The sequence below is a fragment of the Babylonia areolata genome, chromosome 23 (assembly GCF_041734735.1).
Source record: "Babylonia areolata isolate BAREFJ2019XMU chromosome 23, ASM4173473v1, whole genome shotgun sequence".
Classification (NCBI taxonomy): domain Eukaryota; kingdom Metazoa; phylum Mollusca; class Gastropoda; order Neogastropoda; family Buccinidae; genus Babylonia; species Babylonia areolata.
Genome location: NC_134898.1, coordinates 10,612,519 through 10,740,018, shown reverse-complemented (window position 1 = coordinate 10,740,018; position 127,500 = coordinate 10,612,519). Strand labels below are relative to the sequence as shown.

Here is a 127,500-nt window from a genome sequence, read left to right as displayed (position 1 = left end):
AAGATGGGCAGATAATGTGAGCAGAGAGTTGTGGTTGTAGACATTCTGAGAAAAGGATCATGGCACTCATAGCATCTCTCAAGTCTTGCCTTCATCTCCACCGTCATTTTCCACCAATCACAGTCCATGTGGAAGGATGTACGGATAAAAATGTCGACGTTTCTGATCAAATTGAGTCTGTTTTCACAACACGCACTTTTTTTCTGTTTTTTTGTGTTTTGTTTTGTTTTTTTAAAGATTTTCTCCGTTATAAGAAATACTCAGGTAATGTATAGCATCTTACTGTTTGTCTTACCACAATTACAGCCATCAGGAAAAAAAGGGCAGGCATTGTATTGTACTGCACTGCACTGCACTGCACTGCATTGCATTGTATTGTATCATATTGCATTGCTTAGTATTGCTTTGCATTGCTTTGCGTTGTATTATATCTTGTGCACTTACTACAATTACTGCCGTCAAGACAAAAGTGCAGCTATTGCATTGCACTGTATTGTAATGCACTGCATTAATGTTATTGTATTGCATCATATCATACTGCACTGCATTTTTTGCCTTGTACTGTATTGTATTGCATTGCCCTGCCTTGTATTGTATTGCATTGCCTTGCATTGTATTGCATTACATTAATTTGCACTGCATTGCGCTGCACTGCACTGCACTGTGATGTGTTGTGAAGTCCTACCACAGTTGCTGCCGTCTGGAAAGAAGCGCAGAAAGTCTTTGAGCAGGGGAGAGGTGGAGGTGGGGAACACGGGGCTGCAGGTTGCCAAGGCGATGGCCGGACCTCCTCCCACCTCCGACACCTCCTGAATGACCACCTCAAAGTGCTGGATCTCTGCAACAGGAAAAAAACCAAAAAAACCCATCACTTCCGAAGAGAAAACGAAAGTAAAGATTTTTTCTCTCTCTTTTTTTTTCTTTTTTCGGTTTGTTTTGTTTTTCAGGGCGGGCAAAGATATGTGTTTTGTGCATGCACTGTATCATTTTCTAGTTTTGTTGCTTAAAAATCATTGCTGTTTAATTTTTTAAAAATAATCTTATCAGTTTTTTTTTTCGTTCTTTAACCATTTATCATGTTCTATTTGTATCTCATTTTTATCTTCTTTTTTTTTTATGTTTGTGCACCATCCATCAATTTTTATTTGGATCACATTCATCAAAAACTTTTTAAAAGAGAGAGAGAGAAGTACTGAAAAGAAAATGACATTCAATCCAAGCACACATACACATGCACACTCACACACACACACAATATATATATATATATATATATATATATATATGCATATATGTACGTGCACATTTCTGTCAACATACATATGCCCGTATGTGCATATGTTTACACACTCTGACACTCAAGCACACACCAATGCAAAAATATGTGTTCACCTTCTCTGTCTTTGTCCCTCACAACCCCAACCCCCCCCCCCCCCACCCCCACCCCCCCACCCTGCACTTCCCCCCCCCACCCCCCACCATATCGAATGTGGGGGAGGAGAGAAAGACTGTTTCTATGAAGCGATGCCAGTTAATAAACAGAAATCTAACCCTGTTTCTATGAAGCAATACCAGTTAATAAACAGAAATCTAACCCTGTTTCTATGAAGCAATACCAGTTAATAAACAGAAATCTAACCCTGTTTCTATGAAGCGATACCAGTTAATAAACAGAAATCTGACGGGCACAATAGCCCAGTGGTTTAAGCGTTGGACTTTCAATCTGAGGGTCTCGGGTTCGAATCATGGTAAGGGCGCCTGGTTGGAAAAGGGTGGAGATTTTTCCAATCTCCCAGGTCAACTTATGTGCAGACCTGCTAGTGCCTGAACCCCCTTCGTGTGTATGTGCACGCAGAAGATTAAATACGCACGTTAAAGATCCTGTAACCTATGTCAGTGTTCGGTGGGTTATGGAGACACGAAAATACCCAGCATGCATGAACCACGACAGAGCCATCGGCAAGTCGATGTTGGTCGTGTAACGGAAAGAAAAAGAAGAAGAAGAAGAACCCTGAACCTGCACAAGAGAGACAAGATCTCTGTGGAGATCAGCCGCCGTGGCGAAGTGGTTAGTGTCGCGGACTGACGGCTGGGAGGACGCGGGTTCGAATCCCAGCGGAGGTGGGTTTTTCGGCCCGTGGCCGGCTCCTACCCAGAGTTGAGTGTGCTGTGGGCTTAAATGGGGAGACTGGGACCACACAGTCGAGTGTCATCCACTTCAAGGATGCGTCTTTGGGTGTGGTGCTCTAATTACCTGACCAACACTGCAAGTGTCTGTATCTCTCTGGCCTGGTTAACTCTCTCCATACGAACGGCGAAGAGACGACGTTAACAGCGTTTCACCCCAATTACCACCATCAAAATATTGCAAGCAGAATGCTCTTATACTGAAGAGGTGAATGTTGACAAAGAATACCACAGTTCTGACGACGGAAGCTAAAAGTTGGGTCATTCAGACACCCACTGGACATCCGAGGTGTCTGTGCAGAGGAGAAGAGAGGACTGGCCGTACTGAGTGAGTTAATGCCAGGATATCATTATGACAGGAAGCGTAGAGTACAGCCTTGTCACGCAGTCCCAAACCAAAATGGACCTCCATAGCAACATCATCATCGTCATCCTCCTCCTTCATCATCATCAGTATAAACAAAACAATCTCAAAGTCTGTGGCCTTTCATGCCCTGCTCTCATGGTGACCTCAGTTTCGATACCCTTCCACTTCTGTGCTTGGGGTGAGTCCTGTCAATGTCGTCAGTGTCGGCAGATTCATGAGGGGCTGTTGTTTGAGGGACGTTGTGGCGGTCTCCACTCTGGGTGGGACGCTCACTCAGTCAGGCTCCACGACTAAGCCATTATTGTCGTTAGAGGGGGCTTAGTAGGTGGTGTCCTAAGTACGTTAAATCAGAACAGGCACCACTGAACACCACCGAAGTGACTCAGCAGCAGTGCAGGGTCTCCTCTGGTGTGTGGCCTCCTAGCGACCTAACATTGATGGTTCCCTGTGCACTGCCGACGCTGGAACTGTGACCGACGAACCCGGATGTGGCCGTGTATGGAGGAATCTAAATGAGCGGTGTGGGAGTAATGCCACTGAAACGGTGCAGATGATGTAAAAAAAAAAAAAGAAAAAAAAAGACCTCTGTGGTGATGAAGCACTGCAGGTTTTACCCACCAGTGGACAAGGGATGTGGACTCTGAATGATCACCTCCTTCTCCTTGCCGTCATAGGTGAACATGTTGTGCTCCAAGTCGAAGATCACACCAGGGGGCTTGATCCAGTGCAGCATGTTTTTCTGCAACAGGCGCAGGCAACAGGCAACAGGCGCCTGATATGATTTTGAAAATCATGACGCTGGGCTTTTAACAGTGAAAGGGCTGGCTAATGCAAACATACACCCAAATATGAGAACATATGCATGAACACATACATAGATACATAGTTACATACATACACACACACACACACACACACACACACACATACTAACTTACAGAGACAGACAGACAGACAGAGACAGAGAGAGGGACATACAGGCAGGCAGATAGACGGATGGACAGACAGACATAAACACACACACACACACACACACACACACACAGGGAGAGGCACAGAAGCAAAACAGGTAAGACAGCCAGAGCTCAATAAATGTATGCATGCCCACACTAATGCATGCAAGCATGCACATACACTCATAAAAAGTACACACATATGTGCATGCGCAAACACACACACACACACACTCACTCACGCACACACACACACACACTCACTCACAAACACGCACACACAAATACACACACACACACACACACACACAATTAAGCACACAGACAGTTAAGCACACACAACTGACCCATATACAACTAACATGCCAACCAATCCACCCACCTACCCAGAGACTGTTCAACTAAACAAACCCACTGATTAACCCCTTGACAGCTGCTAACGAGTATGCTTGTCAGTGAAGGGCTGTCACCTTACTGGGGTAAGGTACTGGCTGCCAGTCACCATGACCTATTTGGACTCTTTCTTCTTAGGACTGCCTTGCTCTTGATCAGCTAATCAATGAAACAACTTAAAAAGGTCTCTCCACTCTTTTTTTTTTTTTTGTTATTTTTACTTCCTTTTTTTATATATACTTTTTTGTAATTTTTTTTTTGGGGGGGGGTTATTTTTACTTCTTTTTTTTTGTTGTTATTTTTACTCCTTTTTTTTCATCTTTTTTTTCTTTTTCTTTTTTTTTCTCAAGGCCTGACTAAGCGCGTTGGGTTTCGCTGCTGCTGGTCAGGCATCTGTTTGGCAGATGTGGTGTAGCGTATATGGATTTGACCCAACCCAGTGACGCCTCCTTGAGCTACTGATACTGATACTGATACTGATCTCCACTCTTCTGCTGATGGCAGACCGTCTTCTGCCTTCCCCAAATTCAGCAGAGAGATGCACGGTGGAGGAGCTTTTAGTTCCTCCGCTGTGCAAGCCTGGAATTCACCGCCTTTTTCAGTCCATCACAGTCCCTCACTCGCATCCTTTGAAACGAACCTAAAAACATATGTTTCTTTTATGCCTGTTTGTTTGGGCATGTGACTTGCGTGTTTGTGTGGGCATGTGATATGTGTGTGTGTGTGTGTGTGTGTGTGTGTGTGTGTGTGTGTGCGTGCGTGTGTGTGTGTGTGTGTGTGTGTGTGTGTGCGTGTGTGTGTGTGTGTGTGCGTGCGTGTGTGTGCATGTGTGTGCGTGTGTGCGTGTGTGTGTGTGTGTGTGTGTGTGAGAGAGAGATTAGGTGCTTTGTGTCTGACTGACATGTTATCATAAAGCCCTCTGAAAGGTTAGAAAGCACAATATAAATGTTGCATTCTTCTTATCATATCATCATAATCATTAGCGATAGTAGGATTAATAGTAGTAGCGGTAACAGCAGCAGTGTTAGACAAAAAGTATAAAGTCATCAGAGCAATTTCAGAAGAGAAAGCATAGTAGTAGTAGTAGTAGTAGTAGTAATGTTAGACAAACAGTACAAAGTCGTTACAGCAGTTTCAGAAGACAAAGCTTACTAGTAGTTGCAGAAGTAATAGTGTTAGACAAGAATTACATCATCACAGCCATTTCAGGAGAGGAGGTTTACTAGTAGTAGTAGCAGTAGTTGTAGTTGTAGTAGTAGTAGTAGTAGCAGTGTTAGACAAAAAGTATAAAGTCATCAGAGCAATTTCAGAAGAGAAAGCTTACTAGTAGTAGTAGCAGTAACAGTGTTAGACAAAAATTACATCATCACAGCCATTTCAGGAGAGAAGGTTTACTAGTAGTAGTAGCAGTAGTTGTAGTAGTAGTAGTAGTAGTAATGTTAGACAAAAAGTACAAAGTCATCACAGCAATTTCAGAAGACAAAGCTTACTAGTAGTAGTAGCAGTAATAGTGTTAGACAAAAATTACATCATCACAGCCATTTCAGGAGAGAAGGTTTAATAATAAATAATAATAATGGTATTTATATAGCGCTGAATCTTGTGCAGAGACAAATCAAAGCGCTTTCGCACCAGTCATTCACACGCATGCATAACTCTAAAACTGTAGAAATTAAAGACAAGGAAGGGCAGGCAAAGGAGGCTATTTTGGGAAGAGATGGGTTTTAAAGCCAGACTTGAAAGAGCTGAGTGTGGAGACTTGATGAAGCGAAAGAGGAAGTTCATTCCAATCGCAAGGTCCAGAGACAGAGAAAGAACGGCGGCCAACAGTCGAGTGTTTGAATCTGGGAATGCGTAAACAGAGTGGATCCGAAGCCGATCGTAGTGAGCAAGATGGAGTGTAGAGGTGAAGGCAGCCGCAGAGATAGGAAGGGGCAGTTTTGTGAATGCATCTATAACATAGAGTGTTGATCTTGTACTTTATTCGGTGTGAGACAGGGAGCCAGTGGAGATGTTGCAAAAGAGGAGTGATGTGCTCAGATCTTTTCTTTCTGAGGACAAGTCGGGCAGCAGAGTTTTGTATGCGCTGAAGGGACTGAATGGATGAAGAAAAAGGTTTACTAGTAGTAGTAGCAGTAGTTGTAGTAGTAGTAGTAGTAATGTTAGACAAAAAGTACAGTCATCACAGCAATTTCAGAAGAGCTTACTAGTAGTAGTAGTAATGTTAGATAAAAAGTACAAAGTCGTCACAGCCGTTTCAGAAGACAAAGCCTACTAGTAGTAGCAGTAGTAGCAGTAGCAGTGTTAGACAAAAAGTACAAAGTCATCACAGCAATTTTAGAAGAGAAAATTTACCAGTAGCAGTAAAAGTGTTAGACAAAAATTACATTATCACAGCCATTTCAGGAGAGAAAGCTTACTAGTAGCAGTAGCAGTAGCAGTGTTAGACAAAAAGTACAAAGTCATCACAGCCATTTCAGAAGACAAAGCTTACTAGTAGTAGTAGTAGCAGTAGCAGAGTTAGACAAAAAGTACAAAGTCGTCACAGCCGTTTCAGAAGACAAAGCTTACTAGTAGTAGTAGCAGTAGCAGTAGCAGTGTTAGACAAAAAGTACAAAGTCGTCACAGCCGTTTCAGAAGACAAAGCTTACTAGTAGTAGTAGCAGTAGCAGTGTTAGACAAAAAGTACAAAGTCGTCACAGCCGTTTCAGAAGACAAAGCTTACTAGTAGTAGTAGCAGTAGCAGTGTTAGACAAAAAGTACAAAGTCGTCACAGCCGTTTCAGAAGACAAAGCGTGACAGACCTCACTGTACTGAGGGGCACTCATGGCAGCCTCTGGCCACATCAGCCCCAGGTCAATGGGGCCGTGCTCCAAAGCAATTGTCGGGAGGAAGCAGTTGTGGTCAGGCTCAAACAGGTACCTGACCCACACAACAATCATCATCGTCATCATCATCATCATCATCATCATCATCATCATCAACATCATAATAATCATTATCATTATCATTGTCAGCCGCAGCAGCAACATCATCATCATCATCATCATCATCAAATCGTAATCATATGAAGAAGAAGAATATTAGTGACACATTTTTGGAGCACATTCCTCAAATATACATTGGGGTTTTCTTTTCAGAGTTTAATTAATGTATTTCACAAGACAGTTTCTAATAAAAGACATTTTTAACAGCAGAAAATCAAGAACTACATTAGTCATTAAGATGATAAGCTGACTTTAAAAACTGCATGAAGCAATCTATGACATGGACAGTTTGTTCCATTCTACTGGGCCTAAATAGGAGAAAGAGTGTTGACTTCATGACATTTCTGTCAGGTCTGAAAATTGTCAGTACCCTGGAATCAGCAGTCCAACATAAACATCCAGAAGAGTACAGACAGAAAGTTTGTGACAAAGGCATACGGGTGCGGTACAGTTTGAAACATTAAAACACACAGCAACTAGTTTGTAATAATAATAATAATAATGCACATTTATATAGCGCCCTTTCTCACTAAGAGCTCAGGCCGCTTTACATGAAAGAAAACTATTACAAGTAACATAAAACATTCATGACCACTCTTTCTCAAAAACCCCTCCCCCCACTCACACTCTCCCTTTCCCACTCTACATACATCCAAAGTGAGCTGACATGGGTGATGTTGGAGAAAAGGAAGCTGAGAGTACTTATAGGTTTTAAAAAGATGAGTCTTTTGTGATGAGTGAAAAGCAGAAATAGAATCAGATGCACGGATATGATGAGGAAGGTTGTTCCAGATGTGAGGAGCAGCAAAGAAGAAAGAATGTTCACCACAGGTTCTTGTACTGACATGAGGAAGTTTCAAAAGGTAACAGTCAGAGGAAGAGCAGAGATTTCTTGTGGGAGTGGAAACACTGATAAGCTCAGACAGATAAGTAGGTCCTGCGGAGTGGAAAGCAGAATAGCAGAGACACGCAACTTTGTATTTAATTCTCACTTCAATGGGGAGCCAATGTAGAGTGCGGAGGTGAGGAGAAATGTGATCAGTACGTGGGACTCTGAGAGTCAGACGGGCAGCATTGTTTTCAAGTTTTTGAATTAGCTGAAGAATATTATGTGGACAGCCTATAAGAAGAGAAATACAGTAGTCAATTCATGACAGCACAAAAATCTATCAAGCGAAAGATGGGCAGCCAGTACAGTTTCTCAAGAAGAGAAGTTTGGGTGCGTTCATACTGACATACATGACTGTCCCTCTTTATCATCACTTACAGAGCTGAAGGGTGTTCATGCTGACTCTGTCACTTCCACACACACAAAGATCATGCATGGCTGACACAATTCTTATGTGCATGTGGACGGAAAAGGAGTCGTGTGGGGGGTGATCTAGCCTTTTTTTTCATTACTGGCAAAGATGTCTATCTTTGAGCAATAAACCCTTTCGCTGCCAGGAAAATAAGATTGAAGTGAAATCTATTTGCCAGGGTTTTTTCACAAAAAACGGATATAAATTTTCAAAAAATTCTGTGCTCTTTGTTATTGGAGAAAGACCCATGAAAGTACATATTTTCTGAAAGGTAAATGAATAAAGAACCCAAACCACATGATGTTTTCCCATTTTATATATTTTTAGTTACATGCTGTTGTTATTAAATCAGTGTTTTGCTTTTTGTCACATTTTCAACTTGTTCATTACAAACATTAGTCAGGTAATTTGCACTAAAATATCCTATTTTCTGGACAAATGGATATCTGCACACACAAAATCATACTGCAACAACCACAATAAAAAAAATTTTAAAAGAGATACACAATGCATTGTGACTTCTCCAAGTGATAATATGGATGTTAGGTACGCCCCCTCAGTCTCCACCCCCCACCCCCCCACCCCTCTCACAGGGTCACTTTATCCAGTTCTCATCAGACCGCATTGGCTGAGTGCCAAGAAAATCGCTCACACTTTCTGTCGTCTGCTACAGCTGTACAGCTGGCATCACTCACCGATAGTCATATCTTGGCCACTCTGTTGACTGCTCCCTTTATTTTCTATCAAATCGTCCTATAACTGTTCATCACTGTCTTCTCCTTCAATTTTACGTTTCAATTCTTTCTGAGCATCAGCTAAAGAAAGCAATTTTGGTTGATTTAGTTCACCATGATCGCATGTCTTGAGCACGGCGTCAGTCCGACATTTTGTTGAGCGAGCGAGGAGAGGAGCAAGACAAACACTGCGGCCAGTAACCCAACCAAAACGTTCAAATAAAGGACTGCCTCATGACATAGATGGTGTTTCTAGCTATGAATAGAATCTAGAAAGATTCCCCAAGCTAAAGTGACCAGTATTTTTGTCAGTGAACTGAATGCAAACCAGGGAAAAGTCAGAATATTTCAATGACGAGTTATCTCGTCATTGTTGCAGCGAAGCATACATGCTTGTGATGACAAGTTATCTCAACACATAGGCAGCCTAGGGGTTAACACATCAAATATTTATACTCTCCATTCATCTTTCATGATTTGTTTGTTGGGTGTACAGATACTCGGAAAGTCGCTTGACACTTCATGTTTCTTTTCTTCCACCACCACTACCAAATCAGTTTCTGTTGCCTCGTCAGCGCCTTGTTTACCAGAAATGTGCAGCTTCTTCTGCGTTCACTCGTATGCACACGAGTGGGCTTTTACGTGTATGACTGTTTTTACCCCGCCATGTAGGCAGCCATACTCCGTTTTCAGGGGTGTGCATGCTGGGTATGTTCTTGTTTCCATAACCCACCGAACGCTGACATGGATTACAGTATCTTTAACGTGCGTATTTGATCTTCTGCTTGCATATACACGCGAAGGGGGTTCAGGCACTAGCAGGTCTGCACATATGTTGACCTGGGAGATTGTAAAAATCTCCACCCTTTACCCACCAGGCGCCGTCACCATGATTCGAACCCGGGACCCTCAGATTGACAGTCCAACGCTTTAACCACTCGGCTATTGTGCCCATCGAAATGTGCAGCATCTAGCCTCCCAACTCACTCACAGATAGAAATCATGCGAATAAGTATGAACGCCTCTTCCAAAGTCTGAAAGTCTAGGGGGGGTTTCCACATCTACAGTACCGTCGTGGACAGCAGTATGAACATAGCCTTATATGGGTTTGTCTGGATCTTGTAAATATTAGCCTTGCAGCACAGTTCTGGACTGTCTGAAGTTTTTGAATGAGATTGTAAGGAAATGCAGGCAGCCCCTCAGATTTCAAGAACGAAACCTTCCATACAAAGTTTGTTATCAAACTGACACCCAAGCTACGGACATATACTGTAAAACGAAATTCCACTTTTACCAGTGGTTAATTTGAATTTGAAGGTGTGATCCTCATGTCTGTGTTGTCAACCAGTAATGCTTCAATCTTTGTGCCATTCAGTTGTAATTTGTTAGGAGACATCCGAGATTTCATTGTCAGATTCCACACAGAGAGAAGTGATTGGTTTTCACTAAATCCTTTTTTTCTTTTCTGCTCACCTTGTGGCGACTGGATAACCATTCTTCAGGAAGATGACGGTTGACGAGGTGTCGCCAAAGTAGGTCACTAGCACACCAAAAATATCACCTGGGCAAAAATGTTAATCAGATAAACATACACAAAAATTGCAACACACACACACACACACACACACACACACACACACACACACACACACACACTACACAAACACCATACAGAAAAAACAACACATACACACACCATATACCTTACACATACACATACACACACACACACACACACACACACACACACACACACACACACACACACACACACACACACACACTGAAACTAAGGTGCTGCAAAGCAAAGCATCTTGCTAGACACTTTTTAAATTGCATACTGTTGTCAGCTGGTCCTCAAACCTTGCCTTTCAAACGGGTTTTACATTCTGGTCATAAACAGTCAATGCACCGAGTTTGTGACCACATGTAAAATCAATACTCCATCATATCATATTTCCACACATCTGTCATCCTTTTGCCATGTTGTGACCTTGAATTTTTAGCTCATCACCACCACCACCCCACCCCACCCATCTTTTTTTTTTTTCTACCCGATCATCCGCACTGTTTCAGTGGCATCACTTCCCATGCTCTTCATTCAGCCACAGACACAGGTTCATCTGCTGCAGTACCAGTGCCGGCAGTCCTCATTGTCATACATAGTCGCCTGGAGGCCACACACCAGGGGAGACCCTGCACTGTTGCTCAGTCACTTTTGGTGGCATTCAGTAGTCCCTGCTCTGATTCAGCAGTGCAGGACACCACCCACTAAACCCCCTACTGGCAAACGGTGGTCGCTTAGTCGCTGAGCCAGACTGAGAGAGATCATCCCCTACACAGCGGAGACTGTCACCACGTCCCTCCAACGACTTTCCTCCAGGAATTTGCTGATTCCTAACACTGACATCCCCACTGGGGGTTTTTCCTCTCTCCATGCATGACCGATCGCTGTATCAAGATTCATGGAGATTGGACGATCTTGTCCTCTCTCTTACACCAGCAAATGTTTCCAACCATGTGCCGTACTGTACTTTTGACCTCTGACCTTGAATTTTGACAGAGGTCAGGTTCTCAACAAGTTCCATGAAGGTTTATAATATAAAAAGATTAAGTATGATGTGAAAACTTTTTTTTCTTTTTTGGGGGGGTGACATGGGATGACCTTGATATTTGACCTCTCACCCTGCTTACCATGTAATCAGAGAAAGGTGAACGGAAAGAATGTCAGTTATAACTGTCATCTACAAAGGTTGGTTTCCAATACCACTTGTAGAACCTAAAAAAATGCCTAGTGTTTCAGTATGGACGGATACATACAAAGACACACACAGAGACACAAAAAGACACACACAGACACACACACACGCACACTGAAAGTCAACGCCTTCAAGAACCAACATGACTACCAGCACCACTGCAGAGTTCTGCCCACCCGCTTCTCACCAGCGAGCCAACAACAGGCAGCATGGTGGGTTTTTCGGCCCGTGGCCGGCTCCTACCCAGAGTTGAGTGTGCTGTGGGCTTGAATGGGGAGACTGGGACCAGACAGTCGAGTGTCATCCACTTCAAGGATGCATCTTTGGGTGTGTTGCTCTAATTACCTGACCAACACTGCAAGTGTCTGTATCTCTCGGGCCTGGTTAACGCCGGGATATCATTATGACAGGAAGCATAGAGTACAGCCTTGTCACACAGTCCCAAACCAAAATGGACCTCCATAGCAACATCGTCATCGTCATCCTCCTCCTCCATCATCATCAATAGTCTGGCTCCGCAACTAAGCCATTATTGTTGTTAGTAGGGGGGCTTAGTAGGTGGTGTCCTAAGTACGTAAAATCAGAACAGGCACCACTGAACACCACCAAAGTGACTCAGCAGCAGTGCAGGGTCTCCTCTGGTGTGTGGCCTCCTGGCGACCTGACACTGATGGTTCCCTGCAGACTGCCGATACTGGAACTGTGACAGACGAACCCGGGTGTGGCCGTGTATGGGGGGATCTAAATGAGCGGCGTGGGAGTAATGCCACTGAAATGGTGCATATGATGGGGCAGCCAAAAAAAAAAAAAAAAAAAAAAAAGAACAGGCAGCATAGAGACACTGCACTACTTAAGTTATGTATCAGTTTGCTAAGTCTGTAGGTTTTCTTGCTGGCAGAACAATAACCAAGCCCTTTGGAGGGCATCCAACATCACACAAGTCACAATGATTACAAGTCATTTCATTACACAGACCCTCTTCGTTCACAACACCCAAGTCAGGAATTATCCAGCGGGTGCAATAGCTGAATGGTTAAAGCGTTGGACTTTCAATCTGAGGGTCCTGGGTTCGAATCTCGGCAATGGCGCCTGGTGGGTAAAGGGTTAACATATGTGCAAACCTGCTAGTGCCTGAACCCCCTTTGTGTGTATACTCAAGCAGAAGAGAAAAGACACACGTTAAAGATCCTGTAATCCATGTCAGCGTTCGGTGGGTTATGGAAACAAGAACATACCCAGCATGCACACCCCGGAAATCGGAGTATGGCTGCCTACATGGTGGGGTAAAAACGGTCATACATGTAAAAGCCCACTCGTGTACAAATGAGTGAACGTGGAAGTTGCAGCCCACGAACGCAGAAGAAGAAAAGGAATCATCCCCTCGTAAAACGCAACCTTCCAACACACTAAGATCCAAGCCCTGAACAGCTTGACCATAAAGACTTATTGCCAACAGGTTTAATGGCTCAAACAAAAAGAAAAGAAAAAGAAAAGAAATAAAAACAAGAAAAACCAGACAACCACGTACCAATGCCGAATTTCTGGCCCTCAGTGTTGGCCACACAGCGATGCGAGCTGTAGCACTGACCGTTGTCACTATGGTAACCCACAGAATTGGTCCAGTGACCGGGGCAAGCATCCTCGGCAATATCGGGTCCGGCGATGCCCAGGGTGATGCGGCTTTTGGGCGCTGTGCAAACCAGTATCACAGTTTTCAGAAACTTTCTTTTTTAATTTCTCCAAAAATAAACAAAAACAAAAAAAAACTATAACATATATCTCCATTACTCATGTTTATGGCATGTCAACAAGAAACAAACTTGGTTCAGAATTCTGAGACACCAGACCTGATCGCAGTCTGAATGCTTTAAACAGATGACAAATTGCAAACGGTCTGTTCAGGCCCAGATACCATGAGCAACGTTAACTGACTGAGCTGACTGGGAAATTCATAGAATTTAGGTGATATACACTTATTCTCAAGTCATGCAGGACAGGAGGAAAAGGAGTGAGAAACAGACAGACAGAGAGACAGACAGACAGAGACAGAGAAACACTGAGAGACCGAGGCAGACAGACAGAGACAGAAAAGAAACATGAGACAGACAGAAACATCACAATTTTTGTTTGTGTAAAATTTCAAATCTGCGTATGCTTTCTCAGTAACTTAATACCAGTTAATAATCTCATCACTGAAATGTATGCATGAACAGCTGAAAAATGAATAAACAAAACGACGGGCATCGCTTTGTGAGGATGCCATCTGGTTTGGTGATATGAAGAAGCTGATTACACTGGTAGGTTTACAGACATAACAACAGAGTAACAATAGCAAAATCAGGACATGTAGAATAAGAAACAGTATATATAATATATAAATATATATATATATAGAGAGAGAGAGATAGATACAGATACAGATACATAGATATGTGTGTGTGTGTGTGTGTGTGTGTGTGTACATATATATCGAGTACATATATATATATATTCATCTTTATGTACATAATTATATCTATATATCTATCTGTCTATATATATGTGAATAAAATACATTGCCATACATGAACATAAATTGTAGCAGATGCATGTAGCACACATTGTTTAAATGAATTATCAAGATAAACACACACACACACACACACACACACACACACACACACACACACACACACAGAGAGAGAGAGACAGAGAGAGACAGAGAGAGACAGAGACAGAGACAGAGTAACAAAATTAACTAATCTCAGAAGAAACTTGAAACAGCCAAATTCCATAAAAACCAAGACCGTTCACTCAAAAACGTGGTCCTTTACCCAGAGCACAGATCTGAGCAAAGAAGTAGGGATGTTCTGGTGTCAAGGGACTCAAGTGTTGCAGGAAATTGCAGGTCTCTGAGAACTGTTTGAGACGCACATTGCAGACCTGCCCTGGCATCGGCTCGACGTTGTCAAAAATGATATCTCCGGCACAACGAAACAGAGACATCTTTTCGGGAACTGCTCTGCAAAACGTCTGCTGCCAGACCAAACAAAAGAAAAAGAAAAGAAAAGTTAATACAACAAGAACAATCAAAAGACTTACTGTATATATACCATGTATATGGCATTCATACGAGAATACACTATTCATTAAAACAGTATGACATAGCATGGTAGATAGAGTACATTAAAGCTGAAAGTCAAATCATCTTATTTCATTTCATTTTCTAAAAAAAATTATTAAAAAAAAAAATTAAAAAAAATGGGGGGAGGGAAAGAAAGTTTACAGATTCAGGTCAGAGGAAGACGAGAAAGAATGAAAATTAAAAACTGGTACTTTAAAAACTTTGTAAGTCACAAATTCAAAACAGGAAAAAAAAATAGATAAATACTAAAAAATGTATTCAATATTCTTTTTCTTTTTTTTCTTTTTTCTTTTTTTACATTCAATATAAATTACAAAATATACCAAATAATCTCTCAAATATTAATATCAATCAGTCTCAATAAAATTAATCATCAACCATAAAAAGACTAATCTTTTTTAAACTGAAATATTGCGCACACTAATTTTTTTTTTTTAACTAATATCCCAACTACTGTGGCACATTAAAAATCAGCATTGAATCTTGTACATGTCTCTTAGTTATTAGTATATGCATATAGATAGATGGTTAGATAGACAGACAGATAGATAGATATGTCTGTGTGTGTTTATATCTGTACAAGATAGTAACTTGGCATGCATTATGCTTTTTTTTTTTTTTAACCCATAAAAAAAAAACATAGTGTGAAATATTTCTGTATCTTGTTAGTTGCTTTACAAGATCAATTCACACACACACACACACACACACACACACAACGCATACACACACACACACACACACACACACACACACACACACACACACACACACACACACACACACACATACACATACACACACACACACATTTGTGTACAAGATTTCTCACAACTATAAGTATCATGAGAAAAACAAACATAAAGAATGAGACTATGAGTGTAATGCATATGTATATGTTTATTAAGATAGTGTACTTGATCCAGACTGTCAGCAAGCACAATGGGTCAAAATAAAAGGGAGGGAGAGACCGAGTTTCGTACAGGAAGGGGGTGGGCTTTGCAGGCTGTGGTCGAGGGCAGAGGGGGTGAGGTGGGGGAAGTGTTGGAGAAGGGCAAGGACATACGGACCTAGATGACAATAGGTTAAAAAAAAAAAAAAAGGTTATAAAACAACTCAATGATCTTTGCAACAGTACAAAGCATACAGATCATAAGTAATGGTCTGTTAATGTGTATACATTATATGTGCATGACATCATGTGTGTGTGTGTGTGTGTGTGTGTGTGTGTGTGCATGTGAATTATCTTGTTTTTGTTTCTGAGTGAGTGTGCATGAAGCTTCTCCCTGCTTGAAAAGGAGCTCTCCTGTCTTTCAGTTCAATCAATGTGGAGAACTACTTTCTCAAGAAAAAATAGTTAAATGTGCTGGTTATCATTTAACTTCTGGGTCACTACGTTAAAAAACAAACCGAACTGGCCTTACTAGAGATTTGAAAAGGTGCATGTATAGTTTCCTTGTCACATACTTATTATACTTTGGACGTTCTGTGGTTACAATTAAGTGGGTTAAAACTGTAAGGAACAATGTCAAATTATGCTAATGTGGTGTAAGTGTCAATTCATCACTGCTTATCAATGGGAAGTGGCCAGATTGGTTGTAACTTTCACCATCTAAAAACATTTGATTTTATAAGACAAAGACAAGAGGATCGAAAGGGAAGAAAGAATGAAATTTGACTGCATGCACAGTTTGTTTTTTTCTGCCCCTAAAGAACACAAGACAGGCTGAAGAGATGGCAGGGAATCTTTGACTGACCTGGGACTGTGCTCAGCTAGTTACTGATAATACACCTATGATTAAATCACACCAAGTGACACATCTGCTTTATGAACTTGGGTATGAGAAGACAGTGTTCACCAAATCCTTTACCCATACTACTATATACCTACGCCTTAGCTTCTGCTTATGCACAAAATGTTGTCGTCTTTCACACTGTCAAATAGACAATTATTAGTAATATTACCCCCAAAAAGTTGGTTCTGATGCTGTAGCACACATTTCAATTTCTACAAGTATGATACAGCAGTATGTAGGGTTCTAAAGTTATTGCCAACAATATCAGTCAAATGATTCATATCATTATATAGTTCAACTTCAATTATTTCCACGTGACAAAATCATCGTCCGTTATCTTTTGTGGATTAATCCTATCAGGGCTTTCCTCTACAGATAAGATTTAATTAAAATAAAAAATAAAAAGGGGGGTGGGGGGTGGGGGAGAGAAATGGAATAAATAAACAAACGCAAAAGCCTTGATGACGTCTAACACGTGACTTGGTATTATGCAATGTTCAGACACACTCTTAAAAACTGCCTGAAATTTCAACTTTCAAGATTGGTTATCAAATCCGGTGTTGAGTTTCGAGTACTTGTGACACGCTCGAACGAACACGAACAGGTCTATTCTCATTCTTGATTCATATAGAACCTGACTGACAACTGCAAGTCACCTCTTTCGTCTTGTAATTCACAAAGCCATCAATCAGTTCCGGGTGCTTTTCAGTCAGAAGAAAAACACTCTTTCTCTGTACCCTGAGCTTGTCTCTTCGCGGTCATGAGCCATGTTGCGTTGCCAAAACATTACGCGAATAGAGATCCAGGGAAATAAGGCTAAAAATCATACATTCGATTGCACAAGAAGAGTGGCGCCCCTTGTCGGCGCATACAGTTTCAGTTTCAGTTTCAGTAGCTCAAGGAGGCGTCACTGCGTTCGGACAAATCCATATACGCTACACCACATCTGCCAAGCAGATGCCTGACCAGCAGCGTAACCCAACGCGCTTAGTCAGGCCTTGAGAAAAAAAAAGTGAATAAATAATAGATAATCTTACATAAATAAATAAATAACAACTATGACATAAAAAAGGTAGTAGTAATGATAATAATAAAATAATAGTAGTAATAATAATAATAATAATAATAATAATAATAAATAAATAAATAAATAGATAGGCATGCATACACTCACATACCTCATCCTCTACCCCACCTCCCCCCGCACCCCCACCTCTCCCTCACACACACACACACACACACACGCACGTGCACAGAACTCTACTGACACTTGTGTACACTTACACTCTCGCGCATGCACAAACGCACTCAAAAATACAGACCCACACATGCACACAAACACACACATACACACACGCACAGAGGCTGCCACTGATTGGCCGCAAGAGGGATGGGAAAAGATCTCTGATGCCAAGAACGTGGCGTCTAGTGTGTTGCTCAGTCTATTGTATTTGGAAAAGCCCACAGAGACTCTGTCCCGTTTTGAAGAAATTTGCGCAATGTTGGTTTGGAAATGATGCCGATATTTGTTTGATTAGCAAAGCATCGTGCTCTACCTTTCATGTTAGACTTACGGCCACTCCCTCTCTCTGCTTTTATTTCTTTGAGGCGATCGATGGTGTGATGGCCTTGTACCTGTTCTTTTTGATATTCTTTGACTTTTCTGAGGATTTCCGATTTTCCTAGATGTAGGCCGCTCGTTGGTGTTGCGTTACCAGCAAGTCTGTCAGCTCGCTCATTTCCCTTAACACCTGCATGTCCCGGGCAGTATGACCATGTGAGTTTTTTAATCTGAGAGTTGCGCATTGCCTTATGCCACTCTGGGCTTCCCATTCCGTTTTCAATTTCTGTATGAGGTTCATTGAGTCGGTTAGAATCATGGCATGTTGGTTTCCGGGCGTATGGATGGACGATAGCCACTGGAGGGCATGTGTCACAGCTTCAACTTCCATCGTTAGGCTGGAGGTTGTGACTTTGTAGGCAGCATTCTCTTCCCTAACTGTTTTTCCATTTTGTTTCGCAGTGAATCCCCAACCGGATTGGTCTTTGGTGACTGAGCCATCTGTGTATATGATGATGTCCTCTTCTTTACTGTTTTCTTCTCTGAGTAGTTTCACTTCCGCATCAGTTTTGCCCTCTGGCCATTCCCGACAATGTCTTCCTAGAGTGGGTGAAATGGCTGTGTTGAATAGATGGTTGAGGTTTTCGGGGTTTTTCTCCCATTCTTTTGTTTCTTTCAGGTCTTGTAGTCGGCATACTAGCTGGATTGTGTCTTCTGCTTGCCCCATCCATGATCTTCCTCGTCCTAGGCGGCTGCCTTTTGGTTCTTTGACTGCGTCATGCAGTGGGTTTTGAGGGTTTTCTAATGCTTTGAAGTAGGTCTTGACCTGTTCTAACTTGTTTCTGGCCTGCACTGAAGGAAGGTCAAGCAGGTATCGCATGGTTTCTGTGGGCGTGTCTTTTGTTGTTCCAAGGATCAGCCTCATAGCTTCATTTTGGACTCTTTCTAATTTTAGGAGGTTGCTTTGAGACGGTGTTGTTAGCCCAAGTCTGTAGTCGATCACACTGAGGACGAGTGATTGGTATAGCAGGAAGAGGTGGCGTTGTTCAATACCTTTGGTTGCCATTGCTTTTAAGACTGAAAGGCCCTTTTTGCATTTGAGAACAGTATTTTCCGTATGTTTTCTGAAGGTCAGCATCCTGTCGAAGTGTATTCCTAGGTAGCGTAGGCATTCAGTTTTCTCGATCTGAATCCCATCGAGTGACACAGAAGGTGGTGATTTGCTCGCGGTTCTGTTGTTCAGGGTGCACAGCAACGTTTGGGCTTTCGCTGGATTGATGGAAGATCCTGTGTCTTTGCACCATTGAGCAATATTGTTTAGTTGTTTCTGGACGGCTTTAGTTCTTTCCTGAGCATCTTTCGAAGTTTTGAAGACCAGGCCATCATCCGCAAGAGTAAGCACCCGAGCTATTCCATTGTTGTTTAAGTCTGCAAGGCCCTTCGTGTAGACATTGTAGAGGACAGGAGAAAGCGGAGACCCTTGTGGCAGTCCCATGGATAGTTTAGAAGGTGCAGACATCCAATCTCCGAGGCGTAGGACGACGGTTCTTTCCTGAAGCGCTGCTGCTATCCATCTTGTCAGTGTCAAACTTACTCCATACCTTAGTAGCAGCTCCATGAGGTGCGCAAACTGGACCTTATTGTAGGCATCTTCAAGATCGATTGCTACTGCTAGTGTTTCTTCTTTTCTTTGAAATCCTTCATACACCTCATATGCAAAAGCAGCTGCGTTTTCCCATGTGGACTTGCCTGTTCTGTGACCACCTTGATTTGAAGGGAGAATGTGCCTGTGTTCAAGATCCCTTGCAAGTTTCCTGGCTATCATGCGTTCCATGAGCTTTCCGGCAATGTTTTGCATGGTTAGGATCCGGTAGCCGCTTACCTGATGATGGTCCTTTCCTGGTTTTGGTATGGGTTTTAAGAAGCTGTGTGTCCAGTCCTCCGGCACATGTCCATTGTGGAAACTGTTTTGATATAGATTGAAAAGGTTGCTTCTGTCTTCTTCCGATAGTTCCTTGATGTCCGAGTAGCGGACTTTGTCTGGGCCAGGAGCTGATTCTTTCTTGCATTTAGCTATTGCTTCGTTTAGATCATCTATTGTCAAGTCATCATCAGGTCCAGTCTGCATAAGGGTTTGGTTTAACTCCTCAACATATTTCTTTTTCTCATCTAAGTTTCTTTGATCGCTCTGTTGTATGAAACGTTTGAGCAGGGCGGATCCTTTTTCTTCGTTTGTCTTAAGCTTGGTTCCGTCAGTGTCTACCATGTCTGGGGTTGTTGTTGTGCACGTTTTCCCTTCCATACAGTAAACATGCACAGTGCAGTTGTACCGGGAGGAAGGTTGCTGAATGGTGAAGACGCTTTCTGGCTGATACAGTGAACTTGAGGGTCTGGGTTCGAATCCCGGTCTCGCCCTTCTTCCCATGTTTGACTGGAAAATCAAACTGAACGTCTAGTCATACGGATGATACACTTGTGGCGCACTTGGCGCACTGACTGAAAAAGAAACCGGCCAAGGCAACACTCAATATAAGTCAGTGTTGTCCTGCAAAACTCTGTAGAAGTCCACTCTGATGCTCAAGGCCGGGTCTGACTAGTTGTGCGGCTATTGTCAGGCCCCAGCTTGATCTGCCTCAGTGCAGATGTAGCGGTGTCGGCGTATAAAATACACTGGCCGCCTTCTGAGTACTGTGCGACCGTGACTAATAATTTGACCGGCAGTCCGGAACGCAATGACGCGGCCTCTTTGAAAAACTGAAACTGAAACTGAAATAGCGTCAGAATGATACTTGTTACGTTCATTGCTTTTTTTTTTTTTTTTTATCAAGTGAATTCCTGTGGGTACTCTCCATCAGGAACCATATTTATTTACTGTTTATATCTGGAATGCCCCATGCTCTCCTCACGGCAGTCGGGAGCGCTTCCGTCTCCCATGATGTCGGAACTGAAGTCACCCCGGCGTATCGATACTCAGTCCTCCGCGTCGATAGCTCCCGGGTGTGTGTCAGTGTGTGTGTGTGTGTGTGTGTGTGTGTGTGTGTGTGTGTGTGTGTGTGTGTGTGTGTGTGTGTGTGTGTGTGTGTGTGTGTGTGTGTCAGTATGTGTGTGTGTGTGTGTGTGCCGTGTGTGTGTGTGTGTGTGTGTGTGTGTGTGTGTGTGTGTGTGTGTGTGAGTATGTGTGTGTGTGTGTGTGTGTGTGTGTGTGTGTGTGTTCGAGTCAGCGTGTGTCAGTGCGTGTGTGTGTGTGTGTGTGTGTGTGTGTGTGTGTGTGTGTGTGTGTGCGGTGTCAGTGTGTGTGTGTGTGTGTGTGTGTGTGTGTGTGTGTGTGTGTGAGTCAGTGTGCCGTGTGTGTGTGTGTGCGCGCGCGCGTATGTGTGTCAGTGTGTGTACTGATCACTTATGACCCGAGATAACTGACGGCGCAGACTGACGAAGACCTACACAGGCAGATAAAAGACTACGCCCTAGCTCGCACACTGAGCTGCTGGTCAGGCATCTGCTTGGCAGATGTGGTGTAGCATGTATGGGTTTGTCCGAACGCAGTGACGCCTCCTTGAGCTACTGAAACTGAAACTGAAACTCACACACTGAGACAAGTGTTTTACCGCGCGCGGCCAGACAGAAAAGGGGATAGTACACAGAGAGAGAGCCCCGGAAACGGACGGAGTGACAGAAAGACAGATGCCACTGAGACAGAAGACGGGTGTAATTCAGCCGAGAGAGACAGACAGACACACTACGGAGACAGAGACAGAGAGAGCCGAGACACTTTTTTCTCTCCCCTCCCCCTCCCAAACTGAACCCCCCGCCCCCCACACCCCAATTACGCCCTCTCTCCTTTCCGATCTTCCTCGTCGCGTTTTCTGTCCATGAAAATGTGTTCGTCGGCTACGCGCGCGTGGATGTGTGTGTGCACGTGCGTGCGTCACGGTGCATTGCGGTGTGTCAGTGTGTGTGTGTGTGTGCCATGTGTGTGTGTGTGTGTGTGTGCGGTGTGTGTGTGTGTGTGTAGTCAGGTGCGTGCGTGCCGCGTGCGCGCGCGCGTGCGTGCACTCTGTGTGTGTGTGTGTGTGTGTGTGTGTGTGTGTGTGTGTGTGTGTGTGTCAGTGTGTGTGATATGTAGGCCTATTAGTTTAACTGAGTCACTGATTATGAGTTCGGCCGAGGATGACTGACATATTCATACCTACATCAGAGAGACTCGGACAGAAGAGTGTACTGAAGCAACAGCTGAGGTTGTTGCCCTCAAAATTGAACAGACTGCATTCTGAATCTGACGACTGAAGAATTCTTTGAGCATCACGTTAACTCTGATAAACAGAGAGACAATGAAGGAGGGCCAATGGGGTGGTGAACGGGACAGCCCGGATATGAGTCAGTTGAATGTTGAGTGTCTGGGTTCGATTCCTCGCCGGCGCCGCTCTACCACTGAGTCTTTTCTCCCAAGTTTGACAGGAAAATTCACTGATACTGAGCGCCGTCTAGTCAATCAGATGAGACGAGACGCTGATAAACCCGTGTAGAAGAAATCCACTCTGATAGGTACAGAAATACTCGTGACATTGGAATGCACTCAATGCCTTACCAAGCACGTTGGGTTATGTTGCTCTTCAAGCCAGGCATCTGCTTAGCAGATGTACGCAGCAGCATATATATGGATTTGTTCGAACGCAGTGACGCCGGGCCTCCTTCAGAAGCAGAAACTGCAACCGTCTACATGACTCGAGAACAAAACAGCGATAGAAATGGGCAGACAACGTCACCGTGAGAGGACAGAGAGGAGCTTTGCTGAAACTCATGCCGTTTTGATCCCACGACCGACAGCCAGGAATGGTGAATGTTGGCGATGCGTTCCGCCGGAACCAAGTTTCGGGACCGTGACAGTGACCGCTAAACTGACGTCCAAAACATGCAGCTGTTGTTGAACTCATTGGAGTGAGGAGGTGAGATTTGATGAAGAAAAAAAAAGTATGAAAAGAAGAATTAGTCATTCAGATTTTTTTGGATTAAGGATTCAAGAAATTACCAGCGTGACAGCCTACGGGATACATGGATGGATAAAAGAAATTGCAGCGGTACTTGATGTTCTAGTGTACACAAACAAAAGAAATGAAATGATTCCCTGAAGTGACTTCAGTCATATATCTTTCGAAATAACAATCATAATTTATAACAATATATTTTTTTAAAAATTTTAAAAAAAGAAAGAAAGAAAAAAAAGTGAAAACGACAAGCGGCCATGTCTTACAGCGTGGACAGACGTGCGCGGACGACAGATAACGATGGAGTGGCCAACATTATAACTTCATCATTTGTATAAACTGATTAAGCAGATGGGATATGCCATGGTTCAACTGGTGATAAGTTGTGGTCCTACCCTAACCGCAGCCTCCCCCATCCCCACCCCCACCCCCCAAGGAAAAAAAAAGAAAAGAAAAAGAAAAAAGAAAAAGAAAAAAGCACGCGCCTATGGATTCTAAGCAGGGAGGTAACTGCAAACTCTTCTGTGTTGAAATTGACAATTCTTTATCTCATGGCCGCGGGATTCAGCCGGACGCTGGACATTGCAATTTCGTTGTGAAATGATTGAACCAGTCTTGTAAATAAGTGTAGGAAAATTTGCCATCGTGTGTGGATAAAAGATTTTTGCGACAGGATGTTTTTGTCTGCAAAAGGGTGTTGTTAATCTCTGGATTTTCAAACACAAACCTTCGTGTCTTTACATAAGATTCGACTTTTTCTTTCTCTTTTAATTTCAACACGACGCAGTCATCGAGTCCGCGTGAAAAGAATTTCACGACTCATGATACAGTTTTAATCGGAGATCTCGCCACCGGAGATCTTGCCCGAAGGAGAAAAAAAAGTGAATAGCATCTAGTTTTGTCGATATATCAGTAATTTCTTCGAAGAAACTGACAAGCTCCACAGGCTGAACCGTCAGCTATGTCACAGAACGGATCAATAAAGCTTTTACAGAAATTTAAGTTCACCAAAAGGACCCCCGGCAATACCGATGAGAATGGCAGAATCAACGGTGACAGTGACCCAGAAAAGAATACTGATGAAGGTGCACCCAGATCTGTGCAGTCAAAATCGGGATCAGGCTCAGAATCAGATGGTAAATGGCAGATATGCCAGCAAGTATAATACCAATAAAATGAATTAAGTAGACCTGTTGTTACTCAAAAGTACTGTGTATCACACTTACACATGTTAAGTGCATGTGTATACACACATAAAATTTACATGTACCAGCACAAACACATTTACACACATGCTTAGAAAAAAAAGTGAAAATGGTAAATAAAAATTGACACTGCCTTAAAGGTTTGTGCCCATGAAACTATGTGGGAATTAAGATTACTGTTTTATTTTACAACCAGATTTAATGAAGTATTGAAGTTTGATCTGTATGGACAAACTGTTGGTTTTTTTTGTAGGTTTCTTCTCTCTGATACATGATCAACAACAATGCCATGATTGATTTTGTTGCAGTTGGTACATGCAGGTGTTTGTTTCCATAATTCTCTGAACTCTTGACATGAATTGTAGGATGTTTGTGTGTTTTAATTCTTTTGCATGCAGTTATATACCAACATAAGACGAGGTCAGGTGCTAGTAAGTCTGCAGATCTGTTGATTTGGGGAATGGAGGTCTTCACCTTTTACCCACCATGTATTGCCAGGACGAACAAATACTTTAAAAAAAAATTAAAAAAAAAAATTTACCAGTGAAGAACTTCAAGAAGACAGGACAAAAGAGAAAAAAAATGCTGATGCTTCAGAACTGCTTGCAGCTGAGGCCACATTGAAAGAAAGAAAGATGAAAAAAACAAAAAACAAACCCACCCCGAAGTGAACTTCAAGATCAACAGCCCAGTGCTTTAGTCATCATCATTTGAACTTATCTAAGCAGAGTGAAACTGAAACTAGTACTAGCAGTAGTAAAAGCAGGGTAGTTTTGTCAAGTCTCTTTTACAATAGTCAGTTGATACCTTTGGCACTTACCGACTTAGTGACATTAAAAATTTTGGATTCAGACATGAATAAACACTTCATGTGACTTGCTCATTGTCTGCAATTGTTGGGAAAAAAAGGAAGAGAAAAATTAATGTCATTTAAGGGCTGGAAATTACAGCGGTATTCCAAATGTGGTAGATAATTATATATATTTTTCTTAATCATTCTTCTTCTTCTTCTTTTGTGAGTTATTGCGTGCGCGTGTGTGTGTGTGTTTGATGTTTATTGTAAAGCGCTTTGAGCTCTCTTTAAGGGAGGAAAGCACTCAACAAATGTCCATTATTATTATTATATAAATTTTATTGGTGTAAACTGAGTAAAGGTGAAAACTATTTCAAATTTACGTAATCTGCTTAAACTCAAGTTGTTATTTTTTAACTTTTTTTTAAATTTATTTATTTTTTTTATATATGTCATTTAATGTTGCTGAAAAGCTAATAACACCTCTATCAAAATCTACAGCTGCTGCCTCTCCAGTGTACAACAAGAAGTTTGGCTCCAAGGGTTCTTTGGAAGGGTCTTCACAGGAATCATCTCCATGGCTCTCCAAATCCCATGGAATTGCCAAGTCTGTGCTGACCAATGGCACTTCAGGATCAAAGAGGTAACAGCTTTGGTTTTTTGCTCACTGGTTATGTTTTTAATATTGTTTACTTTCTAAAGTTTCTTTTAGATATGAAAGGCAAAGGTAAGGCCACAGAGTACTTTTCTTCGTGCTTAGTTATAATGGTGAACACCCTTCATCAAGTTGAAGATTTCATATCAAGTCCAGAGAAAATTTCAGTAAAAGTACCATTACCAAATGGTTTTATCTATGAATATAACTTAATATGTGAACACTAACATAATCAACATCATTGTTATTAATATTATGTCCATTATTATCATTAGTAGTGGATCAGACAACAATTCATATGATATCAGATGATATTCTCCTTTCTTAAATCTCACCTACCCCTTTCAGCAAAAGCAAGACAAAGAGTACAAAGACCAAGTACCGCAGGGTGCGGACGTACTCCTCTTCTGACTCTGGCAGTGAATCAGACACCAGCAGTGTTCAGACCTCTCAGTCTTCAAGCCAGCCATCTGGCACAAAACATGAAAGCAAAAACGGGAAGTGGGACCGGCAGTTGACGGACATGTTCCCCTCTGCCACCCCATTGCAGATCCGAGCTGCTATTGTCGCTGCAAAAAGAGCAGACAGCATAGAGGCAGGGGTGGACTACCTTGTGAAAGGTTGGTTGGTAGTTCACTTTATTTTCTTTTTCATGATGATGATAAACAGATTATTTTGATTACTGTTTCCGGGATGTCCCTGCAGACACTGTTTTTCAGTTAATGAAGGAAACTAATAGTTTTTAACTTAATTTGAATTTTACATGGACTGAAACTGACATGAGTGAATTGTTCTGTTTACATTATTTTCAATATTCTTAACTTGACTTAAATTTGATCAGGTGTGAGCAAGAGGTGAGTGAATTGGTGTTTTTATGTTGTTTTAATTGACCTTGAACACTGTTCAGGGTTCTCTTAAACACATAAAAGTGACAGGTAACCAGCCCTGAGATGGCCCCTTTGTGTTCAGCTTGGCTATTGGCAACATTTGATTTGATTTTAAAGCCATCAAATCACTTCTTTACACTTTTTCAATACTCAAACTATTGTCATGATGTAGATCCAAATGAAATGAGATTTTCTTGTGGTTTATGAGAATATTTAGTTCTTGTCATAGCCCGCTAAGGAAGCAGTTTCCAAATGGAGATTTTGTGAATTGAAAATAAGTTATGGAATCAGCTAGTAACATTTTAAGCAATTGAATCTAGTTTTGATAGAAACTTCAAAAACTTACTTTTTAGCTGAAAGGAAGAAGTGGTAGTGTTTTCTGAAGGATATCAGCTACTAATAAGTAATGTATATATTTTTAGCATGGTCCAGACTTTCCAGTTTCCAGGTATGCACAGGGTGAAGACAAGAAAGATGCAGTGATTGTTTTAAGCCCTGTTTGACTTTGCACTCAGCTGACAAATTAGTTAAAGAGAAAAATGATAAAGGATGACCAAATCTCTCATTAAGATGGAAAAGATCTGAGGTTTTAAAATGGAACAAATCATAGGTGTGGGTTTTTTTGTTTTTTTTGTTTTGTTTTTTTTCTTCTTTCTCTGCTGGAATTTCATTCTTCTGCACTTTGGGAGTAACTTCCATATCCACATGTTTGGAAGCTTTTGTGTGCATGGCCATTTTGATTCTGCCATTTTACACAGCAGTATCGTCTTTGTCAGGTACAGTGTGTGCAAAAGTTACTGTTTTCTTAACCCCAAGGCTGCCTGTATGACGAGATAACTCATCAGTGCAGCCATGTATGCTTCTGACTTTTCCCTGCTTTGTGTTGAGTTTTTTGACAAAAACAGTGGTAGCTTTAAGTTTAGCCTGGGGAATCTTTCTAGATTCTATTGGTAGCTAGAAACCCCATCTACATCATCAGGCAGGCCATTATTTGAACAATTTGATCAGGTTATTGGCTTTATTTTCACTCGCTTGGTGCATGCTCAGCAAAATGGTGACTCTCTCCAAGCTCTGTGATACAGGTGCACCTCATTGACCAAAATTGATTTCTTTAGCTGATGCTCAGAAAAAAGTGGAGCACCAGCTCGAAGAAGAAAATGATGAACTTTTATCTGAAGGTTCAATAGAAGATGAAGGGAGTTACGAAGAGATTGACATGATTGATGACCCCACATTCATTGAAGCTGAACAGAGCAGAGACTCTGCCCACATGACTGACAGATAGCAGCAGTTGGGAGCGACACTCTTGGCACTGAGCCAACGCAGAGGTAGATGTAGAAGTAGGGTTAGAAGCAGGGTGAGGGGAGGCAGACTGAGGGGAATTGGACAGGGTGTAGCGGGTCAGACAGGGTGAAGAGGAGGGTGGGGGTCGAGGAGGGGGCGTGGTCACATTGTGTTCGAGGGGATCAATCATTCGATGTAGGACCAATAAATTACATCTAACTTTACTGGTGACAGTGGACTGAAGAAAGACCCACATAGCATATAGCACAGACTGCATTGACTTTTTCTCTTTTTGTAGATGATAATCTGATTCAGAAATATGTTGAGGAAACCAATTTGTATGCGCAGCAGATGTTCAAGTGAAGCCAGGCATGCAGAAAAACTGCTCCAGACTATCAGCATGGACAGATACAACTGTGTTTGAAATGAAACAGTTCTTGGATCTGACTTTTCTGATGGGCTTAATGATTTTCAAGAAAACTGATTCGACTGAAATGATTGGACAACCTCATCTGTGTTGTTACCACTTTAAGCAGTCACACTGAATTGTGTGTGTGTGTGTGTGTGTGTGTGTGTGTGTGTAAGTATATATATATATATATATATATATATGTGTGTGTGTGTGTGTGTGTGTGTGTCTCCTTTTTATTTTGGTTGGTCTACTATATTTTGTGTGTACAATCTATTTGTGAAGAGAATATTGTATTACTGTGCAAAAGACTGAACTAATGTTCATAATGAACAAGTTGAAAATCTGGCAAAACACAAAACATTGATTTCAAAACAATTGCATATCTTTGGAAATATACAGAATAGAAAGACATGTCTTTTTTATTCTTTATTCAGTAACTTTTAAGAAAAAGTATACTTTTATGGGCATATCCAATAACAAAGCCCACAGAATTAAAGCATAGATACCCATATTTTTATGAAAACCACTGGCAAACAGATTTCAATTGAATCTTGTTTTCCAGGCAGTGAAAGGGTTAATGCATCATCATGAATCATATGATCTTAACTATGCATATTTTAATCTTTTGTTTGTGTAACTGCATTAGAAATTAAGTGAGTAAGAACTTTGACTTGGAAGATTAATTAAGTGAACCACTCGGTCTTTGACACAGGTCACTCAAAAGTGAAACGAAAGCACGAGGATACAGACGGAACCAAGCCCAGATCCTTTAAGCGTATCCGCACGATGTCGGAAGACAGCGAAGATTCCCACACTTCCCTGCCCTCACAACAGTCAAATTCCCACCCTGCCAGTGACTCCCAGGCCACTGAAAGCTACACGCAGTCACAGTCGCACCCAGCAAGTGACTCTCAGGCCACTGAAAGCTATACACAGTCAGAGTTGCAGCGTCTTGACAGTGAACCGCTCACCTCGTCGGAGGAAACCAGTGTGGAGTTTCTGCGGGGAGCTTTCCCTACTCTGCCAAAAGAGGTGAAGGTCCCTTGGCGTTATACTGGTTTTTTGATTTACTGTATTTTACATACTATAAGGCAATACTGTTTTTGTCAACTTCGACCCATGCACCTTATTGTTCATTGTATCTGACGTTTGGTTAAATAATAATAATGATATTATTTGTCATTGGTGTTTCAAGACTGGCAAAGAACAGCCTTGATTTAAAGATGGACTGTCGTATCATGTGGACTTTTCAGTACCTTTTTTGATTTTGATTTTATTAATTTTTTAATAATGTGAGATGAACTATGGAAAAGTATGAAATTGACAACTAGCATACAGCATTATTTAAATTCACACATGTAACCTAATTATAGTATACCTCTATGCCTGGAGGTTGCCTGCTGTTTCTGGCATTTTTACAACAAAAAAAGAAAGAAAAAAGAAAAAAAAGAAATAAACAGGAAGAAAGAAAAATCTGTGGTGAGATTCAGCAGTGAAGAGAATGTTTCTTGCAGTGACCAGGTCTCATATAGAGACATGGAAGTGTGGAAAATTCTTTGGAAAATGAGAGAACCACTTCCTGGACTGGAAAAGTCTTGAAAAATGTTTTGTCCTGCAGGGTGTGGAAAAGTTTTAGACTTCAAATAAAGCCCTTGACTATTGGCATTCAACAAAAAGCTTAATGTATTTAAAAAAAATAAAATAAAAGAACAACAACATCAACAACTGAAAAACAAAAAGAGGTAAAAATTGAATGGCAGTACTGGGATAAGATCCAATATCTTTCTTCAGTGGTGTAGCAAAATCCTTTTTTTTTTTTTTATTTTTTTTATTCATTTTGGTATGGAAAATTAGTCAGTTTGGACTGGAAAAAAGTATGTAATCTTATTTGGTCATACCTGTGGGAACCTTGAGTTGCACCTGAGTGATAGACACAACCTGACCGTCTTTTGCTCTATGTTCTGTTAGCGCCTGATGCAGGTGCTTCGTGACTGCAGTGGTAGCACAGACCAGGCAGTCATCGTGCTGTCCAGTGACGTTCAGGATGCCGAGGCTGGAACCCAGGCAGAGGCTGAAAGACCGGCAAAGGTTGAAGCTTGTGAAAGACGGGTCCAGTCCTCTTCTGCCCGTGGCACTCGCTTCTCCAACAAAGGGAAAAAAGGTCAGAATGGTTGTGAGAACTGGGTTTTGCGCGCTACGTTTTACATTTCAATACATAAGATTGCTGTAGGAGGCACCGTGGCAGAAGCAGTTAGATGTTGGTCCTCTGATCCAGTGATCAGGTTTTCCTGTTAATAATAATGATAATAATAATGGACATTTATATAGCACATTTCTCCAGAAATACTGCTCAAAGCACTTTACATTTCATTCCCCGCTCCCTGTCTCCCCATCAATACTCCCCTCCACCCCACCCCCACCCACTCACACACACACAACCATGTGAAAAACTCATGCAACTGAACATTGGAAACTACCCACCCACCTGTGACGCCCTCCAGAAAACGCATACCTGTAACACGCACTCAGGCACATGAACACACGGACACTCACCAGCACCCCACACATACACACGGCAAACAGCCTCTCCACAACAAAACATGCACCCAAAACCAGATCACACCAGGATTACTGCTGTTGGAAAAGATGTGTTTTCAGAGCAGGCTTAAAAGATTTCAGTGAGACAGAATGATGCAAATTTTCTGGTAATTTGTTCCATAATGACGGAGCCTGGAAAGAAAAAGATCTTTGGCCATGTTGCTTCTTTTAACAACAGGGAGTCTTAAAAGCCTATTGCTGTATTTGTTTCTGCTTTTTTTTTCTTCATTATTGTCTGCCTTTTCTAACTTCCCAGTGCATTCCCCCTTTCTTTTATTTTCTTGTGCATGTTTGGACATTTTTTCTTTTCTCTCTTTTCTGCAGCTTATATGAACTTTAAAAAAAAAAAAAAAAAATTTTTTTTTTTAGCTTATATGAACTGAACTGTGTGTTGTTTTGTTCTGGCGATTTGGTCTTCTTGATATTGTAAACACTTACATGGGCACTATCTGTCCATTATGTAGTGTTATTTACTGATTTGGCTTTTTAAATATATTTTTTGTGTGGCTTTGAAGTATTTTTTAATTCTTTTTGTACATTTTTTTTATGTGATGATGATGAATTAAGCAGTAAGACTTATCAGCACAGCCTGGTCTTATTTACCTTTAGGAGCTTAACGGTTAAGATAATATTGCATGATCTGTGCAGTTTTGCAGGTGGTTTTTTTTTTATGACTAGAGTTTTGTGTTTTATGCTGTTGGATTTTTGTTTAGTTGGGCACTCCTGGTGGCTGTATGTGGACAGCTGGACTAAAGCAGCAATGTCAAATGTCTTCAGTGAGCTGGTTCTACACACTTGATGCTGTATCAGCTGTGAGGACATGTGGAAAAGTTCCAACATGGCTCGCAGCATGACAACATGCATGTAACAGCTGCAGCAGTTGTTAATCTGAGGATAAAAGTTGGATGGGTAATATGAGAGAATGCACATGATCTGAATCACACACTGTATAAGTAAAGAAGTAAGCAGTCAGGTGTCACCCGCTTGCCTGTTTTATGACTTATTATCGTCTCTCTGTTTTGATGATTTTAATTGTTATTTTATTTATTTTGATTTATTTTATTTATCTTTATTATTTTTATTTTTTTGTGATCCATATTCCTGAAAGAAAAAAACAACAGAATGTCAGATAAGTTTGTACAGTTACTAACATACTTTGGTTTGCAGGATAACAAACCTAATGGCCATCCCTTTGTTACAGTGCAACATGAAAATATGACCCTCTCTGACGATGATAACGATTACGAAGAGGAAGGAGAGGACAGCGATGATAGCTTGGTAAGTAGGTCAACCATGGAGAAAGTATTTTTATTTGTCTTCTGAAAATGTTGATTAAAAAAATATACAGAAAGTTTTGCAGCTTAGAGGTTATAAAAATATATTAAAAAATAAAAAGGGAAGAAAAGGAAGTAAAGAAAGAGAAGAAAGAAGACAAAAATATTTAGTTGTATGTTTATGTATGAGGGGAACCCTGTCATACACACACACACACACATTTACACCCACGAACATACATACACACAGACCTACACATGCACACTCACAAACAGGCATGCACACACACATGCACATGCACACAAGCACACAAACACACACACCTATACATGCACACACACACACACACATGCACACACACACACACACACACAAACACACAAGCACACATACACACACACCTATACATGCACACACACACACACACACACACACACAAACTATACATGCACACACACACACTCACACACACACACAAGCACACATGAACACACACCTATACATGCACACACACAAGCACGCACACACTCACGCACTAACATACACACACACACACACACAGAGACAGAGTAAAGCAAACTATAATTAATTATTAAATATCAGTTACTTATCAAATATTCTTTTTTGTGTGTGGAAAAAAAAAAAGAATGAAGAAATAAAAAAGGAAATTATTAATGAGACTTTTTTTTTTTTTTAATCAGTATTCTGATTGTTTACAGGATGGGGACGAGAACAGCGCAAAGCGTGACTCTGTGTTGTCTTTCCTGGAAGAAGCCACATTGCCAGAGCTGCAGCTGTTGCCAGGGTGTTCACGAAAGAAGGCCGAGGCTCTCATCGACCTTCGTCCCTTCAGATCCTGGAATAAGCTGGTCAGTCACACCTTGCTTTTAGTTATTCAGAAAAACGATTCCGTACCTGCAAAGATGCTGACTGTTTCATAGCCTGTGAATAAATGAGGGAAATCCTTATTTGCGAAGATGTTGAGCATTCATGGTTTGTCTAGAACATGAATCTTTACCAGCAAAGATGTTGAATATGTTAATTTTTGTACATATGTATGTGTGTGTCTTGTTGGTTCTTATTCTTTTTTTGTTTGTTTGTTTATTTATCTTTTTTTTTTTGTTTTGTTTGCTTTTAATGTGTTGTCATTGGCTTTTATTTGATTTGAGTGTCTTTTTTTGTGTGTGTATAGATGTAGAGTGTAGATGTGTTTGGCCATATTTTATGTGCCTTTATGTAAGTTTGTCCAGAAGTCTACTTAGGTATGTGAGTGAACGTGAGAGTTGCAACCCACTAACACAGAAAAAGAAAAGAAGAAACCAGTACCATTATTTTTCAAAATGCAATAAGACCTCGGCATTAGCTCAAGGTTCAAGGTTTTAATTTCCCCTCAGTCCCTCTTGGGGTATGGAGTATAACAAACATAAACAAAAGAACAAAATATACATGATAACAACTAATGACTGAACTGAACTAACAGCTCTTAGGTATCTTGGAAACTATGTAAAATTCTCAAAGCACTTCAAAATAATCTCTAAAAAAAATTCTGCCTAGGAAAATGACAAAGGTAGTCCCGCACAGAAGTACCTTTCCCTTGTGTACAGAAGAAGAAGAAGCCAGTGCCATAACCATTCAGAATGCAGTGAGACATGTGGTGGCTGAATGGTTACAGCACTGGGTTCTCCCCCTAGTTGCCTGATTTCATTTCCCGGTTTCAGAGCAACTGATGGGCTAAGGGTGGAGATTTTACTGATCTTCCCAGGTAGGTATGTGCAGACCCGCTTGTGCCTGAAATCCCCATCATGTGTACACACATGCAGTAGAACAAATACACACTTTAAAGAAACTGTATACCATGTCAGTGATCAGTGGGTTATGGAAACAAGAAGTGGAGATTTTTCTGATCTCCCAGGCTGACATGTGCAGATCTGCAAGTGCCTGAGCAAATATACATTTTAAAGGTCCTCGTAATCCATGTCCGTGATCAGTGGGTTATGGAAACAAGAACATACCCAGCATGCACACCCCTGAAAACAAGAGTATGGCTGCCTACATGGCGAGCCAAAAGCATTCATACATATAAAAGCCTGCTCACACACATGAGTGAAAGTGGGAGTTGGAGCCCACAAATGCAGTAGAAGAAGACCTCAACAATAGAAACACTCAGAAGTACAAATATCCCTGTGTGCAGATGGAGAAGCTTGGAAGCTGCAAACAGCTGTCGTCATCCTTAGTGCATGGGTGCCATGAGATCATCGGTCTGCGCAATGCAGTGGTGCAGCTGATGAAGCAGTGTGAGCAGATCTCGGGCCAGATGGAGCTGGTGGTGTCCAAGCTGACAGGAAACCTGCGGGGCCAGAAGGACGAGGAGGATCAGATCACCACCCAGCCTGCGCTGCTCAACTCTGAGTGAGTGGCTGGCACATTGTATGTAGGATAGTCAGTCAGTCGTGTCTGACTATGACCATCAGAACAGCAGAGGAGGCAACTGCTGTCCAGACTGTTTGGGCTAGAATTTGATTATAGTGGAGAGTGTCATGCTCATCTTATAGCCCCACTCTCTCGGCCAAGAGGGTTTTCGGACAGTCGGCATTGGGATGCTTCCCAAAGGCCAACTAGCCCCGAAGGCTGTAGCACTAAGAACCAGTGCAACTTGCCTTCTGGTTTGACAGTCATAGTCCTTCACAAGACTAAGCTGTATATGACTTCCCATTGCAATGGAGAAACTATTGATCATAAGCTCTCACTTTGCTGTTGGCCCAGCTGTAAGCTTATGTCAATTTGTGATATAAGCTGAGCGTTGGCAGAAGATTAAAACTTCAAATGTATTGAGATGTATGAAGATTACTAACCCTGCTACATGTGTTGGAGGTGCCGTGGCAGTGTTAGTTAGTCATTGAACTTCTGATCAAGAGTTCACCAGTGATCAGGGTTCAAGGGCATTATTTTGACATGGTGTTGTATCCTTGGGAAAAGGCACTTTACTGTGATTTCCCTCACTACACCCGTGCGTGAATAGGTACCTGATTTATGTTGGGCAAGTTTAAAACAGAGAAAGTAGAGGGTTGGGCCCCTCCGTCCTGTCCCAAGCCCAGACATAATGGATGTTAATTCTGTCCTTGTCTCTCTGTGTCCCTGTCTCTCTGTGACACTGATGGTTAAAAGGCTTTGATATTTTAACCTTAAATACAAATTTTTGGGGTGAGGGGGGGAAAAAAGAAAAGAAAAAAAAGAGATAAAAATCTAAATAAGCAAAGCGTTTAACCCGTACATTGCCAGCTATGTTCAAGCTGCTTACATCTGCTAGACGGCTAAGTCAGATGCACAGTACAACTGAAAATCGTATGTGCAGCAGAGCAGCCAGTGGGAATGTGGGGTACTCCAGCAAAATCATTTTCTGCCAAATGCCTTTTAATCATACTTGCAGTTACAATCTGGAATGGTTGAAGGACTCGCCTTCGTACAAAGTAAGTTTTAAAAAAGCTGCTGAAAAATCACTCCCAATTGCACGAGAGTTGGTTCAGCAATGAGAAGGATGTTTCCGGTACATGTGACAGGAAGTGATGGCTAAGTTTAGTGTTATTTTTTTAAGAGAAGCACAAGTTTGTTAACTCTAATGTTCAAGTTGACGACTGGCGCCAGCAGCATTCTCCCTTCCTGTGTTGTGACTGTGGTGTTCTTGCTGCAAGTCGCTGAGCGGCAACTACAGCAACCAAAGGGGTTAAAGAAAAAACAAAATAGAGATAAAAAGCTAAACAATGAAAGCTTTCTAGACACCCCTAGTTGTCTTGAGATTCAAAGGAAGATCAGATCTACATACAGCTGGTGTTTTTCAACTCATGAGTGAGTAACTCATTGTATGGAGATAAAACTACAAATGTAGTGGGGTGGGGGAGGAAAGAGGAAGAAAAAAACCCAACAGAGACAAAAAGCTAAACAAGCAAAGCTTTCTAGCCACCCATTGTAGTCTTGACATTTGTACTATTAAATGTATATGAAACAAAAGCAAAAAATCAAAATCAAAAACACACACACCCTACTCTCCACCAACCCTCCCCCATTCCACATGCACACACTCACACACATACACACACACTCACTCACTCTCTCTTTCAAATACACACACGTGTTTGCATATGATTACATTCACATCAACTGATAGACACATTCACACGGAATGCTAATGACTTGAGCATTATCTTGTTCATGACCCTTGCATTTGCCTTCTCCACACAGACTGGAACTGAAGCCGTACCAGCTCATTGGACTCAACTGGCTGCGAATCATGCACACACAGCACCTGAACGGAATTCTTGCTGATGAAATGGTCAGTATATGTGTATGGATAAAAGAGAAGTGAGTGTCATAATTATGTGATGTGATGTGTGTGTCTGTGTGTGTGTGTGCGTGAGCTTGTGTGGTGTGAGTGTGTGCCATGTTGTGTGTGTATATGTGTATCATGTGCGTGTGTTTCTCTGTGTGTGTGTGTGTGTGTTGAGAGAGAGGCAGATTGGTTTGGTGGGAATGTAACATACGATTCATTTTACAGTGTTTTCTTATTTAATGGGTGTTTTTTTTCTTCTAATGATTGAATGCTTTCTGAAGCAAATTTTGCTTTTCTCTGTTAAAATTGCAATGTTTAACATTTTAATTGTTATATCAGTGCAATGATTTGATGTTATAATGAACATTTATGCTCCCCAGTGGCAGCTGTGACAGATCAGAATAAATTGCAATGAAATTATGTCTTTGTAGAAACAGCTAATAAACTTATTATTTCACATGCATGCAGGGTCTAGTAGCTGTTATAGACATAATCAAATTTCAATGAAATTACGTTGTCCTTGGAGATACCTGTTATAAACTTGTTTTTCATTCACATGCAGGGTCTGGGTAAAACAGTGCAAGCCATATCTTTCCTCGCTCACCTTTTGGAAGAAGGGGAAGAAGGCCCTCATGTTATCGTTGTACCTTCGTCTACTATAGGTCAGTATTTCTGGTTGTGAGATTTCTGGTCTGTGCTTTAATTTGTGTGTGTGTGTGTGTTACTGGGGTGGTTGTACCATCTTTTGTGGAGTCTGTATCTTTTGAGTGTTTTCTTTGTGGAGTGCTTGTGTTTGTGCATGTACATTATCAGGGTTGTTCGTTTATCATCCGCCATTGGTTGGTGTCGCTGGTTGTGTGGTTGTTTGCTTTGTAAGTGTTGGCATTTGTGCATGTACATGTTGATGATCTGATCTTCCTGTATCGCTACCTTTTTTCTTTTTTTTTTTACCCCATACGCGTCTGCACTGTGCGCCTCTTATCTTATTTGAGTGTAGCACCTTTGCGCCAGTGGAATAGAACCAAGTGGAATATGGTATGGTTGTGTGTTTGTTTAGAAAGGTAGATATTGTCAGTGGTGGGTGAATGCTTGTGTTTAAACATGTATTTTCTTGTTCTGCTGCTACCCCACCCATCACCCTCCTTTTCTAGTTTGATTTTTTTCCCCATCATTTAAAGATACAGGAAAAAAAGGAAAATTATAAGCCTGGAAACGAAAATAAACTGAAGTGCTCGAGCACGTGTGTGTGCTTGTGTGTGTGTAAGATTATGATTCAAAGCTCTATGGGGTTTTTGCAGCCTTTGTTTTATTGATTCAAGGAATCTTTTGCAATCCATTTCATTCATTTCGATTCAGTATTGCATGTATGCTGTTAGTACATCTTTGAAATCACTTGGGCTGCACAAACTGTTGATGTGAATTTTTCTCGTTATCGCTTGATATAAATGCACATTCACTACTGGCATGTATGCAGTGAAAAATAGTAAATCTTTTGTGTTGCTGATGCATAGTTTGTTTTTTCTTTCCTCCAAATGTATCTCTTTGCTGATCATTTGGTAGGTCCATTGTAAATCATTGTGAGCACATATCCTATCTCATTTGCTGATCAGTGTGGCCATTGTAAATCATTGTGAATACATATCCTATCTCATTTGCTGATCAGTTAGTGTGGCCATTGTAAATCATTGTGAACACATATCCTTGTTACCCCATGGGGTTTCCTGAATAAGCCGCATCTTGTCTTGTTTTGTGTTGTCTGTAACTTCAGCATGTTTTGTGAATCAGAAAACTGGCTGCGAGAGCTCTCCACCTGGTGTCCAGCTCTGGGGGTCATTGTGTACTACGGGTCACAAGAGGAGCGACGAGCTACCCGACATTCCATCATTTATGATGGCAGGGATGACTTTCATGTTCTGTTGACCACGTACGTTGCTGTTGAGTCACTGTTTTTTGTGTTGTTTTTTTTTAAGATATTTTTGTTTTTTAGTTGTTAGTTGGGTTTTTTTTGTTGGTTTTTTAATGAATACTGGGTTGTTATGGCCCGTTTCATTGGTGTTGTACTCTTGGCAAAATTCTTTTGAAAAATCCACTCTGATAGGTAAACATATTTATGCATGCACACAAGGCCTGTCTAAGCACATTGGGTTATGCTATCTAGCAGATGTGGTGTAGTCTATATGGATTTGTCCAGACTCTGTGACACTTCCTTTAGAAACTGAAACTATAATCCATTCTCATGTCCATTTTTTATGTTGAACATTTGCTCTTTTGGACTGTCTTTTGTGTTGTTGTTTTTTAATGTGAAAAGAAACCTAGTTTTGCTTTATTAATAGAGTGGTGGTGGGATGTTGTTTTTTTTGTGTTGTTGTTTTTTTATGTGAAAAGAAACCTAGTTTTGTTTTATTAATAGAGTGGTGGTGGGATGTTGTTTTTTGTGTGTTGTTGTTTTTTTATGTGAAAAGAAACCTAGTTTTGCTTTATTATTAGGGTGGTGGTGGGATTTTTTGTGTTCCAAGTTCTTTTTGTTGTCCTGCTTTTTGTGTGAGAGAGAGAGAGTTGGAGTGGAATATCTCATGTTTTGTTTTCAGAGTCCAGTTCGTTTAAATTGTTTTCTGTTTGCCCAGGTACAATATAGCGACAGGCAGTGTGGAAGATCGCTCCCTGTTCAAGAAGTTCCAGTTTCACTACGCTGTGTTTGATGAAGGGCACATGCTGAAGAACATGTCCTCTCTCAGATTCCAGAACTTGATGAAAATATCGGTGAGTTGTGCTGAAGTTAAAGGTTAATAACAATATCCTAATAGTGATATTAGTCGTAACAATAATACCATTACTGATAATACCACTAATAATGATAACAATAAGAAAGTAGTTATATAACATTGAATCTTGTGCAGGCAAATCAATGCGCTTACCAGCACAGATTTGATTCAGAGAGATAAAAAACAAAACTTAGAAATATATGTACATGGAAAGCTAGAGAAACTGTAGACCAGGAAGGAGGGGAAGGTGGGGGGCTTGTTTAGAAAGAGGTAGGTTTTAAGGCCGGAGAAAAATATGATAATTATTGTCAAACAAATTTACAAGGTAATGACCAAATATGGTCATTGTTGTAAAATGATTTTGCGAAATTCGCTGATGATATGCGGTTAACATCTTTGACAGTTTTGCTGCCATGAATGGCTATTGTTAGTTTGTTAGTATGGAAAATAATCTTGAGATTCGTTGTTGATAAGTATTTATCAGCACAAATCTCAGTTCTCTATAAGCATTTGTTACGAAAATCTTTTTGTCAAGTAAGATTCAAATTTGCTGTGTTTTTGCAGAGTCACTAGTATAATTTGTTGTTTTGTGCATGTTTACTTAGTGATGAAATAGTGTCCCAGGTATTACTTTTGTCAAATTTATATAGTTTGATTGCCATTCAAATTGTGGGGGAAAAAAACCCCAGAAAGATCTGAAAAACTGATTTGAAAATGAAAGAGGAAGTGAGACAGGGGTGAGCAAAGGAAGGAATGCCTAACTGTAGTATATGAATAAGTTAGCATGCACATGCATGCGCACACACACACACACATGCACACAAACACAAACACACACACACACACACACACACACACACAGACACACGCATAAAAAAAACATACAAAACAAATATATCTGTTTCAGGCTGAGCGAAGGTTGCTGCTGACAGGAACCCCATTGCAGAACAATTTGCTGGAACTGATGTCACTGTTGTGCTTCGTCATGCCGGACATATTTCAGGGAAAGACTGAGTCCCTGAAGAAAATGTTTTCTATGATCACAGTCAGTAGTTAGCTGTTCTTTTCCTTTTTTGTGTGGAATTGAGTGTGTGTAAATGTGAAGTGTTTGTGTGCTTGTGTTAGTGTGTGTGTGTGTGTGCTTGTGTGTGTGTAATTATATACCAACAGACTGGGGCAATGCACAGTCTATAAATTTGGAAAGATACTTGATTGGACAAGAAGCCTTAAAGTTGTACCTTTAAGTGCAGAATTACTGTTCCATTTCCAATTTTAATTTTTAACACTGTCAGTTTTTCTTGATCCAGAAACCATCATGCTGGCAGTGGCAAAGAAGTGAAAAATCTTCAGCTTTTTGAGCTTGAGAGAATGCTTTATTAAGCTTTAGAGTCAAAGAGGGTGCTGAATGGGGATGCAGAAGGGAGTTGATATGTTAAGGGAGGTGACTAGCCACAGCTACTTTCAGTTTCTCTGCCTGAGCAGAGTAGTATTTTGCACGGGACAGGAGTAAGACCTCTGCTGGAGTGTGCACCAATCGCTCATGGTATAGTATTTGTAATTAAACATAATTTTAGGAAAAAGACAGTTTCCAGGTACATGTTACTATGTGCATCAGAGTAGGCAGTTAGCATTGTGTGTTTGGATATTGACGTTCTCCTGTTTGTTTCATTTTGATATTATTCTTTTGTCTTTATTTCATTGTGCTAACCGTCCTCGGCTCTGCTTCACTGTGCTTATATTCATTGCTCTGTGATGCTGATTGTTCATCTTTGTGAATTTTCTGCTTTGTTAAAGTTTATTGTTTCTTTTTCTTTCTTTTTTTCAGAGAGTGGAGAGCGAACAAGGAAAGTACGAGAAAGAACGAATTGCTCAGGCGCAACGCATTATGCGCCCATTTGTTTTACGAAGGTTAAAAAAGGATGTAAGTGACTGAATTCATCAGTGTGATACGTTAAAAAAAAAAAAAAATAACCCATATTGTATCCTGATGTGCATAGCTGGTACCTCTAGCTGATAACACTAGCAAGCTTCCTATTGGTCATTAAGTGTTGATTTTGTTTTCTTGAATTGCTTTTTATTCCTTTATAGATGGGCTTCAAACTCATTTAGAGGTGCTTATGCCCAGAGATCAGATCCTTGCAAATTGAGCCAAAAAAGCTGAGTTCTTAAAAGTGCTTGTTTCTCTTTACTGAAAGGCATACACATTATTATTATGAGTATTTACGCCTGATCTTGAAAATAAGCCTTAGGCGTTTACAAATAGAACACACACATAGATATCACAAGATACCAGACATTATTTGATTATTCATCCCCTTCCACACACACACACACCCAGACATATACACAACACACCAGAGGGGAGGGGTGTGCCTGCCAGATATGTTCTTGTTTCCATAACCCACCAAACGCTGACACGGAATATGGGATCTTTAATGTGCATATTTGCTCAGGCACTAGCAGGCCTGCACATCTGTCAACATCGTAGATCCGAAAAATCTCCACCTTTACCCAACAGGCGCCATGACCGGGTCTCGAACCCGGGACCCACCCTCAGATTGAAAGTCCAGCGCTTTGATAACCACTTGGCTGTTGTGCCTGTGCACCCCCCCCCCCCCACAGGTACTGACCCAGCTGCCCAAGAAGACGGAGGAGGTGCGGCGCTGCCCTCTGCTGCAGAACCAGCAGGAGCTGTACGCCAGCCTGGTGCACAAGTTCTCCCAGGAGGTGGAGAAGTCGGGCTCTGACCAGGGCGGGGGCATGGCCATGTTCATGCAGCTCCGCAAGGCCGCCAACCACCCCCTGCTGCTGCGTCAGCACTACAACGACGAGAAGCTGATGAAGATGGCCCGAGCTTTGGCCAGGGTAGGTAGGGATGGATGGTGGTTGGGGTTTGAAAGAAAAGGGTAGAGGGGCCTGGTTTTGATGTTATGTTTTTCATTTATCTGTTCTTCTTATTGTTGTTATTGCTGTTGTTAGCAGTAGTAATATATATATATATATATATATTTTTTTTTTTATTGATTTATATTATTATTATTATTATTTCTTTAGTCTCATCTTCCACTTCTAGGCCTTGTTTTTAATTGTTTTTTTTGCTACCCCATCATCTGGCTCCATTTATGTGGCATTAACCCTTTGCCGCTTATTTCATGTTCCACCCAGTACACAGCCACACACGGGATTTGCTGCAAGTCTAAGCACAAGCAATGCATTAGGGACGAGAAGTCTTAAGAATGCAGGGGATGGTGTAAGCTATTGCAATAACACTTTTTTTTTTTTTTTTAGTCAATAGGTAATGATAACAATGTATTATCTACATTATATTGGTATAATTGTGAATACTACATTGGTTAGTTTATTGTCAATTTGTAAAACATGTCTGCACTGTAGCCATTATTTCTTGTCATTGTTGGTGGTGCTGACTTCAGTGAGTGCCAAATTTTGATTCTCATTATATGTTAAAAATGGATTGTGTCATATTCATTGTGAAGAATATAACCTTTGCAAGTGGGAAAAAAAAATAGAGAAAGAATAACCAACATACAAAATGTAGTTTTGACATGATAAAGATTTATTGTACAAAATGCTGTATTGAGATGATGTGTTGGGATGCTGTCTTAGGAACCTTCCCACAGTGAGCGAGGGGCTCTGCCGGAACTGATCATGGAGGACATGGCCGTGATGAATGACTTTGATCTGATTGGCCTGTGCAAGCAGTACAAGGTAGGGCACTCTGGGGCAAAAACAGTACATTGATGCTTCTCTCTCTTTTTTATGCTTTTTTTGTTTTGCCCTTGATTTTTTTTTTTTTTTACAATTTTTTTGTTTGTGTAAAAAATGTACATTGATGCTTTTTATTTTGTTGCCTCATTCATCATAATTCTATGGGGTCGCGGGCTCTCTCTGACGCTGTTTTCTCTAATCAAATCTGCATTGCTATGCACCAGATGCAGGCATACCTTCAGTCATGATTGTTTAGATTTCTGAGCCAAGAAGGAAATGGACAGCAAAGAAGGGAAAGGGATTACGGGAAGGGAGGGAAGGGGGCACATCTGTAAGGCGAAGGGAAACAACTCTTCATCATGGATTATGTCAGACTGAAGTTCTGATGCACCCTTGTCAATCTTTTTTTGAATTCATTCTAGAATTTTTTTGTTGTTGAAAATCCCAGGGACCAGTTTGATAAACAAACAGTGCATCCTTTCCATTTTTGAAGCATCATGGATGCTTATTTATTTGTTGATTGTTGTGTATCAAATATGAGACCATGGCTGTGAAAAGAGGAATGTCAGTTTCATCATTAATGAGCCTTGGAGGGTTGATAAAGTTACAGTTTGTAATGATTAAACAATAGTCTGCTTATCTTGATATTTTGTTTGGCAAGGGTCTCCGGAATTTATGTTTCAGTGTCCTAGCGCTGCTTGGATATATAACACACCGAATTTGATATTAAAAATGTTCCAATCCTACAAGGATATAGTACACTGAGTATTTATGAGACAGCTATCTGGCTTCATTGTGTGTTTTTGATGTGTACAGAAACAGATTGGGAAATATGAGCTGGATCCATCATGGATCAGAAAGTCTGGAAAGTTCCACGTACTGGATTCCCTTCTGCACACCATGAAACAACAGGTAGGGTGTTTTCTGTTATACAGTATCAGTGGTAGTATTTGTATTTCTTTTTATCACAACAGATTTCTCTGTGTGAAATTCGGGCTGCTCTCCCCAGGGAGAGCGCGTCGCTACACTACAGCGCCACCCTTTTTTTTTCTTTTTTTTTTTTTTTTTTTCCTGCGTGCAGTTTTATTTGTTTTTCCTATCGCAGTGGATTTTTCTACAGAATTTTGCCAGGAACAACCCTTTTGTTGCCGTGGGTTCTTTTACCTGCGCTAAGTGCATGCTGCACACGGGACCTCGGTTTATCGTCTCATCCGAAAGACTAGCGTCCAGACCACCACTCAGGGTCTAGTGGAGGGGGAGAAGATATTGGCGGCTGAGCCGTGATTCGAACCAGCGTGCTCAGATTCTCTCGCTTCCTAGGCGGACGCGTTACCTCTAGGCCATCACTCCACATAGTAGTAGTAACAGTGGGGACTAGATTGTGTGGTCTTTTAGCCCTTGTGTAATTCTCCATATTTGACCAAATAGTCTGTGAAATGTAGCTTCATTTTCTGGTGGTTTCAGTTACATTATATATGCATGTTTCACATATGTGTAATAGACAACATGAAAATGATAACAAAAAACTATGATATATGATTTCATAGGTTAGAATGGACAGGAAGGCTGTGTGAATGTCATTGCTTTGGTATAATCTGTTACTGTTAAAACACTCCAATACTATTATTTTTGCAATGTAATGTCCAAAATTTTATGATATATGTGGAAATTCCATGAAGGCAATTTTTGTTTTTGTTGTTGTAAATCTCTGAAAGTGAGGTAGGAAAAATTCTGAAAGATGGGGAAAATTGCTAACTGATGTTTTGTTTTCTGTATCTTATCAAATTCAAAGTCATGTGTTAGGCTGACTTTTAAATCATTCTGGTACTTGCTAAATCACCAAACAAACATACTCAGTTGATTTCAAAAGTTTTATGATTTACATTACTGATGGAATGTGTATCCTTAATGTAAAAAGTTTTATTCTCTATATTACTGAAAGCATGTGTTGTTGTTCATCTTCCGTGTCCCAACAGGGGCCAACAGATGATTTTTTCTTGATTCATGATTGTTGTGTGTGTTTGTGGTGGAGTGTGTGTGGTACATTTGTAGGTAAGTGTGTTTGTATGTGTTTGGGTTGTGTTTTTTTGTGTGTGTGTGTATGTGTGTGCCTGTGTGTATATATGTATGCTGGCATACATTTGCATGCATGTGTTTCTGTGTATGTGTGTGTGCATGAGCGCATTCTCATGTGTGTGTGTGTGAGTGGTATATACTATATGTGTGTGTGTGTGTGTGTCTGCAGAAGGACAGAGTACTGATTTTCAGCCAGTTCACCATGATGCTGGACATCATAGAGGTGTACCTCAAACAGAAGGACATCAGCTACCTGCGTCTGGATGGCAGTACCCCCGTCACAGACAGGTCAGCTCAGTGTCAGATCACATTCCTTATAGCCCAGCAAAGTGGCCATTTCAGGGCTGAGACTACCTGTCAGTTCTTAAAGCCAGTCAAAGAAAAACCAGTCAGTCAGGGTTATGTTGATTATAGCCCAGCTGGCTGTAAGGGCCATTGAAGGGCTGACTACCCGCTAGTTAAAACCTGTCAAAGAGAAGCCAAATCAAATTTAAAGCCCAGCCAGCTGCATGGTGGTCAGTTCAGGACTGGGACTACCTGTCAGCTTTTAGAACCAGTCAAAAGGACAACAAAGAAATATGTTTAAAGGTGAAGTAAAATGACATTTAAAAGACATGTTCACTCACATTTCATTTAGCCTGTGTAAAATTTTAATACAGTCTTAAAGATTGCTCAGATCCCATCTGTAAAAACAAATCATTGTGCAACATCATGAGAAGTTCGTAAGTTGTGGGTTGAGTTCTGGAAAGCAAAGAGTCCTTTTCTGATCCAGTACAGTTTTGTTTGTTTCATTTTTCTTGAATGTAAATGTTCATTTTGTTTTTGTCTTGCACTGACTGTTACTGAAAGAAAAATCAGTGGAGCAGTTGACGAGCAACATTTGAGTCGAACTTTGACAGCAGGCACAGAATTATTTATTGTATTTTGTTGTTTGTAAGTATACATTTGCTTCATTCATGAACTGGTAAACAAGACTTGAAAGAAAGGAGTGCAGTGAGAGATATATACATTAAAAAAAAAAAAAAAAATCTATCATTTGAAAGGATGAGAGAGGTGCGTGTTGGAATGGATTTTTTTTCCTAAAGGACTTTTTATTAGATTAAGTTTAAAACTCTCATAAGAAAAAAAAAAACGCACATGTGACTGACTCAAGGTTATAATTAATTTTTAATAATGAACTGTCTCATTCTCTGTTAATGATTTGGGCAGGCAAAACTGATTCACAAGTTCAACAGGGACCTGGTCTGTTGTCAAGTGTGAAACTCTGATGAGAAAAAAGTAGAGTGACTGACTGAAGGGGTATCATAATCTTTGACATGAACTCACTCCCTGTTAAATGTGTGGGCAGGCAACGACTGATTGACGAGTTCAACGAGGACCCAGACATCTTCATCTTCCTGCTGTCGACGAGAGCTGGGGGTCTGGGGATCAACCTCACGTCTGCCAACACCATCATCCTGCACGACATTGACTTCAATCCCTACAATGACAAACAGGCCTGAGGACAGGTGCCACCGCATGGGGCAGAAAAGGTGGTAAGGTTTGCATGCAGATACTTCCTACACATGTTCATGGGCTACTAGTAAGGCTTCCATACAAGCACTGCATATTCATGTTCATGGGCAGTTAGGCTTGTGTGCAAACACTGCACATGTTCATTGGCAGTGAAGCTTACATGCAAGTACTACACATGCATGTTCATGGGTAATAAAGCTTGCATGTATGCACTACACATACATTTTCATGGAAGGTAATGCTTGCAAGCCTGCACTATACTTAAATGTTCATGGAAGTAACTCTTGTGTGGAAGTATGTTGGTGAACATACCTGTTCATGGGAACAACAGGCAAAACTTTGTGATGTTAGACTTGGATTTAAACCAAAGAAAAAGAGAAGAAAAGGCTCTCATGTGCATATGTTGATGTGGCATTGGTTGGTGTTCTGTGTCAAGGCCAGTGAAAATAATTCGCCTCATTTCTGAGAACACGGTGGAGGAAGGTATGCTGAGATGTGCCAAGGCCAAACTGCGTCTGGAGCAAGATGTCACCACGGCCAATGGTAAGAGAAAATGGAAGGGTGTCTGTCTGTGCAGTGACATGAAAAAGTGATCAGTTCAACTCTACATGTCAGGCAATTTACAAAGCAGCTTCCCCATAAAAACAACAGCCTTTTTATACAGATGAGGTGGAAAAAATCATCAATAGAAATACATAAGTTGACAGATATTGAAATTTTATGGCTGTGTTTACAACATACAAATATGGGGATTTTTATTATATTCCCTGTTTGATTGAATATACTTACCTTATCAGGCTGGTGAAAATTAGGCCTATCATTTTCAAACTGGTTGGCCTAGTTTGTACCAATTTGACGGGGTACAGTATATGATACCAAACTGGTGATAGAAAAGAAAATACAATTCTGCATAAACTGTTCGACTCGTGATAAGAAAATGATGGAAACATTGTCATTATCACTTGCATCTCTGCCTGTGCTTGCATTCCTATTTTCCTGACAATTCTGAATCAGACACTTACAATCAGGATTGTCCAAAGTGTCAGAAGTTCCATGTATCATTTTCTTCAGTGTCAGAGTGAAGAGCTTGAATTATTTCATTAGCAATATTAGTAAAATTTCAAATTAGTTTGCCTTGTTTGTACTGTCAATCTCCACATGAAAGTCTAAAAATTTGGAAATGCTGAAGATAATGACATGAAATGATTCAGGGACAGAACCAGAAAATAAAAATGGACAGAGGTGCACATCATGTTGATAATTCTTTTTTTTTTTAAAGTGTCATTCTTTGATATAAATTATCATTAGAATATACATGCATACACATACACACCACACACTCCTTTGCTGTTATTGTGGCTCTGAAGCGGATTCAGATTAACTCTTTTGTCACTGTGTTTCTGTGTGGAAAACGATCCCCAGGCCAAATATTTTAGATTGGATGCTCTCAGTCACACAGTTTAGTTCATGTGAGACAACACAGTGGTATTTTTCACTTCAAAGGGGGGAAGGTCAGTCAGTGTCCTTTTCTGTGGGAGGTTGACTGCAGCTGTCAAGCTTTGTTGTAATGTGAAAAACAGTCTGTTTTACGTAACCCCTCAGTGTCGACCAAAGTCACCTGTGGTGGTGAACTGTCCAGTTGACAAAACTTGTCTGTGGTGGTGATAGAGTTAAACAGATTTGAAAGGGGGGAAACTAAACCCACTTTTTAATGATAGTTATAGACTTATACAATGTGCTCTAGCTTCTTAGTACAGGGGCCCAGAGCACTAACAGTTAGCATCATTATTTGGGGATGTGGGTGGAGGGGGCAAATGGTAGCCAAAATTAACACATAGAATATTATAATGAAGACTTTCGAACAAGTGTATGTGTCAATGACAAAGCACACACGCACACTTGCATGCACGCATGCATGCGCAAACACACACACAAGCACACAGAACGGGAGAAGAGGGGGAAATTCAGCAGGCAGATATGTGTAAACACCTTAATTTTTTTTGTCATTTATTTAAGTAGTATTTACTGGGTTCAGAGGGATGGATGTCAAACAAAAATGAGCATGATGGAAACATTTTTATAAATATTTTCAATGTGAGCAGAGGAGTCTGACGAGACACAGGCGGATGTTGCCCTGTTATTACGAGAAGCCATCAGCAAGGCCAAGAATGGTGCCCCTTCCAGTCCCGACACCACCACCACCACTCCAGCAGCCCTGTCATCAGCATGCGCCTCTTCCAACTCCGTCTCTTGACAACAGTGTTGACATTTAGGGATTCTTGGGTTTCTGGGCGACCAAAAATATGTTTTTTGTCATGTGTTTCCCCATTCCTTTTCCCATTTTGTGTTGTTTTTGTTTTGAATATATATATATATAATTTTCTTTTAGCTAGGAATTATCAAGTGACAGTGTTTTGTTTATGGATTCCACTTTCACAGAAACTGAGAAGTGAAGACATCAGTTTCCTCATTTGACCACCAGCCACCTGTGTGGTTTGCAGACTGTACAGTTATAAGTGTTACATTTTGTGTAGGAAAATTATCATTTATTTTGGGTCAAGTAAAAACTGTGTCGTTGTTGTCTTGCTTCTATGTTGTACATTTGTTTTGAAGCACAGTTGATTTGTGAACTTCTGTCATTTAACTGTGAAATGTGTTTGACCTGTGTCGTTTTATTTCGTATGGTGAAAGGCAAAGGTTCAGCAAACATCTGTATCCTTCAGAAGCATCAGCCATGTTATGAAATGAAGAATGTTCTGGAATATAGCACCTGTGTCTAGTTTTAAGAGACCTTGATGGTCAGATACATGTATTGATGAATAAAATTGGTTGACAAAGTAGACAACAAAATGCTATTTTTATTTTTGAGTGGAAATTGGGTGAAAGGTTTTGTACATAGTGTTATTACCAGTTTTATTTTACCCTCTTCGTTTTTATTTTGTGGTGGTGAAGGCTGAAGAATCTTTTCACACTGCTGGAGCTCCCAATCAAGCAGAAATGGAAGAAAGTCTAGAAATAACATTTCAGATTTATTGGATTAGAGAAAAAGAAGAAAAAAAGAATGTATTTCACAGTGAACATTTTTGACAATTAAACAAAAGCACTATTCTGTACAATATTACAATAAAATTGCGCTTTGTTGTGTGTAAACAAAAAATATTTACATTTATTTTTCTTCTTTTTTTTTGAAAAGCTGTTTGGACTTTATATCATTCGTCTATGTTTTTACTTCTTTTACAATGCTGTTGAAATGTTAATCAAGCAATGTTAATCAAGTGATTCAGGTTTTATGGTGGTTACCAAGAAAACTGGAAGCACTGTCATTGAAGTACGGTTATGAGAGATTTAATGACTGTATAAAGAAAATATTATTGGAGACCATAAAGCCCATGAGACCCACACACAATATACACCAAAACAGATCAGTATAAAATAACACACAAAAGAGGTGCAGATGTGAAATGAAAGTTACTATCAAAGCATGTGGTAACTGAAATGGAGATTACATTGGATGGTTTTGTGATATAATGGTTTTATAAACTGCTTTACAGTTTCATGTAAGCTTTGCATCACAGATCACATACAATCTTTTTTTCATTCCACAGTGACTAACATCTGGATGTTCGGATCAATCATTAAAAAAGAAAAAAAAAGAAGCAAAACAATATACAACTCTATAGTATATATAGCAATATCAAACTGACATCTGAACCAGAGTCCGCACTTTTGTTTGACTGAAACAAGATGCCATGCACATAAAAAGGATTAATCTTGAGTATCTCTGGCTGTCTTGATTTGATCAAAACACACATTTCACCCCCAGATCTAAACTAACTGCAGCTAAATAGTGATTTGTGATATTATTGGCTGATGAAATTTCAACAAAAAGACAACAACAGGCACTGTATATTGTCAACACTGGTATCTATGTTGTGAAAAGCGATTAATGTGTGCGGCAGTTCATGGCTTTTCTTACAATAAATTATACAACATATGCTTGTCTTTCCAAACGCAAATTCATTAGTCAAGTCTGATGTGTATCTCGTGTAACTCTTGGGACTTGTAATCCTCGTATGGCTGTGGCTAGTGCTTTGATGTTTTATTAGTCCCCAGGGTTTGGAAAAAGTTCCTCACTTAGATTATGTTCACAGTGTCAAGTAGTGTGTTCTTCACTTTTCCTGTTTTGTGTGCAATGAATGAGAAAGCCTAAAGACATGTGAATCAGTCCTCTCGAAGACACGTTTTCAGCAATTTTCATCTGGATTCTAACCCAGTTCACCTCACTTTTCTCCAACACAGTACATTTTCAGAGGTTTTATCTTGTTGATGAAATACTAGATTGTTCTTTTGACTTGCACAGTTTTGGTGATACAGAAGATGAACCTGTCCTGTCTCCTGCTATTCCTTACATAATAACATGTGCCCCCACTGACCTGTAACATTTGTCATTAACTACCATCTCAAACAGTATTTTTAACTTGAAACAGAACACTGTAGTGGTCAGACCCACACAAACAAATGCTGGACATTTTCTTCACAGACCCATTTATTTTTTGTAAAACTCTGCAAGTACTAGAGCACATTACACAAATGATATATACAGTAGTATTTACAAAATACATTTATTAAAAATAGACTGTGACATGTGATGATGCAAATTAGGGTGTAACTTGTTACACACACTGTAACAACCAAGCAAGCAGGCACTGAACACCATCTGAAAGTACACCGATGCATGACCTGCCCCAGTCGCACCATCAAAACTCCATGACCCACTCATTCAGCTGACTTGTTTGTATTCAGATGCAACCAAACAGCATGTTCATCATGAAAGTGTGATGTTCTGAGTCCAAATACAAGTGATTTCATGGCATTGCCAAAAGTATTCTCAAAACATTGACAATTTATAGACTCAACTGAAACTGTCCTCAGGAAATAAGATGGTCTGTACCAATTTTGCATACCTATATTCACAGACTGGGAGTGGGGAGATAAAATTTAAACAGCATTTCAGACACAGTCACAGTGATAGCTTCCTTTACAGGCAGCATTACAGAGACGAGCAGCTAGAGCTTCATTCCAGTACTTGAAAATATAAATTTAATGTCCAATACATAGACATTTTGAAATAGGACACCTAAATCTAATCTTAAGCATTCATCTTTTCTTTTTTTCCCCAAAGCCACTTTTTAAAATGCTGATCAATAGATTAAAAACATGTATTAGTCATGGGGGTGTGATTCTGAACATTTTGCCAGGCTCAAAGCCAAATGGATGACTGATTAGTAATGGGGTTTACATACACTAAATATGGGAATTAAAAGCATTGGTAATCATGATAGGAATATCAAAAAACATACAGTGAAAACTTAACACTTTTTTTTTCAAAAGTGAATCAGAAATATTCTCTGACTCCCTGTCTTGCATCCAGTTAAGATTTTCTTCACAAATTCCCAGTATTTTTATATTCAACATAAGCTTTGCCTGTGTGGCATTTGTGGTCTTGCAGAACTTGGAAAAAAAAAGAAGAAAAAAAAAAAAGAAGCTTGTACTCAGTTCATGTCCTGAAACTGTGAGAATTATAAAACATATTGAGGAGGAAATTTTTACCCAACATTGTATTTTGATTCAACTTTGCTAGTATTTATGCCCACTGTCTTTTCAAACTTCATTTTTCAATGCGCTCTCTATTGGCTTTTCATATTCTCCACTTGTTTCCACTCTGAAGTTTATCAGTTTAAAAATATAATGGATGATGAAGATCCTGTCTCCATAACAACAGGTGATATTGCTGAAAAGGTAGAGACACGAAGGCAAGTAAATGTGTGTACAACAGAAACAGACAAAGGAAGAAACTGAGAACAGAACCTCCACAGAGCAAACAATGAAAATAGAGGACTATGAACAAACACACACATAAATAAATAAAAATACATGCTATACATTTTTTCCCCCTTTAGAACACATGATGTTAACTGATGTCTCCAATACTCTCTTCAATATAGTCCTAGCATATCATTCAGTACTTTTGCTTTCCATAATCCTTGTTCTTGAAGGCTATGTGTCCAGCATGCATATGCATTTGTGTCCAAACCTTCAATAAAAGTCTGGATGTTCGAGTGTTCATGCATGCTTATGTGACTCTGTGTATGACTGGATGTGGTTCTACACATGCTCTCACTTACGTGTATGTCATGCAGATATCTGTCATCAGTCTACCTGTGTTTGCATGTTTATTTTCAAGCAAAGCATGACATGCATCCATGACCAGCAGACATCTGACAGTCCAGTTGATCGAGCTGACAGCCTGATGGTTTGGCAAATATCTTCACTGCCACCACTGCTACAAAGAGCAACTTATAACACACGTCTCAGTCATGCTGCTAAACAGTCTTTTCACTTTAAAATGGTCCTTTACACTGCACCGCCTTCTACCACCTTCCAGAAGCAGGGTTTGTGCCATGAGGGTGGTTTACTGCCGTCGCAGATTGTCCAGTCTTGCCTCCAGATCAGCATCGGCATCTCCTTCAGCTGCTGCAGCGGCTGGCTGTTTGGCGGCTGCTGCTCCTTTCGCCGACAGAGACTGGCCCGTCCCTGGCAGACCTGTCAACAGTGGTGAAAAGTCACCGTGTCAGCAGGTGTTAACAATCACAGGTGTGTTTTTGTTACTACCTTTTCCAGTCAGAAAAAAAGGATAAGGTCTTCTGTGTCTATCTAACACAAAAAAAGAAAAACAGACCAAAATCCAGGGCTGGATTTAGCATTTTGTTTAGCATTAACTGTCCCAAATCTACAAGAGGAGGAAATTCCAAATGCTAAGCAAACTTGTGCTGCTAAGATCGCTCATGCAACTATGCCCTGCAGAGCCTGTCTGTCAGAAATTATCACAAGCCATCAGTTCTATCTCAGTCTTTTCAACCAGTTTAAACAATGAAATGAAAGTGAAAAGGTACTCTGGAAACCACTGGTCTGATTAAGAACTGCTGAAAGCCTGGACGAATCAGTGAATCAAGTGACTCCAGTGCGTGAGCTTCTCCTCAGGTCCTCCTTGAGGAAGGCGGAGTATTTTGGTTAAAGGTCCCACAACCTTTTATGGCCATCAGCGCAGCGAACTGACACACACTGTGTCCAGGGCTTGGCATTGTAAGGTGGGGCCCAGTCCTATCCTTCCACAACTTCCTCAACCAAAGTCACTATCTATTCACAGGTGCAGTGTTTACTTAAAACCAAAACCAAATTGTCATTTGGCACTTGTGTCAGACTTGCCAACCCTGGCTGTCAACAGCAGATAAAGTCTTAAATGTACCAAGAAACAGCTGTCCAACCTGGTGAATTACCTCCTGTTTACCAGAGAAATCATTGGTTTGGAAAGACTGAACTTCAACAACTTCAACATGGCTGAAACGCTCATGCCAAGTAACAGAAGGAAATGTGTGCCATATTTAATTGGCAATCATGCACTTATGCTTCCTCTTCAGTAAAAACATGCACTTGCACATGAAATGTGCTGAAAACATATCATTATGAACAATAAACCTGGAACATTGCAGAACTGGTGCTTGCACACAAAAATAAATAACTTGGCCAAACACCATCTCAAACATCAAAACTCCAGAAAAGAACCTCGATGCTGGACATGACCACTGAGAAAGATGGTGATGCATAGGACTGGTCCTTAGAATGCCACTGGAAGCAATTCCAAGAGTAGCCCCGAAATGGACACCAGGATGGAAAAAGATTGCAAGGAAGACCAAGGGAGACATTGGGCAGAAGGGGTTAAGTATTTGTATACTCTAAATCAGTAATCAGCTCCTTTTTGGTATCCATATAGGAATTACTAAAAATGACAAACAGCAAGTTTGCATTGTAACACACATACAAACACACACCTGAAATGGCAACTGAATCAGTGCGGTTTCACTGATTCATATTTGTACACATGTATGCCAACAACAGTACAATCATACAAACCTGAAAGCTCATCTGCCATCTGCAATCCCAGCTCATCCAACACTTGGGCAACAACTGCTTCACTGGGAAACAAGAAAACAAAAACAAAAAACTAAGGCGTCTTTGTGAAGAATTTTTTTTCACAATGATCAAACAAAACATTATACTTGCTTCAGGACTTCTGTTAAGAAATTATTATGCATATTTCTGTTGTGAGTTATGGAACAAAGAAAGGTGAAAGCTCCCACTTGAGATTAAAATTCTGTTAACAGTATTCTTCATGAAAAAAATATAATTATCTGACCAGTTCCTTTTACAGAAAGACTTTTCATGTCAGAGGCTGCTCACTTTATTTACAAATCTAAGGTCCCTACCCCCTCTCTCTCTCTCATAGTCACACACACACACAGGAACACTTGACCAGTACTAAGACATTCGCTACCTGGATATAACACACATCGCTATCCTGTAACAGAACAGCCAGCAAGGTGGAAACACAATTTTAAACATATAATTGCAGAACCTTTCCATACACACCTTTCTTCCTCATCTTCTTCATCACCAAGGGCATCATCAATTGCGTCACTCATCATTTCTTCCTTCATGTCCATGATTTCTGACTGTTTTTCGAACTCCATCATGATTTTCTGGATCTGAGGTAGCTTCAGCTGTCAAAACAGAAAACCAAATGATCGTATGAAATGAAAACAAATCTTAACATTACTTATGATTCCATGAGCAAATACTACTAATACTACTACTATTTCTACTATTATTATTATTACTACTACTAACGATAATAATAAAGTATACCTAGTACAATACATCTTACTTTAATGTGTCCAAAAGCCCTGGCATTACACATCATTTACAGAACCAGATGGAGGTAAGTTCTGCTACTGTTAATTCAAAATTTTCCTGAAACAGCCCTTAAAAAAATTCTTTTCTTTTTCTTTTTTTTTGGGGGGGGGCGGGGGGGGGGGGGCCTTGGGGAGTGGTGGACAGGTTCATACCTTTTCAATAACCTCTAATCTGCTAAAGTTCATTCCTATTAGACTTTAGATACAATATTTGGCCGTATACTGATACAGAAAAATTAAGACCAGTCTGATTTGATTGAGACAGGATTTGTTTATCACTATAAATAAAGGTAAATGCTAGATAGTTGCTAGATGGGTGTTATCAACATCTACCATCCTGCCTGATTTTGTTTTATGAAAATGCCAATGTTAAAGTTCTCAATTATTTCTCTCTCTCTCTCTCTCTCTCACGCACACAGAGACAAATTCACAGGCTCCTTATTCTACATTTGAGATGCAGCTACCATGTCCACTCATGTCTATGGATGGGCTTATAAGTATACTTATTTTACCCTGCCATTTAATTAACCAAACTCTTATTTCAGGAGTGTGCATGCACAATATGTTCATGTTTCCATAATCCACTAAACAATGATGTTTCCATAACCCACCAAACAGTGATGTTTCCATAACCCACTATACAATGATGTTTCTGTAACTCACCAAACAATGATTTTGATTTTTCCACAATCCACCAAACAATGATTATGTTTCTATTTAACCCACCAAAAATGATTTTTCAGTACCTTCTAAACAATGATGTTTCCATAATCCATCAATGATATTTCCATAACCCACCAAACAATGATTATGATGTTTCCATAATCCACAAGTAATGTTTCCATAACCCACTTAACAATGACACAGATTATGTGATCAAATGGTGTCAAGCAAGGCTGCGTCCTGGCTCCAACACTGTTCAGCCTCATGTTCTCTGCAATGCTTACTGATGCCTTCAGAGATGGCGATGTTGGAATTGGTACCGAACAGATGGCAAGCTGTTTAACCTCAGAAGGTTTCAAGCAAAAACGAAGGTCATGACAGACATCATCAGAGACTTTTTGTATGCTGATGATTGTGCCCTCAACGCTGGATTTGAAGCTGACATGCAACTCAGCGTTGACAAGTTTGCCACAGCCAGCAGGAACTTCGGCCTTACCATCAGCACGAGGAAAACTGAAGTTCTCCATCAGCCAGCCCCAGGGAAACCCCACGTTGAGCCCAGCATCACAGTCAACGGTCAGAGACTCAGTGCGGTGGAGCGGTTCACATACCTTGGCAACACACTGTCACGAAATGCGACCATCGACGATGAAGTGAACGTCAGGATTGCAAGAGCAAGCGCAACCTTTGGTAGACTCTATGCAAATGTCTGGAACAGAAGAGGCATTAGTCTTGAGACCAAGCTAAAGGTCTACAGAGCAGTAGTTCTCCCCACACTACTGTACGCCTGCGAAACTTGGACAGTGTACCAACGACACGCCAAGAAGCTGAACCACTTCCACACACAACATGCCTCAAGAAGGTAATGAACATCAAGTGGCAAGACAGGACCCCAGACACGGAGGTGCTTGCAAAAGCCACCCTTCCCAGCATCTTCACCATCCTGATCCAGTCCCAGCTTCGCTGGGCTGGACACGTGGCGCGCATGCCAGACCATCGGCTGCCCAAAAGGCTCTTCTATGGCGAGCAGCAACAAGGGAAGAGACCACACGGAGGTCAGAAGAAGCGCTTCAGAGATACTCTGAAAGTCTCTTTGAAAGCGTTTGATATCAACCCTGACTCCTGGGAGGAATCTGCAGTGGGCCGTGACAAATGGCGCGCTGCTGTGCACAAAGGCGCCAAGTTGTGCGAGGCCAACAGGACTGCTGCAGCTGTTCAGAAGAGGCAGGCCAGAAAGTCACGGGCAAACAAGCTCCCTGACAATGATATGCCTGTCTTTGTCTGCCCCAACTGTCAGCGAACATTTCGTGCGCAGATTGGACTATTCAGCCATCTGCGCATTCACAAATAGATTCATGAGCATTCCTCCCCTCACCACCACCCTCCCCCCATCCCTCAGCTGGATGACAACGATGGTCATCATCGATCTCGATGGACACACACCACCACCACCATCTGATGTTCTATATATGATTATGAATACAAATGGAGGAGATTAAGCCACAAACAGATCTGCACATCTACTGTTGTCCCGAGAGACTGGAAAAAAATGTCCATACTTAACACACCAGGCATAGCCTGAATCTGATCCCAGGACTCTCAGACCGAAAGTCCAGTGCTAAAACCAATAGTCAATCATGCTTGTCATACACAGACAAATAAGATGAAGTGGTTACACAGACTAACTTTCTTTTCACACCAGATTAAAAACCAAAGCACATATAACAAGGGGATGACACTGCTTGTATTCTTGACCAGCTGTGGGGAACAGAACCCTGCACAGCGAAGTGGGGAGAAAAAAAACCCAGACAATCCTGTGTAGACCATAGCAGCTTTCCACACAATCAATTTTCATGCTATAATGTCAATTTCTTTTTTTCTTTGCCCTGAGGGCTGCAAGTAAAAAAAAAAATTTTAATTGAAAAAAATTAGTGGGGAGGGATTGCTCATTACTTCCCTATTTACAGAAAATTCATTCATTCATTCGTTATCTATCCTACCTGCTTGTTCATGGTGGCCATGGCCTTTGTGACGCCCTTCATGGCCTGAGCCATGGTGTTGTTGGCCTTCAGTGTCTGGATCTTCAGCGACACAGCCTGGATGTTGGCTCGCAGAGAGATGAACTTCTTCACGTAGCGGCGGGTGCGCACCAGGTCTTTGGCCATGATCTTCACAGCATCCTGAAGTGAAAGATTTATTCATTTGTTTATTCATCTTTGTTGCCTATCACCCATACCAACACACACAGTGATATCAGGGCTGAAATTAGTGAAAAACTAAATACAAACCCCACAGAACTTGAAAACATACATAACAACAACAAAAATTTCATGGAGAAGAAAATTAGTCACAAGTACAGTCATATTCATACACATAAACCTAGGAAATGCCTCTGGAGCTGACCAATCCATCAATTTTTCAGAAAACAATTAAATAAAACATCTGAAACAAACATAACGCACGTACAAATGCACACACACACACACATATACATACACACACACATATATATATATTATATATATTATATACCTCATAAGTGCAAAAAGTCAGGACAACATAGTGTGTATATATATATATATATATATATATTTTTTTTTTTTTTTTAGCAAAAGAGAACATGTGTGTACAACACAGTGTGTATGTGTATAAATAGTGTGAGAGAACGTGTGTGTGTGTGTGTGTGTGTGTGTGAATAATGGGCAGACATATATCATATAATGAGTACATGCTGGGAAAGAAACACTGCATCTTTTGACACTGACAGATAAGGTTGTTCGCAATATGCATATAAATGTACAATTATACCATACCATCTGTCCCTGTTTGGCCATCTTTTTAATGTCTGCGATGATTTTCTTTTCTTGCTGCTCCATCTTCTGTCGCTCACGATCAAGGTCCCGCATAGCCTTGTTCAGGGCCCTCTGGTTTTGACGCAGCATCTCCTCTGGAGTCTTTTTGCGCCCAAATAAAAATTCCAGTGGCATGATGGCTAAACTGTAAATGCAAAAAGAAAATGCATATTATTCTCAAAAGTATACATAAGTGCGTGTGTGTGTGCGTGTATGCGCGTGTGTGTGTGTGTGTTCATTTATATTTAATAAATATATAGATGTCACGAAATTTTGGGGCTTTGGCAAAATCTGGATCAGTGAATGGCTCCAGAGATACAGAAGAATCATTAGAACACACCTAAACTGGCTAAAAGTACTTCCCAATGAGAAGAGGAAAAAAGTAAACCAAAAAAGTGATTCCCTAACTTGACTTGACTTGTACGATGTTTGAGGCCCCATTAAAAGGCCTGTTTGTCGTTCTGTGGATATTAACTTTATACTCTGCAGCATGCGTGGCTGGCGTATGAGGCAACAGTTAAAGTTAAAAACCACCTAATAACAATTTGGTGAGAACTAAGGGCAGTGTTGATGCATGTGTGTGTCACTGAAACATTTTCTTCTTTTTTTTCTTGTAGTGTGTGGCCAACAGTTTGATTTGGGGCATGGAACATTGTAAGGGGCTGGGGTTCAGGGGCAGGGGCTGAACTGAGGGATGTTTGGGTGGGTTTCAAACACTTCCACAAGAAGAGAAAATGAAGGTTTGGTAGAGTCAAGAAATGTGGAGACTGAAGACGAAAAAATATTGTATTTAGGTGATAAATACTGACACAGTAACAGCAAGTATACTTTTATCTTCTTAAAAAAAAAAAAATCAAAAAAAAAAAATCATCATCATAATTATAATTACTCATTTACTGTTTCTAAAATTCAGTCGATGAAACCAAACGGCAGATAGATCAACATATATCACATGCGTACCTCCCTTGTCGGTGCTCGAATACAAAATGTGTAAATAATATCTTTCATAACACCCGATCACTGACTATGACAAATGAGTAATCTTCATGTGATGGCTGACCATTCCCTGAACCAAAAATGAAGTCAAGGAAGAACTTAGGAAGGCAGCATGCCGTTTCGACTTGGGGTTTTTTATTTTATTTTTTGGTTTGCTGAGACATTTCAAAAACTGATTATTACGATCATTGAAAACCTTGTGCCGTGACACATCCAGGTATCACTTACTGGTTTGTTTCAGAAGCAGTAGAATGTTAATCAACAGAAAATTATGATCGTCTGCTGTAGGCTCCGAGGAAGTGCTGTTGTTGTTGATGGGTAGCTGTGACGTCATAGTTATTTGCGTACTTAACCTGTCTGCTTGCCTGCAAACTTCTAGAAGGGCCGCGACTATCCTTAACATTCCTAACATATATAGTTTGTCAAAGCTCAAATGACAACATCAGAAAAGTTAAACACTATATTTCTTCATGAACTGTTCAGTTTGTTGTGTTCATAATGAACGTCTTCTTACAGTATTCCATAGCCGGCTGTAGGCCTTACTCACTTTCCCAATCGCAGAAAGTGCTTTTGCTCACTTTTCTCAGAATCTCTTCATTTTATCTAGCCTGATCAGGTCAGCCATAGTTCATTGTGGCTTCTGACACCCGTTCAGCAATCACCACCTTCATGAATATTTTGCAGCTTCGTTCTGGCGCAGGTTTAATTGTGATCTATTGTGTTAAAAAGATAGTGAAATAATCTTAACCCGGAAGTACTTATAATAGTCTTGACCCAAAATGGCATCAGGTGGTGAGTGTGCACGTGTGTTTGTGAAAAAAGAGAGAAACACATACCATTATAGTATCGAATCGTGTTTATCTTCTGACATATTCTTTTCCCGTACACTGAGCCTATGTAAACACATACTGCATTTGGAAAAGTGAGGTCCAGGTAGGGTCGGTCAATTGTTAGTTGAATTTTGGGAAAAAAAGAAAAGAAAAAAAGCTATTTATCAGGTTCAGGTTCAGGTTCAGGTTAGGGGGGCTGATGTTTTATTTGTCTGTGATTAGTAAATGTAACCAGGTGGTCGGTGTCACTGTGACTGTGACAGTTGATCACGCCTTTTATCTCATTGCGTTTTGTTACGCAAGCTTGGCTTATGATTACGATCGAAAGGTTCTGAGAGAGAAAAGAAACATGCCAGGATTCAGGACTTTCAGTGAAAGAGCGTGAGAGGACACAGACACCTGCCAGAAACATTTTTTGTTAAATTAAATAATTCAGATTGTTTTGGAACATTCAGACATTTTCATCATCAACCCCTGCAGGCCGGATCACACACACACACACACACACACACACAGAGCAAAATCACTGATCTGAGAATCAGTGGGCAATATCCTCAAATTTCCCCCTCAAGATGGAGTGAGTAGTTTACAAGGCGTGGCTGTTCACTCTGCCAGTCACACAGAGGAGTGGAGGGGAAGAAATGTGGATTTCCCCCCTCCTCCTCCCCCCCCCCACCCCCACAACCCTTTCCCTACACACAGAGTGACGCACACACACAGTCACAGACACAAAGTTTGAACTGTGTGTGTGTGTGTGTGTGTGTGTGTGTGACTGTGTGCATTATGTTCTTTAAAAAAAATGAAGAAAAGAAGTAACTGACTCTGCCACCTTTTGAATAAAAACTAAGGCTGAACTTGAAACCAGTTTTAGACAAATAACACATTGATAACTGTAACTATAAGTGTATCGGAGGTATATAACTGTATCAGAGCAACATAACATTGAGTCCACCCACCAAAAGTGACCCAGTTTGTTTTGCTGAGTATCCTCAGTGGTGCTAACATAACACTTTGTGACTTACACCGTTACAGTGAAATGATGCCTGTTTTGATTTAACAAACACACAAAAACCAACTATTCAACTATTGTCCATGCTGACAAGAAGAGAATAGTTTGCGTGTGTGTGTGTGTGTGTGTGTGTGTGTGTGTGATATAAAAAATGTCTTTTCAGTTTTCTTAATTTAGCTTTGTATTTCATTATTTTTTCTGCACATGTCAAACAATGATTTTCTGCCCCTGTGTATTGCATGGGTGCAACTCTTTCATCTAGGCATGGGAAACAATTTTTTAGATTGATATACGGAGCATCCATTTTCGGGGGTGGGTTGGGGAAAGCGAATGGGCTATTTTTTATCATTTGCCGATGATCTGTCAGAAATGAAAACGGGAGTACTCTTTTGAAAGTGTCGTTTGTAGACCCTGCTGCATTGTGAAGACTTCAGTCTTTGAGAGGAGAAAGACTTGTCAGAGTGCCAAAATCGAAGTCTGCAGTTGTCAAAATGCTGATCATGATGGAAGGCTATCCCAACATGGCACGTGTTGTATCACTGTGAAAAGCAAATTACACACACACGCACACACATGCACACACACGCACACAAATGTGTGCACACACACGCACAAAAACGTGTGCACACACACAAATACACATAAGTCACACACGCACACGCACACAAATGTGTGCACACACACAAATACACATAAGTCATTAAATGCTAGCGTGCTGGATCTCCATTCCTGTCATTATTAGTGTCAAGCCACTAGGGCCAGGGTACATCTGTTTAACTCTCTGTTAATTCAGCAAAGTTGCAAACTTTCGCCACTTGTGCACAAGTAACTTTGTTGGGATTGAAACAACAACTTTGTTGCAATTGTTGTCAATGCTTTTTCAGAAATTAGGTTAGGAGATGATGATGGGCAGAGGCACAGATAGTTCATGGTGAGTCAGTGTACTTCAGTAGATCTGAGATCTATAGCCAAATTATCTAAGTAACACATGCACCAGAACTGAATTGAATGCGCATGCCTGCATGCACACACACACGTATGTACACACATTCAAATACTTACTTGGAAAAGAATACACATTCATGCACACACACATACACGCACACTCTCTCTTTTTTTAAGTTTTCTCTCTCTGTGTGTCCTTCAAATTCATACATGTGACTATTGTGAGCACGCTCACACCCTCACACACACAGCTGAATTGATAACACACACACATACAAACACATGCACGCTCATTCTCTCTCTTTTTGAATTGAAACCATACACACACACATACACACACGTGCGTGCACTCTCTCTCTCTCTCTCTGAGTCTCTCTCTCTTTCTCTCTCTCTCTTTTTCTGGCAAACACATCCAGTTTAATTGAACAAATGCACATGCCCGTGCACACACACACACACACACACACACAGAATTGTACTGAAAGCAATGCACATACAATATGTGCACACATACAAAATTTCTCTCTTACCTCCCACCTCTCCCTCCCCCCCCTCTCTCATTGTCAGTCTGTTTGTATGTCTCTCTCTCTCCCTTAACTCTGTCTGTCTCTCTTTATCGTCTGCACACACACAGTTGTGTTGAAAACTCACAAGCACACACACACACACACACACACACACACACACACACACACACATGTGCATTGAAATCTAAAAACAATACAAATGCATGCACACTATTCAAGATCTTTTAAAAAAAATCATTTTTGAGTTGTTTTTCAGTTTATGTATGTCAAATTACTGATAATAACCAATTTAGTGATTCACCATGCACTTTGTTAGATGCTTTTCTTGGGATGAAATTTTATTTGAAAATAAAAAGTCTTGATGGCTGGAGAGCCTTCCAAATGCCCTTTGTTGTTTTAACCCTTTCACCGCCAGTCAATTTAGAGTACAAAATTCCCTTGTGGTTTAAACACAGAAAAGACAGTGGCCAAGAATAGCTGGGGATTCCCCCTGCGATGTATTGAAAATATGGCCTATCCTACCACTGAACATTAAGAGCAGTAGGTTCATGGATAACAGACCAATGAACGGTCACCTTTCATTGACATGGATCCTCTGCCACGCCTGTGCATAAATGCGAACTTGGCGGTGAAAGGGTTAAAGCCTCTTTCTGGTTCATCTTCAGGGTGGCATGCGTCCCCCTGATCCCCCTCCCCCGTCCCCTAACAGGGCTCTGCTTGTGTACCCCACCCGGACCCCAACTTTTCAGTTTTTTGATTTTGTCAGCTGCACCCATGGTGTAGACAATCTGGCCCAATACAGACTGCATTGCTGCCGTGCATGCCATGTATGTTCACATGAATCAGTCACCTTGAAAATTACTCTCCTGCTCGTGAGCACAGGAACAAAGTACAGACTCAGCATTTACTGGTTGCAATGGAGAGTGGAAGTCAGTTAAGATATTTTATAACTTATGACGTCATTATGCAAGTTAGGTGCCACTCCAAAAATTCCCAAAGAATTTGCCACTCCAAAGAATCCCCAGCTATTCAAAACATAAAGCTCCGATCAGGCTCCTTCATCTGAAACAGTTGTAAACAGTAGGGCCTTGATCGGACCCATTGTCCGGAGTGAGTGAATCATGGAGATATAGATTGAATGAGAGCCTCCACTTTAGTCCCAGTGATTGTGCATAATCAAAACTTTTAAAATGTACTAAAAACACGCAATTGCAAACGCTTATGCATTTTCATTTTCAGCCTTCTACCTTCCCATCCCCTCTCCCCCTTTTAGTTTTTTTTAAATTATGTGTCTTCGTCATCAGTACATGTGTACAACATTCTCGCTGCAGATGACATGGACGTGCCTGCCCTTGTGGACGATAACATGGAACATGACGATGACGAAGAAGTCATTGATGATGAGGAAGAGGATATTGGATGGGATGAAGGTGATGACGAAGTCGGAGAAGGAAATGAAGACCTCCTTCTGGGGCCTGTCAAGTGTCTGTTTTGTGAGAGTGTCTTGAACTCGGCCAGGGAGGTGTTCTCACACTGTGTCAGCCATCACAGTTTTAACGTGTTGTCATTCTGTGGGCGGTGGTCCTTGGACTGCATAGGCTACATCAAACTGATCAACTTCATCAGGTCACAGGTGAGGATCTTTACACACATGTGCGCATGCACACATGCACACACGAACACAAGTGAGACACAAATATAAACACACACACGCACACGCAATTACACCCGCACACACACGCACAGAATGAAACATGCACTCACACACACCCACACACACACACACACACACACACACACGCACAGAATGAGACACACACATATAGTGAGACACACACACACGCACATCTCCTTTCTCAGTATGTATCCCTGCATCATCCAGGCCATGAGATACAGACACTTGTGTTGGTAAGGAAATTTGAGTAAAGATATGTCCATGAAGTGGATGATCATTGACTGTGTGGACCCAGTCTTCCCATTTGAGGCCATAGCACTATCAACTATGGGGTGAGATCTGGTGACACAACCTTTACTAACCATTATTAGTGATTAATAGGGGTTACACTTACAGTGTGGAAGTCTGAAAAAAATCTTGGAAGAACGAGGGAACCATTTCCAGGGTTGGATTAGTCTTGGAAAAAATGTTTTGCTTTTTAGCTGGAAAAATCTTGGAATTTTGATATAACCCTCAAAAAGTACTGTTCAATACATAGCTTAATGTATTTAGAAAAAACAAACAAACAAATGAACAAGCAAAAAGCGGTGAGTTTGAACAATGATACTTTGATATGCACCAATTTTCTTGTCAGCAGTGTGGCAGATGATATTCGGTTTGGCTTCCTATTTCTGTTTGGTGTGGAAATTTATCAGTCTGGTCTGGAAAAGATCTGGAAAAGAATGGAATTGTGTCTGTTCACATCGGTGAGAACCCTGGAGGAAAGAACTTGGGTAAGGTTTGGCCATGCATCTATTTTTCATCATTTGATTAGATAATAGAAAAGAGTGGTAACTCTCTTCATTCACAAGGTGCACAACTTCAAGTCAATGCTGCTTATGGCCTCATTGTTTATTAATTTGATTAGATATTTTCTTTCTTACGAACCAGCACCCGACGCCTGAGGCCCTGAGTCAGCTGCATCCTGGACATGGTGTGTCCTCATGCCCTTGGAGCGAGGACTCCTTCATGAAGCCTGTCGACCCTGAGGATCTCCTTCTCCAGTTCGGTAGGCATTCTCACTGTGCGTGTGCATGTGCGTGTGTGATGTGATGTGATGTCTGTGTGTGTGTGTGTATGTGTGTGTGTATGAACTCCGTGCCATTTTTCCAAAGCCACCCCTCATTGTCTTCAAGAAGGATCAGAACCTTAGGAACATACTGGGTCGATCATCCTTACCCAGGACTCATATTCCCACACCCCATGTGTGTAATCCCTGTAACAACATCAAATGCAAAACCTGTCCCTTCATTAACTCCTTCCAGAACATTCACCGGTCCTGTAGGAAAGTTTTCTGTGAGGTCCACACTCAACTGCAGGTCCATCAACATAGTGTGCATCCTGACCTGCACCTTGTGTGGCAAATTTTATGTTGGTGAATCTGGCTGCTTTATGGAACATTTTTAATTAGTAAGCTTGACCACAAGGCCCCTATCGGTCAACACTTCAACAACCCCCAACACCACAGTCTCACTCGTGTCAGTACCACAGCCATGTGGCAGAACCGCCTTGGCAGGGCCTATAGAAAACACATGACATCACATCCCACGTAATTGCCCGCCATGGCACACTCCACCCAGCAGGCCTCAACACGAGAGTGACCAGTGGCATCACCAGCCCTCCCCCTCCCCTATCTAACCACTAACTGCTCTCCCTTTCCTTTCAGTTAGTTTCATTACCTTTCCTTCTGTACATTTTCTCTCTCCTCTAACCCCCACCCCAAGCCTTATTTTTTTCTCCCACCCACTCCATTTTCGCCCAACCGCTCCATTTTTATCCACCTGCTTCATTTTTACCCCCATCCCACCTTCCCATTCTAGACTTCTTCTCCCACCTCCTGTGACTCTTTATGGTCATAACCTGAACTCTACTCACTTCTCTGTTCATCTTTGCCTCCCTTTACTGATTAATACTCATAACTTTTCTTAAGTTTTGTTTTTACCCCCATTGTCATTTCCAACTATCACAGTCCCTGAACACAGACCAACGGTCTGAAGTATGCCTTTTATCAAAAGTGAGTCTTATTTTACAATCAACAGTTTTTGTAAACTTTCTCCATTTGTAGTTTATAATTTATAAACACAGTTGTCATATTTCATTTTATCGTTGTACCAATGATAATGATGATGATGATTAGATATTTGAATTGGGGTCTTGCTTTATTTTCTGTATTTATTTCTGTACCCACTTGAAGGATGATGCATGTCTTTAACCTTTACAGACATAGAACTGGAGGACTGTTCTGCTGGTGAGGTGATGGTAGTGGGAGGAGCATCCAAGGCCTCCGGGGCGGGGCCTGATGGAGAGACAGCCAGTGAAATGGTAACGATGAAGGCCAGTGATCTGCAGGCTCTGCTCAAACAGATGAGTGAAGTAGAAGCAAAAGCTGCAGCGCTGGAAGCCAACTTGGAGCGAGCTGTTTGCGATCTGAACATTGTCAGGTGAATTGTGAACCATGACTTGTACTTCTGTCCTTTTTAGATGTTTTAGTACTTATTTGATTTATCAGCTGATTTTAGTACTGGTGTTTTTGTTTCTTTGGGACCTGATACGACATAGTTCATGTATTCCATTTAGTACACAGCTGCCTCAAGCCAACAGCACACCTGGCCTGAGGCTTCCCAGAATATTTGGTTAAAAAAACATGTGGTGGGACAAAAAGCACCTCTTTGTTTTTATTGTGAAGACATATTGACGTAAAACGTGGCTTACAATAGGAGATAGATTAAGCTTTTGTTTGTTTACTTGCTGCATTAAAATTGTCAGCATTTGGGCTAAAATCTGAATCATTTGGCTCCTTTTCATTGTTGCTGTCAATGAAAACTTCTTGAATGACTTTCACTGTTATATATCTCAGGTTTGGTTTTTACATTACTAACACTAGAGTTGGAAGAAAGACTGTCAAATCGATTGAAACAAAGAATGGAAGACAGTTAAAGGGGAGCTACTCACGAAACATAGTTCAGATTGGGAAAATGTGGATGTGCATGAGTTTTAGACTCAAGAGTTCGCTGTTACAAGGATTCTCAGAAGTTGGCGTTAGATAACACTATACTAGAGTTGGCTCTGACTACATCTCCTGGGATGGAGTGATTGGAAAGCACGGTGTGGGCCACTGCAACCCAAATGGATTGCTTTTGCTTCAGACCTGTGCAGAGCACGAACTGCTGATAACCAACACAGTTTTCTGCCTCCCTACCCGTAACAGGACGTCATGGATGCACCCTCGCTCAAAGCATTGGCATCTCATCGATTATGTCATCGTCAGGAAAAGGGATAGGCAAGATGTACGTGTAACAAAGACAGTATGCGGCGCCGAGTGTTGGACAGGCCATCGCCTTGTAGTCTCGAAGCTGAATATTCGAATCCAGCCCAAGAGACGCCCCCAAGGCCAGAAGGCTCCAAAACGGCTTAACATCGCTAAGCTGAAAAACATCACCATCAAACAGTCCTTTGTGGAGCTGCTGGAAGATCGTCTGGAATCCGCCTCTCTGGAAAACCAGAATGTGGAGTCTGACTGGAGGACCCTGCGTGAGCTGATCTATAGTACAGCTTCAGAGACCCTGGGACCCATGACCAGAAAGCACAAAGACTGGTTTGATGAAAACTGTGATGAAATCAAGCAGCTTCTGGATGAGAAACGCCGTCTGCATCAAGCCTACCTGAGCAACCCAAAGTCCACATCAAAAAAGGATGCGTACGATGCCATCCGCAGGACTGTTCAGCAAAAGTTACGCCAGATGCAGGATAAGTGGCTGAGTGACAAAGCTGATGAGATCCAGGGATATGCTGACAGGCACGATATGAAGAGGTTCTATGATGCCTTAAAAGAAGTCTACGGCCCCACATCCTCAGGATCATCCCCCCTCCTCAGTGCAGATGGGAATACCTTGATCACCGAGAAGGAGAAAATTCTCGAACGCTGGGCTGAGCACTTCAACAGTGTCTTAAATCGCCCTTCCTTCATAAATGATGAAGCCATAGACCGTCTCCCACAAGTCCCCATCAACGAAGCACTGGACGATCCGCCAACACCTCTTGAGACCCAGAAAGCAATCCGTCTGCTATCCAGTGGCAAAGCACCTGGCTCAGACTCCATACCAGCAGAGGTCTACAAGGATGGAGGCACTGTGCTGACTGAGAAGCTCCATCAGCTGTACTCACTCATGTGGAAAGAAGAGACGATCCCCCAGGATTTCAAAGATGCATCTATCATTCACTTGTACAAGCGAAAGGGGAACCGGCAAGCCTGTGATAACCATCGGGGCATTTCCTTGCTCTCCATCGCAGGCAAGATACTTGCCAGGATCCTACTAAACCGCCTCACAGCACACCTTGACCAAGGTCATTTGCCTGAGAGCCAATGTGGATTCCGGAAAGAGCGCGGAACCACCGACATGGTGTTTGCTGCAAGGCAGCTGCAAGAGAAATGTCAGGAGCAAAATGCTGATCTGTTCTCCACCTATGTCGACCTCACTAAGGCCTTCGACACCGTGAGTAGAGAGGGACTGTGGAAGATCATGGCCAAGTACGGATGCCCTCGGAAATTTATTTCCTTGGTCAGCCAATTCCATGAAGGCATGCAGGCTCGAGTCCAGGACAATGGCGAAACATCTGCTCCTTTTGCTGTCACAAATGGTGTCAAGCAAGGCTGCGTCCTGGCTCCAACGCTGTTCAGCCTCATGTTCTCTGCAATGCTTACTGATGCCTTCAGAGATGGCGATGTTGGAATCGGCCTAAAGTACCGAACAGATGGCAAGCTGTTTAACCTCAGAAGGCTTCAAGCAAAAACGAAGGTCATGACAGACATCATCAGAGACTTTTTGTTTGCTGATGATTGTGCCCTCAACGCTGGATCTGAAGCTGACATGCAACTCAGCGTCGACAAGTTTGCCACTGCCAGCAGGAACTTCGGCCTTACCATCAGCACGAAGAAAACTGAAGTTCTCCATCAGCCAGCCCCAGGGAAACCCTACGTTGAGCCCAACATCACAGTCAACGGTCAGAGACTCAGTGCGGTGGAGCGGTTCACATACCTTGGCAGCACACTGTCACGAAATGTGACAATCGACGATGAAGTGAACGTCAGGATTGCAAGAGCAAGCGCAACTTTTGGTAGACTCAATGCAAATGTCTGGAACAGAAGAGGCATTAGTCTTGAGACCAAGCTAAAGGTCTACAGAGCAGTAGTTCTCCCCACACTACTGTACGCCTGCGAAACTTGGACAGTGTACCAACGACATGCCAAGAAGCTGAACCACTTCCACACAACATGCCTCAGGAAGCTACTGAACATCAAGTGGCAAGACAGGACCCCAGACACAGAGGTGCTCGCAAAAGCCACCCTTCCCAGCATCTTCACCATCCTGATGAAGTCCCAGCTTCGCTGGGCTGGACACGTGGCGCGCATGCCAGACCATCGGCTGCCCAAAAGGCTCTTCTATGGCGAGCTGCAACAAGGGAAGAGATCACACGGAGGTCAGAAGAAGCGCTTTAGAGATACTCTGAAAGTGTCTCTGAAAGCGTTTGATATCAACCCTGACTCCTGGGAGGAATCTGCAGTGGACCGTGACAAATGGCGCGCTGCTGTGCACAAAGGCGCCAAGTTGTGCGAGACCAACAGGACTGCTGCAGCTGTTCAGAAGAGGCAGGCCAGAAAGTCACGGGCAAACAAGCTCCCTGACAATGGTATGCCTGTCTATGTCTGCCCCAACTGTCAGCGAACATTTCGTGCGCAGATTGGACTATTCAGCCATCTGCGCATTCACAGATAGATTCATGAGCATCCTCCCCCCCACCCCACCACCACCCTCCCCCCATTCCCCAGCTGGATGACAACGATGGTCATCATCGATCTCGATGGACACACCACCACTGTTACAAGTTATCTTGGAATTTGTCCGCAACTAATTAGATATTGGTGTTCTTGCTTTTATAGGAAAGGGGGTCAAGATCTGTTGGGATAAATTGGATTTAACTGCTGGCTTTGGACTTGTGATCCATTGTTCACCAGTGATCAGGGTTCGAGGCCCTGTTTCGGCATGTTGTGTGTCCTTGGGAAAGGCACTTTTCTGTGGTTTTCCCCACTCCACCTAGGTGTAAATGGGGGTACCTGACTTAGTCGGTGAAGGGGGGCAGGTTAAAAAAGCGGAAGGGGAGAGTTGGGTCCAGTCTTCCTATACCAAGCCAGAGACACAGTGGATATGAATTCAGTGCCCTGATGGCCTTGAAAAGCTGTAGGACCTTTAATCTGAACCTTTTACCATTTAAAAAAAAAATTACTTTTTCAGGAAAAGGGCCCAAGATCTGATGGGACTTGGGGGTGATTGCCCAAGAGAGGACCATCGTCGCCGTCACAGAAACAACCATGTGGCTGCTGATGAGAATGAGATTGACAGTGCTCCCACAAGTTCTGTGGAGCAACTGTCTCTGGCAGAAGATGAGAGCTACTTCTCTGGTTATGGCAATGTCGACATTCACGCTGAAATGCTTCAGGTAATGAGTAGTTTATGAAGGATGTTTTGGCAAGTAAGTAGTGTTTCTGAATGTGTGTGTGTGTGTTTTGTTTTGTTTTGTTTTAATAAGTGAAACAGACAGGTTGAATGGTTTGATTGCTAGGTTTTCACCTGAGTTTCCCGAGTTTGATCGGCGTACCTGGTGTAGATTTTTCCAGTCTTCCAGGTCAACATATATGCAGACCAGCTAGTGCATGAACCCCTTCATGTGTATACATACGCAGAAGATAAAATACGCATGTTAAGGGTCCTGTAATCCATGTCAACGTTCAGTGGGTTATTGAAACAAGAACATACTCAGCATGCACACCCCTGAAAAGTTTTGCAGCCTACATCAGCACATGGTGAGGTAAAAACAGTACATATAAAAGTAGGGGTGCAAGTCTTCCGGCATATGCTGTATGCTGGAAATCCGGCCCAGAACATCTTGAATTTGGGTAGTTTCCAGCATGGAGAAATTTTGTTTTGGTAATGATGCGGGTACACTTCATAGCTGCAGTCTGTATACGTTGTTTACATCAGGGATGAATCTGATGGTCCGTAGATTCGTGGTGATATGTTTTGTTCAAAAGCGTGTGTGGCCTCTTGTCATTTGGACATCTGTTCATTTCACTACTACTGCTCTTTGTTGCTAATCCTGTTCTCTCTACTGTCCTAGCCTCTTTGTTATTTCAAGGGGAATAAAGTCCTCATACCAGATTTTTTTTTTTAAAGAAAAACTTATGATTTCTATTGAAGTAAAAAGTTGTATGTCTGATATGATAGCATCTGAGATAAATGATACATCATATATAGTGCCAGTTATATTTATCATTATGAAAAAGAGTTATGTTTGGCAGTAAGTAAGAAATCTGATCTGATGTTTTTGCCCTATGAGCTTAAATATCACCATGAAATTAGGTTTAAAAAAGAATCAAAGTGACATTTACAAAGCCAGTAGTAACTCCACAAGAATAAAGAACACAAGAAGCACACATACGTTATTATTTTTTTGGTTGGCCAAAATATGTTGTGTGATTATTGCTGTGGTGGTGGCTACACGTGTATATGTGTCTGTGTGTCTGTAGGTTTGTAAGGGAGAGAGTGCATGTGTGTATATCCTTATTTGCAAGGGAAAGACTCGGTGACTGTGTTTGTGTGTTGGTGGATATGTAAAAGTTTGAAGCTCCTACTTGGCATGACTGTACAGAACTCATTCAACTCAGACATGTATACAAATCGCCTCAAAATCGTCGACAGTTTTGCCATTTTTTATCCACAGGACAAAGTACGCACAGAAGGCTACCGTGATTTCATCCTGGGCAACCCTCAGGTGTTTGAAGGCAAGACGGTTCTGGATGTCGGATGTGGATCCGGCATTCTGTCCATGTTCACTGCCAAGGCGGGGGCAGGTCTTGTGATAGGCGTCGACCAGTCCGACATCATTTACAGTGCCATGGACATTGCAAGGTAACGCGGTTATCTTTCTCCTGCCCAAACTTTCCCGATCAGGAACATGTGTCACACACTAATTTTGCACGAGGATTCCAGATCAGGAATTGGAAATTTAGAAAATTCTGAATCTGTGCAGTCATAGCATAATGACATTAAGTTAGTAATACTAATAGCACTTTTGATTCACTTCTGTGTCAGAAGCAAGCAGTCAGAACAGATTTCTTTGTTACGTGCATATTTCTGACATGCCAACACCTAGAAAACTAGCACAGATGTGTTAAAAGGAATATGGTAACAACTTGAATCTTTTTTTTCTCTCTCTTCTTGTTGACAAGTATCATTCAGACACTAGATTTGTACATGTTTCTGACCAGGGAATTAGTTGTGTGAACCATACTTTTCAGGTTATAAGTTGCTATCTTTTTTGTGTATGGCTTGGGTTCTACCAGCTAAAACACCAGTTGTGGTTGTAGTATATATATATATATATATATATATATATATATATATATATATATTCAGTCCTGTCTGACTATGACCATCAGAACAGCAGAGGAGGCAACTGCTGTTCCGACTATTTGGGCTAGAATTTGATGATAGTGGAGAGTGTCTTGCCCAACTACATCCCCACTCTCTCAGCCAAGAGGGTTTTAGGACAATTGGCGTTGGGATGGTTCCCAAAGGCCAACTAGCCCACAAGGCTGCAGCACTAAGAGCCAGTGCAATTTTGCCTCCTAGTTTGAGAGTCATAGTCCTTCACAGAAGACTAAGCTGTAAATGGTTTCCCACTGACTGGAGAAACCATTGATAATACAGCTCTCACTTTGCTGTTGGCCCAAATGTAAACTTATGTCGGTTGTAGTAGTATCACTGTAATTGTACTGTGCATTATAAATTGTAAGCCCCTGCTCTTTTAATCTTTTCTGCTGTAATGTATACTTGGTAAGTGTGATCTCTTTTAAGCAAAAAAATATATCGAGTGTGTAGGGGGTGGAAGTTCGTTTGCCTGTGTATCAGTATTGATATTTTCATTAGTTTTCCACAGTTAGATGTTTTTTGTGTGTGTCTCTTTCTCAATACACCCCCTGCCATGTCAGTTCGCTCACCGATTCTCCACGTCCTTTGTATGAATTTGTTTTTGTGTACTGAAATGAATGAATATGTATGTGTCAAAACCACTTTGTAGTGTACAGACAATAACCCAAAGAGAAAAAGAAGAAGAAGAATTGTCAAGTTTTTTGTTTTTTTTGTTGTTGTTTAACTTTAAGCTGTCATGGTTAATTGTCTTGTTAGAGATATCAGCTTTAATTGTTCTGTGTGTGTGTCTACATATGTTAAAAAAAATCTTTTTTTATGTTTTTTTTTATATTATTTACTTTCTACTTTGTTCTGAAAAACATTTCTTTATTCTGGTTGGGGATTCACTTCTTTTCTCTTTTTTTTTTTTTGTCAGAGAAAATGGACTGGAAGGGAAAATCACATTCCTCAAGGGAAGGATGGACAGGGTACAGCTACCCTGTGATAAGGTAGTGTTTGTGCTCTGTGTGTGTGTGTGTGTGTGCGTGTGCATGCGTGTGCGTGTGTGTGTGTGTGGGTGTGTGGTGTGGTGTGTGTGTGTGTGTGTGTACTCTGTGTGTGTGTGTGTGTGTGTGTGTGCTGTGTGTGTGTGTGTGTGTGTGTGTGTGTAAGCTCACCCTTGTGGTGATAGACGGTGAGAGTTGATACGATTAATGAAACTGTGTGGATGTGCTTCCTGTATCTTAGTTGCACTGGTGTGTTTGCAGTTTTTGTGCTTCTATGTGTTCACAAGTGAGTGAATGTGATTGTGTGAGAGAGACATGTATATAGAGGGGTGAGAGAGAGAGAGAGAGAGAGAGAGAGAGAGAGTGTGTGTGTGTGTGTGTGTGTTCATTGTTTGACTCAGTTGACTGAAAATTATAAGATAGACAAGACAACATACTGGAAATGAATGTTGCTTTTTATAAAGAGGGGTGAGAGACAAAGAGAGAGAGAGACTCATAGAGAGACACAGAGAGAGAGAGAGAGAATGTGTGTGTGTGTGTGTGTGTGTGTGTGTGTGTTCATTGTTTGACTCAGTTGATTGAAAATTATAAGATAGACAAGACAACATAAGAGTAATGAATGTTGCTTTTTTTTTCTTTTTTTTTTCTTTTTGCACAGGTAGATATAATAATTTCAGAGTGGATGGGATATTTTCTGCTGTTTGAGTCTATGTTGGATACTGTCATTTGCGCACGGAACAAGTACCTGGCAGATGGTGGCAAAGGTAAGATACAGCCTTGCCAATACACTTGTGCAGTTCTCTCGCTCTATTCTTCGCAGTCACACACAAACACAGGATGCACACCACACCAGAATACACACAAATACATACTGTCATACATGCATGCACACCCATTCTTACACACACACATTTACTCACATATGCACACACACACACATGCACGCATAGACGCACACACACACTGACACACAGAGAATAATCTCTTTCTCTCTCTCTCTCTCTTTCACACACACACACACACACACATACACACACACACACATTCAAGGGTTACATTGCAATCTGTTCCTTAACCACCCATCCCTCTACCCACTCCCTTCTTCCATCTCACCTTTTTTTTCTCCTTTTGTCATCCAACATCACTCAGAAGTGGAAAGATGTAACGTTGAGCACTACTACTGTCTCCACACAGAGAGAAACAAACACCACTACCCTGTCATCACCATGTTGTTGCAGTGTACCCAGACAAGTGTTCCATGTGGCTGGCGGGGATCTGCGACGACGCTCTGCGAGCCAGGGCTGTGGATTTCTGGAACGACGTCTACGGTTTCAAGATGTCCTGTCTCAAGGCCGAGGTGATGACCCAGACGGCTGTGGAGGTCATAGGTGATGGCAAGATGATCACTTCACCCTGTCTGATCAAAGTGAGTCTTGAAGTGCATGTACAGCGTATGATAGTCACTTGTATCTTTCTATGACAATCAGAACAGCAGAGGAGGCAGCTGCTGTTCCGACTATTTGGGCTAGAATTTGATTACAGTGGAGAGCGTCTTGCTCAAGTTACATCCCCACTCTCTCTTCCAAGAGGGTTTTAGCACAGTCTGTGTTGGGATGGTTCCTAAAGGCCAGCTAGCCTCCAAGGCTGCAGCACTAAGAGTCAGTGCAATTTTACGTCCTAGTTTGAGTGTCATAGTCCTTCACAAAGGACTCAGCTGTAAGCAGTTTCCCATTGCAATGGAGAAACCATTGTCAATACAGCTCTAACTTTGCTGTTGGCTCATCTGTAAACTCATGTCGATTTGTGATATAAGCCGAGTGTTGGGTCTGTAGGCATCTTGTCACAGTGACTGTGATTGAGTGTGAATGCTGTTTTTTTTTTTCTTCTTCTAAGATTCTAGAGTAGAGTTTGGAGACAATGGGGAAGAATGGGCAAGCTGTTGGACTTCTGATCCAGTGTTCACCACTGATCAGAGTTTGAAGCCCCTGTTTCAGCATGGTGTTGTGTCTTTGGGACAGGCTCTTTACTCCAGATTTCCTCACTCCACACGGGTGTGAAAGGGCACCCGACTTTGTTTGGGGAAGTTAAAATAGCGGACTGACTTTGTTTGGGGAAGTTAAAATAGCGGACTGACTTTGGTTGGGGAAGTTAAAATAGCGGACTGACTTTGGTTGGGGAAGTTAAAATAGCGGACTGACTTTGTTTGGGGAAGTTAAAATAGCGGACTGACTTTGTTTGGGGAAGTTAAAATAGCGGACTGACTTTGTTTGGGGAAGTTAAAATAGCGGACTGACTTTGGTTGGGGAAGTTAACATGGCAGACCGACTATGGTTGGGGAAGTTAACTCACTCAGGACGACAAGATTTCTCCCATGCTTTTCCCCACAGACGGCCCATTTGTCAGGGTTTGGAAAAAAATTACAAAAATACAAAATACGGAGTAAGAAAATGAAACTTTCAGAACTGGTTTATTACGTGTTGAGCGATTACATAAAAAAAAAAAAAATCAAATTTCTCATCTTATTTTTACAGTTTTGCCATACGTAGAAAATAATGCCAATTTTTCACCCCAAATCATCATACCCATGCTCGCTGTCTGCATTAAATTCACTTTCTTCTTTGACATCATCCACCTCTTCAGTGTCCGACCCTTCAGTTTGTAGCATTTCAAGTACTTCGGCAACACTAAAACATTGCCATCGCTGCCTTGTTCGCACCACAACATTTTGAGAAGAGCCCGCTTTGCTAACAGGCTGGCACGCGAGCAGACGACTGGTCAGTGACTTTGTCAGCGTGTGTGCCAGACGGGCCACACATGGCAGGCTGGCCAATCATACCATTCGATTGTGGAGTGACCCAGAATAGTGCACTCTGCTTGGCTAATCACAAAATCACGTGTAGAGCGCGTGATGGATTTTTATTTCTTGAAAATGCTATTCCATTCCGTCATCTGAAACCGAATACATTTTTTGTAGGAATGCTCACGCATTCCTTCGTCCGGAGAGAGTTAACATGGCGTACTGACTATGGTAGGGGAAGTTACAATGGCGGACCGACTATGGTTGGGGAAGTTAACATGGCGGACCGACTATGGTTGGGGAAGTTAACATGGTGGACTGACTATGGTTGGGGAAGTTAACATGGCAGACTGACTATGGTTGGGGAAGTTAACATGGCGGACTGACTATGGTTGGGAAAGTTAAAATGGCATACTGACTTTGGTTGAGGAAGTTAAAATGGTGGACCGACTTTGGTTGGGGAAGTTAAAATGGTGGACCGACTTTGGTTGGGGAAGTTAAAATGGTGGACCAACTTTGGTTGGGGAAGTTAAAATGGTGGACCGACTTTGGTTGGGGAAGTTAAAATGGTGGACTGACTTTGGTTGGGGAAGTTAAAATGGTGGACTGACTTTGGTTGGGGAAGTTAACATGGCATACTGACTGAAGTTAAAATGGCAGACTGACTTTGGTTGAGGAAGGTTAAAAGAATGGAAGGAGAAGACTGGGTCCCACCTTTCAATGCTGAGCCCAAGACCCAGTGGATGAAAATTCATGCCCTGATGGGCACAAAAGGCTACAGGTCCTTTAGCCGTTACCTTCAGAGTTACCTTGAAGTTGATGTGCTTTCACGATGTCCTGGAGTTTGATACAAAATGCCTGACGTGAATGTGCTCACACACACATGCGTGCATGTGCACATACACTCACATACACACATGTGCATTCAAGCACATGTGCATGCACGCATGCACTCCATGCCCACCCCACACACACCCATCCCCCACACACCACACACACAATACCGCACACACACCACAAACATACCACACTACACACAGTACACCACACCACACACTATACACCACACACTATACACCACACACAACACAGACACACAGAAACACACACCAACAGAGAAAGAGAGAGAGGGAGAAGGGGCAGGGGTTACCTTGATTTATGTAAACATCTACATGGTACACTGTTGTGTGCAGGAGTTTGACGTGAACACCTGCACACTGCCTGATGATTTATACAAACATCTACATGGTACACTGTTGTGTGCAGGAGTTTGACGTGAACACCTGCACACTGCCTGATGATTTATACAAACATCTACATGGTACATTGTGTGCAGGAGTTTGACGTGAACACCTGCACGCTGCCTGATGATTTATACAAACATCTACATGGTACACTGTTGTGTGCAGGAGTTTGACGTGAACACCTGCACACTGCCTGATGATTTATACAAACATCTACATGGTACACTGTTGTGTGCAGGAGTTTGACGTGAACACCTGCACGCTGCCTGATGTGAACTTCAAGTCCTCCTTCTCCATGACATGCCAAAGGGACGGAACTCTCCATGGCTTCGTTGGCTATTTCGATATAGGATTTGAGGCGGGATGCTCAAAACAGGTAACCATGAAATGAAACTTCTGGACAAGGAAGGAAACTAATCTGGTTTTGCACTTTGCTTCATCATCAGTCTTGCCAGCCAGCCAGCCAGCAGCCACCGTGGCGAAGTTTCGGCGATCAGTGATCAGCCTGTCCATTGATTATTTTTATGCAGTGGCTCACAAGTCACAGCTGAAACTGTGGTCATGAGTGAAAGGCATAAGATCTATGTTCATTGTTGTGCCATGATTTCAGTTAGCTTTAAATATTGAATGCTGGTCGAAGAAGAGGGTTTCCAGATGTTAGAATAGGTTAGGTGCTGGACTTCTGATCCAGTGTTCACCAGTGATCAGGGTTTGAGGCTCCTTTTGGGAATGGTGTTGTGTCCTTGGGAAAGGCACTTTAATCCAGTTTTCTTTGCTCAGTTGAATGTGTGAGTGGGTACCGACTTCAGTCAGTGAGGGTTAGTTTTAGTTTCAGTTTCCTCAAGGAGGCATCACTGTGTGATCCTTACACACCACACCACACCACACACCTGACCAGCAGAATAACGCAAGGCGGTAGTCAGGACTTGAGTGCATGCATACATAATTGTGTACCTATCAGAATGGATTTCTTCTACATAATTTTACCAGAGGACAACACTTTATGTAGCCATGGGTTCTTTTTGAGTGCACACGGGACCTTGGTTTATCATCACATCTGAATGGCTGGACGCTCAGTTTGATTTTCCAGTCCAGCTTTGGGAGAATGGTAAGCGTGTTAACAATGCTGCCAGAGAAGGTTAACCCTTTGAGCCCTGACCATCGCTTTACCAGTGGTAGAGAAAAATGACATAATGCCTTGCCACCGGTTGAGCGGTGCGTAAACACTCGTGTCGTGTTTTGCTATTGTTTGACTTATATTGAAGAGCTGATCAGAAAAACCGTAATATTCTGACATCAGCGAATGTGGTACCAACATGGCCGCGCTTTTTCACTGTGTTTTGTGCATGTGCTTTGGATAAAAAAGATCAATTTCAATATAAGTCAACCAATAGCAAAACACGACACAAGTGTTTACGCACCGCTCAACCGGTGGCTAGGCATTATGTCATTTTTCTCTACCACCGGTAAAGCGGTAGTCAGGGCACTCTTTTTATATCTGCCGTGACACATTAAATACCAGTTATTTGCAAATTTGGGCTCAGGAGCTCTGGCAGAAGGGTTAAAATTGCTCAGGAACTCCGGGCTCAAAGGATTAAGGAAGGAAAGGACTGGACCCCATCCGTTGCTGAGCCTAAGACGCTAAACATTAATCCACTGCCCCTGTAGCTGTAAAAAGGCTTAAGGGACCCTTATCCCTTGTCCTTAAGCCAGGCCTGTGAGGTGGGTGGTTGGGGCAGCTGGCTGCAGTGTGGGGATGTTGTGGTTGCAGGTCCACTTCAGCACGGGGCCTGCCAGCACCAGCACCCACTGGAAGCAAACCCTGTTCCTGCTGAAAAAGAGCATCACTGTCTCCAAAGGTAGGCATTTTGTGTGTGTTGAGGTGTGTAATAGTGTGTGTGCGACAGTGTATATTTGTGTGGGCGTGTGTGTGTGTGCATGGGTGTGCACAAGTGCATGTGCGTATGTTTGAAAGGATGTGTGTGTGTGTGTGTTGTGTGTGTGTGTGCGTGCACATGTGTGCACGGGTACCGCCGTGTGTGTTGGCATGTTCGTGCATGTGTACCATTGTGTGCACTGGTGTGTCTGTGTGAGTACATATAACAGTCTGTGTGTGCTGGTGTGTATGACAAAGGCATTGAACTTGTAAAGAGCAACAGTATTATATTTGTTTATTGTTTGATATTTAAGAGCGACAATTTGTATTTGTTACTGAATATGTGTCATTGAGTTTTAGTTATAAGTAATACTTGTTTCTTATTATATTTGTTTGTTTGATGTTTAAGAGCGACAATTTGTATTTGTTACTGAATATGTATCATTGAGTTTTAGTTATATGTAATACTTGTTTCTTAAAAAAAAGAAAAAAAAAAAAAGAAATTTGTCTTCTTTCTTTCTTTCTCTCCTTATCCCCATGACAAACACAACATGTGTCTTCTTTCTTTCTCTCCTTATCCCCATGACAAACACAAGATGAGAGCTTTTAGCTCTTCAGCTGTACAAGCCAGGAATTCCCTGCCTTTTTTCAGTCCGTCACAATCCTGTGCTTGCATTCTTCTTTAAAACAGATCTAAGAAAACATTCCTTTTCAAGGTGTCTCTCCATAATCCAGACACTCCATTCTGTATCTTTATTCTGTGGATCCACGTCTATTTCTTTCACATGTGTTTGTGTGTGTGTGTGTGTGTGTGTGTGTGTGCATGTGCGCATGCATGCATGCTTCTGTGCAGAGCACTTTGATAGTTTTGAAAGTGCTTTATGTGGAGTGATGGCCTAGAGGTAACGCGACCACCTAGGAAGCGAGAGAATCTGAGCGTGCTGGTTCGAATCACGGCTCAGCCGCCAATATTTTCTCCCCCTCCACTAGACCTTGAGTGGTGGTCTGGACACTAGACAGTAAACCGACGTCCTGTTTGTAGCATGCACTTAGCGCACGTAAAAGAACCCACGGCAACAAAAGAGTTGTTCCTGGGAAAGTTCTGTAGAAAAGTCCACTTTGATAGGAAAAACAAATAAAACTGCACGCAGGAAAAAATACAAAAAAAATGGGTGGCGCTGTAGTGTAGCGACGCGCTCTCCCTGGGGAGAGTAGCCCGAATTTCACACAGAGAAATCTGTTGTGATAAAAAGAAATACAAATAAATGCACTGTTATCATTATGCATGCTTTTGTGCTTTACGTCTGACTTGTTATTGTAAAGCACTTTGAGAGTTTCGAAAGTGCTTTATAAATGCACTATTATCATTATTATTATTATTATTATGATTCTCATCTTCATGTGCAGGACAAGTGCTGGAGGGCAGTATAAAGGTCAACAAGAACGCTGATGACCCTCGCAGCCTGGACATCCGGATCGCTGTGGATGGCGTATCACAAAAGTATATCATGGATTAGTCGTACAAAGTACAGTTTGAGTTGAACGACCTGCAGGCTGACACCTGAAAGGTCCAGTAGTTTGGATCTTGGATTAGACTTCTTTGGGGGTGTTCATACTTGCGACATGCTAAGTGGAGCGGTGGCCTTGTGGTAATGTGCCTGACTAGGAAGTCCACGGGTATCCATGGGTTCAAATCTCGTATACGCACCAGGATTTTTATTCTTTCTTCCGCTTGACCACGCCAGTGTGCTGGTTAATGAAATGATGAGAAGAGAAACTGAGGTCCTGTGTGCAGCAGAGGAATTTGTTGTGACAAAAGTAATGCAGAACAATATAAAACGGTACAATACTGAACAATTCAGCAGAAACAATACAGCACAATGCAATGTTATCATGGGCTCCAGAGGTCCAGTGTCGCAAAGATCTGCAGTTTTTGAACTCGTGGAGTGAAAATGTGGTATTTGTTTAAAAAATGTTTGCTTAATTTCATGTTTCTTATCTGTCTTTGCTCCTCCTAAAAAAAAATGAACAACAAAAAATTCATATTTGTTATGTGTTACCCATAATTTGTTTAATGGAGACCTTCAAAACAAACAGAATCCTCATCTTCTATGTTCACTTTAGCGATTGTCTATACTTAAATTTTTTTTTTTTCTGTCTCCTTTTTCTGTTGATTTTTGTTTGTTTGTTTTTTTTAGTTTTTTTTTAGGAAGAATGTGCAATACAACAGTTGTGCTGTGTTTATTTGCTTATTTATCATCATTGTTGTCTTATTTTTTAAATTTTTTTTATTTTATTATTTTTTAATTTTTTATTTATTTATTTATTTATGTTTTTTAAATTTTATTTATTTATTTATTTATTTATTATTATTATTATTATTACTACTACTACTACTACCTTTTTCTATATTATAATTATTATTTATTTATTTATTTATTTATGTAAGCTTATCTATTATTTATTCCCCCTTTTTTTTTTTTCTCAAAGCCTGACTAAGCGCGTTGGGTTACGCTGCTGGTCAGGCATCTGCTTGGCAGATGTGGTGTAGCGTATATGGTTTTGTCCGAACGCAGTGACACCTCCTTGAGCTACTGAAACTGAAACTGTGCTGTGTGAAGAGAACATGAGGGGTAACACATGACCAGGGAATTTGGGATTCGTTTCATTTGCAGTCGATGGAGGCAGTTTGCTGCTGAATTGATTTATGTTGTGATTGAAAAAAACCCAAAAAAACACCTCCAACAAAACATTAAATGCTTGAGAGACACAAATACAGTGGTATAATCATTGAAAAATGATGGGATTTGCAGAATAGGAAATTGATATATTAGTGGATTATGATTTTGGAGAGATGTGATGGGGTGGATTCTTTTGATAAGGTTGGGTTGGGAAGGCAGTGGGCAGGAAGAAGATATGAATTGGACAAAGAAAATAATCATGTCTCTCTTAAAGAAATGTGTTTTCGTGTTTATTTCTTGTTAGGAACATGTCAACTTTTGTCATTTTACAGCATCATTTCTTTTTTTTTTATGGAACAGCAGGCGTGTGTCTCTGTCTGTGTGTGTATCTGAATGGGGGTGTGTGCGCACGCTATCGCATGTGTAAGTACTCGTGTATATATGCACTTGTGCTTGTGTATGACTGTATCAGTGTGAGTGCATGTGTGTGTGAATGAAAATAAACGTGATGCTAAAACAATTTTTTTGTCCCACTTTGGTTGATTTGATTCTGTTCCCGTTCTGTGTGTGTGTGTGTAATCATAATGCTGCATGCATGCATATAGTGGATTACGAATGATGGACATGTATTGGATTAGGCACAATGATAAATGTATATCATCATTATAAATGACATTTTTCTAAAGAATTCAGAGATGTATTTAAAATCTGAAATTATAGTTTTGATCAGTATCATTGATAAGGCATAGTTACTATTTGTGCCCGGACTTCTAGTATTAATTGTAGAGCAGGGACAAAACAAGCTGTGATCAAGGTTTCTTCACAATGAATACGAAAGTCAGTGCATGATGGCTATGAATGAATATTTTATTTTCAACAAATCAAATATTTCCTTTGTTCTTTCCAATTTGCACTTGTAACAATAAAGTCAAAAAAGAAATAAAGTGGTGGATTCAACAGGAGAGTATTAATACAAAAAAGGCTAAATATAAATCAGTGACTGACACCCTTCCCATTGGTTTTGTTAAAGCAGAATCAAGACCGAGGATTTAGATAAATGTTCAAGTACATGTGCAAAGCAATCAGTTCATGCAGAAATATATAAATCTAGTGTGTTAGCATGATCAGCAAACCGGAGCAGTGGCAGAGTGGAAAAACGTCCGACTAGGAAGCAAGTGTCCATATTTTGACTGGAATTTTTATTTACCCTCCACTTCACCTTGAGTGGTGGTCTGGGTGCTGGTCTTTCAGACAAGGTTCTGTCTGCAGCATGCACTTTGTGCACATAAAAGAACCCATGACAAGAAAAGAGTTGTGTCTGGCAAAATTCTGTAGAAAAAAAAAATCACTTTTGTTGGTAAAACAAGAGTTGCAGAGACAAGTGTTGGAAGATTTCCAATCTTGGGGAAGGCGAGGAATGTTAGTGACCACTAATCATCACCCTCCTCAAGAAAGGAGATCTGTAAGTCAGGCAACTTCTTAAAAACAAATCAATATTCATGCTGTTTATAAAGTATAAAGAAAAAGTTTGTCAATGTGAAAAGAAAAAAAAAATCCTGTTTCTGAATGTGTAAAAAAAAAAAATTCCTGTTTCAGAATATGGGAGAAGAAAAAAAACAAAGCAATTCTTTATAGGTGCAAAGGAAAAAACAAAACAAATAAAAAAACCCCACTTACAATAATACATCTTTTCATAAAGAGGATTCAAGTTTGTGCATAATTAAAATGCATTGACAGTAAAGAAAAGTGTGAAATGCATAGACTGTGTAAAAAAAACAACAAGCACCTTCTCTCTGTAACAGGAAAGCACAGTATCGCACTGTGAGCAGCACAGAAGAAAACGTAGCAGAACATGCGAAAGACATTGGTATTTACCTTGACAGCAGAAAAGAACTGCAACCACACTGATCAAAAGACAACACCAAGAAAAAAAAAAGTAGGCCTTGAAGTAACATGATGCAAGTTTAAGAAAAATGTTAATAATATACACACATGATTTGAGAATGACCCCCCTCCCTCCCAACCCCTCCACTAGGCTTCTCCTCTCATCCGTCATGAAAATATATATATATATATATATATATATATATGATAGTCAGTCGTGTCCGACTATGACCATCAGAACGGCAGAGGAGGCAACTGCTGTCCCGACTATCTGGGCTAGAATTTGATTATAGTGGAGAGTGTCTTGCCCAAGTACATCCCCACTCTCTCGGCCAAGAGGGTTTTAGGACAGTTGGCGTTGGGATGGTTCCCAAAGGCCAACTAGCCCACAAGGCTGCAGCACTAAGAGCCAGTGCAATTTTGCCTCCCAGTTTGAGAGTCATAGTCCTTCACAAAAGACTAAGCTGTAAATGGTTTCCCATTGACTGGAGAAACCATTGATAATACAGCTCTCACTTTGCTGTAGGCCCAAATGTAAACTTATGTCAATCTGTGATATAAGCCGAGTGTTGGGCTCGTCATGAAAATAATCAGCTGGAAATTGTAGCCCATTAAAAAGAAAAAAAAAAGAATTAAAGCAAAATAAATTGCTGTCAGAAGGATGAAAGAAAAATGATCCATGCAGGAACATTGAGGAGACTGAATATCAAGCACCAGTATTGGAGAATTCTAAATAAGGCATCTTGTGAAACATTTTACATATAAGCATTACTCATTTAAAAAAAAAAAAAAAAAAAGTATATGCACCCAACTACTCATGCATACGCATGCACACACACACAAGTATAATCACATTAAAAAAAGCATTTTCCATTCATATAAAAACATAGATCAATATTGAAAAGGGGGAATCGGAGCTATAAAAGAATGAAAAAACATTTGTTGGCAGTTATTTTCTTTCTGTTTCTTAATACCTGAGAATTGGCAGTTATTTCCCTTTTTTTTAAAATCTGAGAAATAAAAAAACTATAAAATTGGAAAAGAATAAACTCCAGCAAAATCATGTTTCAGCAGACAGTGTCACAGAAAAACATGTACAGACAAAAACAAAACAAAAAACCATCCCCCCTCCCACCCCTCCAACCCCCAGCCTTTTCTGTACATTGTGCTGGAAGAATGGTGGAATCACAAAATAATTGTGCAATGGAATTTATGGGGATAGTTGAACTCAATCTCAAAACACAGAAACTATAGGGATATTTAAAATGATTCTCAAGACACAGAAATTATGGGGATACACTTAAAAACATTCTCAAGACATAGAAATTATGGGGATATTTTGAAATCGGTCTCAAGACATCGACATTTTGGGGATATTTGAAATAAACCTCAAATTATGGGGATATCAAAATCAACCTCAGGGCATTCATTTTGCCAAGCATTCTCTTCACTGTGTTACAGGCTCTCTCTCTCTGTGTGTGTGTGTGTGTGTGTGTGTGTGTGCATGTACATGAAATGTGTGAGTGAAGTGTGTACAGAGCATTGTGTTCTACTGCACAATATTTCACTACATTAAAAAAGATTAATTATGATGATAATGATAGTGGTGGTGATGATTATTTTTTACATTTGTGCAGTCAGGAAAATACAAAAACAAACAACAACAACAAAAAAACAAACAAACACCAAAACCAACAAAAAACATTTGAGATGTCAGTTCCATCACCTGCAAAGCATGCAGACATCCAGAAACCCATTCTGAGGCAAAATCCGAACTGGATTTTCTTATCTTTACCTTAAATAATCCAGAAAGAAATACACTGTGATATCATCGAGTTATTTTGTTGTGAATGAAACTTGACATGGTTGCAAATAAACCAGATGCAGTCCTAAGTAAGAAAATAGTTCTTATTTCCACCAATTACAATAACAACAACAAAAGCACGGGTCATGTGCATTTTGTCATATCATGCATCTTTGTTTCGTTTTGATATCCAAGGAAAACAATACCCCATTTTGTTCACAGAGAGATGTAAATATTAAGATCTTCGTCACAAACAACAATTTTAAAAAAAAAGTTTGAAAAAGGCACAACAAATGTTAAAATAATGAAAGATAACAACTTGAAAGCTCGAGGAGATTGTCAATGATTTAAGAAAACGTCGTAGCTGTAGATGTTTGTAGATAATTCACATGGAAGAGGAATACACATACATAGAGAAGATCTGCAAGTTTGATCACAACCTTCAGTTCATGGTCATATGTGATAATGCCAAAGGCTGTAACGCTGTCCATCGCTGTGTGTCAGAGAACAGAATGAGTTAATTTCTATGCAGATGGGGAGGGAGAGCGTGGAGGGAAGGAGATGGGGGTGCATGGGGTAAATGGTCAAATGATCTTTTCTCTCTCTTTCTCTCTCTCTTTTCGATGGATAGATAATTAAAATAACAAAGCGTATCATTTGATTCCAGTGCCACAGTGATGTTACTGCTAGTGAGTGAGAAGCATCGTTCATAGACAGACAAAGGGAAAACACACACACACACACACACACACACACAACACACACACACACACACACACACACACACACACACACAGCACACACACACACACACACACACACACACACACACACACACACACACACACACACACACACAGCACACACACACACACACACACACACAACAACAACAACACACACACACCATACAAAACTAAAACACGACACCATCTCTTCCAGAGAAACTGTAGGGGTGAGAGTTGGCGGGCAGGGAAGAAGAGTTAACAAAAACACTAAACATGACACAGACAATTGTCGACACAGGCTAAAACAACAGTCAAAGTTTTTTTTAAAGCTTGGGATTCATAGATGATGCATCAAACAAATAATTATACGTTGTTGTAAGTGCTTCTTCCAACTGAACAACGAAAGAGGTGATCGAGCGACATCGACTGCCTTGCGCTTGCAACCGTGTGAGTATTGCAAGCAGAAAAAGTGATTCTTTTGATAGGAATATTCTTGATACGTCAGTGAAGGTGATGGGGAGAGGGTCAACAACAAAACAAATCAAAAGAAACTTATTTTGTCAGCTAGGGTATTATTTTGGGGTTAGTTCTGGTTTGCGGAGGCGAGATGGATGAGAGTAAGAAGAAAGAACACAAGAACAATAATGATAAAAAACAACAGCAGCAACAACAAAGTAATGTCATGAAACTAGATTAAGCTTGCTAGCTGCTGCACATTAGTAGTACACGTAGTAGCGGTAGATGTAGTAGCAGTGGTGGTAATAGTAGTAGTAGTAGTAGTAGTAGTAGTCGTAGCAGTTGAATATGGACAAGAACAACAACAACAACTTTGAAGCTTTTACAATTTCCCTTCATTGTTTCGGAACATTGATTTAATTTGGTGAAGGCTCCACACCCTTGGAGTTAACCGTTGTTTTAATTCGTTTAAACATTCAACAAATTCGTTCAGAGTTTTGACGGACAACCCATGCATGCAGTTGAGTCTTGACTGAAATAGCAAGATGTTGCTTTGTTTGCGGTTCGGTCACAATAGTTTGTTACATTTGTCCTGTCTATCTGTTGATAATTTAATTAAGAAAATCGTCCAGCTGATTGTTGAACGAATCAGCGCATGGACAACGCTTCATTGTTCCAGCTGGTGAGGTGACAGCTGTCTCCACACGCTGTCTATCTCAGTTGATGAGGTGACAGCTGATGAGGTGACAGCTGTCTCCACATGCTGTCTATCTCTGGCTTTATTGTTTCAGATGATGAGGTGACAGCTGGTGAGGTGACAGCTGTCTCCACACGCTGTCTATCTCTTGCTTTATTGTTTCAGTTGATGAGGTGACAGCTGGTGAGGTGACAGCTGTCTCCACACGCTGTCTATCTCTTGCTTTATTGTTTCAGTTGATGAGGTGACAGTTGATGAGGTGATGGCTGATGAGGTGACAGCTGATGAGGTGACAGCTGGCTCCATATGCTGTGTGTCTGTCTCTTGCTTCATTGTTCTGGTTGATGAGGTGACAGTTGATGAGGTGACAGTTGATGAAGAGACAGTTGATGAGGTGACAGTTGATGAGGTGACAGTAGGTGAGGTGACAGCCGGCTCCACGCGCCGTGTGTCTATCTCTTGCTTTATTGTTTCAGTTGATGAGGTGACAGTTGATGAGGTGACAGTTGATGAGGTGACAGCAGGTGAGGTGACAGCCGGCTCCACGCGCCGTGTGTCTATCTCTTGCTGGGGGCCATGTTCATGGTGGCCCGGAGGGGCAGGGTGGCGTCCACCCAGGTGTCCGGCTTGTCCATCATGTTCCGCCACACTGCTGCCTCCTCCCCTCTGCCGTCCATCCACTCTGCCGCCTGGTCCTCCTCCCCGTCCTTCGTCACTCCTCCTGTGTGTGTGTGTGAATGATGATAATGATAATAATGATGATGATGATATTAATGATAATAATAATGCTAATGATGATGATGATGACGACAATAATCGAAACAATGATAATGAGAAGAAGAAGAAGAAGAACAACAACAACAACAACAACAAGAGAGGCAAGGCCTTCAAGTCTCACTTGTGATACACTTTAAAAAAAAATCTAATCGTTAAAATGTGTTCTGTATTTGTTATTATAAAGCTTCGGGTAGCCCTGAAGGCAGATTCGAACCCTGCGTGTTCGGGTGAGAAGAAACTGTCTTACCCATTACACTATCGTGCCTTCTTAACTGACGTTCAAAAATTTAACATTTAAACATGCTTTTTTAAGGGCGATAAATCGATTGCGGTATTCGCAGTGAGAACGCTGTTTAAATCATATTATTCTGGTGTATCTTGGACATTCAAAAATCTTTAAGGGCAATTAAGAATTATTTTTAAGCCCGCGGTAAAGGAGACGTGGCTATCGCCGCAATCACACTGCAACATTTAGCCGTTTTCTCTGGATCTAGATAGATGTACAAGTTTTGTTACACCCGCCGGGAATGTAGTACGACACGGTCGATTCAATTTCTCTTTTATGTTCATTCTAGTTTTATAGTTTTAAAGTTGATATGAAAATTGAGTATTTTGTTAAACTAATAACATGCAGAGCCAAGTACAAGTACTTCTAAACGTCGTATGAAGTGAAAAGGACTTCATTTTGAGAAAAGTCAAGACTGGAAATTTTTACGTTTCATCAAGGGTATAAACTCTCATGGTTTATTATTTTAAACTGTGAATTACAACTGATTTTGTTGATATTTTTATGGCAGTTTGGAGCATAATCCAGTAAGTGATGAGGCGTTCACAAATCTTTCTCTGAATAAATATTTAACGGTCTCCTTCTCCAACTTTCCATCACATGTTATCGTGTATTGTTGATTGAATATGGGATTGAACGGGCAGGTCAACAACTTGAAACAAAATGGCGTCCTTCGCGTTCGCGAGGAATATGAGCACGCGCTTTGAATATGTATAAATATGTGTACGAAATAATTTTTGCCCATGGCCTTCAGGGCTCAGCCAATTGATCTATAAAGTCCACTCGTAGTATTGATTTTAGTATTTTACGAAAAAGACCACTTGGGTGAACGAACATAGTGAAAGCCCTGTACACTGAGAGCAAAACACACAAGCTTTTTATGCATTGAGTATAATTTCACAATGTAATGTTTAAGATGAGAAAGATCAGTTTAAAGCAAATTAACCCCTCTGGCATTAATTACATATTAATTTCCCTTTTTTACTATCTGCACCAAAGACATGCACCAGAAATATAACTTCCATGCTAAGCAAACGAAGTTCCTGTTTGAACAAAAAATGATAAAAATGACTGCTCTTGATGCTGTGTCAGAATATCAGATCAAAGAGCCAAGTTTAGAGAATTAAAAAAAATATGAATATAACAGTAAATTCATTTTGCATATAATTTGGCTTCTTTCTTTGTATTTTTGGTGCCCATCCCAGAGGTGCAATACTGTTTTAAACAAGATGACTGGAAAGAACTGAATTTTTCATATTTTTATGTCAAATTTGGTGTAAAACTGACAAAGTACTTGCAGAGAAAATGACAATCTTAAAATTTACCACGGACACACAGACACACACACAAACACACACAGACAACCGAACACCAGGTTAAAACATAGACTCACTTTGATTACACAAGTGAGTCAAAAATGACAACAATAATAATAATGATGATGATAATGATGATAATAATAATAAGAACAACGACAACAACACTACTACTACTACTAACAACAACAACAACAACAATAATAATAACAACAACAATAGTAATAATTACAACTATTACCATAATGAAGCCGTTATCAAGAAAGGTAATGATAATGGTAATAAAGAAAAGTAATGATTACAATATCACTCATAATGGTTATGACAATGATAAGAATGATATTGATGATAATCAATATAATCATGAGAACGACACTACTACGACTACTACTACCACTACTACTGCTATATAGCGCCTTTCCAATGTAAAGCATGCTCTACTGCGCTGTATAAGTAAGAATAACAACAAACAACAAAAAACACCAAAACAACAACAACAACAAAAACACAAAAAACCCCACCCCGACATATAACATGTATTTAATCACTAAATCGACAACTTACACGCTTAACCCTACAGTCTTCATCCAGACCCAACAGTCTTCATCCATCCAGACCCTACAGTTTTCATCCAGACCCTACAGTCTTCATCCATCCAGACCCTACAGTCTTCATCCATCCAGACCCTACAGTCTTCATCCAGACCCTACAGCCTTCATCCATCCAGACCCTACAGTTTTCACCCAGACCCAACAGTCTTCATCCATCCAGACCCTACAGTTTTCATCCAGACCCAACAGTCTTCATCCATCCAGACCCCACAGTCTTCATCCAGACCCTACAATCTTCATCCATCCAGACCCTACAGTCTTCATCCAGACCCTACAGCCTTCATCCATCCAGACCCTACAGTTTTCATCCAGACCAACAGTCTTCATCCATCCAGACCCTACAGTTTTCATCCAGACCCAACAGTCTTCATCCATCCAGACCCTACAGTCTTCATCCAGACCCTACAGTCTTCATCCATCCAGACCCTACAGTCTTCATCCATCCAGACCCTACAGTCTTCATCCAGACCCTACAGTCTTCATCCATCCAGACCCTACAGTCTTCATCCAGACCCTACAGCCTTCATCCATCCAGACCCTACAGTTTTCATCCAGACCCAACAGTCTTCATCCATCCAGACCCTACAGTTTTCATCCAGACCCAACAGTCTTCATCCATCCAGACCCTACAGTCTTCATCCAGACCCTACAGTCTTCATCCATCCAGACCCTACAGTCTTCATCCATCCAGACCCTACAGTCTTCATCCAGACCCTACAGTCTTCATCCAGACCCTACAGTCTTCATCCAGACCCCACAGTCTTCATCCATCCAGACCCCACAGTCTTCATCCATCCAGACCCTACAGTCATCATCCAGACCCTACAGTCTTCATCCAGACCCTACAGCCTTCATCCATCCAGACCCTACAGTCTTCATCCATCCAGACCCTACAGCCTTCATCCAGACCCTACAGCCTTCATCCAGACCCTACAGTCTTCATCCATCCAGACCCTACAGTCTTCATCCAGACCCTACAGCCTTCATCCAGACCCTACAGTCTTCATCCATCCAGACCCTACAGCCTTCATCCATCCAGACCCTACAGTCTTCATCCATCCAGACCCTACAGTCTTCATCCAGACCCTACAGTCTTCATCCATCCAGACCCTACAGCCTTCATCCATCCAGACCCTACAGTCTTCATCCATCCAGACCCTACAGCCTTCATCCATCCAGACCCTACAGCCTTCATCCAGACCCTACAGTCTTCATCCATCCAGACCCTACAGTCTTCATCCATCCAGACCCTACAGTCTTCATCCAGACCCTACAGTCTTCATCCATCCAGACCCTACAGTCTTCATCCAGACCCTACAGTCTTCATCCATCCAGACCCTACAGTCTTCATCCAGACCCTACAGTCTTCATCCAGACCCTACAGTCCATCCAGACCCTACAGTCTTCATCCACCCTACAGTCTTCATCCAGACCCTACAGTCTTCATCCATCCAGACCCTACAGTCATCATCCACCCTACAGTCATCATCCACCCTACAGTCTTCATCCATCCAGACCCTACAGTCATCATCCACCCTACAGTCATCATCCACCCTACAGTCTTCATCCATCCAGACCCCAACAGTCTTGTTCCAGGCCCCACAGTCTCTCCACACACACCACACAGTAACAATCCCCAAGCCCTGCAGCACAGACTCACCGAGGCCCAGGTTGAGGCGGACCCCTCCCAGGAACTCGTTGGTGCCCAGGGTCTCGTGGTCCCACACAGTCAGCTCCACGCTGCGCTCCGCCAGCTCCTTCTCGTCCACGCCCTCGAAGACGAGGATGTGGTTCCACATGGGGTTCAGCGAGTTCTTGATCAGCGGCGTCTTCTGCTTCCCGGATCGACTCCGCTCAGGAAGGATGTAGCTGGATGTGTGGACAGATCATGCACAGAGGCTATGCCAGGTGTTGCTCTTTATTTGTCTGGGATTGAAAGAAAAATCCTGTGGCCTTTTACGACCATCGGGGCAGTGAATCCACTGTGTCTGGTTCAGTTCAGTTCAGTTCAGTTTTTTTTGTGCGCATAGAGTTGACTTCATCAAGATTTTGCGCCTTATAAATATTATTATTATTAGTAGTAGTAGTATTTTTTTTTAATGTATTTATCTATTAATTTTATTTATTTATTTATTATTATTTATTTATTTATTTTTCTCAAGGTCTGTCTAAGCATGTTGGGTTACGCTGCTGGTCAAGCATTTGCTTGGCAGATGTGGTGTAGCGTATATGGATTTGACCGAACGCAGTGACGCCTCCTTGAGCTACTGATACTGATACTGGTACTCAAGGAGGCGTCACTGCGTTCGGACAAACTCTCTACGCTGTACTACATCCCCTAAGCAGATGCCTGACCAGCTCTTAGTCAGGCCTTGAGGAAAAAAGAAAGTGCATAAACAAATAAATGGATACATCATTAAACTGATGAATTAATAAACAAACAAGCGAATGACATAAAAAGTAAGCAGATAGATCATGAAATAAAATGAAATGCAGGAATAAGAATAAAAAGACAATAATGATTATAGATGAATAGACAAATGAGCAAATAAATGTAAATAAACACACACACACACACACACACACACACACACACACACACACACACACACACACAAGGGGCTCGGCACAGGGAGGGGCCCAATCATCCCCACCCGCCGTTTTAAACATTCCCCCAACCGGCCATGCAGCTATTCACACCTGGGCGGAGAGAGAGAGAGAAATGGGGGAAAAGTGCTTGTCCCCAGGACACAACACCATGCCAAAGTGAGGCCTCGAACCCTGATCATTGGTGAACACAGGATCAGTAGTCCAACGCCTAACCGGCACTTATTTACCTGGAGGTATAATAATAATAATGATATTCATATTCATATAGCGCTGAATCTTGTGCAGAGACAAATCAAAGCGCTTTCACACCAATCATTCACACGCATTCACAGGTATACATAGATATGTTGCATCTTTTTTTTATTTACCAGAAATTATATCATCATGTCTTAAAAACTGAAAAAAATAGATAGGTTTTAGAGTGTACAGCATAATCAGTTACATCGGCGTACGATATGGAACTGAAGGTGGTATGGATTTGGAGACAATGACTGCTGCAGGTGAGGGCTGTATGGGCACGTATCAGAGACGTCAAGAAAGATTATCATACAACCTTTTCCTCCACAACATATTTCTCTGTGTGCAGTTCGGGATGCTTTTCTCCACTAATACCATTTACCGAACAGATTATAAGTACCTATACCATTTAAGTGATCAGAAGTAGGTATACCCACACCCTTTGAGTAATGGAGAGATCAGAAATACACTTTCGCTTCAACAAAGGGACTAAAAGTTCATATACCTTTTAACATAAGGGATCTGCAGTACATATACCCTTAAATAAATCAGAAATGCCCATTCCTTTAAAACCCCTTTAGTGCCGAGGCGGGTATCACGTATGTGCATAGTGGCGTCACTGATAGCGTCATCAGAAGAAGGGGAAACTACTCTGGAAGGCTGAAAATTCACACACTTTATTTAGAGTGGTATATCTCCAGACAGTTTTCTCAGATTTAGGCTTATTGTTTTGGATATTGTTTTTATGACTTGAAACACCACTTTCTACTGTTTTTTCCCCCGGCAATGAAAGGGTCTTAACAGGGAGATCACAAGAAGGTATATACCCATCTTTAACAAAAGGGAACAGAAGTACGTATATATATATACCTTTAACAAAAAGGGATCCAACCAAGGCACCTACCCTTTGACGAAGGGGTCGGAGGTACCGCTGGAACGCACAGCCATAAGATGTCTGGCCGCCTTGATCAAGACGTGGATTTCGCCCAGCAGTTGGGTCGCAGCCGCCGCCGAGTGCTTGGATTTTCTGAATCTGGATTTGGACTTTTTTGGGGCCCCCTCTCTGGCGGCCAGAGCCTTGTCGGCAGTGACGTACATCAGGGACAGGATGAGCTCTCCTTTGTACTGCACGGGCGTCTCGCTGAGGCCATCTGAGATCTGCGTGGGAGGAGAGGAATAAACAACAAGAAATATAAAAAACAACCACAAAAAAACCACAAGCAAACAAACAAACAAAAACCCCCTAAGTAATACAACACAACGCAATGCAATGCATTAAAACAATGCAATGCGATGCAGTACCATGCAACACGACACGATCCGATCCAGTACGATACGATGCAACACGACACGATCCGATCCAGTACGATACGATGCAACACGACACGATCCGATCCAGTACGATACGATGCAACACGACACGATCCGATCCAGTACGATACGATGCAACACGACACGATCCGATCCAGTACGATACGATGCAACACGACACGATCCGATCCAGTACGATACGATGCAATACAATGCAACACGACACGATCCGATCCAGTGCGATACGATGCAATACAATGCAACACGACACGATCCGATCCAGTGCGATACGATACAATACAATGCAACACGACACGATCCGATCCAGTGCGATACGATGCAATACAATGCAACACGACACGATCCGATCCAGTACGATACGATACAATACAATGCAAAACACATCAAGGCAACGCAAAACAACGCAACACATTACCGGCAACACAATGCATCTCTACGCAGGCCTACCTACCCGTGACTGCAGGGTGTATCTGAGGACTGAGGACAGGACAGGACGGTATAGGACAGGCCAACACAGCAACACCACAAACACAACACAACACAACACCACAACACAACACAACACAACACATTTCAATCTCTCAAGGAGGCGTCACTGCGTTCAGACAAATCCATATACGCTGCACAACATCTGCAAGGCAGATGTCTAACCAGTAGTATAACCCAATGCGCTTAGTTAGGCCTTGAGTGCTTGTGCACCCGATCAGAGTTGATTTTTTTTTTTCTGCAGAATTTTGCCAGAGGACAACACTCTCGTTGCCATGGGTTCTTTTTCAATGCGCTAAGTGCGTGCAGTGCTTCGGTTTATCGTTTCATCCGAATGACCAGACGCTTAGTTTGATTTTCCAGTCAAACTTGGAAGAAAGGGCGAGAGGGGGATTCGAACTCAGACCCCCAAGGACTCTTTGTATTGGCAGATGAACGTCTTATCCATTCTGCCTCCTTCCAATACAACATAATGAATGAATGAATGTATATGGACACTTATATTGTGCCTATCCTCGGGCGGAGACCAAACTCAAAGCGCTTTACAAACACGGGGTTGCCTACCTGGGTAGTGCCATTGGGCGCTCATCATTTGTTTCCTGTGTCATTCAATCAGATTTCAGGCACGCACACATACACACTCAGCAAGACATGTAACATTTTACGTGTATGATCGTTTTCTTTATTTACCCCCGCCATGTAGGCAGCCATACTCCGTTTTCGGGGGTGTGCATGCTTGGTATGTTCTTGTTTCCACAACCCACCGAACGCTGACATGGATTACAGGATCTTTAATGTACGCATTTGATCTGCGTGCGTATACACACGAAGGGGGTTCAGGCACTAGCAGGTTTGCACATCTGCTGACCTGGGAGATTGGAAAAATCTCCACCTTTTACCCACCAGGCGCTGTTACCGCCGAGCCACGACACGACACGACACGACACGACACGACACAATAACACAAATAACACAATACAACACGACACAACACAACACGACACGACACAACACGACATACCACAACATACCACACCACACCACACCACAACAACACACCACAACAACACGACACGACACGACAGACACGACACGACACACCACAATAACACAAGTAACACAACACGACACAACACAGCACGACACGACACAACACACCACAGCAACACGACACAACACAACACGAAACAACACGACACAACACAACACGACACGACACACACAACACGACACACCACAATAACACAAATAACACAACACGACACAACACAACACGACACGACACAACACACCACAACAACACGACACAGCACAACACGACACAACAACACGACACAGCACAACACGACACAACAACACGACACAGCAACACGACACAACACAACACGACACAACAACACGACACAGCACAACACGACACAACAACACACCACAACAACACGACACAGCACAACACGACACAACAACACGACACAACACAACACGACACGACAACACGACACAGCACAACACGACACAACAACACGACACAGCACAACACGACACAACAACACGACACAACAACACGACACAACACAACACGACACAACAACACGACACAACAACACGACACAGCACAACACGACACAACAACACGACACAACAACACGACACAGCACAACACGACACAACAACACGACACAACAACACGACACAGCACAACACGACACAACAACACGACACAACAACACAACACGACACAACAACACGACACAACAACACGACACAGCACAACACGACACAACAACACGACACAACAACACGACACAACAACACGACACAGCACAACACGACACAACAACACGACACAGCACAACACGACACAACAACACAACACGACACAACAACACGACACAACAACACGACACAGCACAACACGACACAGCACAACACGACACAACACAACACGACACAGCACAACACGACACAACAACACGACACAACAACACGACACAACAACACGACACAGCACAACACGACACAACAACACGACACAGCACAACACGACACAGCACAACACGACACAGCACAACACGACACAGCACACGACACAGCACAACACGACACAACAACACGACACAGCACAACACGACACAACAACACACCACAACAACACGACACAGCACAACACGACACAACAACACGACACAGCACAACACTACACAACAACACGACACAACAACACGACACAACACACCACAACAACACGACACAGCACAACACACCACAACAACACGACACAGCACAACACGACACAACAACACGACACCCCCCCCCCCCCCCCCCCCCACACACACACACACACAGACCCTACCCGTGACTGCAGAGTGAAGGTCTGAGGACTGAGGTCCCCGCCGTCGAACATCTCCATGTCCATGGGGATGGTCACCTCGCCCAGAAAGTCGTTACGGCCAAAGCGGTCACTGTGCCACACCGTCACCCACAGGGTTCGAGTCTCCAGTTCGCCGGGTGAGATGGCGTACTGTGGTGAAAAAACAAAACAAAACAAAACAACCGTGAAAAATACTAACAACTTAGAAATCAAATCATGTTTCTCAGTAATTAATTACTCAGTCTTCCGCAAAAGAACCACCTGAGGGCTGAAAGAACTTAGAATAAACACCATAGGATATTTTGACTGAGTCTATTTGCGTACGATGTTGCACAGTTACTGAGCGCTCTCAAAGGGGGGAGGGTGTGTGTGTGTGTGTGTGTGTGTGTGTGTGTGTGTGTGTGTGTGTGTGTGTGTGTGTGTGTGTGTGTGTGTGTGTGTGTGTGTGTATGTGTTTGTTTGTGTGTTTGTTTGTTTGTTTGTGTCTCACCGTCACCGTCACCGATCCCTCAGATTCCGAATCCTTTGGGGCACCTTCGAAGCTTTGTCAACCACCTTTCTCCAGTCCTCGCGTCTCTCGGCCGCTCTCAGGGTGTCTCTCAGCTCCATGCCTGTCCACTCTCGAATGTTGTCCTCCCATCTCTTCCTTTGTCTGCCTCTTCTTCTTCCTCCCCTCACTGTGCCTTGTAAGATTATTTTAGCAAGATCAGAGGAGCGTGTGACATGACCAAACCACTTCAGTTTTCGTTGTCTGGCGAGTGTTTGAAGGTCAGTATAGGGCCCGATTTCACTGTGGATGCGTCTATTGACTTCTTCATTCGTGATGTGGTCTTTGTATGAGATGCCTAAGAGTCTTCGGAAGCACCTCATTTCTACAGCTCTTATTCTTCTCTCTAAGTCCGCTGTGAGGGTCCATGATTCACATGCATATAAAAAAGATTGACATGACCAGAGAGCGCATCAGTCTGATTTTTTGTAACTGATGGCGATTTTTCTTTCTCCATTGATTTGGTTTGTTGGTTTGTTTTTCTCCTCCTATTTTAATGTTTCATACAAACCTAGCGCGTACATAAAAGCTCTGACCAGCGCGCAGGGTTTATGCATAGGTTATACATCTGCTCCTTTTTTTTTGTTTCGTTTTAAACAAAATGTGGAGTGATGGCCTACAGGTAACGCGTCCGCCAAGGAAGCGAGAGAATCTGAGCGCGCTGGTTCCAATCACGGCTCGGTCGCCGATATTTTCTCCCCTCCACTAGACCTTGAGTGGTGGTTTGGACGCTAGTCATTCGGATGAGACGATAAACTGAGGTCCCGTGTGCAGCATGCACTTAGCGCACGTAAAATAACCCACGGCAACAAAAGGGTTGTTCCTGGCAAAATTATGTAGAAAAATTCACTTCGATAGGAAAAACAAATAAAACTGCACGCAGGAAAAAGTAAAAAAAAAAAAAAAAAAAAAGGGTGGCACTGTAGTGTAGCGACGCGCTTTCCCTGGGGAGAGCAGCCCGAATTTCACACACAGAAATCTGTTGTGATATAAAGAAAAAAGAAACAGAAAATGTATTCTTAAAGCAGATGTGGTATAGCGAATATGGACACCCTGTTTGAAGCTGAAGCTGAGCTGTATCTGAACTAACTTAGATACTCACACTGAGGGTCTCGTTGTATTCCGGGTTGAGGGTTCGTTTCTTGATCTTGGACTTCCTCTTCCCTGACCGTGTCTTGTCCGGCAGTAAGTAGGTCTTCACGTACCTGTTGTGTCCAGTGAAAAGGAACGTGAGCAAGTAATAATAATAATAATAATGGATACTTATATAGCACACTATCCAGAAATCTGCTCTAGGTGCTTTACAAAAACGCTTTTGTTAACATAAAACATTACATCAATGTTACATACACACACCAAAATGTGACTACACACACACACACACACACACACACACACACACACACACACACACACACACATCTAACAGCTATCCTAACACATACGCACACATAGGCAGGCACAAACTTACATAAACACACGCACACACCATACACATTCAATGTACATGCATGTAGTTATGTACACATACACATGTATACACATATAGTCAAGCATAGCTAACGCAAAGGAAGTGGACCTGCCACAATTGAACTTATTGCTGAGGGAAAAGGTGAGTTTTGAGACGAGAATTAAGTGCGATGTACTTTACATTGTGAAGACTCTCCCTACCTCCCTTCCTTCATTCCTCCCCCACCCCACTCTCTCTCAGTCTTTCTTTTGATTAACCAATTCGATGCAAATACATAAAGGAGAAAAAAAAAAGAATTAAAAAAAGCACTAATTTGATTTCATGTCATGATATACATAATAATTCTAACAAAATGAAATGTCAGTGACAGACAAAACCCACTACCAGACGAATCACAAGACCTCGCTATATCTTTCTGGGTTTCTGTTGTTGTTGTTGTTGCTGAAAACACATGCCGCATTAACACAGCTGAACATAATGTGAATGCGTTCCTAAAGGACCTGAGAACAGAAAGACTGAGTCCCGAACTCAAACCCGAATCTTTTACCGAGGCTAAGCTTCTTTTCACCATACTCTAAAAAATCGAACAGAAGAAGAAGAAGAACAAGAACAAGAAGAACAAGAAGAGCAAGAAGAAGAACAAGAACAACAAGAACAAGAACAACAAGAACAAGAACAAGCACAAGAAGAACAAGAACAACAAGAACAAGAACAACAAGAACAAGAAGAACAAGAACAAGAAGAACAAGAACAAGAAGAACAAGCACAAGAAGAACAAGAACAAGAAGAACAAGAACAAGAACAACAAGAACAAGCACAAGAAGAACAAGCACAAGAAGAACAAGAACAAGAAGAACAAGAACAAGAAGAACAAGAACAAGAACAAGAAGAACAAGAACAAGAAGAACAAGAACAACAAGAACAACAAGAACAAGAACAAGAAGAACAAGAACAAGAAGAACAAGAACAACAAGAACAAGAACAACAAGAACAAGAAGAACAAGCACAAGAAGCAGGAGGGGGAGGAGGAGGAGCAGGCACACAAAGAAAACACCAACAAACAGCAACAATAACAAATAACAACCTATGAACGTGATGAAAGAAACAAGTCGAGTGGAAATTAAGAGCGAGAGAAATCCCTATTCATACATTTTTCTGAAACAAGTAAAGACAACGGAAAGCAGGAAACAGCTTTCAACCTGAAAAAAAAAAATCACGTATACAGAAAAGAGAAGGAAAAAATCTATCAAAAACTGAAAAGCAGATAAGGAGAATATCAGATCAATGTATTATCGATGACAGTCTGGGACTATGCATATTAAAACACACGACTCTCTCATCTATAATCTGATGGAACGAAACGGAGTCTAGCTGGCAGAGGAGAACTAACAGGTCAGATCAACTGTGCTTGGTATCCAAAGGAGACAGGAACTGGCATCCTTTCAGATAGATCCGGTGTAGCGGCATATTAGTACACCCTTGAATTTTACCAAGGGGTCAAAATCTGGCTAGCCCAGATTAGCCGCGAGGTCAATGTAGTATAGCTTGGAATGACCCCCAGCGTGTAAATTTCAACTAGTCAGAACTGGCCCCTTCATACCCACCCACACACTCCCAGGATTTTACCCCTCCTCATAATGGACATTATTCGTGGGTAGCTGGAAATGAACCCCGGGGTAATTTTGACCCAGTCAGAATCAATACAGGCCATTGAAGCAGCGCCTTCCCATGTTAGCTTTCGTCCAGTCATAAAAGAGAGGAGGGTGGGGGCTAGGGGGGTGTGTGTGGGGAGGGGGGGTAAGTAAAAACTGATTAGCATAGAACGACCCTCCACCCCCACTTTTTCTTTTTCAATATTTAATTTAAAAAAAATAAATTTATCTTTTATCACAACAGATTTTTCTGTGTAAAAATTGGACTGCTCTCCCCAGGGAGAGCGCGTCGCTACACTACAGCGCCACCCTTTTTTTTTTTTTTTTTTTCCTGCGTGCAGTTTTATTTGTTTTCCCTGTTGAAGTGGATTTTTCTACATAATTTTGCCAGGAACACCCTTTTATTGACGTGGGTTATTTTACGTGCGCTAAGTGCATGCTGCACACGGGACCTTGGTTTATCGTCTCATCCGAATGACTAGCGTCCAGACCACCACACACGGTCTAGTGGCGGGGGAGAAAATATCGGCGGCTGAGCCGTGATTCGAACCAGCGCGCTCAGATTCTCTCAGTTCCTATGCGGACGCGTTACCTCTAGGCTATCACTCCACTATCTTGATCAAACCCTTAGAATGGGGGTAGAGTATATTCCTACGAAGGAGGGTGTGTGTGTGGGAGGGGGGGAGGGAGGGGGAGGGAAGGGGGCGTCGACCTTCACTAGCCAAAAATAAACCCGGGTGTCATTCGCGGCGGGTATGAAACAAAGCAGGGGGAGGGGGGGGTCACAAGTTTGAGGCTGTCACTGTCACCATATCATTCCTCACACTCACTTCGTTTTGCACACAAAAAACAAACAAACAAAAAACAACAACAACAAAACAAAACAAAAAACAAAAAAAAACAAAAAAAAAAAGGGCGCTCATAAAGACATCGAGGACTAACGGATCAGATCGGTTGTGCTTGGCATCCACAGGGGCCAGGTCCTGGCAGCCTTTGAGGTGGATCCGGAGGACCGACAACCTCTGATCGTATTCCAGACCGAAGGTGATCTCCCCTGTCACGGGGATGCGCCCGTAGTTGATCTCCCCTGCCGCACTGTACACGCTGGCCAGGCTTTCTCGGCTGGCCTGGAGGGAATAGAGAGAGAGAGAGAGAGAGAGAGAGAGAGAGAGAGAGAGAGAGAGAGAGAGAGAGAGAGAGAGAGATAGGGAGGGAGAGAGAGATAGGGAGGGAGGGAGGGAGGGAGGGAGGGAGGGAGAGAGAGAGAGAGAGAGAGAGAGAGAGAGAGAGAGAGAGAGAGAGAATGAAGAAGAAGATCAAGCTCTTTGGAGTAACTATGAAAAGAACGCACCGCGTGAGTTTGTACACGCGCACGGCGCGCACAAGCACTCACGCATGCACACATGCAAACGCACATTACAAAAGAGCACTCTAAACATGTATGTGCACACACACACACACACACACACACACACACACACACACACACACACACACACACACACACACACTCGGAGATATACAAGGTCGATATACGTGCTTAACACCAAAGGGAAGTAGTGTGGTTGATTACTTTCTCTGTTCTCAAGACATTTTACAAGACGTTATTGAAATGAAAGTTCATGATCTTACTCCCTACTCAGATCACTGCCCCTTGTCATTGAAGATCAATCATTTTATCCACAAAGAAACTGGCCATGTGTTACAAAATAGATTACATGTTTCTATGGAAGAAGGAGTTAGTCATGTTAACAACCCCTTTCAGGATATTGCTTTTTCTTGGGATGAAAATTCCAAAATGAAACTTAGGATAATCCTAGCATCACCAGAAATGAAAAAAACAAACAAACAAACAAACAAAAAAACAAAACAAAAAAACAAACAAAAAACCAAACGATTAAACTATATTAATGATATTTTGAATACTCAACTTTCTAACAGTACCAGTTATTCTATGATAAATACAGTCATAGATGATTTCACAGAAATATTGCAAGACGCAGCAAAAAAATGTCTTACATGCAGAATTAAGAAGTCTAGGAAGATAAGGCGAATAACAAAAAATGGTTTGACAAGGAATGTGTTGTACAACGCAAAGAATTGAAATCAATTCTAAATGCTTCAAACAGATACCAGTTTAACAAAAATCTACATCAGAAATACTTTTATAAGAGAAAACTTTATAATAAAATGATTTTTTTAAAAAGAATTAAAAAGAGAATGTATAAATCAAAACTAGTTGACTCGCTAAGCAAAGATCTAGCCAATGATCCAAATACATTGTGGAAAAAATTGAAACAGCTAAAAACAATGGAAACGCATCAAAACACACAATCCCTGTCAGTTAAAAGATGGATTACCCACTTACATGAACTTATTGGAAACAAAGTTGGTATGGATGATGAAAACCAAAATACCAGTGATAATGGGATGAAAAACGGTTTTAACAAGGTGGATTGTAATAACACTTGTTTAGATAATGATATATCTGACACAGAAGTAATAAAAGCGTGCCAAAAATTGAAGAACAACAAATCACCGGGCATAGACGGTATCAGAAATGAGATAATTAAAGCTATTTTACCAGACTTACTTCCCACAATTAAAACAGTACTTAATTACATTCTAAAAATTGAATGTTATCCGGATTTGTGGAAAAAATGGGATATCTGTCCCAATTCATAAAGAGGGCGATAACTCAAACCCAAATAACTACAGAGGAATAACTATCAATTGTTTTTAAAGCAATCTACTTTGTCTAATCCTCAAAAGCAGATTAAATGATTATTTAGAATGAAACAATTTACTTGCAAAAGAACAAGCTAGATTTAGAAAAGGTTTTAGAACTACAGACCATATTTTTGTGTTGAAGAAAATAGTTGATTACACCATAAAAATAGAACAGATTATACGCATGTTTCGTAGACTAGAAAAAGCTTTTGATAGAATTTCACATGCAGGTATGTTCACAAAACTTTAAAAAAAAATCGGTATACGAGGTATGTACTTCAATTTGATAAAAAGTTTGTATACAGACACAAAAGTCTGCACCCATAATGAAAATGGATTCTCCCCTTCAATCTGTGTTCGAAGAGGAGTACTATAGTGAAATACACTGAGCCCCACATTAATATATTTATAAATGATATTGTTGACTGGCTCCCAGATACCGATTCGCCAACAGTTAGTCATTCTCAAAACAAAAGTATCTCTTGTCCCTTGTATGCTGATGACTTAGTATTACTTTCAAAATCTAAACCAATAGAGGCAAAACAAAAGTTGCCATATTTTCGAGATCAGATCCACGAGCTCGAATGTTTTTTAAAATGTGGAACAGAAGTTATAGAAACAACTGAACAATATAAATACCTGGGAATAATATTCCATAAATCAGGCTCTTTTGAAAAGGCTATGGAACATCTGGCAAAACAAGGTAATAAAGCTTCTCATATTCTTAAAAGATCTTTCAAGAATGAAAACATAAGCATACATATAATATCAAAATTATTTGATAGTGTCGTTTCACCAATACTAACGTATGGAGCAGAAATATGGTTCCCCACTTGTGAAAAAGCAAATGCTACCTTTGACAAATTATATAACCATTGTCTCATGAACAAATTTCCTCATGAGCATGTTCATCTAAACTTTTTTAAACAAATACTGGGAGTCCCCAAAAAGCCACAAATTTAGCAATACTTGGTGAAATAGGTAAATACCCCTTAAGTTTAAAAGTGATTTGTCAAGTAATAAAATTTTGGTTTCACATAACACAGGCACGAGAAAATTTGTATATCAAAATTGTGTATGACGACATGCTTACAGAGGAAACAAAACAGCGAATATGGATTAATTTCGTTGAAATTATATTACAGAATCTTGGTTTAAGACACGTTTGGAATAATCAGTCAACATTCAATATTCATAGACTTAGCCATGTTATATAAACTAGAACATGGATATATTTTATTCTGGAAGAGGAACAAATCTGAAACTAAATCAAAACTACTATTCTATAATAAGATTACTCGTGAATACAGAACCGAACCTTATTTGCTTGAAGGATATCTTAATTATAACCAAAAACAATCACTGTGCAAATTAAGAATATCTGTCATGATTTAGCAATAGAAAAAGGCCAATATTTCAACATCCCAAAAGAAAGGAGACTATGTTTACAATGTCAAACAATATAGGATGAATTTCATCTCTTAAATGACTGTGAATTATACAAAGAAATTAGAACAGAATTCAGACAAAAAATTCAAAATTACATTCCAAATATTATCAAACCAAGTCAGCTTATACTGGAAGACAAACTTGTGGGACTGTTTGGGAAATTTGTCAGTAACTGCTGTCAAAAACGCCATAGCGTGCAGGAGTGATTCAATGTCTTGTCCAATATTTATCTATTTTGTTTTCCTTTTTTGTGCGTGGTTTCATGTAACTTTGCATGTGTGTCTTATATACCTTGTTCACACACACATACACACATACGTATATATATATATATATATCTGATGATCATAACTTGTTGTTCATAAGCCCTCTTGGTGCGTGTCTACAAAATTATTCTTCATTTTGTTCTGTTATTAAGTTGTAAACCAGTTGTTTCGAATATTGAAAAAAACAAACAAACCCAAAACAAACATAAACATAAAAAACCTAGGGCAGTTTGAACTGGTTTCATTGACACTTACGGCGAGGCTGAATCGACTGCGAGACAGTGGTTTGCCTTTTTTCCGGTATCTAGGCACTGTCGTCATGTCGACATCATCACGATCCAACTGGAAGAGAAGAGACACACGACGATTACAATGCTACAACAACAATAACAAAAACAAAAATCAGCTATGATCCATTTTGGGGTTTCAATGGGGTAGCTATCTGAAAAAAAAAGATGTATACTTACAGAGATGGTTAATATTTGCATTGTAACTCATACTATCATATTTATATGTATCACACATAAAATGTTTGAATCCTTTTGTTGCTTTTTCTTTTTTTCTGTGTGCATCCATAATATGCTAGCATCATTTGTGTTTGTCAACGAATTAAACGACAACAGTTATAACCATAAACAAAAACCACAAGACAAAAACAACATACAGTAATCACTCCTGTTGTTGCAACAATGACCTGTGTGCAGAAAACAAAGAGAAAACAAAACGACAACAACAATACAACAACGACAACAACAGCATCAGCAACCACTTTTATTTTGTCTGGAAGTAACAATCACTCAGATCACAACTTTTTTTTTTTTTTTTAATACTGCCGTTGTGACATACACTTACAGCCACAGACACACACACACCTGCAGAGTCACCATTCTGTAGTTAGACCATTTCATCTTGTGAATACATTACTTTTGATCAGTAAAATCTGTTACATCACTGACGAGTGAATAAAAAAAAAAGAGTAGTGATTGAGTAAGTACACTCAAGACTCGTGTATTTGTATTTCTCTTTTTATCACAACAGATTTCTCTGTGTGAAATTCGGGCTGCCCTCCCCAGGGAGAGCGCGTCGTTACACTACAGCGCCACCCATTTTTTTTTCCTGCGTGCAGTTTTATTTTTGTTTTCCCTATCGAAGTGGATTTTTCTCCAGAATTTTGCCAGGAACAACCTTTTTGTTGCCGTGGGTTCTTTTACGTGCGCTAAGTGCATGCTGCACACGGGACCTCGGTTTATCGTCTCATCCGAATGACTAGCGTCCAGACCACCATTAAAGGTCTGGTGGAGGGGGAGAAAATATCGGCGGCTGAGCCGTGATTCGAACCCAAGCGCTCAGATTCTCTCGCTTCCTAGGCGGACGCGTTACCTCTAGGCCATCACTCCACTACGATAAAGTCTCATTTCTCCACAGTCCAACAGCGAAGGGCTTAACTCTTTCTACTCCACAGCTACATGTTTGCTACAACTCCCCCGGCCTAGCACTACATGAGACCACTGCAGGAAAACCAGGGTGGTTCACTAAAACGGCGAAAATCGATGGAGAATTGTCGATTTAATCGGTCAAACAAAGCTTCGTTTTCATTCTTCCGAAATCCATAAACAGATCAATTTAGAATGCCAGCTGTACCAAGCAAGAATGAATGAAATAAGAATGGTGTGTTGGGACAAGAATACTTGTACTTGATCCACAAGGGAAGTAATCATAGTACGAGTTAACTCGTACCTGGAGTAGAATGAGTTAAAACAACACGCACACACACACACACACAACAACAACAACAACAACACGAACCTGATCGACAGACCCCGTGAAGGCTCTGCTCTTGTAGTGCAGCCGGGACCTCTGAGGATCGTCCTCGTTGTGCAGGTTGCCCAGACTGTTGCATCTCCCGGAACGTGACACGGCGCCCGACTCCTCTGATTGGTCAGTGTCGTCCTCGTGACCCCCACCCGAGCGCCGTGATTGGTTGGGACTCGACGTTCGCTGCCTCTCCGCTTCACGAGCTGCAAAAGCGAAAGGAGGGGATTAATGGATAAATGGACGAATGAATGGATGGATGAGTGAATCCATTCTGTCGCACTGCCACATTCAGGGAAATCCACTGACTCACTCATTCACCCGTATCGGTCTGCATCAAAGTGAAACAGACTACAGAAATTTGAAGACACAAAAGCAATACGTTGACAAAATTAATTCATATCATGAATAAAAATAAACTTCCAATAAAGACTATCAATCACCATTTTAATAAACAGTCGTATTATCAAGTAGGCTTAATACGAAACTGAACTTTATTTGTTTCAAAGCATTCAATAATGTGACAAAAGTTAATATTTCTCATTATAGCGAAAATGAACTTATACGATTTATAATCAAAATTCTGACACAAGTTTGCATTATCTTAAAATAACGACACTGCACCTCGGAGATTCTTAATCAATGTTTTGACAAATAGTTTTATCATCCAAGAAAGCGAAACTTAACAGTCGAAGATTCATAATAAGCATTTTCATGAACATTTCTACCGTCCTGCATAACAAAACCGATCGCTGATGATTCAATCAATAGTTTGACAAAAGTTCATTTCATCCATACAAAACTGAAGTCGGAACACTCAGAGTATCTATTTTTGACAAACGTTCCTGTCTAAGACCCCCTTTTAAAGCAGTACTAAAACCAAACTTGCTCAACTGAACTGTAGGTATGCTATGAGCAGTAATGCATGCAGGCCTAAAACCTTCCATATCACTCTCTTTTTGAGGATAACACCACAGCAACTACCATAACGTTTTACAGAGCATAATATAATAATTCATCATCTCCATAACAGAAACAAATTTGTGTGTATCAAGTAAATTCCACACACATGATGGTGCAGCAACAATATGAACAATTGTGCAGGAACAATCAGGTTCTATCGCTCGATGAATACATCTTTAAAAAGATAACATCACTTACATGCTCTGTACACTGAACACGCGATTAATCACTGTAATAAACACGTACACATGCTTATATCACTGTATCGTTCATAGGATGTTATATTGTCATATACCAAGCAAGTTGGTAATTTACAATACAGACTGCATGAAGAAGAAAAAAAACGAAAAAAACAAACAAACAAACAAAAACCCACGAAAGAAGACTGAAAGGAATGAAAAAAAAGACAATAAACGATTTATACAATGTTTAAAGAAATCCTATCGTTTCACTGATTATTCTGTTTCATCATGAAAAGAAATGAAAAGGTTCAGTATGATTTCGCATAATTTCGCATGCAGTATTATTCATACCATTATTCAAACCCAGCGCTCCTTGACTGATAGTATACCACACATGACACTAGTGTCTCAAAAGCTTTTGAAAAAACAACAACAACAACAACAAAAAACAACCTAAAACAAACTATGATAATACACACTCATATTTCATGATTTCATGCACCAACACTATAAACAAACTGATTCCAGATACACGAAAACAACATTCTAAAAGAAAACAAAATCCCCAAGGATAAAAAGAAAGTTGCATGTAATCAGCTGAATAGTACACCACAACCATGTGGGAAAGCACACAGAAATACACCAGTGAAACCCACCATAGTTTTGATCACAGCGGAAACAATACTTGTGTTAGCACTCTGTACAGTACAATAAAATGCAGTACAATGTGGCACAAAACACAGACACACACACACACGCGCGCGCGCGCGCACACACACACACACACACACACAAGCACATTTCCTAAAAAGAATAGCCATATTTCTTTCTTTTATCGTTTTGGCAATATTTGCCAACAAACCCTTCAGATATTGTAATAAGGAAAAAAAAAATCCACATATATTTCATGTCCTTGTTACATTATCTACTCTGTCTCTGTCTATATCTCGCTCTCAGTGTGTGTGTGTGTGTGTGTGTGTGTGTGTGTGTGTGTGTGTGTGTGTGTGTGTGTGTGTGTGCGCGTGTGTAAGCGAATGTGTAAGTGTGCCCGCGTATGTGTGCAAGAGTGTTAGCACTCGCATATCTATCTATATGAATGAGCGCGCGCGTGTGTACGTACGTGCGTGTTTTCTTGTGAATACGAACTCGAGCAATACGCATGTTTTCTTTAAAAAAAAAACAGCCAGGGTCAATCATATGTCTTGAATGGAATATCATTGCCTTTTTTTTCTCTTAACGAGCGAATTCAACAAAATCAAAACTGCAATGCTACATAACTAACAAAAAATGAATTAAAGTATAGCCAGCAAGTGGCAGAGAAGGCAAATAATACAAGCATGTGCTTATAACAGAAACTCAAAGCGTTGATAAGTGTGACATAATTTACAAAAAGTTTAGTGTGTTTAGTTTTTAAACAAGTAACACGTGGTTATCAAATATATTGATATTAAATCATAATGAATATGATTTGGATGCAAAATTAGGAAGCCAATAGACAGACAACGTGTTAGTGGTTAGTGCAATAATACGAATTAGAAGGAAACAATCAGCCAGTCATATCTACCAGTACCACCTAATAGTCCCTATGCAAACACTTATCTCCTCGCTTTCTCTTATTCAATCACACACACACACACACACACACACACACACACACACACACACACACACACACACATATATATATATATATATCCACATTCATTCACACACATACATACACACACACAAACACTAACATAGCACTACAGTACAACACACACACACACACACACACACACATATATATATATATATGTGTGTGTGTGTGTGTGTGTGTGTGTGTGTATCCACATTCATTCACACACACACACACACACACACACAAACATACCACTACAGTGCACCGCCACCCTTTCTTTGTCTGCCTGTAAGTGAATTTGTTTTCCAATGAAAAACATTTTTCTTCTGAATTTCGCCAGGGTCAACCCTTTTTTTTTGTCAACACTATCACCACAAGGAAACGCTTTACAGACGATTAAGCTTGGAAACTTGTGACAAGAGCGAAACACGATAACAAATGAGCTACCTGAATAATTTTTAACAACACAAGCGTTAAGTACCAATGAGCAACATAGCATGGGAAAGAATAGCCCGCTACTGAGTATGAGCACAGCCCTCACCCAAACAAAAACAAAAAGCAGTTAATAAACCACTGGCACTGAAAGCTGAAGTCAGGAGGGTTATATGAAGAACGCACTCTAAAAAAAGAAAAAAAAAGAAAGAAAAAAGAAACACACACAAAAAAAACACCAATACCATAGTTGTGGTCATCACACGAAAGCCGTATGTACAAGAACGGTCAAGCCATATCAACACAATCTGTTGCCTTACCAAGTGCTGTGTCGAGTTTTTCTTTCTTTCATTGATTTCTGTTGGATTTTTTCTTTTTATATTTCAATTCTTTCTTTGTTTCTTTGTTTTATTTCCTCAGTGATTATCTGTTTCCCTGGCCAGTATGGAAAGCGGGTCTTATATATATCCAGGGTAGGTCTGATCCCATCGTTTCTCTCCGAGCCAAAGTTTCTGAAATGTTGTACGGCTCTGACAGACTCTTAAAAATAAATCGGGCCAAAACTCTTCACCTGCTGCTTTGGAGTCTTCATTTGTCGATTGCTTTGCTTTTGCTGTTTTTAAATTTGTTTTTCTACATTTCATTTCATAATTTATTTGCTTATTTATTTCTTATTTTATCTTATTCCATTTTTAGATTTATCTATTCATTTATCTTGATTTATTCATTCATTAATTTGATGATTTACTATCCAATCATTTGCTTATATATATATCCTTTTTTCCCTCAAGGCCTGACAAAGCGTGTTGGGTTACGCTGCTGGTCAGACATCTGCTTAGCAGATGTGGTGTAGCGTATATGGATTAGTCCGAACGCTGTGACGCCTCTTTTGAGTAACTGAACTGAACTGAATTGATTTATACGCTGGCCTACATGCTGGGCAATGCTGCATGCATTCAAGCTTCCAATAACGGCTGGCTAGGAACGGGTTGTTAGGTCACAAGAAACACGTGGCGTACATGGTTTGCCCACAGTGACACTGAGAAACGAAAGGAATGCATTACCACACGGTAGAACCCTCCGATCGGGGGAGGAAGTTTGTTTAATGTACCGTCACACATATCAGTGATTAAAGACATTTTGTTAGAGTATTAATGTATACATTTGAATACTATCGTTTAGAAAAGATGGGGGAGGGGGTGGGTGTCGATCTCAACCGTCGTGTGCTTAAAAACAAAACAGAAAAAAAAAGAAAACAAAGAAACAAAAGAGAGAAGACAGCCTCCTGGCCCAGCTCCAAGCAAGAGTACAGTTGTATGTCATGGTGCCCGCAGTCCACTGCACCAGGGTTACGGCCCGTGCCCCGTCCCGCACAGAGGTTCAAACCATCATCACCTCCCAACAGCACCATGGCCAGCAACGTGCCGCCAGAGCTGAGGGACGCTGCTCCCGTGGACCCCGAGGCTGACCCCTGACCCCGTGACCTCTGACTGGCCACCTCTGACCCAGCCTCCCACTCTTCGGCCTCCTCGGACAGAGTGTGCCCGCCCGGTGGACCCTCTGGGGCGTTCAGAGGCACCTCAGAGGAGGCAACAAGATCGTCCAGATCCACATCAGCTTCGGGGATGTAATCGATTGATGACTTGCGGAATTCGTCGTCCAGGCTAAAAGCCCAGTGTTTATGATACGCTACCTCATTAACTTCGGGCAAGGGACTGCGAATTCTTTCTTCCGAGCTGAACGTTTGGTGTTCATTGGTGACCTCACTGGTTCCACTGGATTCACCATAATCAGAAGACGGGGTTCCCACTGGAAGGTCAGGGTCGGCAAACTGCAGACCAGGAGAAGATCTTTGCTGATGCAGATCAGGGGAAGACAGGTAATCAGGCGATGGCGTCCTGGCTTCTCCCTCTGCGTGCGCAGGTTCACCTTCAGACCTACCGGAAACCTCGGCGCTAAGATGAGTAAGGTCCGGAAGAACCTGTTGTTTGTTCTCGCCGTCCTGATCCTCAGTTTCCTCGGCGTGTTCAATGCCATCCTTGTGAGCCGTGTTCTGGTTGTCTGGCTCATCAACAACCGACAGACAAACCTCATACTTGTCCAGTAGTACGGCTTCGTCAACTGCTGTTGTATCTTTAGGACGCAGAAGCTTAGCCGTTGCCCCTTCTGCACTGTCTTGAGCAGTGGGGGCATCTGCGTCGTCCATCGTCGTGACCGATAATGGACGTTGAAGAGTTTCTTGCGAGGACGGGGCCGTTTCGTTATCAGTGTGTGAATCAGTGTGTGAATCAGACCTACCCAAACCTGGCGTGTCATGCGTGCAAACATCTGGTGAATTGACGATAACTGGCTTACCGTTTTCCTGTTCCTCCGTTACGTGATGTGCAGCATCTGTTGATTCACCTGTATCCTCGGTTACCTCGTGCGCATCCTCTTCTGTTGCGTCACGTGTTTCCTCCGTTACGTCATGTGTATCGCCCGTTGCATCACATGTATCCTCCATTATGTGGTGTGTATCCTCATCTGTTACGTCATGTGTATCCTCCATTATGTGGTGTGTGTCCTCTGTTATGTCACGTGTGTCCTTCGTTACGTCACGTGTACCCTCCGCTACATCACATGTATCTTCCGTTACGTTGTGTGAAACCAAACTGTCGACTTCATCCCTGTCACTGGCTGAAATCTCGGAGACAGCAGAATTGGTTTCCAGCTCGTGAAGATCAGAACCCTGCAGGCCCTCTGCTACATGAGATGCCTCTGTCTGTGTCCAGTCTTCGGAGAAGGTTCTGTACAGACCTGTCGGCATCTCCGTTCCTCTGTGCACCAGCGACCCGTGAAGATCATGTTCCTCTTTGCTGACGAACATGACCTCCTCCGTCTGGGTTGACGTGTCCTGTGAAGAGTTATTGCGGCAAATCTCCTTTTCCTTCGACAAGTCTTGTCTTGTCTCTGAATCTGACACCGTGTCCTGCTGAGGCGGTATGATCAGAGGGTCTGTCTGGATGGAGGTGTCCTCCACACTGATGCTTCTTGGCAGCTGTGATGCGTGTACAGATTCGGTGTGTTCTTGGTCTATTTGTGTGGACTCGGAATATGTGTTGTCCATTTGTGCAGATTCGGAATATGTGTTGTCCATTTGTACAGACTCGGAATCATCTTTATCCAATTGTGCAGCCTCAGAATTTCCTTCAACCATTTTTATAGACTCTGAATATTCATTATCCATTTGTACAGACTCTGTATGTTTTTCATCTATTTGCACTGGCTGTGAAACATCTTTCTCCTCATTCTCAACCTGACCTCCCTCATCAGCCTGGCCGATCTGGCGCAGTGATTCAGAGTCCGATTCAGACGCAGGTTGTGGATCATTGCCTGCGTGCTGTTGCTGCAGAACCCGAAGCTCTATATCATCCACGTCCTCAACACTCAGCCTCCGGGGGGTGCTGGCCCCAGCGTCCACGACATCATCGCTGTCATCTGACCAGTGTCCGTCCATCTCATCGTGCACAGTGCCATCACTGTCGCTGTCCTCGCCAGTGTACATGGCGTAGTCCTTCTCTGTCTTGTTCTCAGAATCCTCCGGTTCGGTTCTCTCGGATATAATGCTCAGCGTGTCGGAGCCAGCGTCGTCCCCTGCCTGGAAGTAGCGCTGCATGGTGTAGGACATGTTTTCCGGGGTCCGCATCTTCTGGACTTCGGCTATCTGCTCTTCAAGGGTGGGCACCACCACCACCTCCATCTTCTCCGATGCTGTATTCTGCCCTTCTTCTTCTTCTTCTACTGGAGGTGGTGACGGCGAGGGGGTACGATCGGGCACGGAACCATTCTCTTGAGTTATTTCATCGGAAAATCCATTTTCGCTGCTGAAGTAATTGTCTGTTCCGTGGCTGCCAAAAGAGGCGTCGCAGGAATCTTTACCAGAGTCCATATCATCGTTGTTTTCTTCTTCGTCCTCTTCATCTCGAGAGGGGATGGTGTGATCAGAAGCAGGGCAAACCGTCGGGTCTGTTGTGAAATCATTCCCCATTGTTGTCATTGCTGTTGCCAACGGCTCCGCATTTTCATCGTCGTTGGTAAGGTCAGGCTCTGAAATGGATTCCACGTCCTCCAGAGAGTCCACGGCGCCCATGACAGGTCTGCTCTCAGGATGGTCAGACGAGATGGCGTCACCACGTTTGTCAGCTGCTTGGCCGCTCTCCGCGTCGTACGTGCCGTTGTGATCAGTGTGCACACTGGTGGCCACGCTGCCTGCTGTGCTGTAGGCGCTGTCTCCCCCTGTGTCCTCCTCCTCTTTGTTGGTCTTTACCTCCTCCTCCTCTTCCTCCTCTTCCTCCTCCTGCTTTCCCTCGTCACGGCTGTGCCTGTCACCTGCGTTCCATAAACAATCTGAAGGTGAACACTGCCGGCCTTCATGGCTAGATCCTGACAGTGTTCCCACTTCATACACACAAAGCAGAAAAAGTGAAGTGAAAAGGTACATTCATATCAGAACACCAACCAACCAACTAGCCTACTAGCCAACCAACCAACCAACCAGCCGATCAACCGACCAACCAGCTGACCAACGTACCAGAGTAACAGACATTTCTATTCATTTGCTAAACATAATACCACCAATATCTGGGCCGAATATACAGATAACTATAGTCGAATATGCTGGTAGATTAGAACATAGCTTAATTACGCAAGTCCTGAGGAACCCCAAAACAACAAGAAAAAAACAGCACCAGCAACAACATTAAACAAACAGAAAGATACCCCCCACAAAACAAAACAACAACAACAACAACACAAAGAAGAAAATGAAGAATATCTGGAAAAAAAAAAGATAAAAAGAAACACGATTCAAACAGGTTCACTTTGAGAAATCATCCGAATAAACAAAAAGATGAAATCTCTGGGGAACTCAGGAAAAAAGAAACAAACCAAAAAAAAAAAAAAAAACAAACATACAAATAAACAAAACAGAAACCACTAACAGCAAACAAATGACGAATAAAGATAGTGGATTTCAGACATGTCTCCCTAAAACAAAGATAGTGGATTTCAGACATGTCTCCCTAAAACAAAGATAGTGGATTTCAGACATGTCTCCCTAAAACAAAGATAGTGGATTTCAGACATGTCTCCCTAAAACAAAGATAGTGGATTTCAGACATGTCTCCCTAAAACAAAGATAGTGGATTTCAGACACGTCTCCCTAAAACAAACATAGTGGATTTCAGGCATGTCTCCCTAAAACAAAGACATGATTCAGACATGTCTCCCTAAAAAAGATAGTGATTTCAGACATGTCTCCCTAAAACAAAGATAGTGGATTTCAGACATGTCTCCCTAAAACAAAGATAGTGGATTTCAGACATGTCTCCCTAAAATAAAGACAGTGGATTTCAGACATGTCTCCCTAAAACAAATGAAAAGAAAGGCTGCTAATAAATAGATAGATAAAACAGAGTCAAATGAATCCTGTTATAAAAAACAAAAATAAAAATTATAATATTAATAAAGTGAATAAACTGCATTAGCACCAGTTTGAAAGAAAGCATTTTAAGTAAATTAAAACGATATTTTGGATTAAGGAAGCGAATATGGATTTATATTTTGATTTTGTATTTCTTTTTATCACAACAGATTTCTCTGTGTGAAATTCGGGCTGCTCTCCCCAGAGAAAGCGCGTCGCTACACCACAGCGCCACCCATTTTTTTAAATTCATATTTTCCTGCGTGCAGTTTTATTAATTCCTATCGAAGTGGGGGTTTTTCTACAGAATTTTGCCAGGAACAACCCTTTTGTTGCCGTGGATTCTTTTACGTGCGCTAAGTGCATGCAGCACACGGGACCTCGGTTTATCGTCTCATCCGAATGACTAGCGTCCAGACCACCACTCAAGGTCTAGTGGAGGGGGAGAAACTATCGGAGGATGAGCCGTGATTCGAACCGGCGCGCTCAGATTCACTCGCTTCCAAGACGGACGTCTTACCTCTAGGTCATCAGTCCACTATATGGACATTCATTCATACACGTACACTACTAAACTTGTGCCGCATTTTGCTTTATCATCATCATCATCATCATCATCATCATCATCATCATTACTATTATTGTTATCATTGGTGTTATTGCTTCTGTTCATGTTCTTATAATTATTCTGAAAGCCAGCAAGCTCTGCAAATCAGTGTATGGGGAAAGTATGGAGCGAGAAGTGGAAGAGATTATACTGCTAGAAATGACGACGACAACGACGGTCATGATGACAATGAAAACGCAACGATGATGAAGATTTGATAACAATGATGATAAATGAGGACAACTGTTGAGAAATCATAATCATTGTTCATATTTTCATTATGATGATAATGGTAATGACTATCATGGAAAACTGCGGATGATGATGGAAATGCTACTGCTAATTCAGACGTTCATCATAATGATGATATGATGATGGTGATGAAACGATTCAGAAGTTCATCAAGATGATAGTGATGATGTTGAAGATAATGAAGATGTTGACATTGATGATGATGAAGAAGAAGAAGAAGACGACGAAGGAGAAGAAGAAGAAGAAGAAGAAGAAGAAGAAGAAGAAGAAGAAGAAGAAGAAGAAGGAGGAGGAGGAGGAGGAGGAGGAGGAGGAAGAAGACGACGACGACGAAGAAGAAGATGATGATTATGCTGCTGCTGCTGCTACTGATGATGATGACAAAACATTCTGCTCTGTTCATGGAAGCCAACGAAACAACCGAAAGCGATACATGCGGGAATGGTTGGGAGTGAATGAAAGGGAAGGGCGGGCGAGAAATAAAATGCTGATATCAGAGACACATTTATATACAAACACTTTTATCTGTTGCAATAATGTTGAAGACATTGCGGATGTGTACCATGACAACCACCAACATAATTAACCACACTCAAATATCCCAATAGCATATTTTTTTTCCTCTGACAACCTATGACTCTCTCTCTCTCTCTCTCTCTCTCTCTCTCTCTCTCTCTCATTGTATTGCATTACTCTTTATGTCACAAGATATTTCTCTGTGTGAAATCCGGGCTGCTCTCCCCAGGGAGAGCGCGTCGCTACACTGAGAGCACCCCCCCCCCCCTTTTTTTTCCCCTGCCTGCAGTTGTTTTTTTTAAATTTGTTTTCCTATCGAAGTGCATTTTCCTATAAAATTTGCCAGGGACAACACTTTTGTTGCCATGGGTTCTTTTACGTGTGCTAAGTGCATGCTGCACACGAGACCTCGGTTTATCGTCTCATCCGAATAACTAGCGTCCAGACCACCACTCAAGGTCTAGTGGAGGGAGAGAAAATACTGGTGACTGTGCCAGGATTCGAACAAGTGCGCTCAGATTCTCTTGCTTCATATGCGGACACATTACCTCTAGGCCATCACACACACACACACCCACACACCCACACACACACACATATATATATATATATATATATATATATATATATATATATATATATATATGGCGTGCTTGCGTCATAATAAATGCGTAAGAGTGACCCTGGTAACATGTAAACAACTTATCCCTTGAGGAAGGAACGTGATCGTTCAGAAAATTTGGAACATTTGAGAGATTGATGTGTTTGTTTTTCTTTTCTCTCTCTCTCTCTCTCTCTCTCTCTCTCTCTCTCACACACACACTCTCTCTCTACATATATAGATAAAATTCTATCCTAACACACTATATTACTGCCTCCTCCCCTCCCCACCCCTTCACCTTTCCCCGTCCGTATTCTCCTCCAGTTCACTTTCTGTCTTCTCTTCGACACAAACTTCTCATGAAATAACTTTCAAGCGGGTGGGATGGGGAAGAGAAAGAGAGAAGAGAAAGAGAGAGAGAGAGAGAGAGAGAGAGAGAGACAGAGAGAGAGACAGAGGCAGAGAGACAGAGAGAGACACAAAGAGAGAGACGGAGAGACAGAGAGAGAGAGAGAGAGAGACAGAGACAGAGAGAGAGAGAAAGAGAGAAAGCGACAACGAGAAAGAGAGAGCGAGAGAGAGGGAGAAAGAGAGAGAGACAGAGACACAGAGACAGACAGAGAAAGAGAGACAGAGACAGAGACAGAGAGTATGTGTACGGGGAAGGAAGGGAGGGGTAGGAAGGATCAGTGTTGTTCCTGAAACTGCACATTGCCCCCGCCCCCCCTCCCCCGCCCCATTTGTTTGATCCTTAAACTGTCTTACCCATTCTATATAGCTGTGCAGCCAGACAGAGACGGGGAAAACCCCAGAAAAGCAAAAAAATTATAATGACTGGAAGAGAGGACACAACTAAAACACACACACAAGTACCCGTACAGTGAGAAAAAACGCAACAACACAACGTGGTGAGAAGTTGGGTGTGGTGAGACAGAGAGAGAGAAAGAAGGGGGTGAGAAGAAGGAACAGAAACAGAACAGCTCACCGTGAGGAAACAGAAACCCAGCCAGCGTCATGCAGGAGCATTAAACAGGAGCTTCAAAACATGCCGGAAAAGAACCAAACCAAACCAAACCATACCAAAACAACAACAAACATGCCACCATCACCACGTGTTTCTAGACAGAAACCACGATCTACAAGAATCCCTTCAACCACCACCTCCCACTTTACTGCAGTGACCTCTACCGCGGGAGACGTCAGCCTGAGCGGCAGCAGCAGTGGTGTTGTTGGCGACGAATCCGGAGCAGGACAGGCCCAGACTGAGGGTGTCCTCACTGCCGGCTGACCAGGACTGCAGGCTGTCCGAGCCCTCCCACTCCAGAGCTCTGTTGCTGGCCAGGTCCAGGAGGCGGATCTTGGTGCCTGGGGAGGCCGTCCTGCCAGAGCACGCGCTGTACGTCTCCGAGAACCCAGAGGCCTGACGCTGCACTGGACTTCGGGATCGGGCAGCAGCAGCAGCAGCAGCGTTGTTGTGAGCTGTTCTCGACGCCTTCTGTCGTTGCTGGTAGAAATGGACGTTGCTGGAACCCGCCACGCTGGCTTGGTGTGAGTTTGAGAGAGAGTTCGTCTCCGAGTCTTCAGCGGTTGATTTGGTGGAAGGAAGCTGGCGGTCTGGTTTTGGCGTTTGTCTGTCGGACTGGGTGTCTGCAAGGTCGGAGGATACGTGTCCCAGGCTTTGGCCTAACGCGGAGTCCACCTCATCTTTCTTGCTGGGTGCCGGTGCAGCTGCCACGTTGCCTGAGGTAGCAGGCCCTTCTTCAGGGGCCGCCTCTCCCGGCTCAGAACTGGTGAACGAGCAGCCGCTACTTTGGCGTGTGATATTCAAGGTGTCCTGCATGTGGGGCTTCTCTTCCTGTGTGTGTCCCTTACTGCCTTCTTTTGCAGACTCTGGCAGATCACCGGTTTTTGTTTCACGAGCTGCATCCGATTCAGCGACAGAAGCTTTAAAACAACCCTTCCCTCCACCACCAGACTTCCCGTGATCAACTGAAGTGTCCTTCACTTTGATGGAAGACTGAACTCTAGCGCTGTGTTCTCCTGCACTATTTATAGACAATCTTTCACCTTTTTCTGCAGTGGAACTAGCGACGCACTTTCCTCTTGACTGACTCGAGCTTCCGCCTATCCCCCCATGAACTGGTGTCTCCATTTCCAGACTGGAGCTCGAGTCACGTCCTGTGGTGGACTCTGGCGTGGAAAACCCGGAATCTATCTCGGCCACGTCTTTCTCTGGCGGTCTGGAAGCACCGAGGGCAGACTGACTTTTCGGCATCTCTTCAGGGAGGCGGCGGGTTGTGGCACGGGACCCGCTGGGCTTGTGGACCGCCTGTTTGTGGCGTCTCCCTACTCCTCCTGCCCACAACACAACACACCATGGTCACTGACTGTTCCCAAGTCCTGCCGGCATGGGGGAAGTGGCTTAACGTACTGGCTAGTTACCGTCCTCTGTTCACTGGTATCAACAATCAGCAAGTGCGTGGGGGACTTTTTGTTCAAGTTCCCGTTAGACATACTGGTGGTTGTAGACACGAACAAGTGCACCAAACCGTCACAAGCAGTACATTGGACCATAATGAAGATCGGCTGACATCAGTTTTAAGAAAAGAAAACTACGATGACATGGCCACGTAGGCCGTGCTATGAAACAATCCCCTTGGGATCTACTGAGGGAGAGAGAAGGATATGGAGACAGAAAAAACAACAACGAAACGGTGAACTGACACCATTGCACAACGGATACAGGAGAAACCACTTCGCAGAGAACCAGGGTTTGGCACACAGCTGACAGAGCTGGAGGAAGTCCTTCAGTGCGGCGCCCCAGTGCCTCTTCACCAGGAACGGCTGGACGGGTCAGAACACAACAGCTGACCGTTATCGTCATGACTCTCGGCGAGGAAAGTCTTCAGGGATGGCACAGCTTGGGTGTCTGTGTATCTGCAAAGAAATCAGGACGGCAAATGCTCCACAGTTCTCGTTTCCTCTGTCGAAGTCTGCCTTGGGCACCGGTAAATATGCTTCCATCCTCACCAGTCAATTTCCGGCATTTTGTTTTACATTGTCGCCATCGTCTTTATCATCATCAGTGACACACAAATGGAAGCTCGAAACTGTCTACTTGTTTAATCCATCCGCTCGTACCGTTATGGTACCATGTGGTGGTGAGATAAAGCTGACGACCAGCAGCGAGCCGAAAGGCTTGGAGAGGTGGAGTGATGCTTGATTTCAAAGTCTCTTTTACACCCTCCCCAGGTCTTCACTGTCCTTCCTCCCTCTTGCCGTCAACCTTGGCATTCTGGTGTTTTATTTCCGATTGCTCAGGTTTGAAAAAAAAAGCTCGAAACAATGGAGAAAAAACGACAATCTTCAGTGTATGTTATGTCTCCATCAGCATCATTCTCGGACCAAACCAACACAAAACGAACAGACCGTCAAAAATACGACTTACCAAGCAAAGCAATAACAAAAGAAAAAAAGGGATGAATATGTAGCGTATCGAGCTGAAGAAGAAGAAGAAGAAGAAGTACAACAAGAAAAAACAACGACAACAACAACAACATGATAATAATATTGATAACAACAACAACAACTATAATAATAACAACAACAACAACAAATTATAGTAATAATAACAATAATGATGATCTTAATCATCATTACCATCGATAATGAACCCACCCCCCTGCACCTCCTCAGATTTACAAGACTGACCAATTTGAAGTGCAGGGCAAAAGAAGCAGATAATCATATTATCGACATGAAAAAGAAACGAATAAAAAAGACGACGACGAAAATCGATGACACTTGTTGTAGTATAATTGTGCGGTGCAGAAAACAACAACAACCCAACCCAACAAAAACAACCCCCCCAGAAGCAAACCAACAAAAGTTTACAATATCACTCACCTTCTGTATGTGACCAGCCGCAACAGTATGATAAAGGAGAAATTCGTTTGATGACTGTCGTTTGTTTTCTTTTGGTCATTCTCCTTTACTGATCTATGACGAGTGCTTTTCGCTGCTCATTCATTTGCTTCTCTGCGACTGGCGTTTGTTATATTTATTTACGTGTTTGTTCATAACAACAACACAACCAATACTACTTTTACTACTGCTACTAATACTACTAGTAGTACTGCTACCAGTACTACAACCAGTATCAGTTACTACCACTGGATACTTATGCAGCACTCTATCTAGAAACTGCTCATGGTATTTTACAAAACACATTATATTCTTCAAAACGCGTTAAATCAATGTGACACATACACACGAAAATGCACCTAGCAAATTATATACACACATAAACACAATACATACATACAAACATGCATTCAAATAAACATACATACACATTCACGCATTCACACATACATGCATATATGTACACATACATATGTATACACACAGAGGCAAGCACACCACATGAACAGGAGTATATGCTGTTTGAGTGAACATGCCACAAGGAAACTTGTTGCTATGAGAACAGATGAGTTTGAGGCCAGATTTAGGTAAAAGAAGCGAGTGAGTAAGAGTGTCTGAGGCTGTCAGGGTGTCTGTTCCACGTATTTGTGGCTTGAACGGAAAAATAACTTTGTGAGTCTTAGTTCTGACGTGAAGTACCCTGAGAAGTCGAGGATCAGAAGAAAAGTGAAGCGGGCAAGACGGAGAGTAGATGCAGAGGAGTTCCGCCGAGAAAACACTTTGGTCCAGAGCCGCTGACGGCAGAAAAAAAACTCAGTGTGGATAGGTTGTACTCTATTCGATCGGAAACAGGCAACCAGTGGAGAGGTTGAAGGATAGTAGAAACGTGGTCAGATTTAGAAACTCTGCAAAATGAGTCTGGCAGTGCTGTCCTTTTTTCGTTGAACTTAACATATATTTGGGAAGGCCTGCCAAAAGAAAATTACAGCTGTCCATCCCTGAGAGAACAAAAGTGTTTGAGTTGCAACGGTAGAGACGCAGTGATTGAACTGATCCCAGCAACTCCATGGGCAACTTTACAGATGTTCGAAATGTGCTGCTGGAAGGAAAGAGACAGGAAAAGAATTACACCGAGACTGCGACCAGGAAAAGAAACTGAAACAGGTGTGCTGTTAATCAGAACAAAGCCATGAAGGGAAGGATGTTGAACAACTGTGTTTGGATAGGCAAACATAAGTTCAGTCTTATCGTCATTTAGTTGTAGCTTATTGAGAGTTATCGAAGCCTTTAGGTCCGCAAAGTACTCCCTTGTCCGAGGTACCAGTACACCAGTTTTAGCTGTGAAGGCAGACTGATTGTCGGGTATCATCAGCAAAGCTTTAATGCAAGGTCGCATGATGACTTATGACAACCGATACAAAAACCGTATACAACAAGAAAAGAACAGGACTCAGGACGGACCCCTTTGGTACACCGTATCTGCAGACAGGTACATCAGGGTATTTACCATTCACATCTACTTTCTGTGTACGTTCTGTCAGGTAAGGAGTAATCCATGCCAGTACAGTGTCACGAATACCAGTGGAAGTTTTAAGTTTGTTCAAGAGTTGTCAATGGTATCAAAGGCTGCTGACAAGTCTAAAAGAGCAAAAACAAATATATTTCACCATCTTCAAATCCAGAACGTATATCACTGACTATTCTAATAAGAGCAGTTTCGCAAGTATATCCACATGTATAAGCTGACCGATGAGAAATAAGAAGACGAATCTTTTAAAGATGAGATAAGAGCTGAGACAACACAATGTTTTCTATTAGTTTTGACAAAATGGCTGCTGCTGCTGCTGCTACTACAACTACTACACTACTACTACTACTACTACTACTACTACTACTACTACTACTACTACTACTACTACTACTACTACTACTACTACTGCAACTACAATTAGCTATGGGATCTCAGGAAGCACTATCTCGAATGAGCTCAGGGCGCTTACAAACTGCGTGTTATAATATTTTACAATGACACAACACACACACACACACACACACACACACACAACACACACACACACACACACAACACACACAGACACACACACAGACACAGACACACACACACACAGACACACACACACACACACACACACACACACACACACACACACGAAAAAGGGCAAGAAAGAAGAGAGGAAACTAGCGAATAAAAATTCTTCTTATTCAAAATCTTACAAGTAAAAAGAGAAAATTGGAACCCAAGATTACACCAGTCACTGTAAAAATAAAATCGATGGTAAAATGTCATTTCATTTAGAAACAAATATACAAGTGTGATGTGGACCATAATACTAAAAAAAAAGGAGTCTTCACAGATTCTGTAGACAGTCTGAATATGACGAAGCATGATGATGATGATGATAACAGTGCTCTGTTATGAGGAAGTTAACGATGACAGCTATGATTTATGATTCTGATTGGGAGTGAAAATGTCACTGACGTTCTGTGTCGTGTATTCCCTCCGCTAGCCGGGGGCCTTATGCTGGCATTCTCCAGGTAAGAACCAGACAAAGAAGAAAACCAGAGTTTCGTTCGCTACTTCCATCATCATCATCATCATCATCGTCTTCTTCTTCTATCTCTCTCTTCCTTTCTCTGTTTTTCTTTCTTTCCTCATTTATTTCCGCATTTCTGTCTTTATCTGTTCTTGCTTTTTGTTAAAAAGATTTAACGAAATAAAACACATGACTACATCCACCTATTTGTTTGGTTTTGTTGAAGTAACTATCAAACACGTCTGAAATCCACTACTGAAAAAAACACACACAAAAAAACAACAACAACAACAACAACAAAAAAACCCTTACATCTGAGACGTCAATATGCAAAGACTAAAAGTGAAGGTTACTGGAACGAAAAGATTGAGAGAGAGAGAGACAGAGAGACAGAGAGAGGAAGGGAGAAGTGGTAGATAAAGAGAGGTAGAGAGAAGGGGTAGAGAGAGGTAGACAGAGAGAGAGAGAGAGAGAGAGAGAGAGAGAGAGAGAGAGAGAGAGAAATAGAGACAGGGAGAGTGTGGGGTAGAAAGAGAGACAGTGAGGAGGAGAGACAGGAACAAAACGAGACAGAAGAGCGGGAAAAAGAGAGAGAGAAAGTTGGAGAGAGACAGGGACATAGACAGAGAAAGAGAGAGACAGAGACAGAGTCAAAAAGAAAAAATCCTCACACACCTCACACACTAATCCCACTACTTTTGATATACTGTTTCACATGCACGCATTTACATGCGCGCGCACACACTCACACACACACACACACACACACACACACACACACACACACACACACACACACACACACACAGAAACACCCTGCCCCCCCTCCCCCTCTCACAAGAACCTATATCGTTCGATTCCCCCCCTCCCCCACCCCACTCAAGCCGTCACACGCACCTCAAACTGGTACCATCATCATTACCACCACTCTCCCCCCCCCACACCCCTTCACCCAACACTGGACATGAACCTCCTCCTCCCCACACCCACTCTCTCTTGATTTAGTTGATTATTTCTTTCATTTACAGTTTATGAGTTCAGTACATGTACATGAAGCGCTTTGAGCTGTGCTTCGAGAATAAAGCGCTAAACAAGTGGTCATAATCACCACCATTATCGTCATCATCCTGACCGTCATCATAATCATCATCATTGTTATTATCATTATCGTAACAAGAAGAAGAAAAAGGGAGAAGAAGAAGAAGAAGAAGAAGAAGAAGAAGAAGAAGAAGAAGAAGAAGAATTAATGATAATAAATAACAACAGCAACAACAAAAACAATATTAATCATCATCATCATCATCATCATTTCTATTATCACCATTATGATTATTACTATCATTATTATCATCATTAACCACCCCCCAGCCCCCTCACCACCACCACCACCACCCCCGCAATAAACCACCCACACTGACCGGCAGACAAGCTGTTGGCAGGAGAGAAACTGCGCCCACTGTAGCGGTCATTGTCATCCACGGAGGAAGACAAAGGGGGCGTGTCTCTACCTTCCTCCCCTTCCTCCTTCCCCTCCCCCTCCTCATCTTCCTCCTCTTTCCTCTCTGTCGGCAGCTGGTTGGACAGCCACCGCAGCTGACTGGAATCACAAACAGAAAGGAAAATGATGGAAAGAATGGATGAATGAATAAAAAAAAAAACCCAATCAAACAAACAAACAAAAACAACAACAATCAAAACAAAAAACAAACAAACAAACAAACAAAACACAAAACAAAACAAAAAAAAAACCCCCCAACCAAAACCAAACAAAAAACACACGAATGAATGGATG

At 41.6% G+C, this 127,500-nt stretch overlaps 5 protein-coding genes and 1 long non-coding RNA gene across 7 annotated transcripts in view; 3 read left to right on the top strand and 3 right to left on the bottom strand.

Annotated features, from left to right (window-relative positions):
* The window catches only part of LOC143298198 (uncharacterized), a 37,956-nt gene extending 23,273 nt beyond the window's left edge, over positions 1-14,683 (bottom strand). The window contains exons 1-6 of the mRNA XM_076610966.1: positions 14,495-14,683; positions 13,210-13,371; positions 10,396-10,483; positions 6,705-6,822; positions 3,173-3,293; positions 686-838 (exon numbers count right to left, since the gene is read on the bottom strand). Of these exons, the coding sequence (XP_076467081.1) occupies positions 686-838; positions 3,173-3,293; positions 6,705-6,822; positions 10,396-10,483; positions 13,210-13,371; positions 14,495-14,666 (814 nt within the window). The 5' untranslated portion in view covers positions 14,667-14,683. The remainder of the gene's footprint in view (positions 1-685; positions 839-3,172; positions 3,294-6,704; positions 6,823-10,395; positions 10,484-13,209; positions 13,372-14,494) is intronic.
* A 9,015-nt stretch (positions 14,684-23,698) lies between these two features.
* LOC143298315 (SWI/SNF-related matrix-associated actin-dependent regulator of chromatin subfamily A containing DEAD/H box 1-like) lies at positions 23,699-50,312 on the top strand. The gene is given in 22 exon segments (XM_076611150.1): positions 23,699-24,280; positions 25,644-25,785; positions 26,146-26,417; positions 29,093-29,412; positions 30,349-30,541; positions 32,180-32,256; positions 32,973-33,122; positions 34,445-34,662; positions 36,490-36,580; positions 37,140-37,239; positions 38,363-38,501; positions 39,202-39,337; positions 40,247-40,384; positions 41,165-41,260; positions 41,962-42,204; positions 42,964-43,065; positions 43,882-43,977; positions 45,311-45,429; positions 46,490-46,640; positions 46,642-46,673; positions 47,093-47,199; positions 48,759-50,312. Coding segments are annotated over 22 exon segments (3,249 nt in total). The 5' UTR covers positions 23,699-24,105; the 3' UTR covers positions 48,911-50,312.
* On the bottom strand, positions 49,822-60,360 carry LOC143298316 (charged multivesicular body protein 2a-like). The gene is made up of 6 exons (XM_076611151.1): positions 60,206-60,360; positions 58,943-59,126; positions 58,130-58,309; positions 55,144-55,274; positions 54,628-54,689; positions 49,822-53,259 (listed from the first exon to the last, which is right to left on the bottom strand). Exons 2-6 carry the CDS (start codon positions 59,114-59,116, stop codon positions 53,129-53,131), a joined length of 678 nt encoding a protein of 225 aa, XP_076467266.1. The 5' UTR covers positions 59,117-59,126; positions 60,206-60,360; the 3' UTR covers positions 49,822-53,128.
* Positions 60,361-60,756: 396 nt separating this feature from the next.
* Positions 60,757-83,594, top strand: LOC143298142 (protein arginine N-methyltransferase 3-like). Of its 2 annotated transcripts, none has more exons than XM_076610872.1 (12): positions 60,757-60,769; positions 64,620-64,921; positions 65,894-66,011; positions 67,224-67,443; positions 71,293-71,497; positions 72,779-72,966; positions 74,405-74,477; positions 75,133-75,238; positions 75,713-75,900; positions 78,754-78,891; positions 80,287-80,374; positions 81,799-83,594. In XM_076610872.1, exons 1-12 carry the CDS (start codon positions 60,757-60,759, stop codon positions 81,906-81,908), a joined length of 1,749 nt encoding a protein of 582 aa, XP_076466987.1. In that variant the 3' UTR covers positions 81,909-83,594. The 2 variants fall into 2 exon arrangements, with proteins under 2 accessions (XP_076466987.1, XP_076466988.1); XM_076610873.1 differs by lacking the exon at positions 60,757-60,769 and adding an exon at positions 62,698-62,747.
* A 4,584-nt stretch (positions 83,595-88,178) lies between these two features.
* On the top strand, positions 88,179-89,260 carry LOC143297870 (uncharacterized). Its single transcript, XR_013057318.1, has 3 exons — positions 88,179-88,687; positions 88,931-89,065; positions 89,126-89,260. It is a non-coding gene; the product is annotated as an uncharacterized LOC143297870 (long non-coding RNA).
* The window catches only part of LOC143297868 (uncharacterized), a 65,624-nt gene continuing 27,174 nt past the window's right edge, over positions 89,051-127,500 (bottom strand). The window contains 10 exon segments of the mRNA XM_076610396.1: positions 89,051-89,362; positions 93,292-93,500; positions 95,383-95,636; positions 98,650-98,817; positions 100,317-100,419; positions 103,280-103,464; positions 107,038-107,124; positions 108,589-108,800; positions 113,188-116,160; positions 127,127-127,305. Coding sequence (XP_076466511.1) covers positions 89,199-89,362; positions 93,292-93,500; positions 95,383-95,636; positions 98,650-98,817; positions 100,317-100,419; positions 103,280-103,464; positions 107,038-107,124; positions 108,589-108,800; positions 113,188-116,160; positions 127,127-127,305 — 4,534 coding nt within the window. The 3' untranslated portion in view covers positions 89,051-89,198.

Excerpts from the sequence above, each read along its gene's own strand:
- LOC143298316 (XM_076611151.1), bottom strand. The coding sequence starts at position 59,116 with ATGCCACTGGAATTTTTATTTGGGCGCAAAAAGACTCCAGAGGAGATG. Across the intron at positions 58,310-58,942 it reads TGGCCAAACAGGGACAGATG|GATGCTGTGAAGATCATGGC; the intron begins GTATGGTATAAT and ends CTTTCACTTCAG. Across the intron at positions 53,260-54,627 it reads GATGGCAGATGAGCTTTCAG|GTCTGCCAGGGACGGGCCAG; the intron begins GTTTGTATGATT and ends CACTGTTGACAG.
- LOC143298142 (XM_076610872.1), top strand. Across the intron at positions 71,498-72,778 it reads TTCACGCTGAAATGCTTCAG|GACAAAGTACGCACAGAAGG; the intron begins GTAATGAGTAGT and ends TTTTATCCACAG. Across the intron at positions 72,967-74,404 it reads AGTGCCATGGACATTGCAAG|AGAAAATGGACTGGAAGGGA; the intron begins GTAACGCGGTTA and ends TTTTTTTGTCAG.